The 121,896-nt window shown below is 41.0% G+C and overlaps 2 protein-coding genes across 5 annotated transcripts; one reads left to right on the top strand and one right to left on the bottom strand.

The window, feature by feature from the left end:
• Positions 1–680: 680 nt before the first annotated feature.
• Positions 681–73,503, top strand: SMAP1 (small ArfGAP 1). Of its 4 annotated transcripts, none has more exons than XM_063313255.1 (11): positions 681–1,045; positions 23,636–23,769; positions 26,247–26,332; positions 27,392–27,467; positions 37,452–37,526; positions 39,621–39,701; positions 57,457–57,541; positions 66,804–66,937; positions 68,279–68,465; positions 69,403–69,740; positions 72,574–73,503. In XM_063313255.1, the coding sequence occupies exons 1-11, from the start codon at positions 928–930 to the stop codon at positions 72,706–72,708; spliced, it is 1,449 nt and encodes a 482-aa protein (XP_063169325.1). In that variant the 5' UTR covers positions 681–927; the 3' UTR covers positions 72,709–73,503. The 4 variants fall into 4 exon arrangements, with proteins under 4 accessions (XP_063169325.1, XP_063169343.1, XP_063169334.1 ...); XM_063313264.1 differs by having other exon boundaries at positions 685–1,045; positions 68,300–68,465; XM_063313273.1 differs by lacking the exon at positions 37,452–37,526 and having other exon boundaries at positions 684–1,045.
• A 95-nt stretch (positions 73,504–73,598) lies between these two features.
• Positions 73,599–90,844, bottom strand: B3GAT2 (beta-1,3-glucuronyltransferase 2). Its single transcript, XM_063313297.1, has 4 exons — positions 90,271–90,844; positions 79,151–79,295; positions 74,049–74,197; positions 73,599–73,958 (listed from the first exon to the last, which is right to left on the bottom strand). The coding sequence occupies exons 1-4, from the start codon at positions 90,820–90,822 to the stop codon at positions 73,872–73,874; spliced, it is 933 nt and encodes a 310-aa protein (XP_063169367.1). The 5' UTR covers positions 90,823–90,844; the 3' UTR covers positions 73,599–73,871.
• Between the last annotated feature and the right edge of the window lie 31,052 nt (positions 90,845–121,896).

The following is a 121,896-nucleotide window of genomic DNA, read 5'->3' as shown; positions in this document are numbered from 1 at the left end:
TGAGGTTTTCCATAGCAGTGGTCTTCTTGGAAGTATCCCTAAAGTTGTGATTCCCAGATTCTTTCTCCGAACCTGAGTGTTGCATCTTCAGACGAGAAATTACAGACGCCCAGCGCGGGCAGTTGTGCTCTGAGTGGGAAATCTGGCGGATAGACGCAATTCGAACCCGCGAGGAAAAGGCTGCTCCACCCCCGCTCGCGCTTCCAATCCTCTCGCAGGCGGATGGATACACACTGGCTTGGAATGCTTGACACCCAGCCGGAAAGTTCTTTTGCGGGTGGATGGCCGCACTCTTTTTGGAGCATCGCGAGATACCAGAAAGAGTCGTCTTCACTCCTTGGAGAATATTACTCAGAAGTTACTCATTTAAAGGGGAGGGGGAGCGTGTCACCCGAGGGAAGTGCAAGAAGTCTACTCTTTCTACAGCTCTCTCCCCCAGCGCGAGCTGCGAACCCCAGAAGAACTTTGTCAAGGAGAAAGGAGGGCGCGGGAGAGGGAGCGGGAAGGGAGCGAAAGACGCGTCACCCCGGGAACGCTGAGAAAGGTGTCAGGAACCAGTTCTGGCGCAAGCGGATGCGGGCACTTGCCAGTAGTAGTTCCGGTTGAGAACGTCGACGCAGCTCCGCCTTACCTGGCTTGACGTCCCGGCGGCTGCTGGTTGGCTGGGCTGGCGCGCCCGCCTCGCCCAGTCGCCGTGACGGAGGAGGAGGGAGAACGAGAGCGAGCAAGGAGCGGCAGGAGGGGAAATAGGAAGCGCTGCCGCCACCGCTCTCAGGTTGCCGGCTCTGGCTGAAGTTCTTCCTCTGGGTCGTCTGAGTGCGCCGGCCGCCTTCGGCCCTGCTCCTCTCCCTCGCCGCCTCTCTCTTTTCCTCCCCGTGCACGTTCTCCCCCTTCCCCGCCCGCCCCTTTGCCCTCCTTCCCTTCGCCATGTCCACCCGCTCCTGCCGGGAAAAGGCGCAGAAGCAGAACGAGCAGCACCAGGCCATCCTCGCCAAGCTCTTGCGGGAGGAGGACAACAAGTACTGCGCGGACTGTGAGGCCAAAGGTGCGCGGGGGGGGGGGCGTTGGAGGGGAAGGCGGCGTGGCTTCCGAGGCTCCCGGGCGGGGCGACAGGTGAATGGAGGTGATGGGTGACCCAGGTGAAGGGGGCATCTCTGGTTCAGGCGAGACGTTAAGGCACGAGGTGGGCTTCTTGGGCTTTGGTGTAGCGTATTAGGTGAATGTAGCCATTGGGGTGTATAAATCATGCTTTGTGGCTTCGCTTATTCTAGGGACCCCCTTGCTTGTGGTTGTTCAGTAAGCCATGATGGCTTAGTGCAATATGTACGGTTTCGTTTAAGGGTGGTGATCAGCAGCTGTGGAAGCATGTGGCAATAGCACTTTCTGTGGTCATTTAATTGTATGATTGTCTTCAATTTATCTTTCTGATTTCTGGTGTTCTAATTATAAACAATTTTTTTATTGGGTTCCTTACATTATTTTATTGTGTTCATTAATGTAACAATAATAAAATATGGGGTGATATATACACTTCCAGCTATAAATCTGTCTATACTTCCATGAATGGATTAGATCATTACATTATTTCAGAGTCAGGAAAAGCTTTGTGGTTATATGTAATGTTTGCCCTAGAGCCCTCTCAGTTTGTATTGCTTTTGCTCAGTTCTCAGTCCTGGCTAAAGAAAGATATGAGTCATATCAGAAGGCTAATACTGCTTTTCCTGAGTGCACATAAGGAAGTAGCTACCTTTATAAATACTGAATTACTTCAAGGAAACATTGGCACACTGAGAATAAAAGAGAGAATCCTGATTTCAAAAGTTAGTGGAATGTAATACTGTGGATTTTTATAATTGCATTTAGGCCCAGTGATTCATTTGCTTAATAAAACACCTGAAATGTCATTTCCTGATTTTCCAAATTCAGTGTATTTCTCTTGTGTAATTTTCAAATCTGTGAACTTTGCAAATAGAAATTAAGTTTTCTGTTATAGAAAATTGTAAAATCAAATTTAAAACAGTCCATTCCAAACTGCTTTTAAATATGATATTCTTTATTAAGAATGTAGAAATGGTAGTAAAGACATTTATATTAGGAATCTTAGATAACAAACTAAGGGGTAGGGAAGTATTCCAGACCATCTGTACATTTTTCCTTTGAGTGAGATTGATTTTTTTTTCCTGTTTCTAAGATGAGGCCCACTTTTAAGGTTGATTCAGGCTTGATTTATTTTACCTTACCTCCTGTTTCCTTCATCTGCCTTAGAATATTACATTTCTGCAATTTTTGAAGATGTTGACAGAAAATATTTTCTCAGAATTACTTTATGAGGAAGAGGGGAGTATGATTTGTGGAAGAAATTGAGATATGCGCAGTACACATTTATCAAATTTAAATTTATTGCCACCTTGATTGACCAGACTGTTGCCGGACAGAGTCCTTCTGGTTGCAACTCGCTTTCCATTCATCTCGAATCCTGGCTTTTCTTCTCCAGGTTTGGCCAAAGTCCTTGACTATTGGATCTTCCCATCTCTTTGGAGGTCGGCCAATAGGTCTTTTTACTTCTCTTGGATACCATTCAGCAACTGCTGTTGTCCAACGGCCATCCAACATGCGCAGATTTATTTATAAATATAAATAAATTGTATAAATACAATTATTTATTGTACTATTATATATCTGCATGTAGGTAATCTGTATATAAAATTACACATTGGTATTTTATGATCTGTAAAGAGCAGTGTTCTTTGAATATTTGTAGGACAGGTTTTTCAATAAATTCTCCCAATTGAGTTTACATAAAAGAATTAAGCCCTACTTTATTTAGCAGAACCTATTTCTGTATAAATTGGTATAGGTTTGTAGCTTACTTGTATATAAGCAAAATTACTAATACTAGAAGGTGTTGTAAAAATATATTTTAATTATTGCCATTTGTGAAATAGGAAACCTTTAAAATTAAAAAAGATTTCTTGGTAAGAAAAAAATATTCAACAAAAAGAGTCTGGTTTTAGAACAACATTAACGGCTAGCAGACCTGTTATGAATCAACTTTGTAACACTTGAAAGATTGAGTGAAATCCAATGTGTTCTGAGTGGGCTTGAACTATTTCTCTCTGCAACTTCCTGTGAAATTTAAAAAATTGCTCTGGTATTGTGAAGCTCTCCAGGGCAGATTTTGGAGCCCCACCACCATTTTTTCAGCTTCCACCAATGAAAATTGTGTTGGTTGGCAAGACTAAATAATTTGCTTTACATATTAAGAACATAATATGTAAACATAAGCAGTCCACTGCTGGATTGGACCCCTGGCCTATCTAGTCCAGGAGTTTGTTCTCACAGTGGCCTACCAACTGCACAAGGAAGCCCACTAGTCTCCCAGCAGATGGCCTTCAGAGGCTGTCACACTGCCAGCAAGGCTAATAGTGATTGATCCCCATGACTTCCATGAATTGGTCCAACCCTTTTTTGAAGCCAGCCAACCAGGTAGCCAGCACCACATCTCGTGGTAGTAAATTCCAAAGTTTAATTATGCCTTGTGTAAAAACAAACATCGGTTTGTCTGACCTTATTCTTCCAGGATTCAATTTCATTGGGTGAAATTGAAGTCCATAATCACTGGATGAAATTGAAGTCCATAATCAGGAATAATCTTTATTTAGAATGACTTGCATAAAAATCTTCATGTTCTGAAATTTAAACATTTTAGTAATCCAATTGACAAAATGTTTCATAGGAATTATTTCCAGAATTTTTTTTAATAAATATACTTTTTTTCCTCTAGAAAAATGAAAAAAGACCCCAGGAAAAAGTGGAGTAGAAGGCATTTGTTTTCTGTGCTTTCCTTTTTTTCCATATTTAGGCTTTAGATATGGAGTAATAAAGCCTTTTTAAAAAGGAATATGAACTCTTGCTGTACATTAAAAAATATTTGAATGTGACTCATTACAGACACATTTAGAGTTTTTGAAATACTGTATGATGTCAAAAAGGATTTTGGAACATGTGTTTCCTGGGATTTTATGCACTTAATTTACCTTTGAATCATTTTTCTGAGACAAAAAATCTTGCTCTGTTTTCACTGGTTAAAAACAAGCCTGTACAGAATCAATTTATAAATTTATAATTTATTTATAAAACACATTTCTAGGGCTGCCTGACTCCAGAATGACTTGGCTGCCTTACAAAAAGAAAGAAACATTGTAGTATCATGAAAGCTGATAGTCACCCAAAGGGAACAATAAAAACCCACTTTCCCATATAGTCCCCAACGTATAGGGGCCCATCAATCATCCTATTCCAGGGCTTGGGACAAGATTCAGGGGTCCAAAGCTTGTTTAAAGGGAGGGTGGGTAGGTGCAGTTTAAAGCTCTGAGGGAATGCTGTTCTGGGGTCAGGTGCTACAACAGAGTACTCTTCCTGGGTCCTGCTAGATGACTCTGTTTCATTAATAGGACCCAGAACCAACTCTGTCTAATTGTATAGGATGGATAGAAGCCAAGGGGGACCAATGGTCCCACAGATAACTACCTCCTGTGCTATGTAGGACTTTATAAGTGATAACGAGTACCTTGAATTGCACCCAGAACCTGTTGGTAACCAGTGCAGCTTGCAGGACAGAGGTGTTACATGGGCATTATGAGATCTGCCCATAACTGCTCCCAGTGCTGCATTTTGGACCAACTGTTGTTTTTGAGTGGTTTCCAGGAGCAGTCTCATGTAGAGCATATTGCAGTAGTCTACATGCAAGGTTACTAAGGCATGAGTGACTGTAAGCAGGGTCTCCTGGTCTAGGAATGGGTGCAGCTGGTACACAAGATGGATCTCTACAAAGGCCTTCCTGGCCACAGTTGCCGTCTGTTCCTTGAACAGGAGCTGAGAGTCCAGGTAGACTCCCATATTGCACACCAGCCTCAGATGGGTAAGTACAGCCCCATTCAGAAATGAAAATGGAAAATCCTCTGAGTCAGGTGGCCTAAGAACCCACAGCCACTTGATCTTGCTAAAGTTAGCTTGAGTCTGTTCCTCCCCATCCAGGCTCCAATAGCCTCAAGGCACAGGGACAAGAGGTTGACAGCATCACTTGGCTGGTTCAAAGTCAAGATGAGACAGCTGAGTGTCATCAGCATACTAATGATATCTGATCCCAGACTGATGGATGACTTCACCCAACAACTTCATGTAGATGTTAAAACAGGGTTCAACTTTGAGCAAATCCAAGCAATTTCATCCACCAGATGCCTACAGTATTCTTCACAGTGGCCTATTAGATGATCCTTTTGTCCATTCCTGCCCAACAAAGAATGGTTCACCTGAAAAGGGCTGTCTCTGTGGATGCAGAAAACAGCAGAGAAATATGTTTCACTTTTATCACTGTGAGGTTATCCCTAGTATGGGATCATTCAGGTTTACTCTTCAGTTTCCTTCAATGGCACTCTAGGTGTCTCTTCTAATGTTTTATTTCCTGGAGGTCATCAGAAAACCAGGGAATTCTCCGGGATCAACAAACAGCAAGAGGCCACTGAAGAGTGATCTAATCCAAGGTCTTCATCTGTCTGTTTCAGAGAGAGAATAAGTCCTCAGTCAGACATCCACCATATTCTCAGGGAAAGCCCCAAGCTCCCCCTGGAAGGCCTATGGGTTTCTTAGAAGTCTGGAGCAGACTGGTCTAATAGGTCCTTCCTTCTGGGGGCAGGGAGCAGCACCAGCAATGACACAAAGTGATTAGAGAGTGGTGTGACCATAACAAAGGACTAATGATAACATCCTGACTTTCAGATCACATTGCCCTAAGATGAAATCCAGATCTAGTGTGTGACCTCTGGTATGCTTCAGACAATCATTTGAATCAGGTTCATGGTTGCTATAGTGGCCATGAACTCCTGAGCTGCCCCAGACTATTCCCACCAGAAGCTGGTTAAAGTCACCAAGGACTATCAAGATTTCACCTCCAGTGAAATAATGTAGCAACTCAGGGATGTAGCTAAGCAGCAGGGAGACTGGTACAGTGGCAACAAACCCAACTGCTCCCAAGTGCCTGGTTTTCATCTCAAGGTCTCATATCCACTTATCTGCAGTGCAGAGTCTCTGAAAGCCATCAAGGCTTCTGTGATGACAACTGCTACTCACCCTCCCCTGCCCCAGAGTTCAGCTAATGCCACACATGAAACCTAGGTAGGCACAACTACAGGAGGGAAATACTTCCTTCTGGGCCCACCAAGCCTTAGTTATATATGCCAAGCTGGCTGCTGCTTTCATGATCAAATCATGGGTAAGGATATTCTTACTGCAAATTGAGCTAGCGTTTAATGGCAAAAAAAAACAGTGCCATCAAGGATCCAATGACCTAGTATCAGGTGAATTCTGAGGGCTGGAAGGCAGATCAATTTGAGCTATCAACCGTAGCACCCCTATGAATGTCAGATTCCTATCATCTCTCTCTCTGCCCAAAACTATGCTGACGCTATCACCTGCTTTCATTTCTCCTTCTATTCCAGCCCTGCCTTCACCCTCTCCAACCATGAAACTTACTCAACCAACTTCCACACCCTCCAAGTCATTGCCTAGCTGTTCCTGCCCTCAGCACTCAGCAGACAACGAGGGCCAGGCTGAGTGAATCAGCCAACCAACCAACCAAACACACCAGCAGCCACTCATCCTCTCACAAATCCCCATTCTTCCAGTCCAGAACAGACCTCAGATTAAATGCAGGCTATGCAGTGGGCAGGTGGTAAAGAAGTCTAACAGAATAATCTCAAAGGACCCAGACCTGGGAATCAGCAGCTGCATATATGTTCTTCAGCCCAGCCTTGTTCCCACTGCCACAGTCAAGCACATCATATCAGAATTACCATTAAAAGATTACAACAGAAGCTCAGTTTAGCATTGTAAAGTAACATATTTCTACCCCAGTCTACCAATAAGCCAATACTTCTCTTTGGGTTGTAAACATCTGAGGCAGTGTTTCTTAATGTTTTTTTCTCAGAATCCCTTCCCACTTTTAAAAATTATGGAGGACCCCGAGAGAGCTTTTGTTTGTATGGGTAATATTTATCAATATTTACTGTATTAAAAATTAAAATTGATGCATTTGCTGCCCCTACTGCCTCTCACAATTGTTTTATCATTTACAAAGATAAAATTTAGTCAGGATTCTCTAACTGAACTGTAAAGTTTAATTTTAAATATAGTGATAAAATCTTAAGAGAAAACACTATTTACATTAAATATCCCAAAGGTGCAAAACTCAAAGTTCAGTTTTTGTATTTAAAACTAGCAGCTACTATGCATGTTTTGTGATGTCAAAAATATATTACCACATTTCATTTTAACTAGTTTACACAGTTACTGCATATCAGCAGATACTGTAATTGTACAGAACTGTATTGTTCATCTACTGTACAAACCATTAACTGTATTCACACAATGGCTAAACAATAAATGTATTTATTTATTCAAATTTTGTTACTGCCCATCTCCCCCTGTATTTATTTATTTTACTTTGGAGGTCCCACGGACACTGCTGGAGAAATGATATAAGAATTACAAGGAGAATTACCAAATCTTGATTAATATAATAATAGTGGTCTATAAAACCTTTTGATGATGATGTAGTCTGAATGAAAGAAAAAGCTGGAATCTACATCCAAACATCAAAAGATTGCAGGATATATTGGGTGTGCATACACATCTGGGTCGTTAAATTGGATTTATTAAATTGGTCTGTTGATCCGTATCCTGTTAAGAACAAAATGAAAAGTCAGAGTGGCCTGCAAAGAATTATGCTGAAAGATGCCATAGAGCTAAGGATGTGAAAAATGTTCCTATCTTTAAAACAGTGCATTCCAACCCATTCTGGAAGTAGCCTGGCTTTGAAATGAACCACTGTGAGGTCAGACAATGTCTGGAATACTGAGAGTGGGTTGAAATGTTCTGAAATGAAACATTTTGCACACTTTTCTTCATAGTTTTTCTCTTGTTTCCATGTTATCCTAAGATGTAACAGAAACAAACTACTGTGTCCAGACACTTTGGTTCTGGATCAAGGTAGGCAAATAAAAATGTTACCCAAAAGAAATGGAGTGGCATTGGTTAAGGATTCTGTGATTCTGTGATTATGGGTGGAGTTATGAGTTTACTTTAAATGATGTTGCAATTTTTCCTAGGATAAACTATGTAGTTGAGAGGTCTTTTGGACCTATTTTGTGGGTAAACTATTTTTACTAGTTACAGTCATATCTGACTTTCCTAAATGTTATTTCCAAGCTAGAGTGATTTCTTACTCTTTTATTGGATTGCCTTTAAAGCTAGTCCTTGCAAAATTGGCCATTGGAAAAACAGTAAAAACGGTATATAGGGGTATGCGCAAAACCAGCAGTGTGTTTCATTTCATGTATGAAAGAAAAACATTGTGGCTTGGAAATTCAGCTGAACTATTCTGGGCAGGCAGCTGTTACTGAAACAAAATTTGGAGGGGTCTTGCCAGGCAAGTAGGAGAGGTTGGCGTGCTTCAGCCCTCTCCTCGTCTTCTTCATGGTCTGTGCACCAGCTGCTTACTGATCTTCAAAGTGGTTTCCTTTCTGGTCCTATCAATTATAGCATACTCAGCCAGTACACTTGCATCTCCTAGCACCTTCCTTTAAGAGCAGAGACATCACACTGACAACAAAGGTCCGCATAGTTAAAGCAATGGTATTCCCCATAGTGACATATGGCTGCGAGAGCTGGACCGTAAGGAAGGCTGAGAGAAGGAAGATTGATGCTTTTGAACTGTGGTGCTGGAGGAAAATTCTGAGAGTGCCTTGGACTGCAAGAAGATCAAACCAGTCCATCCTCCAGGAAATAAAGCCAGACCGCTCACTTGAGGGAATGATATTAAAGGCAAAACTGAAATACTTTGGCCACATAATGAGAAGACAGGACACCCTGGAGAAGAGGCTGATGCTAGGGAGAGTGGAAGGCAAAAGGAAGAGGGGCCGACCAAGGGCAAGATGGATAGATGATATTCTAGAGGTGATGGACTCGTCCCTGGAGGAGCTGGGTGTGTCGACGACCGACAGGAAGCTCTGGCGGGGGCTGGTCCATGAAGTCACGAAGAGTCGGAAGCGACTGAACGAATAAACAACAAAAGCACCTTCCTTCCGCTTACTTCCTATTACAGGTAGTCCTCGTTTAGTAACCACAGTTGGGGCTGACAACTCAGTCATTAACCAAAGCAGTTGCTAAGTGAAAACTCATGTGACAGCAGCATTACCATTTTACTTCAGCTTTCCTTTTCTTTACAGCATCAGGATATGACCCCAACAGCTGCGTGAGCCCAAACAGCAGGGAAGGTTTCTTGAACTTGACTCATGAGGAAACTGGGTAAAAGAGCCAATTTTATAGCCCTTTTCCCCCACTCCTTGCCCTTTGGAGTGCTCACTCCAGCATTGGGATAATTAGCAAGAAAGTAATTGAAGTTTGTATTTACATTTATTAGAGAGGAAGAGATTACAAGAGAGTAAGCAGGCACACAATGGGGAATACACATCAAAAAGAATTGGATATTATCAATATACAGTACAGAATTTTTTGAAACTTTAAAACGTAAAAAAATTCCAACCTGCTTCAGTTATTCTGTCTTGTGGTTCAGACAATGATTTTTTTTGTAAGATCTGTCATTGTCCCCATCCTTGTATTTCATTTTCAGATTGAGAATGTGTTTAATTCTGTGTAATGTTAAATTTAGAAACCTGAATAAGCCATTTCTTTTACAAGACCATTATTACTTATTTTAAATGCCCTCTGAAGTTTGCATCTTCCTTCTGGATTTATTTTTTCTAGGATAAGAGGATAACTTCATCTCCAAATGTTGAAGGTTTTATTAAATCTAGCTTGATAATTGCTAGGGTTTGAGAACAATAGTCTCTAGGGAATATGCTCAATTAATTATCAAAAGTGAGAATTTAATGTTATTTTAAGTATTAAAAAAAGTTTTTTACAGTTCAATACAATTTAAATAAGATTCACACATGTTCCCACAATTATTTGTTTTATATCTTATAACTCAAGTGCTCCTGGGATTCTTCTGCTGATAAATTATATTCAAACTCTTGCTCTTGGTTGATAAAAAGGTTTTGGGAGGTAACTGTATGTTGCCTTGTTAATTATTCTGGAAGATCTGAAAGTTCTTTTTTTTTTCTGGTGTGAGATACTGAAGCTTCATCTAGATGTGATACCTAGAAATTCACAACTAGAATTGTGATGTTATTTTTTTTTTAAAAAGAGGAAAAGGATTGTTAACCTTTTCCTTCATTGCTTTTTTTCCGCAGTGAAAGTTCTTCTCCACCATTTCCCAGTTATTTATTATCTTAAGGTAAAATTCACTTGTGAAATGCCGGTGGAGGATTACTTTTCTTCGGTGTGCTATTGCCAATTATTATATTATTGAGAATTAACCCGTTTATGTGCATATGGGTGTGCCTTTCATTTTCAGCATCATTTATTACTTTTTAATGGCTGTTTCCTGGATCAATATGTGCAGTCTCAAATTTATGCCTGCAGCTGTATTAGATTAGCATCAACATGTATATATTGATGAGTTTATATCTCCTTTATTTAGACAAACAGCTCTTCTTTTGGGGGAATATCACATTTTTGTTATAATTGCTTCCTTGAATACTTTCTCACTGTTTGTATATGCCTCATTTGTGTTTTCATTTCTGGTTTGCTATACATGTATAATTAAGCAAGAGGTAAAGAAAAGCTGTCATGTTTGCTTTCTATTCAAATGTGTGCTCGCAGAAGGGTCAGACAAATTACTATGGGTACATTGTTGTTCGATGTTGTTTGTGTGTATGTACAGTATACGCACATACATAGAGTTGCATATGTAGCTAATGTACTTAATAGAACTGGAAATATTTGAATCTTTTTTCAGAGTCATGATACATTAGGTAAATATATATATATATAGAGAGAGAGAGAGAAGACTAAACAGGAGAAATTATGTCACAGACAAAGATTAAGAGCAACTATTTCAAGGTTGTTTTTTATGCCCAGGTTTTCTACAAAAATTAAATAGTAATATGTCAGTCTTTAACACTGCACCTTCATATGTTCCAGATAACCATGATAGAGTGAGAAAAGATTAAAGATTGGAATTGTGAAACGGAGTGAATAGATGCTCTGGAAATATTTGGACAACCTTTGAGGGGCCCTAAGTGCAACTTGAATAATTTAGCAAGGTTGACCATGTTAGTAGCAGACTAAATAGATTGTGACTCTAGGGCATCTTTACCTTTCAGTTGTTGGAGGAAAAAAAAAGGAAAGCATGTAAATCAGAGCATGTGTACCTTATTTCAGAGGAGAATAACAATATTGTCACTTTAGGTTTGATCATGTTATTTAAATGCTTACCAGCTCCTTACATGTTAGTTGCATGAGGTGAAACATGTGGTCATTTCCTGGACCTCCAGACCAGGTAGATATGAATGATAATAATAATGATAATAAACCACCTGTCCTTAGACAATTAGGGAATTCACATCCACATACATACATGTATGTAGTTCAGAAATAGCATCTAGAATGGCAAGTTCCATCTTGTCTCTAAGCCACAGAAATAAAATGGCTGATTATGGAAAGGGACATTAATTTAGGGGACAGAAAGAAAGGAAGCAATCTAAATGATGGAGATATGTATATTAAGGTTTTGTAAAGCCTCAATGGAATGCCTTTTGTTTTTAACCATAAGGCAGAAAAAAGCCACTGGGTTTAGAGCCTGCAGCTCCAATAGGCCTATTACAGTACAGCAAGACATTTGTTAGATAAGATTAGACAGTCAAGAATGTGTATATACTGTCATTTGTTCAGTGCATCCTATCTGAATTAGACTCAGCCCTAAAGAAATTGAAGCAGTCAAAACCGTAGCAGTTGGCATTTCAAAGTTCTACTTTGGCATGAAAAATAACCGAAATTAGCAAAGGAGAGGGCTAAAAATAATGAGTAGAAAGTACAGCAGAGTCAACTCTGGGCATATTAAAGGTATGGCTAAAGAAAACTATCAACAGTTGGGCTTTCAGAATTTCCTGCCAATTGAATTTTAGCTAGCTTTCCAAAAGTGATTGATTCCAAGAAACAACAAGTCAATGACGTATAGAACAAAAGGACCATAAGGGATATCCAGGTCATGTGTTACCTACTGATCTACCTTCAAGTTAGAATACTTCAAGATTGGATTGTTTTTTCACCAAGGGTTTAGGCAGCCAATTTTAGATGGTGACTTAAAAGTTAGAAGGCATTTACAGTTATCCAGAGTTTCTTTGCTTTGCATACTAGGAGGATACACAGAGTAAATGATACCAAGTCATTAATTTCCATTTCTACAAATTCAGGTAGCATAGCATGCTGCCATGGATCTATTACTAATGGAGCCTTTCCTCTAAAAAAAACATAAATTGGACTTATGGAACAAGGCAGTGCTAGGTAATGTCAGAAGAAATTGAAAAGATACACTATGTTTACATGCTTTTTACCACAAACTGAAAACTTGTTTAAATAGATTTTTTCTTATCAGCTGACCTAATTATGTTTTTGTATTCTATAAAGGGACTGAAGCGTTTTTACTTTTTATTATATATTTATTGTAATTATTATAATGGAAATCATTTTGATTTTTAATGAAAAGCAGTATAAAATACTGCATATAAATCAATACAATATTTATACCCTCTTATTATTTCAGAATAACTGTCAAGTCTTGACCATTTTTATTTTCTAGAAATGCCAGTATGCCTCTGTCAGCCCTTTGAGGTAGACCAGGCCAGGAAACAATAAATACTAGAACTGTACTTTATTGATATAGGCTGTAAAAACAATCTTGAAAGCCTCACAGTGTTACTCCTTCCTTCCCACTTATAACAAAAAGAGTCAATCTTGAGTTGATTTCCCACATTTTCTCATTTTCCTGGACCCAGCTCATGTTTTACTAATGATTGCCACATGTTTTTTCAAGGTTATCTCTCTAATCCTCTACAGCCTTCACCCAGAAGTATTATACTCATACACTATAAATGTGGATTATGCTTGAAGCTGATGCTTTCATTTATAATTGCCAGCTTCCTGTTTTATTTATTTATGTTTGTGTGTATGGATGGGTGCATGCATACATAAAATCAGCTATGCCAGGAAATCTTGTGAAAACCAAGATATCTGTGGTGCCCATAGGCATCACATTGGCTTTCCATCCTTGAAATAAGTGCAACAATGATGTAACCTTTTCTTTCAGAACTTGATAGTTTTATGCATTTAAACTAGAAATCGTTCTTTTATAAAGGTCATATAGTGTGCACTTTTGTTAGTCATACTTTTTATTAACTTTGGTTTTCTAAAAATGATAAATAAGAAAAAAACCCCACCCTTTAATGGCTTATAGGTTAGCTTGCTGACCATGTGCATACATTCGTTTTGCCACGAGGTGGAACCATGAACCAAGCGAATCACTCTGGTAATCATCCAGTTTGCTTTGCTTTTAAGTTACAGTTCCTTGAATGTCAAGAAAGGCTGGCTGTTAATAAAGAGTGAAGCTATAGAACTCTCTGGGATAGGCAGATGTCAAGAAAGCTATTTTCCTGCTTCCTACCTTGGGAGAGGCACAGGAAACAGTGTGATTGAGACCTTGCATTTTACCATAATGTTCATCCTGTAGCTAGCTAGCTAGCTAATAAAGATAATCTGAACTATAGAAAGTTGAATAGTATTTAAAGGTGTCCTACATTTATAATATATAAATACATTTTGGCACTATTCACTGATAGAGATATCAGAATTATTAGGCATTCAGAATACATATTTAGTACAAATGTTTTAAGATGTCTGAAGTAAGTAATTTTTTATGTTGGTTGAAATTCTGAAAACTAAAATAGTTGCCTTCTATCTATATACAGTAATATTATAGAAAATGACCCTTTCATTTTAAGGAAAGGTTCTTTTCACAGAAAATGAGGTTTGGAGTAAAACCTTTAGAGTTACCTGTAATTCAGGAAAATATTTTGCTTGTATTTTGAAGTTTTCCCCATGTTTTTTAATAATACTTTTAACAGTATTTATATAGAAACCAGATCAGATGGAATTAAAGCCATATTTACATTTTGGCTTCTATTACAAATTGTCTGATTTCCATCCAAAAGATGAACATAGTTCAATGTTACAATCCACCCCCCCCCCCAAGCTTTCTTCTACATAACTATTATATTTGGATGAGGGAAGGCAGAACTTGTGGGATCATTGGAAATGCTGTCTTATAGAATGTAAGCATTGTGTTATATATTTTTAAATAGCTTGATCTCTCATATAATAATGAAATACTGTACATCTTTCTGTCACTGGTAATTTTGATGTAATTAATATTTGTTTGTTTAAGATACATAAAATGTGTTACAGTTAAAAAGACCAGCTTATAAAAATGCAAAAGGATTTCTAATCAATGCAAGCCATAATATCCAAAGATTATCTCTAAATCTTAAAAATGCCATCACTTGAATGGGTATATTTATGGTAAAGTGATAATAGGAGGAGATTTCAGTGAAATATTGGATCCTGAGCTTGATAGAAGATACACCAGCATGAAAAAAACAATTATTAGTGAGGGAAACAATTAAGACTTATATGGAAGAATAGAATTTAATAAACCCCTGGTATTTGATGTATCCAGCTAAAAGAGAATATACATTTTATTTAAGTGTGCACCAGAATTTTTTTAGGCTTGATTATTTTTTATTATCATTGACTTTACATCATCAAATTCAAGAATGTAACATTGAAGTTCGTTATGTATCTGATCAAAGTGCAATTTCCTTGAACTGTGTGTTTCAGAAACTGGTTAAGGTATCAAGAAATTGGTATTTCAGTGTTAGCCTATAGAATGATAAAGGATTTGTACAACAAATGTGGGTAGAGACCTTACAATATTTTGATTTAAATTCAGGAACATCAAGTGCCCAAATTTTTGAATGGGAAGCATACAAAACATATATCTGAGGTTGAATCATTGCTTATGCATCATACAAAAATAAGATTAAAAGTAAAAGGGAAAATAATTTGAAGGATGAACTGAAACATTTATGGGCACAGATGGTTAGATGCCCATCTATGATTTTGCACAGAGAAAAAAAAAATGAATTAAATACTATAATATCACAGCACATAGAATTCATGCTAACATGTTTACGACAGAGGTATTGGAAGAGTTGTGAAAGACCCAGTAAGATCTTGGCTAATCACTTAAAGCAAAAGAAAGATAGGGCAATGATTCCAATTATTAGAGGTGAAAGAGAGGAAATATATAAAACTTCAATGGATATAAGTTGTCTTTAAATTTTTATTCAGAATTATACAGCAAACCAGAGAATGTATCGAATGAAGATACAGAGACTTTTTAAAGTAAAATTAACCTACCAGATTTAGATGATACACAAAAATTAACATTTATTTGCTCTACTATCTGAGGTAGAGATTAAACAAATAATTTTAAAAATGGCAAGTGGTAAAACACCAGGATTAGATGGATTCTCTATTGAGTGGTATAAAACATTTATAGATCTTTTGGTGCCAAAACGTTGTGAAGTGTGTGAAGATAATATTTGATAAGGGAATGCTATCAGTGGCATTTCATCAGGCTTATATTACAGTTATACCAAAAGCAGGTAAAGATCACAGTGTGTTAATTATCGTCCAATCTCATTGATTAATGTTGATACAAAGATTTTAACAGCAGTATTAGCAAATAGATTACAGCAAGTGATATTGTTCATTGTTAAGAATGATCAAGCAGGGTTATAAAAACTAGGCAAGCAGCAGGCAACATTAGGTTAGTTGTAGATCTAATAGACTTGAATAAAAATAAATATCAGTTTGTAATTTTATCATTAGGTGCTGAAAAAGCCTTTGACAAAATATATATGTTTGCCACACTAAACAGGTTAGGATTTCCTTTGGAATTTATAAAATGGATCAAGATATTATATGAGTCACCCACATCTAAAGTAAAGGTTAATGGCATGTTTTCTCTCTCTTTTTTAATCCATTCAGTTGCATCTCATACTTTCCCACTATTTAGAGGAATTAGACAAGGATGTCCATGGTTACCCTTGCTTTTTAAAATCTGTGTGGAACCCTTGGCTTGTGCTATTAGACAACAGAGGGAGATCTGCGGAGTAGTATATAACTCAGTTGAACACAAATTGGTTTTATTTGCAGATGACATCCTTTTGTTTATTTCTAAACCTCACACTACTTTTCCAGTGTTTGATGCAAATGACAGATGGCTTTAGTAAAATAGCAGGATACTCTATTAACTGGTCCAAGTCGGAATTGATGCCAATAGGTGAAAATTTGGTTACCCATCCATTTAAGGAATATCAATTCTGTATTTGTATGGAATCCACGTATACCAGAATATATAATTCAGTAACATGTAATATAAATAAAATATATAGAGAGGTCTCTTCAGATATCGATAGATGGGGGTCATTAAACCTCATCTTTTGGGGAAGGGTGAATACACTCAAAATGAATATTATTCCAAGGTTAATTTATATTATGAGAGGAATACCAGTTCATATATCTGGAAAATATTTTCAGAAAATCCTTTATTTAGAAAATTTCTATGGGGTTCTTCGATTCTGAGAATATTTCTACAGAAAATGCAGTTACCAATTAATGAGAGAGGATTCGGTTTTCCAGATCTGGAGCTATATCACCATGCTTACCTATTGTCAAGTATTAAATACTGAAAGCCAACAATTGGTGTTAATTTTCCGATTTGCGTAACTTTGGAATATATATATACTGTATAGCACCTTTGGTTGGATGGACAGCATTAGGATCTAAATACAGTAAAACTCTAGTATCTCTGGAAACAATTACATCAGAAAGTTATGGAATATACTATCTAATAAAAAAGATTCAATCCTTTTTCCCATGCTAAATTGACTTCATGGGAAAAGCCAATTTTAAAAATTGGGAAAAAGATGGTGATATGGAAAAATTGGGTGGAAGTGGGGATATTGACTTTGGACCATCTAATAGATGATGAAGATGAATTTTTAACATACGCTGTGTTAAGAGATAAATATCTATCAGATGTAACCCAATGGCAATACTTAGTTACATTTGTTAACAACATTGTTTGGACCATCAGCATTTTCAGCTTCTGAAACACCTGAGATACTAGAACAACTTGTTAAATCTTTCAAAACTAAAAAAAACTATTAATTTTTATAGATATTCGTTATCAATAAATCAATTTCATATGCAGATGCTAAGAAATGAGTGGAATAAAGAATTAGTGATTCCTATATTGCCTAGACAATGGGAGAGTGTCTTAACTTCTATAGCAAGAGTGTCAGTGGACCTCAAATTGTGACATGCAACAAAAAATAATATTTAGAATTTATTGGACTCCATTACGTTTGCATAGAAAAGAACTATTAAAAACAGCATTTTGTTGGAGATGTGTTTTAAAGAAGCATTATCCTTATTACGTGTTTTTATGATGTCCTATACATACTAAGTTTTGGGAGGAAGTAGTGGACTATATATATATGACTGTGACAAAAGCTGAAATTTTCAGAGGATAATATTCTCTTGAACCTCATACCTAGTACATGGAATTTGACAACTGGACAACATAAATGGATTCTCTGTGCCCTTACTATGGCTAAAAGACTGATATCGCAACACTGGAAAGTTAGATGTATGGTCCCATTCACTCAGTGCATTGAAGACCTGATTAAGCTTGCTACTTATGACCAGATTGTCTATAGGCGTAGACTTCGTTATGGATAAGTATAATGAAATATGGAACTCATTTCTACAAAATATAGTAGGTTAAAAAAAAAGATTTGTTGTTTATTCGTTTAGTCGCTTCCGACTCTTCGTGACTTCATGGACCAGCCCACGCCAGAGCTTCCTGTCGGTCGTCAACACCCCCAGCTCCCCCAGGGACGAGTCCGTCACCTCTAGAATATCATCCATCCACCTTGCCCTTGGTCGGCCCCTCTTCCTTTTGCCCTCCACTCTCCCTAGCATCAGCATCTTCTCCAGGGTGTCCTGTCTTCTCATTATGTGGCCAAAGTATTTCAGTTTTGCCTTTAGCATCATTCCCTCAAGTGAGCAGTCTGGCTTTATTTCCTGGAGGATGGACTGGTTTGATCTTCGTGCAGTCCAAGGCACTCTCAGAATTTTCCTCCAACACCACAGTTCAAAAGCATCGATCTTCCTTCGCTCAGCCTTCCTTATGGTCCAGCTCTCGCAGCCATATGTTACTACGGGGAACACCATTGCTTTAACTATGCGGGCCTTTGTTGTCAGTGTGATGTCTCTGCTCTTAACTATTTTATCGAGATTTGTCAAAAAGGGGAACACTAAAGAATGTTCAAACTATCGAACAGTGGCACTCATTTCACATGCCAGTAAGGTAATGCTCAAGATCCTGCAAGGTAGACTTCAGCAGTTCATGGAGCGAGAATTGCCAGATGTACAAGCTGGGTTTAGAAAAGGCAGAGGAACTAGAGACCAAATTGCCAATATCCGCTGGATAATGGAAAAAGCCAGGGAGTTTCAGAAAAACATCTATTTCTGTTTTATTGACTATTCTAAAGCCTTTGACTGTGTGGACCATAACAAATTGTGGCAAGTTCTTAGTGGTATGGGGATACCAAGTCATCTTGTCTGCCTCCTGAAGAATCTGTATAACGACCAAGTAGCAACAGTAAGAACAGACCACGGAACAACGGACTGGTTTAAGATTGGGAAAGGACTACGGCAGGGCTGTATACTCTCACCCTACCTATTCAACTTGTACGCAGAACACATCATGCGACAAGCTGGCCTTGAGGAATCCAAGGCTGGAGTTAAAATCTCTGGAAGAAACATTAACAATCTCAGATATGCAGATGATACCACTTTGATGGCTGAAAGCGAAGAGGAACTGAGGAGCCTTATGATGAAGGTGAAAGAAGAAAGTGCAAAAGCTGGCTTGCAGCTAAACCTCAAAAAAACCAAGATTATGGCAACCAGCTTGATTGATAACTGGCAAATAGAGGGAGAAAATGTAGAAGCAGTGAAAGACTTTGTATTCCTAGGTGCGAAGATTACTGCAGATGCTGACTGCAGTCAGGAAATCAGAAGACGCTTAATCCTTGGAAGAAGAGCAATGACAAAAAAAAAGATAGTTAAGGTTATATAAATGTATTAGAAATTAATATAAATGTACTAAATATTATTTACATTAAATAAGTATATATAGAATTGTAACTCTTAATTCTTATAATGGTATATTTTTTTTCCTTTTTCTGTTGTATTTTTCACTTTTTTAAAGCACTTATCTGTAGTTTTTTTCCTCTCTGAAAATGTATGTATTCACATTATAACTATTTTAGTGTTTTTTCTTTTTCTTTTTCTGTTATTATTTTAAAAGCAATAAAAAATTTAAAAATCTTAAAAATACAATTCCCTATTGAACTAGGTATTTTGTTCAAGTGGTAGAAGTAATGTTTAGAAATAAAAGAAGAACCAAGTTAGTCTTTTGTGTAGATCCAAAGAAAACTATAAAATATAAAAAGCTGCTGCTACTATTTTTTACAAACACTTGTGCTGGAATTCATGCAGAGAGTTTTAGTAACAGAAAGTGAGGGGGAGAGAGAGATTGTCTAATAACAATTATTTCTTCTTACACAACATCTTTGTCAGTATATGTACACGTTGTTGAATCATCCGCAAGTTGTAAAATTGAACAGTAGTAATACAAATGTTCCTGTGGTCTTAGTTCCACATTTAATACATTATGAAGTCACACTAATGCCTGAAAATAATGCTGATAGCACATAACCATTTACCTGATATGAGTATAAACTGTTCCTGGACATACAGCTTTATCTCAGAGCTCCTTTTGGAAGCTTGCATGTCTGAGTATGTGGCCGTGACTTCCTTTCGTATTTAATGGATAATTGAGGCTCACTGGTGGTGAGTGTAAGCTGAAGACGTGGAGAATCTAGTCTCTGATTTTGTGCTCTGGTTCAGTGTAGTTCTCCTTGCTTGACTGCAGAGAAACCAGATCCATTTTGGTTGTCTTATCCCTTGGTTTTTCTCATAAGAGTTTTAATTTTAAAAATTGGTCTTGTGGTTGTTTCTCCCCCTTTTTCCTTCGTCTCATGTCATTTCAATTTTAGTACATATAAATTTTAGTACATCTTGCATTATGGTTTATTAATGTTCTGTTAGCTTCTCTGGGAGCTTTCTGGATTGATGGGTACAAATACTTTAAACAAATAAGCAACTTCAGTTCTAGCAATGTCTGAATAAACCTCTTAAAATCCACTTGAGAGAATAGAAAGTTTGCCTTAACCAAACAAGCAGCTCTCTTCCAGGATAACAACATAATCATCAGAAGTATTTTTATCCCATTCTTCAGCTGAAGAAAGCTCCTAGAGCAGCTTACAAAAATCAATAACAGGGGAGTGTGCTGACTGAAGAGCTTTCACACATATTAACTGTAAACCCTAAAGGGCTATAGAAAAAATAGCTAGAGGGTCAGACACAAAAGCCGCTATGTTTTGAAATCGACAATTTATCATTGTTTGCTAGTAACATGGAAACTTTTCTGTTTCAGTCTTGATTCAAGATTCTTCAGCATTGTTGTGTTCAGTATAGTTAATAGTCTCAAAAATTCAGAATTAAGACGTCAAATATAGTTGCTTGGAAAAAAAACAAGACATGTGCAGGCCATCGACAATTTCCAACAGACCATATATTGTCTACTTACACAGTTTTGATAACCCTTCACCTACTGACCTTCCTTCTACTATAGAGTTACACGATAGCTTAAATCTTTCCATTTGAACTAATGTTTCTGGTGGCATTTTGTCTATAATTGATCTTGACAGAGAGATGGATTGGAGCTGCATTTTATCCATGAATAGTTCATCCTTGTCTGCAGTACATGGGGAAATGGGCTATCTAGGTCAAGATGGATGTATTATTTTTATTTTGGACTAAGTGCAACACTTTTCCTCCTTGCAGGTGTCCCATAAATGGGGTGATGTCATCAGGTGGCAGTTCTGAAAATCTTAAGACCTTTTTTGCACTTTTAGGAGGCTTGGAGGGGTTTCAGAGTAGAAATTGATGTACTTTCATTTACAGAGACTTAACATATTTATCACTACATTTATTTCATTACAACTTTTTTTTTCTTAAATAGCTTCTGCTGGTGATGTTACCAAAAATGGATGTAACTGAGCACTGTAAGAGCCTGTCTTTAAGTCTACGAAGTGGCAATAAGAGCAGAGTTCTTCAGAGCTGTGCTTATTGTCTTCAGATTACCACCTGGTAGACCTGTTCAGAATTACCTGGGCCTTTTTAGAGAAGGATGCCTGGAATAAGACCTATGAAGGTTGGCCAGATGGTTTTGTTAGTTTCTTGGCAGATAAAGTTACTGTTATCTGCTCAAGGCTGGATACCAGTTGGATGGAATCCACTGTGATGAGCAAAGCACGGTCTTATGTTGTTATCTGGGATTCATTCATTATCCAAGATAGTGGATAAAATCCTCTGTGATGTGAGTTATGACACTTGTGGACTTCATCCATGTCCTCCCTGGCTCCATCAGGCAGCTGGGGTGGAGTGAGTGAGCAGCTGGATCCAGGAAATGTTCAGCACTTTTTTGAAAGTAGGGGGGGTCATGCCATCTATTTTAAAAGAGGTATTTGTGTCCCTTTCTCCCTTGAAGAAGCACTCCTTTGACCCAGCTTCTTTTGACACATTTTAAGGATGGTTTTTGAGAAGGTGGTAGTGGCTCAGCAACTGAGATGGAAAACCCTTGGGAACACAGAGGGGGCAGGGCTGTTGCAGAAAAGGTTCTTGAGTCCAGGGGAGGAAGAAGCATGAGAAAGACAATAACTCCATGTTAATTATACTAGGTATTCTCCTGTTGGGTGGGAGAATTACTTTTGGTAGGCTTTCAAATTTCTTTTACATTACCCTACTAGCAATAAAGAACTTTCCAGAAATCCAAATGTTTCCTAAGGTTGCCAGACTCACAGGGCTTAACAACTATAGACAGTCCTAGAAAAAAAATGGATTATCTAGATTCCTGCCAGTCAAGATTCAGACTCATGCATGGAATGACCATCCTGACCTTGATGCAAGGAGTGCACCCCTGTTGGTTTTGTTAAACCTCTCAGCAGCATTTGAAACAATCAAGTGTGGTTGGTACCTTCCTGGGCAGCCCACAGGGGCTGGGAATCAGGGTCTTGTGCTTCTGTTCTACCTGAGTCGGCAGTTGCAGTCTGTAATCTGGGGACAGGAGGGACAGCATTTAAGGCCATGGATGTTTCAGTACAGAGCGCTATAGGGTTCAGTGCTCTTCCCATGTCAGTTAACATCTATATTATGTTGCTTAACATACACATGAATCTGCTGGGATAAATAATCTGGTGGTTTGTGGGGGGTGTTATCATTATATGGATGTTACCTAATTGTATGCTGCTACCCTGGAACAGGGATGCTGTGGAAAGCTTGAACTGTGACTGAGGCTGTCAGGATTTGGACTGAATGGAATAAACTTACATGGAATCCATCCAAGACTGAGTTGCTTTTTGTCAATAAAATCCAGGAACTTCAGCACCTGTAGACTCTAGATAGAGTGGCATTCCTCCTGAAGGGCTTGATTTGTGATTTAGGAATCCTCTTGGACTTGTGGTTGCTGTTTAAACAACAAGTGGAGGTGATGGCCAGGGGTGGCTTTGCCCAGCTTTGACTGATACCCCGCTTATCTATGTGGACAAGGATGCCTTGGTGGCAGTATCTCATGGTTCAATCCATATTCAGTTGAATTACTTATGATGAAGCTGCAATTGGTTCAAAATTTAGCAGCCAGGTTGTTGAGGGGACAATCACATCATTGTCGAATTACTTAAGGCACTGCACTGGTTGCTAGTTGGCTTACAAGCCCAATTCAAAGTGTTGTTGATGGCCTACAAAGATCCATTATTGCATAGCATTGGGTTACATTAGGCACCAACTTGCCAAGTTTAAATATTCCTGTTTCGCAAGAACATATTGTAGCAAAAAAGCCTGCTCAGAATCCTTATTCTACCTAAGGTGTGGTGAACATGCAGCCTGTGTATTTGGAACTCCTTGCTTCCAGAGGTTCAAGCAGCCCCTTCCCTCTTGACATTTTGTAAAGCTGTTAAAACAGCACTGATGTACCATGCTCTTAACCAGGTTTAAAAAATTTCTGGTTGCCATCTGCGTGATTTCTACTATGTCTTTCTTTTGCTTTTGTTTTTATCTTGTATTTTTCCTATTTTACACTGCCAAGAATTTAGACATTGAGGTGGGTTATAAAAATGATAAAATAAATAATAAAAGTAGCAAAATGTCACAGTGCTACAAATTGGGCATTATACTGCTAAATTTCAATGATATGATCTAGGGGTGCCCTGGGGACTCTGCGCAGGTTGCAGTTTGCTTGTCTATAATCTAGAGGAGGCTGAAAACAAGTATGTGTATGTACGTGTACATACACACACACCCCAAATATATATTTTTAAATACTGTGTTATACAGCTGTTTAATATTCATACATTTCTCTTAGGTCCACGATGGGCTTCCTGGAATACAGGTGTCTTTATTTGTATCAGATGTGCTGGAATACATCGAAATCTGGGAGTGCATATATCCAGAGTCAAGTCTGTCAATTTGGACCAGTGGACACCAGAACAAATACAGGTTAAAAAGTTAAAGTCAAGTTGTATTATGAGAGATTTTGGGAGAGTTTGTTTCAAAATAGTAGTTAATAAAATGGATCACTCTTGCTCATCTAAAAGAATTTTAAAAATAAGAAAAAAAAAGCTAACAGAATTTTTCTAGGTAGTAGTATAATCATTTCTTGAATGTACTTCTGTGTGAGAACTGCATCTTGCAACAAGTTATTTTATGTGTTCAAGATGGACGTGTACTTTCCAATCTTAGTAGCAACTTATACATAGCAGTATTGGTGAAAGATAGGTTGTGCAAATGTTCTGACTCAAAACAGGTTGTTCATTCCTTATACCAGGGCATTCCAAGTATTCCAGAAGTTATTTTGTTCTAAGAATTCTGGCAGGTCACAAAAGCCCATTCTGGGGTTGATTACTTCTAGAAAATTTGGAGCACTTTAGAGTCTGAATATTTAATTCTTCAAACTTGCAATATAAAGTTCTAGGTAGTAAAAATGTATCCATCAATTTTTAATGATCAAAAATATGAACTATTTATTATTACCTTGCTTTGTTTTCAAGCTTGTATTTTTTGTAAAATGTTTATACTCTGCTTTCTGTTATATAAATTCTGTTGTATATTTTTTTATAAAATGTTTGTCCCTATTTTCAGTTCTATTGCATATTATTCCTTTTGAAAGCAGAAGGAATAATATGCAATAAAATAATCCTTATTTGCTCCCATATGGTTTGATATTTATGCAGATGTTTATAATCAGGGTCTAGAATTATTTGTTTTATGTTCTTTGGCTTTCAAATAAAATTGAAAATTCATTGAGCCTGGCATACTAATTTTAATTATTATTATGCCCATGAAAAGTTTTACAAATAGAATTCTAATACATAGAATTCTTCATTCAGTTATTAAAATGCAACTCACAAAACTGAGAATAGCAGTGGTAAAGGTATTTAAAATAAATGCTTCTAAATTATAGAATAAAATAAGCAAATTCTAAAGCATGTGCTAAAATAAGAATACTGATGAGTTGCTGAAATAGATTTAAAAGGAATGTTATAGCATTAAATGTTTCTCTTGCTGAAAGCATTCAACCTCTGTAAATGTTGCTACTTTTACACGTTGCTGTAATGGGCCTATATGGAGAAAGCTGGGGCTCTCAGACTTTGCTTCCAAGAAGCCCACTGAGTCTTTACATGCTGGCCCTGCCTTCTACTTTGGATACTGTCCTGGTAATTCCTGCTGCTGTCATCTCTTTCCCAGCAGGTTACCAAACCTGACTTTTTCCTCCTAATCTTGGTATATGAGAGAGCACTCTCCTGCCCTGTGCTGTCTTTCTGGTGACTAAAAGATCAAGCTATAAGAACTGAAATAATTTCAGCTGTCTAGCCTCCTAGTCAGATAACAGATCCATGTTGCTAAAGGATTCTACCCTTCCTTGGGAGGTAGAAATAGACCAATCTCACAACAAAATAACAAAATTGAACTGGATGGATGGATGGATGGATGGATGGATGATAGATATAGCGCAAATACAAGCAGTAAAATAGATAAATTACCAAAATCATTCCAATCACAGGATAGCAGCTGCTAAAAAGAAATTTACAAAAGAAAATGCAGTGTCCCAAGTAGACCACAAGATGGCTAACACAAATAAAGAAAAGCTATTTGTAAAGAGATTGGAGTGAGATTCAAATTATACCATAAAAATAATTTCTTCATACCCAGCCTTAGGTAGGAAGGCAGACTGACATTACACAGAGTTCAGTAGTTGGTATAAAGGAATAAGAACATAGGACAGTAACAATTTAGCTTTAAACCATATGCAATTCCCAGCTAGATGTGTTACCTATTTCTATAGAAATAGTAGTACGTAAAGCATCTGCTTCTGTGTTTCAGTTCTCCTGGACTTCCCAGCCTCTTATAAATAATTTTATTGCCATCATTAACGGGCACAAGCCCAGCTTCTTGGAAATTCCAAAATTTAATCAGAGACTACAGATAATGAATTTAGTCCCATGCTTCTCCCAGCATGATTCACAGCTTCTGGAGCTGTGCCCACAGCTTTAAAACAACCAGATTTTTTCTGTCTCCACAGAGGGATGATCTCATTCTGTACATGACTTTGTGTCTGCATTGCCCCCTTATGGGGATATTTATTGATAGTTTGCAATGAGAGGCTGCTCTGTCTGTCATGAATGTCTCAGCCTGGGCAAAGAGGCTTACATTCACAATAATAACACTTGTAGAAGACAATTAAAAAGTTCCAATAACTGTTAGCATATTAGGGAAATTATCATTAGCTGCAAAAGTAGTAATCTGAATATTTATACATTTTATGCTTTTATAGATTGCTTTTTGACATGCCTACTCATGAATATGCCCTATTCTGCTTTATATTAATAGCTTTTATGTAAAATGGCTATTATAGCAGCAAGTTTATCTTAACGTGCATTAAACTAAATTGAACTTGTTTTTGTCATTGCTTTTAGTGCATGCAGGAGATGGGAAATACCAAGGCAAGATTACTTTATGAAGCTAATTTACCAGAGAACTTTCGAAGACCTCAAACAGATCAGTATCCTTTTTTGCATTTCCATTTTTGAGGAAAACGGAGTAGTTATATATGATAATAATTTTAAAATGGATACATGCATGCTACACCGTGGCCAGATATAAATGTCAAGATTCTCAAAGATGTGAAAATAATTTTTTGAAAGAACCTAGAAGGCTGTTTAAACTTAAACACAATTTCCATTTTAGTTTGGTAAAGATAACATTTACTTAAAGATTATTGAAGACAGGAAAACTCTCTCATCACATTAGTGCAAAGTTACAAAGAATGTCTATGGTACATCTGGCCTATTTAAAATAAAGAACCAACATTAGCATATTAATACTGCATTAGAACTTATTGTAATGATGAATTTTGGAGGGTTTGGAACCTTAAGTTTCATCATGCAGAATTGTATGAAATTAGTTGAACTGAAACTAATTTTGTCTTGTCTTATAATGCCGTCCTTCTCATCTGCCAGTATTCCTGTTTTGTCCCTCATCCCTCCAATTTCCCAAATCAGTTATGTTGAGAAGGAGTGAATCCAGTAAGTAAGAAGTCTGAATAAAGCTATGGACACTTCATAAATTCTAATTCCCATTAGTGAAATTTACTAAATATGTTTGAAATTATAAAAACAGTTTAATTTGTTCTAGCCCCTTGATGGCACGTGGTGAAATACTAATTTTGCAAATATTAGTGAAAAAAATATTGAACTCCCATTTTTAAAATTCAATCTGAATAGAAAAATTGGAGAAAATACGATGCAGTATTTGTCATATGTATCAAAATAATTATACTGAAGTTACGAAAGTATTAAAAGGTGCCACTACAAAATCAAGCATGGAATAGAAAATTCTAGAATACTAATAAAAATTGAATATGTATCCTAATGCTTGAAGCAGTTCAGTTCTGACTTTAGAACTATTATTTAGAATGTAAACTGGGAATTAAAATTTCTGCACTGAAAAGCTCTTTTGCTTTATGGTGACTTTTTGTGTGTGTATGTGTGTGCACATATCGCACATACATGCATCTCTCTCTCTCTCTCTTTTGCCTTTTCCTTAAACTAACTGATCGCAGAGCTGTGGAGTTTTTCATCAGGGATAAATATGAGAAGAAAAAGTACTATGACAAAAATGCAACTCATGTCACCAGTGTAAGTAAATATAAATTATTCTACTCTGAATTACTGTGTAATATGTGCACATGGAAACATAATTATATTATTAATACTATAAAATGATATTACATATATCTGAGAAGAGGTGTTAAAGATATACTACACAATTAATTGCATGATAAGAGAAGCAGATTTTAGTATTGCACTTACCTTCATTGCTACTAATAATAGAATTGGTATTACTTGTATAGAAAATCAAACACCTTGATGGTTATTTGAAGGCTTAATTCAGTGAAAACTTTCACCTGTAAATCCCTACAAGATTTTATATTGTCAAACACTTTTTCTGCAAAGTGGACTTTTGTTAGACAGTTTATGGAGTCTGACATAGGGATTGTTAGGATCTAGCTCTAAATCTTAATCCCTAAGAAAAATATACTGCTACTTATATTAGTTTAAAGGCTGTAAGAAGGATGGAAGAATCTGGAACAGGCTATGGCAGTAAGGTATGGAAACACAAGTTCAGAAGAACAACAGGATAGATTTTGCTCTGTTGCTAATGCAAAATGAAAGGAATAACTCAATTAATTCGTAGTGGAATTAGTAGGGTAATTTCTCAAAGACAATGAATAGGAATTTAGTTACGTTAAACAATGCAGTTGTAAAGCACGTTCCACATTGCCATTGTTAAGCGAATTCCACCAGTTGTTAGCCAAGGATTTACCCCAATCCAAGCCATTGCGGGCTTGGTCCCTCCCAGCCCCAAGCCTCAGTAAGGTAAGGGATTGCCTCCAATTCCCCCTACACACCTATCTCCGCCCCTGCCCTTTTGGCCACCTTGCACACTGCAAAGGGGCTTCTTGGTGCAAAGGGCCAGGCTGGGTATGCCTCGTCAGTAGTGGGAGCCAGAAAACAGTGGAAGTCAGCTGGGGTGGTGGAGCGCAGGGCGGCAGGGACCTTGGAGTGTAGAGTGGCAAGGTCGACTGCAGCTGGGACTGGGCTGGGGTGGCTGAGGCTTCCAGGGGTGGCTTTGCACTGCAGCTCAGGGGCTTCTTGCAACCCCAGAGCTGCAGCGCACCAAGAAGCCTCTGAACCACAGAGTAGCAAGCAGCCTAGAGCCATGCAGTTCTGGGGCTGCTTGCCACCCTGCAAGGCAGCGCAGCAGGGCAGCCAGAAGAACAGAGATGGGGGGAGTTGAAGCGCCCCTACGGTCACAAGTGCGGGCAGGTAGCCAGGTGCCCGAATTTTGATCATGTGACTGCAGGGGCGCTACAATGGCTGTAATTTTGGGGACCAGTCATAAATCCATTTTTGACACTGTTGCAACTTTGAATGGTTGCTGAACGAATGGTAAGTCAAGGGCTACCTGTAGATGGTCTCATCATGGAAGGGGGAGACTTGTCTGTTTATAAAATAGTTATCACAGTGGGTAAGACTGGTCACAAGATACTCATTTATCAAAAATGATAAGAGATCCTTATTAGCTTGCATGCCCTCCCCGCTCCCCCACATGGAATGCTTTCTACCATTCCAACTTCTCTTTTTCCTGGATAAGGAATCACACTTCCACATAAAAGTACTGGGCTGCACCTACTCACTGTTTTGTTTTTTAAGAATTCCTCTGAGCTCTGCACAAGCCCCAAAAGCATTATTCTAGGTAAATATGATGCTAATGTTTTGCGTTATAGCACACTTGTCTGCCACTTATTAATTAAATGAAATCTTATAAGAAAATAAATTGAGGCAGAGAGCCCATTGAGCATTAATAGAGCTGTCTGCATGCATACTGATGTCCATAGGCATCATATTGTTTATTCCTGGTATAGGTTATCCACTGATGGTAGAAATGAGGGGAAAAAGTTAGGACAGGCCTTCCTGTGAGCCATGTGGCTGAAGAGTAAATTGAAAGGGCTGGTATATGTAAAGCAACCTTCCTCAAACTAAGAGACTTTCAGATGACTGGATTTTAACTATCAACTGTAAACATTCTCAGCAATAACCATGCTGGCTGGAAAATCCTTGGGAGCTGATGTTCACATACGGTACTAGCACTCATGTTGAGCAAGCCTGCTTTAAAGTAAGGCTTAAACAGTGTTTCCTATTGTTGCAGTATAGCAATGGTGGTATAAAACTCTCTGCAACCACCTTGTCTCCAGTGAGGTAGGACCCTTTAGAACATTGTATTTGATAAATCAGGTGTAGCAAGCCTAAGAAAAGCTTTAGCCTCATACCTGAAGGAGCTACTGCCAGTCAAAGTAGATCCAGCATTTGGCTAAGTGATCATTCCTCTGATACAGTATAGTGTTGTTGTTGTTGCTAGTTTTTTGTCCCACCTTTTTTATATGTAACTCAAGGTGGCAAACATACCTAATACTCCTTCCTCCTTCTATTTTTCCCACAATAACCACTCTGTGAGTTAAGTTGGGCTGAGGGAGAGTGACTAGTCCAGAGTCACCCAGCCGGCTTTCATGCCTAAAGGAGGCATGGAACTCACAGTCTCCTGGTTTGTAGGCCAGCCCCTTCACCACTACACCAGTTATATAGTTAGCACCAGAAATAGCTGCCACATTTCTAGGTCACTTTATGCTTTAATTTTTCTGGCTACATTTTCTGTATTGGGTAAGGTGAAGCTGCCTATTAGCTCATTGTAAATGGTATTGTAAGGTTTAATGGCTCTTGTTACAAAATTAGTTTTCCAGTCCTTGTAGCAGTATCCTTGCTCCTTGAAGTATAAAGTATGCAGTCCTGTTATTATCAGTAAGAGAAAATATAAGATCCACAAGAATCCTATTACCTGCCTGATGTGCTACGATTCTAGTTGGATTGAATGGGAGGCAATACAGTACGGAGCAAACAAATGGAATATAATTAGGGTATGGGTATAGGAAGAAGTAGCTTTAAAGTTGTCTTTTTAATCTAGTTTCTGCTCCATATTGAAAAGCTTTTGATATACTGTATGGTTTTGTGGGGAATTTAAAGTTTATTGCTACCCACAGTTAACAAAAGACAATTTGTATATTGGTAACATGGGCATTTGTGGATGTTCCAGAATAGAACTTGTTTTTGTGTAATGATCACTTGGGTATAGAATGAATAATACTCTAGGTAAAGCTGCAAATATTCAACTGTCATGATCGCCATTGCGATGTTTGCGACATCGTAACGGCTCGCATGACAAAGCGTGGATGCGTGTCGACTGGAGAGGTGTGGGCGATAGTCCGGACAAAGAAGGTAATGGGGTTGGGAGATCTATTGAACAACAAGGTCTCATCGCCTGGTAATCGACCATTGACACCATTGTTAAAGAAATTATCAGGGCGAGGTTTGGAAGGGCGCGTCTGGGCTTTCGAGGAATATCGAGGTCTAATCGCCCAGTAGTGGACCATTACCTCACAGGAAGATAACCAGGGCGATGCCTGGGGCGAAGGGGGCTGGACGACCTCTCACCTATCAAGTCTTGATGATCTGTCACTCCGTGGAACTCGTGGGGCACACCCGGGGAGTGGTGAGGTGGAGCGCTGTTTGGCGCGAGACTATTTAATTCAGCTTTTGGCGCGCTTCCCTCACTCTCAGCTTTTTACTGGTGTGCATTCTATTCTAAATAAAAGCCAGAGCTTAAACTTGATTTAGAGTCTGAGTCTTTTATTTAGTCTTAGGCATTCCTTACATAAAGCTGAGAGTCTTTTAAGAACAAACCTCGCTAGTCTCTACCAGGAAATTTTTCTTGCGAGAGAAGCAGCTAGCGATGACTGAACCGGGGACGATCTTGGAGTCGGCACTTCAGAGCGGAGACGCAAAGGATTCAACGCGAGTGGGGGAGGCGACCAGACAGCTTCTGGAATCGACGCTTCCGAGATGGGACATGAGCCCCCTCCCTACCCACACCGCACCCCAGTTTGGAGCCTGGAGCCCCAGCCCGGAGTGGAGGGCCCCGATGGAAGAGGGAGTCGTGAGTCAACAACACTTCGGGTGGGACGGCGCAGTGGGACCCCGGCCGGGGACACCCCACACCACTTGGAGACTCCAATACCCCCAGACGCCTGAGAGGGAATTTGCAGGACTGCCGATCGGGCAACAACCGACAGCACTGAGGATGGACGATCCCGTCACAACGGACAGGATCAGGGCTCTGGAGTCCAAGGTGCAGTCATTAGAACACATGCTGCGATCCATGTCAACTGTGGTGAGTGAGCTCACGAAGAGTGCTGCTGTGCAGGGTGCAGGGAGGGGTCTCGGCATCCCACCCACCCTATCGCTGGCCCCGAAAGGAAGGGGCCAGGCACGGGACTTTTTCCCAGGGCCCGTGGCTTTACTCCGGTGGGGGTCACCCCTACTCACTCACAGATTGGGGTTTCTCCAGTTGGTGGGATCGCTAAAGACTTTCCAGTAAAATTTGATGGCGATCCCACGAATCTGTCATTCTGTTTAACTAACGCAACAAACTACATCCAGCTATATGGACATTGTTTTGCATCAGAAGGGGCCAAAATCTTGGCTATTGCCACAAAACTAAAGGGCAGAGCCGCGGACGGGTACGTACAGATGTCAGAGTCCGGAGCCCCAGCCCTGGCTACCTTCCACACCTTCCTGACCGCTTTGAAGCGGTACTTTGAAGACCCCCTGGCGAAGGAAAGGGCTAAAGGTGCTCTGAAAGAACTTAATCAGGGGCAGAAATCGGTCACAGATTACGCCCTAGAATTTAAGGTCTTGGCAGGGAAGGTCCCTGAATGGTTGGAGGCCACCCTGATCGACATGTTTAAGGATGGCCTCAGTCGAGGGGTGTTACAATGGGCGCTGTACAGAGATGATCTGGACTCACTGCATGACTGGATCTGTCTTGCCAGGAAGGCTGAACACGCTCAGTGCACCTTCATGCTGGCGGCTAAGAGAGACAGGCTTCCTCCCAGCGGGAAAGGACCAGTGCCACAGTCGGGCCCGACATGGGACGCCGAAAGACAACGTCGCTTTGCCCGTGGGCAATGCATCAAGTGCGGTAAGGCAGATCACCGGGCGGCAGAATGCCACAAGGCTAGGACGGCACATCGCCCACCTAGACCAACGCAGAAGGCACCACAGAAACCACCCAACCCTCCTCGACGGCTGACAGGGGCACTAGCGACCCTGGACGAAGAAGAGGACGTCTACCTCGCGGGGGACGGGTTGACCGCCCTGGAGCAGCCGGCAGAAAACGCCTTCCACCTGTCCTAAACAGCGCCACTGGGCAGGTGGTGGAGAATGGGTGTGATACCACCAGGGTGAGTGCGGACTGCCCCATCCTGGCTGTAAAAATTGAACTGAGCTACTGCTCCAAGACCATCGAAGTCGGGGCTTTGGTGGACTCCCGGTGTTCCAGATGCCTGATCCACCCCAACCTAGTCGCTGCGCTAAATTTACCCTGTTTCCCTCTCCCAAAACTGCTGATCTTCCAGCAACTCGATGGTTCCACGGCGGGGGGGGGGGGGGGCGGCCACCCAGGGTACAGGGAATGTCACCCTACAAATAGGCACACACAGGGAAACCATAGAATTCGTGGTCACCCCAGTGGGCAAGCTTATAGTGGTTCTTGTAATCCCTGGCTAACTCGCCACAATCCCTACATTAACTGGAGAACCTGTACGATAACGTTTGAGGATGGGTTTTACCAGGCACCTGCTAAGGGGAAATCCCTCACTTTGACTGTAGGGAGGGCTGAGATTGTCGACCCTCAAGTTCACGCTTCCCCCATGGAGGGGTTGCCGGAACAATACGCAGACTTTGCTGACGTCTTCGGGGAGGAGGAGGCGGACCAGTTTCCCCCCCATCGCAAGACGGACTGTGCCATTGAACTGCTCCCTCATGTCCCATTGCCTAAGCCAAAAATCTACCCAATGACACAAAAGGAATTGGCGGCGTTGCGGGACTTCCTCGATAAAAACCTCGCTCGGGGCTTCATCGAACCGGCAAACTCGCCGGTTGGAGCGCCCGTTCTGTTCGGCGAGAAGGACGGTACCCTAAGACTGTGTACAGACTATCGCGGGTTAAATTCAGCATCCTTGTCAAACAAGTACCCCCTCCCCCTCGTCAAAGATATGTTGGCACACTTGTTGACTGGAAAGGTTTTTTCCAAACTTGACCTCCACGAGGCGTATTACCGCATTTGCATCAGGGAGGGGGACGAATGGAAAACAGCTTTTAACTGTCCTTTGGGCTCCTTCCAGTATAAGGTACTGCCTTTTGGTCTTGCAGGGGCCCCGGGGGTTTTCATGCAACTAATTAATGAGGTTCTGCATGACCATTTGTTTAAAGGAGTACTGGTTTATCTGGACGATGTCCTGATATACTCCAAAACTGAGAGAGAACACGAAAGATTGGTAAGACAAGTTCTCACCAAGCTCCGGCACGCTAAACTTTATGCTAAGCTTTCCAAGTGCGAATTCCACAAGTCGCGCCTGGATTACTTAGGCTACAGGATTTCAGATAAGGGCATCGAAATGGATCCTGCAAAGGTTCAGGCTGTTTTGAGCTGGGAGCGCCCGCGCACTGGCGCCAGCTCCAAAGTTTCCTGGGATTCGCAAATTTCTACAGATCCTTCGCAAAAGGGTTCGCAAAGATTGCCCTGCCCTTGACTGATTTGTTGCGGACCAAAGGCGTTGGGGAGACGCGCAAGGTAAAAAACCCAGGGGCCGTGCTCAATTGGACTCCCGCCTGTCAGGCTGCTTTCGACCGGTTGAAAGCTCTCTTTACAGCGGAGCCAATTTTATCCCATCCCGACCCCGAACGGCCTTTTGTCATTCAGGCTGATGCCTCTGATTTTTCAATTGGGGCTATCCTATTACAAAAGGATTCTGCCGGACTCTTGAAGCCCTGTGCCTATCTCTCCCGGAAATTTTCCGAGACGGAAAGGCGCTGGCATGTCTGGGAAAAAGAGGCATTTGCAGTGAAAGCGGCACTGGAGGCTTGGTGTCACATTTTAGAAGGGGCGACTTGCCCTTTTGAGGTCTGGACAGATCACCGCAACCTTGAGGCACTCCGCACGCCCAGGCGCCTCAGCCCTAAGCAGATTCACTGGGCTCAATTTTTCAGCCATTTTAACTTTCAGCTGAAGTTTATTCCAGGGAAGAAGAATTTTTTGGCAGATGCACTTTCCCGTCTGCCCCAGGACGCGGAGCCTGTCTCCGACGTCGTGGGGACTGTGCTCTCTGAGTCTCAATTGGGTTTGGCCGCTGTAACCCGGAGTCGCGCTCGGGAACAGCCTCCCCCCCCCCGCGAACGACTCCGGCGCAGCCAGCTCCGGGCCGCAGGCAACCACAGCTGCCGGGTGGGTTGCATGCAGAATTTGCCCGCGCATTAAAGTCTGATCCCTGTCTCCTTGCTAACCCTGACAAGGTTTCCATGGAACAAGACCTCGCCTGGGTGGAGGGACGTTTATACGTCCCTGACTCACAACAATCAACTATCCTCAGCCGGTCTCATGACAGCAAACAGGCTGGTCATTTGGGGTTCCTCAAATCCCTCCACTTGACCCGACGCCAATTTTGGTGGCCCTCGCTAAGGAAGGATGTCAAAACGTATGTGGCATCCTGCCCTGTTTGCGCAATGTCTAAGCGACCCTCCGGTAAACCCCAGGGGCTGCTGCAGCCCGTGGCTAACCCTTCACGCCCTTGGGATGAAATCTCTATGGATTTCATCGTGGATTTACCACCCAGTCAAAAGAAAACAGTCATTTGGGTAGTCAAAGACTATTTTTCCAAACAGGCTCATTTTGTCCCTTGTGCCTCTATCCCGTTGGCGCAACAGCTGGTGAAGCTCTTTTTGGTGCACGTGTACTGCCTTCACGGCTGCCCCTCTCGCTTGGTGACCGATAGGGGCACACAATTTACCTCACAGTATTGGCGGGCTTTTTTGAAATTAATTGGCACCGAGCAAGCATTGTCAACCTCCTGGCATCCCCAGACTGACGGATCTACTGAGATCCTCAATGCCACCCTGGAACAATTCCTCCGCTCGTACATCAGCTACCACCAGGACGACTGGGTGGATTTGCTTCCTTTCGCGGAGGTTGCATACAATAACGCTGTGCATCAAAGCACGGGACAAACCCCCTTCAGGGTGGTATCGGGTCGGGACTTCGTCCCCATTCCCAAGCTCCCACAGGCCCTGTCTCCGGTAGTGACGGCCTGTGATTGGGGTTCAAAACTCGCAGACTCCTGGCCTGTCATTAAGGACGCTCTCAGTGAGGCACAGACCTCATACAAACTTCAGGCTGACAAGCACAGGCGCCAACAGCCACCTTTTTGAGTAGGGGATCTGGTTTATCTCTCCACTAAATTTATCAAGTCACCTCAGCCTTCTAAGAAACTGGCCCCCAAATTTATTGGCCCCTTTCAGGTTACACAAATTGTGAACCCGGTCACGGTGCGTTTGGATCTACCTCATAATTTGAAGCGGCTGCACCCTGTGTTCCACTGTAGCTTACTCAAGCCGGCCAGTGACTCCTCCCGGTGGCATCCACGCACCCCCCCCCCTCCACCCATCATGATCAACGGACAGCAGCACTTCGAAGTCAAGGAGGTTCTCGACTCCCGCAAGCTTCGTGGCTCTCTCCAATACTTAGTCTGCTAGAAACACTTTCCCCACCCCGAGTGGGTCGCTGCCCACGACATTCAGGCCCCCGAGCTAGTCCGCAACTTCCACATTGCATATCCCTCCAAGCCCTTGGCTTGATTTTCTTCAGAGGGGCGGTATGTCATGATCGCCGTTGTGATGTTTGCGATATCGTAACGGCTCGCATGACAAAGCGCGGATGCATGTCAATGACTGGAGAGGTGTGGGCAATAGTCCGGACAAAGAAGGTAATGGGGTTGGGAGATCTATTGAACAACAAGGTCTCATCGCCCGGTAATCGACCATTGACACCATTGTTAAAGAAATGATCAGGGCGAGGTTTGGAAGGGCGCGTTCGGGCTTTCGAGGAATATCGAGGTCTAATCGCCCAGTAATGGACCATTACGTCGCAGGTAGATAACCAGGGCGATGCCTGGGGCGAAGGGGGCTGGACGACCTCTCACCTATCAAGTCTTGATGATCTGTCACTCCGTGGAACTCGTGGGGCACACCCGGGGAGTGGTGGGGTGGAGCGCTGTTTGGCGCGAGACTATTCAGCTTTTGGCGCGCTTCCCTCACTCTCAGCTTTTTACTGGTGTGCATTCTATTCTAAATAAAAGCCAGAGCTTAAACTTGATTTAGAGTCTGAGTCTTTTATTTAGTCTTAGGCATTCCTTACATCAACTGATTGTGGCTTATGAAGAAATGCTCAAAAAGTACAAACTACCTTGTAATATGCTTGTTAGTTTATTATTAAAAGGCTCTTTTTTCTTAACTACATTTTCTCCTGGCTTTCCAAAGAGAAGGCTTTATTTGATAGTTACATATTTAATTTAGTATTATTAATTTTCTTCCCTTCATTCATAAAACAAATCTTTTAGAATGAGCAAAAACAAAGGTGCCTTTGCTTATTTCCCTACCTCTATAGGACAGTGTTCTTTTTTAGTTGAGGACATTAATAATTCATGAGTCACACTGGATAAAACTGAACAATGAGATGTGAAGCTTAATTATTTTCTTTTGTGGTAGTGATGTGATCTTATCCAACTTCATTTCTTACTTTATATTCTAGCAGATTCATCCATTAAGCATTTACTATATCCTGATCGTTTTTTCACCTTTAAAAATACCTTTAATACATTTTGAAAGGGCAATTGACTCTGCATGCTGTTCTGCATAAAAAATAATTTCTGCAACCTACAGTTAAATACCTAGGTTGAACTGCGGAAGTCATTGCTGAATCTCATTTATCTTGCTTGAAATGTATATAAGTTTTTTTTTAAAATATTTTAAGTAGCAAAATTAGCCTAAATCTAGTTTCTTCACTTCACTTCACTTCTATAATTTTTCTCATAAATGGAAAGCAATAAAATAAGCTGATGGCTTTTCTGTAGCCTGTCATTTTGTCTTTTCTTATCTTTCATCTGCTTTGTACAGATGTCTTCCTCTGATGCTGCTCAGCCTCAGACATCTCCTTCTCTGCAAGCTGCCTCTGAGCAAAGCAAAATGGAGGTATTCCCTCTTCTTGGTGTTTATGTTGTGTTTGAGTGCAGATGTGTTCTACTTTTGTTCTTAATGGGTGCACACATCATGCTAAGTTACAGGCTAATATGCTTGTTTGTGGCTTACCATGTGTGAACTCAGCTGTTCATTGTGGTTTGTGTGACTAACGGCTTAGCATAATACAAATTCAGCCAATATGGAGTTACTTTCTGACCTAGAATCATAATTTGTCTTAGGTAAAACTAAAAGTATTTTAAGCCAAACCATAAACATTATTATATTGCATTTTGTAAGTTCACCCAAAGAGAATTTCTCTCCAGACTTCCACAGCTCAGCTTGAGATATTTCACAATATAGCATACAGGTCTGTCTTAGATTTGTAGCTTAAATTGTATCTTAGATTTTCTCAGAATAAATGTTTAATGAAGATAGTGAGTTCTGAGCAGAATTGCCAAGTCATTGGTATAATTTTGAAAATAAATTATTTTATTAGTTAATAGAATGCCTTCCTCATTTTCAGTAGACTACACTCATTTACTAATCTCCATCATTTTTTCTTTGAAGTAAACTCCTGTTTTTGTGCAAGTATCCACATAATAAAATTGCCTCTTGCAAATGCTTTCCAAAATGAGAGCCAGCTTCAATATCTGTGTCTCCCCCTTTATTGCTTTGTTAGTCATGAACATGGTTTAAAAATTACAGCCACTGGGACTTGCAGTATAGAGCTTGAATTGGAACTGGAGGTCTTTAGTCATTTGTTTGCTTGTTTGTTTGTTTAGAGTATTTGTAGGCCATCCACTCCTTTAAGGCTCAGGAAGACCTACAAAAACAAAATGACTGAAGACATTCAGATTTGTCAGACCAACCACATAATCAGACGCAACACTAAATTTGTTATTAATTAACCGTTTTCTGAATCATGTTTGTGCTTGTTAAGTCATTCAATGCAATGTGCAGTTTTAAAAAATGCAATAATAATATAACAGCACAGTAAAATAAAGGCAAAAGTAAAACAAAATATTTCTGTAACAGGATAGCTAATATTAAAATAGCTAGAATTGGGGAGATGCCACAAAAAGGGTTCTATCTTATGTACTACCCCACCTGTCCTTTTTAAATCATGAGGCATAGATAAATCTCTGATGAAAATGTAGATTCTGAGCTTGCACCTAAAGGAAGAGGAGGCCTTGCAGATAATCCATTAGAATTATGTGTTCATTGATTTAGAAGCATTTATTGATCAATATTAACATTATGAATTGGGCTTGGAAATAAATTGGAAGCCAGTACAGTTGGTTCAAAATCAGTGATATGGTGATTCTAAAGTACATATCAGGTAAGTATGTGGCTACCAGTAGATGAAGTTTTTGAACTGTTTAAAGTTGCATCCTGTATAGAACATGCTATATAAATCTGAATGACATGGATCCTAATCACCAAATCATGGGTAGTATGTATTATCAGCATAGTAATGAAACCTAATTTCGGTGCTCCAAGTGGTCTTCTGGTGATATCTTATAGAAGTTAATTAGCACAGAGTGCAATATACAGCCCATTAGAAGTCTCATGGTGTAATGACCTCAGGACTGAGCAGTAATTCCCACACCATCTCTGGGAATTTTCAGCTAAATAAAATCTAAATCATTAAACTGTGCTATTGAGTCCCTGTTAGCCAAAAAATCTCAGAATAAAAAGATCTATGATGTCTACAAGGTCCCACAAAACCAATAGCAATGAGAAAAGGTAACTGGGATGTCACTATGGGGAAAGCTGATGGAAAATAGAAAAGAGGCACAAATATCCAATTTTCTAGTCTTTCTGCTGTATACTAAGGGAAGTATGTTTAATATACTAGATATTTGAAGGGCCTGCGTATACAATAGATGGTTGGGACAGCCTTGCATGTAACTCTAAGACATACATAAACATATTCAGTACATATGCATACACATATAAGCATACATATGAAGATTGCAGTTCTGATGGAAATAAATGTCTTTTTGAAATAATAGCTTAAATTAACTTTTAGAAGGCAATATAACTAATATTTTAAAGATTCATTACATGCATTATTATAATGATTAATGGAACATCTTTCCACAGAAGGAAAAAGAAAAGAAGAAGGAAGAGAAGAAAAGGGACAGAGAACCAGAAAAACCTTTGAAAAGCTTAGGAATTGAAAAAGTAAGATTGATTTTCTCAATTGTATATTTTAAGACAATATCATTATTTGTAATTAAAAGTACATAGTGCTTCAAATTCAGTGAAATATTTTTATTTCATACTTTGACCATTATAATTCCTGGTCTTTTGGCTAAAATCACTTTCCAGGCTTTTAGTTAATATCAAGTGTAGTTTCAAAAGCAAAATCTGAGTATTTTGAATAATTATGCTTTAAAATATGAATTGTTCAACATCTGAAAGGGAAACTTCCAGGAGATGCCTGGGCTGTAGACTACACTAGAAAGTAGGAAAAAAATTAGGAAATTGCAAACAAATGACATGGACTTGTCCATGTAGACATCAGGAACTGAGCTCAGTTTCAGGGAGACTGTCATGAGCTCTGATGGCGAGCAGGAGGGGGCCCCTGTCCAGGGGGGGAAACGCATGTGTAGCAGTGAGGAGTCGAGCAGCCATTCGAAGAGACACAGAACAGATCCGCCTTGACTTTTGGGGTTTATCGGTCTCGGTTTTTCCCACGCTTCCTCAGTTTGGTAGGATTTTCGGTCTTACGTAGCAGCAATAAAGCACTAGAGACCTGCTCCTCGCCTCGGCGTGGTTCCTGGCTGGTAGGACAGAGACTGTATTTTCCCTAATAACATGAACTGCATGTTATTGCAGCTGGAAATACTAATAATGTAAAAAGTTTGTGATGGTTCCTTTAAAAAATGCATCCTCAAGGAAAATAATAACAGTTTCATAATTTCGGTCTGAGTAGGATGTTAGGTGTCTTTTTGTACTAATAATAGCCGATGATTTATCTGGAAAGGAGGAGGAGTGCTTTTTTAATAAGAGGGATCTTGACTTGAGTAACACAACAATATTGAGAGTTCTAAATTGGTTTTCCATCATGACCTGTACAGTCAGCTGTTGCCAATTATTTTTAATTTTACTTTTGAGCAGTGATTTATTATGAGGCCATTGTTGCTTTGACCTTGTACTGATGTACAAGGACATAGAGAAGAGATGGAAACTATTCCAGTTTGTATGATTTGTACTTTTGCTAATAAAGGTGGGCACATTATATGAAATCAGTATTTTTCCCCCCATCCCTCCCTGTCTGAACAGCCTGTTTCAGTTTGTCATGTTTTTATTTCCTTGCCGTTATCTTACGTATAGTTTGGAGCCTTTTTTCCAGAGATTTTATAAGATTCTTAATTCAGCCCTTCTGCTTTGCTCGCAGTAGTATGTAGTTTTGATGATAACACTGAAACAAGTAAAGCGGCATAAATAAAGTACAGGTAGTCCTTGCTTACTGATCATTCGTCCAGCGACTGTTTGAAGTTACAGCGGCACTGAAAAAGGAGACTTACAACCAGTCCTCGAAGTTCCCCTGTGGTCACATGATTGAAGTCTGGGTGCTTGGCAACCATCTCGCACATGTGACAGTTGCAGCATCCCACAGTCACGTGATCGCCATTTATGACCTTCCCTGCTGGCTTCCCACAAGCAAAGTCAATCGGGAAGCCAGCAGGGAAGGTTGCAAATTGCTCTGGTAAGTTGCTCGCACCCTCCCCACCCAGCAGCAGCCACCTCCAGCCCTGCCACGCTCGTGCCGCGTCTTACTTGCCCGCTTAACAAGCCCTGATCCTTGCTTAATGATGGCAGTGGGAAGTGCCGGGACTGCTGTTGCTAAGCGAGGCAGTCACATGACATTGCACTTTATGACTGCATTGCTTAGCAACAGAAATCCAGTCTCAATTACTGTCATTAACCGAGGACTACTTGTATATATTTGATTTTCATGCTTCTAGCACAATAGAATAAAATTAGCACAAGTAATTCCCTTCCTATTTGTGGCGCTCTTCCTGTTTACAGCTCTCTGGAAGAATGTTAAAAATCCATTATTTGTCTTTCCCACATTTTGGAAATATTGAAGGCTCACCCAAGCCAATCAAAAAAAGGGAATAGATTGGTATACCACATTCAGGTGAAGAAATAATAAGAGACATATCTTGCCTTACATCTGTGTTGTTCCTCCTTTCTGTAAATTCAGAGCTGAATAATTGAGTCGGCATCAGTTCCTTCAGCCAGCCAGTCATGTTGCACATTTTATTTGAATCTCCTTCAGTAATATAAATTGCTAGGATAGTGACAGGTCTGTGTTCTGTTGCCAATAAACTCACAATGGAGAGGCAGGATTGGAAAACCTGGAGCAAAACAGAGGCAAGGGGGGTAAAAGAAGAGACAAACTGAGTGGTGAGGAGGCAAGTGCAAGGATGGTATGAAAGATGAAAAAATAAAAATAATGGAAATGAAATAGAATTCAGTCTTCTTTATTTACTTTTTACAAGTTTACTTAAGATGTTTTGATCCTTTCTAACTTGTGACTGGAACATGCTTCTACCATCTGCTTTTGACTTTTCACATCAACTGTTTAACCACACTATTATAATACTGATATTGACAATGACTTGCAGGTTTCCAAATTAGAAGAGGGGAGTTTACAACAACTTTCTCTTGTGTCTTCCTATAAAGTGATGCTCATAGTGTTGCCTCCCTGACATCCTGCAGATTCTGTGTTTAGAAAAGCCAATTATCATCTCTGGATGGATAAATGGACACTTTGTCTTGCAAAGATTCAACTTGTTTCATCTCACCCAGATCCTTATAGTCCCCAGACATCAGGAAGGACCTCCACAGCATGTCTTGTTCAACTCTGGATGGAGATACATAACTGGCTATCATCAGCATATTGATGATACCTCACCCTGAACAATTGGATGACTTTCCCCAGTGGCTTCATATGGCATGGAGGAAAGGATTACATTCTACAGCACCCCATATTAAGCAGGGCATTGATTCAGCTGTTCAACCCTCACAATTAACTGTGTACTGTGTATCCAAGAAGGAGCAGAACCACTGTAAACTGTGCCCGATTCCCAACCGTTATAGAAGGCCCAGAAAGATACCATGGACAATGGGAGCAAAAGCAGCTGATAAATCTTAAAAGGAGAAGGAGAACCAAACATCCACCATCCATCAAGTCACAATAGCAGTCATCCACAAAAGTGACAGTGCCATTTCTGTGCCATACCCTGGTCTGAATCCTGACTGAAAAGGATCCAGATAATTGCCTTCATCTGTGATCCTTTGTAGCTGAAGCCTCCCCACATTCTCCAAAATTTTCCCCAAAAAGGGAAGGTTGGAGTCTTAGCAGAAGTTATTTAACACTGTGGGGTTGAGAGATGGTGACTACCGTTGCTTATTTACCACCTCCCAAAGCCTCACTTCCCACTTTGGCTGCCTGAAGGAGCCAGGAGGGGGCAAAAATTCAGCCTACAGGTGATAGGACCTGACTAACAGAACTGAAAGAATCACAGGAAATGTTGCAAGATGTTGCCTCCTCTGGTTCAGCCAACATTGTTTCCAATTCTGAGAGAATGTGAGTGACTTTCTAAGCAAAATGTCCTATAAATATGTCAAAGCAGCCTGAAGGAAGATCTCTTGACCCACCCTGCCTCAGTGGGATGTGGGCCACCTTAAGGCTATAGGATAGTATTTCAATGATACAATAAAGGCAGAGAAATGTTGACATATGTCCATGCTTATTGCCACAGAATAGCCCTGAACGTGAGTTTGTACCAATACTCAACTCTGCATTCTGTTTCCCACACAAGTACTTCAGGCATCTTTTCTACTGCTTCACCTCCTAGAGTTTCTTAGTAAATCGGGGGCCCTCTGGGCTCTGAGATCAGGTATAGGTTGCAGGGGTGCAGTCTTATTCCATATCCTAGCAGCTAACCAGAGTCATGGAAGAGCAGCCCATCATATTGCCAAGTGCTTGTTGAAATCTGAGCAAACCCATATGGTGTCTGGGGCAGGCCATCTTAAATTGATTAATCATCCAGAAGGAGTCAGTTGTGGTAACTAGGCTCAGGCCAGTTCTTTGGAACAATTGTCAACCAAAAGATGCAGGCTTGCATTGCAGTGCTATTGCTACCATCTTACTTATTTTGATCCCTCTGTTGCCCCAGATGCTCTTATAGTCTTTCCAATGACACTGCATTCTACCACAGTATCCTCCTCATTACCTTTAATATTCTCCATTGCTTTTTTTATCCATCTTTCTTCACTTCCCTCTTCACATTCTTCTTTCCATACCCCACTCTTTTCCATGTATTCTCTCTCTCTTTCACCGTCTTCATTTTCTCCACATTTATAATTATCCATCCAATTTCCTTCCATGAAGGACTCCTGGCCTCTGTCCCAAGCCAGTCCTTCCTCAGCATACTTGACTTCTATACTTTCTATTCCTAACCAAGAAGATTGGTAAATAGTTCAGAATTGATTAAAAAAATGGGGGAGAGGGACAGCCACTCTGGTCTAAACAGGGATTGGAGAGGAGGGGGGATCCAATTCCGTTAACATTTTACCTCAATAACTTACATCTCTCTAAGTCTGATACACGTACTACCTGCATTTAATAACAGATCAGCATTGTTTCCAGTGCATAATTATTTTCTTTCAGCTCACTCTAGCACTCAAGGTGTTCATCACATGTATTATGATAATAACAGCCCATCCTTTACTTTGTGTTATCAGTCACCCACTATATTGACCATTAGATATTGGTTGCTTCTACCCAAATTAGTTCTTCTGTTACGTTAGAATCATGCTGGTTTATCTTACTTTGTACTGTCTATGAACTGGGAAGAGGTTTAACTTTCCTGGGATCCATAATTCCTCTGCCTCTATTTGCAGTACAACATGAACAGAGCTTGTGCAGTGCTTTAGATTGACAAGGAAAAAGGTGCTATGTGCAGACCTCATTTTTGTATTTGTGATCCTTTGATTACTTCATAACATACACAAGAAACACTTAACTTTTCCCCCCCACAATCTTATTCTTCAAATAATCAGTTTGGCATTCTTAGCTGGCCCCTTGTTCCTGACTTTATTTACCAAAATAATTTTCATTTTATCTGCTAGTTGAATACACAGTGTGTGTGTGCCTGTATTCCAATGACTGCATTTCGCTGTTATGCTCAGAATAGCCCAGTCTTAATGATACTATGAATCATTAGTTTAGAACGAGCAGGTAAATAAAAATATTAACAATAAAATAAGCCACTGACGTTGTTATTGATACTGTAGGTCTTTTGCTCGAGCTTGGCACAAATGGCATACATCTACTAATGTGCACCTTTTCTGTATTAATCACGCCTGATTATTAAATTAGTTGAAAATCACAACTCTGATTATTATTGTTTCAATTAAACCGATACTAAGAACACATTTAGTGAAGCGAGCCACTGTATTTGTTGCTCTCTATTTAGTATTTTGCTTGTATGGTTTGTGTAATTTTAAAAACTGGCAATTTTCAGAGTTCAGGACATACTTTTTGCCTGGCTTAATTATTCATTGGCTGTTTCTGCTGAATAACATGCAGTAGCATTAAGTGCTTTTTGGTTATGCTGTTCCAGTGAGCATTGGAAGGCCTATTTGATTCAACTTCAAAGCACTGTGGAATTAAATTTTTGCTTCCCTTTATGAGTGAAAACCTATATAGAGAGACATTTCCAGACAGATTTATTTGATGCAACCTGAGCATTGTCTGTACAATCTGTTTACTTTAGAATGCACTGTACATTTTATTCTTTCATGTGCAATCCTGCCTTGGATCAACAAACACATATTAGAAGCAGCTTTAAATATCTCATATAGTAACAAGGAAATGTTGTGAAGTGATGACATGTGCTTTGAAAATAATCCTGGAGTATGCCTTAGTAGAAGAGTATGACATTAGCCACATTCTACTTCTGCAAATACTGGTTTTAAGAATTCTTTTTCTACTTCTTGCTCTGTGAAAACATGTGAAAGATCCATTATGATTAAATTCTGTTAATGTGATGTTTGGCTCTTTACCCAGGGAGAGTTGCATCCTGATAAATTCAGACTCAGAATTCAACCTATATAATAATAATAATATCTGTTATTGCTGGTATATATTATGTTATGGTATACCAAACAATTGTTTATGATCCTTGCAGAAAATGTTCAGTCTGAAATATTGCTTACACTTGTTTGTTCATTGTCTCATACAAAACCTTTTTCCTAGAGTTATAAGCCATTTCAAGTATTACCTGCTTGCTTCATTTCTCCATGATGTGGTAACATTAGAACCTAATGGAAGTGGTTAGAAGTCTAAAAATACAAGAACTGAAACACTCTGACCAGTTTAGCCCATTTGGCTGTGATTAGTCAAAGCAGTGTGATTTAATGTATCAAATTGGAAATGGATATTTGATTTTGCAGACATGCTTGGGAAGGAGTCTGTCCATCCTTTAGAGTGCTTTTGAACAACCTTGTATTTTGGCGTTTAGTCATTGCAGAGTATTCAAATATATCTCTGTAACCAGTAACTATGTCATGAGTGCCGTTGAGCTAAAGTCATCAGCGCAATGGCACACATGACAATGACAAGGAAATAGGTGAAGGGGTACAAGTTAAGTAGCCATCAACCTACAACGACTAACGGCCAACAAACAATAGCCAAATGAATCACGGAGCCACCCAAACCATCAGCGGCAATACAACGGGGATCGCCCAGCTGAAAGCAATCAGCAGAAGAATGGAAACCTGATGATGGGCGATCCCGGAAACCCTCACCCACCGGCAGGGCAACGCATGGGACAAAGGGGGGTGACGTGACCGTGAGCGAGGGGGCGCTGACCGGCGCGGGGTATTTAAACCCCGCACCGGCGCGCTCCTGTCACTCTCAGCTTTTTTCTACCAACGCTGTACCTGCCCTGCAATAAACCAGAGCCTGATTCGCAAACCAGTGTCTGAATGTTATTCAGGGGGAGGCAGCGCATGACATAAAGCTGAGAGTCATAAACTCAGCCTCGCCGAGCCCCACCGGACGACAACGAGCCGCGGGAGGAGTAGACGGCGAGAAGACCAGCAAGATGAGGCCGGAACGGCGCGGGCAAGGAGGGCGAGCCGCGCGGCAAAGACAGAGGAGGACCGACCAAGGCCAGAGGCACCGCGGACTCCCGGAGCCATGGACGCCCACCCGACCCGAGCCTCAGCTCCAACCCCAAGGGGAGATGGCGACGGAGGCAACCCGACCGCGGGAGGGAGCAGCACGACTTCCGAAACCAGCGGAGGACCCCGCGCCCCACATCGCACCCCAGCAACGGGCGTGGAGCGACAGCCCCACGGCGCTCAACACGGAGGAGGACGACGGAGACACCCATCAGACGGCGGAGGAAGCGGACCCGCGGCAGAGGGACGATGAACCCCGCCGGCAACCCACCCCCGAGGACGCGCCAACGGAACCGGCCCCAGCGGCGGCGCGGGCTGTGGACGAGGAGGCACGAGCTGAACTCGCGGCCATGCGGGCTCAGCTGACGGAACTCCGGACCATGCTCCAGGCGCTTATGCCCCCCGCGCCACCCAACGACGTCCCCGCACAAGCCCACACCCCGAGCGAAGCATCGAACCCACACGGGCCAGCGGAGGGCCAGCAGACGGCACAGGCGGCCGACACCACACCCCGAGAAGCGAGAGGCGGGGCCGCACAAAACGCCCGGGCCCCAAAGGACTTCCCCATCTTCTTCGATGGGACCCCCACAAAACTCTCGTTTTTTGTGACCAACGCTAGGGAGTTCATGGGGAGGCACGGACACTCCTATGACTCCGAGGCCGACAAGATCGCCGCCGTGGCGATCAAACTCCAAGACAGGGCGGCGGACTGGTACGTCCAACTGTACGAGTCCAGCTCCCCCGCCCTCGCCACCTTCCCTGCGTTCATCAAAGAGATGAAAAACTACTTTGAAGACCCCCTAGCCAAAGTACGGGCGAAAAGCGCACTCCAAAGACTTAAACAGGGCACCCGCACGGTCCCTGACTACGCCCTGGAGTTCAAAGCCCTCGCGGGGAAGGTCAGCGACTGGTCCGAGACCACCCTGCTGGAAATCTTCAAAAGGGGGCTCAACCGCGACGTTCTCCAATGGGCCCTCTACCGCGACGACCCAGAAACGTTACACGGGTGGATCCACCTCGCGGGGAAAGCCGAACACGCGCACCGCACCTTCCTCATGACAACCACGGAAGACACAAACGATGCCGGGAAAAAGGTACCCGCACCACACGGGGGGATGGCCGGCCCCATATACCCAAAAAAGAAGTTCAACCGGGAGCCCTGCGGGAGGTGTGGCAAATTAGGGCACAAGACGGCGGATTGCTTCGCCAACCGACCGCCGACCAGCGCGCCCAAGCCCACCCCGAAAATTAGCCCCAAACCACCCAACCCGGGGCCGCCGCCTCACCGCCGAATGACCGTGGCCACAGCGACACCGAAAGAGGGCTGGGACGCTTACTGGGGGGAAGAGGACAATACCGACCCCGACCAGCCAGCCAGCGGGAAATGCTCCCCGCCTGCTCTGAGACGCGTGGCGAGGCAGGCGGTGGGACAGCAACGCGGACCACCTCAACGAAACGACAAAAGCTCCGTAATATTGGCAGCAATTCAACTCTCTACCGGCAACGGAGCCACCACGGCCGCGGCACTAGTGGACTCGGGGTGCTCAAAAAACCTCATCCACCCCGACCTAGTCGCCAAACTCGACCTCCGCTGCTTCCCCCTCCCCACGCCGCTGGCATTCCACCAGCTGGACGGCTCTACAGCGGGAGGGAAACCAGCCACGCTACAAACCGAGCCGGTCACCCTGCAAATGGGCACTCACACCGAGCGCACATCGTTCGTAGTCACGCACATCGGACGGCCCATTGCAGTCCTGGGGATGCCATGGCTCGCGAAAAACAACCCGCGGATCAACTGGGCGACCCGCACCTTCACATTCGGCGACGGCGAGTATCGAGCACCAGTACCAGCTGGCAAAAGCAACCCCACGGTAGGACGAGCGGAGGCGACCACACAAGACAACGCCGCTACCACAGCAGACCTACCAGAACAATACGCCGACTTCTCCGAGGTCTTCGGAGAGGCAGAGGCGGACCAACTACCCCCCCACCGCAAGACGGATTGCCGGATCGACCTACTGCCCGACGTCCCCTTACCTAGACCAAAGATCTATTCGATGACCCCGAAGGAGATGGCAACCCTCCGGGAGTTCATCGATAAAAACCTAGACAGGGGATTCATAGAGCCAGCATGCTCACCGGTCGGAGCCCCCGTCTTATTCCGGGAGAAGAAAGACGGGACCCTACGGCTCTGCACCGACTACCGGGGCCTAAACGCGGCTTCCCTGTCCAACAAATACCCCTTACCCCTGGTGAAGGACATGCTCGCCCACCTGTCCACGGGCAAAGTCTTTTCCAAATTGGACCTTCGCGAGGCGTACTATCGCATCCGAATCAGGGAGGGGGACGAATGGAAGACGGCGTTTAACTGCCCCCTAGGCGCTTTCCAGTACAAGGTACTGCCCTTCGGACTCGCGGGGGCCCCTGGGGTGTTCATGCAGCTCATCAATGAGGTACTGCATGAACATCTGTTTAAAGGGGTCCTGGTCTACATCGACGACGTCCTTATTTACACAAAAACACACGAGGAACACGTAACCTTAGTCAGGCAAGTCCTCGACAAGCTCAGAAGGGCGCAGCTCTATGCGAAGCCTACAAAGTGCGAGTTTCACAAAGAGCGCCTAGACTATTTGGGGTATCGAATCTCCGGGGACGGCATCGAAATGGACCCCGCAAAAGTCGAAGCGGTGCTAAACTGGGAGCGGCCCCGCAACAGACGGCAACTACAGAGCTTCCTGGGATTCGCGAATTTCTACAGGTCATTCGCCCGGGGGTTCGCTGAGATAGCCCTCCCCTTAACGGACCTCCTCAAAACCAAAGGGGTGGGGGACACCCGACGCGCCAAGAACCCAGGCACAGTGCTGAATTGGACTCCCGCGTGCCAGACCGCATTCGACAAGCTGAAAGCGCTGTTCACTACGGAGCCAATCCTCGCGCACCCGGACCCAGAACGGCCGTTCGTGGTCCAAGCCGACGCCTCAGACTTCTCCCTGGGAGCCATCCTGCTACAGAAAGACTCCACGGGGCTCCTGAAACCATGCGCCTACCTGTCAAGGAAGTTCTCCGAGACAGAGAGGCGATGGCACGTCTGGGAGAAAGAAGCCTTCGCGGTGAAATCGGCACTAGAGACATGGCGACACCTACTCGAGGGAGCCACCCAACCATTCGAGGTCTGGACGGACCACCGGAACCTCGAGGCCCTACGAACGCCTAGACGCCTTAGCCCAAAACAGGTCCGATGGGCCCAATTCTTCAGCCGCTTTGATTTCCAGCTGAAGTTCATGCCGGGCAAGAAGAACTTCCTGGCCGACGCCCTCTCCCGACTGCCCCAAGACGAAGAGCCCGCCCCAGACACCATTGGGACGGTCCTATCCGCCTCGCAACTGGGGATGGCCGTGACCACCCGAAGCGGCGCACGGAGGCAGCTCGACGCTACGGCGCAGCCGACGGCGGGACAACCGGCGACGGAAAGAAGCCAACCGCAACTACCAGGGGGAATGCGCACGGACCTCGCCGCCGCCCTCAAAACCGACCCCTGGTTCCTGGCGAACCCCGACAAGGTAACGATGGCGCAAGACCTGGCATGGGGGGAAGGCAGAATCTACGTCCCGGACTCGCAACGCCAGGCGATCTTGCATAGGTCACACGACGCCAAGCAAGCGGGACACTTTGGGTTCCTCAAGACCCTACACCTAACACGGCGCCAATTCTGGTGGCCCGCGCTCAGGCGAGACGTAAAAACCTACGTGGCGTCCTGCCCAACGTGCGCTAGGGCCAAACGGGCACCAGGCAAACCCGCGGGGCTATTGCAACGGGTGGCAGAACCCTCCCGCCCATGGGAGGAAATCTCTATGGATTTTATAGTGGACCTCCCACCCAGCCAGAAGAAAACGGCCATTTGGGTGGTGAAGGACTACTTCTCAAAGCAGGCCCACTTCATCCCCTGCACGTCGGTCCCATCCTCACAACAGCTAGCCAAACTCTTCCTCATCCACGTGTACAGGCTACACGGATGTCCCGCACGTGTGGTGACCGACAGGGGCACACAGTTCACCTCCAAATTCTGGCGGGCCTTCCTGAAGCTGACGGGGACCCAACAGGCCCTATCTACGGCTTGGCATCCTCAGACGGACGGAGCCACTGAGGTTCTTAATGCCACCTTAGAGCAATTTATACGATCATATACGAACTACCACCAAGACGACTGGGCTGAACTGCTCCCGTTCGCCGAAGTCGCATACAACAACGCCGTCCACACGAGCATGGGGAAAACTCCGTTCGAAGTAGTCTCGGGGCGCGACTTCGTCCCCATACCGGAGCTACCTCAACCCCCGGAACCCCAGGTGGACGCCAGCGACTGGGGATGGAAGATCGCGGAAGCATGGCCAGTAATCACGGCGGCGCTGAAGGAGGCACAGGCTGCTTACAAAGAGCAGGCCGACAAGCACCGGCGCCAACAACCGACGTTCCAGGCGGGGGATATGGCCTATCTATCCACCAAGTTCCTAAAGTCAACCCAACCCTCGAAAAAACTGGGGCCTAAGTACATCGGGCCGTTCCGAGTCACGCAAATAGTGAACCCGGTAGCAATACGCCTGGACCTGCCACACAACCTCCGGAGACTCCACCCGGTGTTCCACACCAGCCTCCTAAAACCGGCAACCACCTCCCGATGGCACCCAAGCACGCCACAGCCCGCACCGCTAATGATCGACGGGCAACACCACTTCGAGATAAGGGACATCCTCGACTCCCGCAAGCAACGAGGAACTCTACACTACCTGGTCAGGTGGAAACACTTCCCCCACCCGGAATGGGTGGCGGCGCACAACGTTAACGCGCCTGACCTGACCAGAGCATTTCACCGGGTATACCCCGACAAACCGCAACCAAGGTCAGCAAAACCAAACCCCCCCCCGCAGGCCCCCCCCCGCCTCCCGTGCCCCAAGGGAAAGGGCCCCCCCCAAGCCCGCGACTTGGGTGGACCTTCCCCCCCCCGGGACTCACTCCCCCTGCCCCGGGCCCACGGGGTGGTGACAAACGATCGCCAGCACCCTCCCCCCGCCCCCCGGCCGCGGGGGAGTGGCAAGCAAGTCAACAGGGCAACCTGGGGGCAACGCCCAGGAGACACAACAAAGGCGACGCACTCTAAATAAGAAAAGAAGGGCCCTACCTGGAGCTGAGAAGCACCCGACCAGCCACGCCTCTCGCCTCGCCGAACTGAGCCAAACAAACAGGGTGTGGTTGGAGCATGCGCACGCCAGGTCAGAACCCGAGCATGCGCACCATGGACACACCCTGGGAAGGCACGTGGTAGAGGGAGGAGCAAAGGGAGGGGCGACAACTACTCCGGCGGGAACTTTGAAAAAAAAAAAAAAAAATGTGGCGTTTTGACAGCTCCACGGGGAAAACCCAGAAACCCGGGGGAGAACACTATTCGAAAAGGGGGCAGTATGTCATGAGTGCCGTTGAGCTAAAGTCATCAGCGCAATGGCACACATGACAATGACAAGGAAATAGGTGAAGGGGTACAAGTTAAGTAGCCATCAACCTACAACGACTAACGGCCAACAAACAATAGCCAAATGAATCACGGAGCCACCCAAACCATCAGCGGCAATACAACGGGGATCGCCCAGCTGAAAGCAATCAGCAGAAGAATGGAAACCTGATGATGGGCGATCCCGGAAACCCTCACCCACCGGCAGGGCAACGCATGGGACAAAGGGGGGTGACGTGACCGTGAGCGAGGGGGCGCTGACCGGCGCGGGGTATTTAAACCCCGCACCGGCGCGCTCCTGTCACTCTCAGCTTTTTTCTACCAACGCTGTACCTGCCCTGCAATAAACCAGAGCCTGATTCGCAAACCAGTGTCTGAATGTTATTCAGGGGGAGGCAGCGCATGACAAACTATTTGTGATCCTGTAATTTGGTATGGTTTCCATAGTCACTGATAGAAAATTCCAGTTAAAAAGAATTAGCAATTTTAGTTATTTTTAATACCTTTTAAAACATTTGAACTGCTTAATTACGTCAAATGGCAGAACTGGCACAGCTACAGATCTTGTACAGTAAGTGTATTTTGTTTATATTGAATAAATGTTAATTCTAAGAATCTACACTGTTAGAGCTTCTATTAATAAAATGGCTATTAATTTGAGAAACATCTGCTCTATTTGACTACAGGATTTACATCTGTACAATTTTTGTCTCCATATTAAAATATTTAGAACATTATACAAGGATTGAGTTGCTGCAGGTTATTTTTTATATATTAAGACTATCAGGATCAATATTATATGCACTGATTTCCATATAGAAAATCTTTATGTTAAGTAATTTCTGAATTTTCTGTATCCCATAAATTTGACTGGAGAATTAGAGCCAAATAGTTTTAAGATTAAAGTAAAGGTAAAGGTTTCCCTTGACATTAAGTCCAGTCGTGTCCGACTCTCGGGGCGGTGCTCATCTCCGTTTCAAAGCCAAAGAGCCGGCGTTTGTCGGTAGACACTTCCATGGTCATGTGGCTGGCATGACTACATGGAACGCCATTACCTGCCCGCCGAAGCGGTACCTATTAATCTACTCACATTTGCATGTTTTCGAACTGCTAGATTACTAAATTAAAAAAAAAAAAGAAGTGGTAGCAGTATTGGCACTTGTATTTATATGAAAGAATCTTCATGGGGAGAATTTCCTTATGGTCAAATCACCTCCTGGTCCAGTTGTGATTGACTTGGCACCGCTTTCCTCCTCAGGGTCAGACCTATTCGGATGGTCTGCACCAGATATCTGATGGAACTGCCTGGTTTCCAGCAGCACTTGAGGGATTCCCTGACAAACTAGTGTGCAAAGGCCTGGTCTGTGGCTGGCAAGAGGTGGTGTCTTGAACTTTGATGAAATCTCCCCAAAGTGGCTGATCCCTTGTTTTTCCAAGGACCTCTGGGAGATGAAGTAGCTAAAGCAATGACAAGAGCATAGAAGATGGAGAACAACTGTAACTGAATTTGACTGAGCATGGGTGGGTGCCAAAGTTTGGGCCTGCTTCTCGTGGATAGGAGGGATGAAGCGTTCTTAAATTTCCTCTCATTACAGCAGCAGGTAGTCATCTGGCAGCCCTCTGTCAGGCAGCCAACTCCTTTTTGGGTAGGGGCTACCCTGTTGATTTACCACCTTGCTGCTGTGACCAGTTTGCTTGACAAACTGTAATAAGTTACTCAAATTCCCTCTAATCAAGACTCCACTTGGGCAAGGTCTGGTGACTGGATACCATCTTGCCAGATTATCTGGGTTTCCTTTTGGCCTGTTTTCTCTGAGGAAGTGGGTAGGATGCTTCCCAGGATATCCCTGACTACCCTTCCCTCTCCTGGCTTCTTTAGGCAGCTGTGGGAGGCGGTAGTTCCCTGTGTCCATGAGATTGTGAATACCTCATTGTGGGAGGGGTCAATGCCAGTGGCCTTTAAAAAGTTATTAGTTCACCTCCTCCTTAAGAGGCCCTCCCTCTTTAGGTGTTAGACAACTACTGCCCAGTCTCCAGCCTTCCCTTTTTGGTGAAGGTTTTTGAGACAGTGGTTTGGGACCAATTACAGAGTACCCTAGAGGAAGCTTATGATCTGGACTCTTATCAAGCAGGGTTCAGACCTGTGTATGAGTAGAGACAGCACTGATACATCTATTCTTCATAACAGCGATCCCTATGGAAACCATATTTGCAAGTACTCGATTTACTTGCTCTACAGCTCTACTAATATGTGGCTGGAAAGCTCACTTATAAAGCTGGTTTTGATTGTATGGTGATAGAGCAAGTAGAACAGAATGGAAATAGTTCTATCCAGATCTCAGTTAATAAGGTGACTTTCCAAAAGTCCATTTGTACTGGAAGTTGCATAAGTAGTCAAATAGTGAAATAAATTTTGTTTGAAAACTGGTACTCAGTGTTTCTTTACAGTCCCATGGAATGTTTTTTTTAATGATTCCTGAGGATGCATACTAATAAACTTGTTACTGATTGGGAATATTCCACAAAGATTTGATCCAGGCTAAAATATGGAGAATGGCTTAGCTTTTCAAGAATGACCTGACACTGAGAGTAGTTAATTAAATAGATACATCAACTATAGAACTATGGTTGAATAAAATGATGGTTCAAATTTTGCAGGATTGTTAGGACACTGCAATAGATTTGTTTGTGCTGTTTGATCTACAGCACATATTATGTTGTTCTACGTATGAACTTTCTAGTGCAATCTAGGATTTTAAAGTATAACTTCAAGTCATATACGGTATGATAAAATGCATTGTAAAGTCCACTTACTAATTAACACTTAATTCCACTTAATCATATTTTCTACTAAGACGATTTTGGATTTTTCACACATGTATGCTTTGAAAGCTTTTCTGGAGGAAGGATGTGTTATAAAACATGAAATATACACACACATCCTCACCAGCATCCAGGGGGCTGGGGGCAGCAAAAAAGTCAAGATGACAGTTGTGGCATGTATAGAAATGGCAGAGCTTCATTTGCACTGCCATGACTATTGTCTGCTTTTTTGACCCCATCTGAGATGCTGCTGTACAGCCCTCAGAATATGGGACTGCACTTCAAATATATCTTAAGCTTGGTGCTTTAATTTTAAACATGTCCCTACAACAATAGCGCCAAAGAAAATTTTGAAATCGCTCAATAAAAAGTTAATAATTAAAATACAGATTCACCATAGATTAGGAGTTATTCTATGAACAAGGGATCACAATTCAGAGCCTTTCTTCTAATTGGTGATTTCCTCTTCTCAGGTGGTTGGTGCAGCTGGAGAAGAGAGATTGTCTGACTATGCAGACCCACTTATGTTGGGAAAAGTGATTCTTCAAATACTAATAAATGTTCAGTGTTGGTAGCTGTTTGCAGAATTCATTTTATAGGAGTCAGTGTAGTTGCATAGTTTTTCTTTCTAGTAATGATGAATTATTGATGTGCTAGATTTACAGAGCGACTTTCTTCAAGAAACTTAATGTACTTGGCTTGTGTTCCAAGATTTTTTATCTTTGCAGCAATTGCCACTCGCCTATTGAGAATAGCTAGTAAATTGAATGACTTAACTGAGTGGGGATTTTAATCTTAGTCAACCTGTATGCTGAATATATATTGAGTGAGCCTGATTGGAAGAAGATGAGCATGGTTTTAAAATTAAGGAAGAAACATCAAGAACCTGCACTATGCTGCTGACGCTACTCTGATAGCTGAAAATGCAAATGCAAACCCTAAGCTCTAGAAATGAAAGTCAAGGAACACAGTGAACAAACAGGACTAAGATTAAACATAAAGAAGAGCAAGCTAATGATAACAGGTTCAGCAACCAGCCTTAGAACTAGCAATTGAAGATATTTGCTGTGAGATTGGCAGCTATGCAAATTGACTAAATGTATGTATGTATGTATGTATGTATGTATGTGGTAGATGGCTTCTGCCTTTTACAATTAATTATCAACAACAAAGGAAGCAGTCAAGAATTACTCTGCAGTGTAGCACTTAGTAGGGTGCTAAGGTCTTGGAAGAGATATTCAGATGTCATGCCATGTCTTTATCTAGAAAGATCAGGGGACACTTTATGGAAACAAAGTTGGAACTTAAAGAAGCAGGTTGTAAAGAATATTGTAAAGAACTTTGGTGTTGGAGAAGTGTCTTGATTGGACAGCCAAGAAAACAACAAATGGATCATAGAACAAATAAATCCAGAGTTCTCACTCAAGGCACAAATGACCAGGTTCATATTATCACATTTTGGACACATTATGCGAAGACCCAGTTCCCTTGAGAAATCCATAATGCTGGTAAAGATGAAAAGAAAGAGAAGAGGATAGTCAGTGGTGATGGGTACAACACCGGGAGACCTGAAGATCCAAGTTGGGGACAAATCATCCTGGACATCCATCTGTGTGGTCACTAATAGTTAATGCTGATTTGATGGCATGTAATCAGTCAATCTTCTCCACATTATTTGACATTCAAAATGCTGCACCTTAGTAGCATATTATATGCAAGGCATATTAAAGTTGGTGTTGCATTGTAGCAAAGCAAATGAGGAATAATCTGAGAGTCCTTAGTTCAAAGGACACGTCAGATCTCCACAACTCTCTAGTTGGTATTAAGTAATCAAATTGTTGCTTCCCAATCAAGGTCAGATCAGCACCCTGTTGATATTTGCAAAAGCTACCAAGAGATGACTTTTTAGAAAGTCTTCAGGGACTGATGGAATGGCAGGTTCCCACTTTGCAGTAGGTGATTGTTTTTATTGAGAGTGATATTTCTTAGCAGGATAGTATTATTGCTTCTTTTATATTATCTTATTATCATGTGTTGTTTTAATCCTTCTTTACTGTATTAAAATATGTGTACTGCTTAGAGTTGTCTAAGATTAAAACAGCCTGTAAGAATCAGTGAATCAATTAATTAATGAGTATTCTTTCTCAGCTCCCCATTGGCAATATGAGGAGTAGAGTAATCAAAGGGTTGTTGTGAAGGTTGTTGAAATAATGTATGTGAAGGTCTCTGACCACTAGGAAGTGAATTCTGTCATACTTTTTTACCAGTCTGCCTTTTGTATATTCTAGTACACTAAGAAAAAAAATCATTGTTCCAACTTAAAGAAAGACTACATGAGGGCTCTTGTTGGTGATGTTTTGTGTGTGTGTGTGTGTTGTAACAATCTCTCTTTATTTTTTAATAAAGCCTCAGAAGAAAGAAGATCAGCAACTTGAGCTTAAAACAAGTCCTAAGAAAGTACCTGAATCAACTGTTGATCTTCTGGGGCTTGGTAAGTAAGTAATTATCTATGATTTTGAATAGTATCAATTGAAGTTATCTGGTGTTTCAGCTGATACAAATATATGCAGTGGTGTCTACTGAACTTAAAAGTACAGGTAGTCCTCACTTAATGACCATTCATTTAGCAATGGTTCGGACTTAGGATGGTGCTGAAACCCGACTAGCAACCAGTCCTCACACAGCCACCACCGCACCCCCATGGTCACATGATCACAATTCAGGCTGTTCACATTTATGACCATCGCAGCGTCCCGCAGTAACGTGATTGCCATTTTTTACTTTCCCAGCCAGCTTCCAGCAAGCAAAATCAATGGGGACCCGTGTGATTCACTTAATGATCATGTGGTTTGCTTAATGACCATGTGATTCACTTAATGACCACCACAGAATGGTTGTTAAATCAGGTCGGATTCACTTAACAGCTGCTCACTTAGCAACCTAAATTCCAGTCCCAATAGTGGCAATTAAGCGAGGACCACCTGTAATGAGTTTCTTAAGGAAGAAAAAGTTATCACAACATTCTGAATTGTGACTTTTCCTTGCTTCACTATTTTTTCTTCCTTTATCTTCCTCCTCCTTTTTCTTCACTAGACTTTTCACTTAAAAATTCCCTAGAACCATGTGAATATTGCACTTTTTGTTTAATGCCCCCATCCTAAGGAATCATGACATTAATCTTACGTGAATTTGAATTTGGTTTCTCAGCATACACATTTTTAGCTTGATTGTCATGCTGACTTATGGAGTGATTTGCCAGCTAACATAGAGAAGCAGTAACTGCCAGAGATGAAATAGATCATTCCATCCAGTCATAGCATGGCAGGGTGATACAAACCTCTTCCACCAATTTGCTTTGTTTCTGTGCTAGTTGTGCAGGACAGTTAGAGCTGAGATGGGGTATGGCAAGCCAGAGAGAAAAGTGCTGTGGATTGATCTGACCCATAGGCCAACAGCTTTCCAACCCTGGTTTGAGAGTTGTTAGCACTTACAAGCTATGTCTATACCTTAGGAGTCTAAATCCTGTAATAGATTAAGCTGGGTCCCTAACATGTCACCTGGTGATACCAGTGTACACCTAGATTCTTTGCTTGGTACCCACCAAACACCTTGCCCCAGATTTTTTTTTTTTTTTTGCATTTAAAAAATAATTCTTTTAATTAAAATAATGGGAAATATTGCTTCAGGTCTGAATATACAGTAGAACAGAGATTGTTTTGATTACTTTGGTGAATTCTTTTTACTCAGAGTGGATGATGTATATTCCTGAGCTTTCAGAACTTTTGATACACTTCTAAGTTGCTTTGCTGGGATTTTTAGATACTTGTTTATATTAGTCCTGGTTTCTTGGGGGGTGATTTCATAAAATGGTGCTGGGGTATCCTGATCAGTACTGTGACCATGAATTTTCCCATGCTATTTAATTTAATTTTTATGTGAAACTGCTGGAAGAGGCTGGCTGGAAAGTCTAATACTGATGATGCCAGTTGTAACTTGCCTTCCCATTTTGCCCATGCTGCTGTCCCAGCCTTGCTTCTCCTACTTCCACCTCCTCCATCCTGTCTGTATTATCACCAATGCCAAAGAGGAATCTTTTCATCCTTAACAGCCCACCTCATCGTAATTTCATACTTGCACCTGTGTTCCTATCCCAAGTTAAGCTTTGCTAGTATTATATCACCCGGACAGTTGTACTTGCAGCCATGTCAGCAGTATTTTAACTGAGAAGTCACTTCCCTAGCCTAGCAGCAAACTGAACCAGTAAAATGCTTCCTTTCAGTACACAGTCAGTGGCAGCAACTTCTTTAGCTCACTTCTAAGTGAGGAAAGTAAATTCTTAACATTTAAGATTGGTACATACACGGCTGTATGTAATTTTCAATGTTCTGTAGCCAGTTTGAGAAAAGAGCCTTTAGGGATATGATTGCAGGGTATTGTATTAGGCTCTGAGTAAGAGTTTGATTCCAAGCTTCCACTGTTTCAGAATGCCGCAGCCATATATTAATTTAGACCAGTTATGGAGAGCATGTAATTCACTCATTACAGCACCTCTACTGGATACTGAATCTGTTTCCAAGGATAGGTATTAAATGCTGGATTTTTTTAATGTGCTATTAAAAAAAAGTATTCTCCCATTTGAATCTTCCCAGACTTTAAGATCCTCAAGAGACCAAAAATATTGATCATTAGAATAATTTCCACTTTAGGACAGTATTATTATCCACCTAACTGAAGGCCACAGAATAGTGTGCTTGCTTTTGAATTCTCCAAAACTCTTCATCTAGTAAAATATATACAGAACAAAAGGGAACTGGGGTGGCAGGTGTTGTTTAAATAATAGTGTCAAGTGTTACCTACAGATTTCGATACAATGTGGGAATTGTCTACAGATTCAGATTAGGCTACTGTTGACTTAATTATGCCGAATGGTTTATTAACTCATGTTTCTGAAAGATAACAGCTTTGCTGACCCAGGTCATGTTAAAACAGTTCCTTGAGAGAGGGTTCCATTCTATTACTACTATTCTTGTGGTGGTGGTGGTGGTGGTGGTATGGCTGCCCACTTCAGAAGACTCTGGGTGGCAGTCTTTGCCTTAGTTGCTATTCCTGTTCATTCCCTCTTATTCTATGTTTTTATAAAAAAGGAGACTTTTAGGCACTGTATATTTAAAGATAGTCAGGAAATTACTGGATTATTTTAGCACTATGGCACCAGTGCAAAGAATTACACTTAGCACCTCTAGAGCTTTACAAATACTATTTAACGTGTGACTTGAATATATGTTCCTGTAAAGTACTAATGGTTTAAAATGATTTGCAATGTGACATGGATAGATTTTCCCTTCCTATATTCCCTGTTTATGTCTGAAAAGCAATCCAACATCTGCAATAGAATTGGGGAAGCACGTGGAAAAGGGGAATCCATTCTACCAGTTAATTTCCTTTTCTGTGTATATGAACCCAAGGAGAAACAGACCGGTATTTTTACACTTAACCTCTTAAAATGTACACTCTGTGCTTTTTTGATCTTCACCAGTATATTTCAGATTGAAGGGCAATATTACCACAGTTCACATGGATTATGGAAATACTTATAAAATATTGTAGGCTTTGGCAATAGCTATATAATGTTATTTTTCCCAACTGATAAACCTTTTTATAATACTACAGATGATACTTGTCTTTTAACTTAACTGATTAGTATATAAAAGTTCACCATATTAGAGATTTAAAGTCAAAATAACTGACATCACTTTTTACATTTGGAAATAGACATTCTCCTTTAAAATGATACTTTTACAAAACTACACTCCTCATTTTGTTGGATGTCTTGCAGTACTATGTAATGTTGCAGCATTACCTTTTCCATCGTTGAAAGGTTGAATTTGCAAAAAAGAAGCACAACACATTTTCTGTTTGATGCACCATTTACCAGTTAGATGTTCCTTCAGAAAACAAATGAAAATGTATAGTTGCACATTTTAAAATAACCATCACAGTATATTAGCACTAAAAAATAGATAATCTCAACCTTTCTATAGGGGCATCAGTGAATTGTCATGCTCTTTCATTTTAGATTTATTTTAAAGTGACCAGAATTAAAGAAGAGACTTACCAAAACAAGAAGAAACTGTAAATTTCAACCTCATAAACAATATTTTGCCTAGAGAGTTTTCTACATAACCAATGTTCTCTTTGAGATTTTTTAATGCCATTAAAGTCCTCCTTTGTGATTCTGGAGATCCAACATTGATGATAGAATAGTAAATTTTCCCCTTTTGTTTGTTGCAGAGATAAGTGATAGTAAAATGGGAGAGGAATTGTGTTTTTCTTCTAATTCCTGGGAATGTGATATTATTAGCACACATATCATTATATTTTCCTGCCACTGACAACTGTAGATTGGAGGCAGGGACAGGAAAGCGTATCAGTACAACAATACTATATACTATATAAATCTTGTTTAATAAATTATGGTTCAGTGTTACAGTACTCTAAAAAATCAGTTTTGTTTTCTTTTCACTCAATTTTCTCCTAAAGCATGCTTCCATTTTTTCTTAAAAAGAGCTTTTTGCTGTTTCAGTAAAACCTTGATGTAATAGACCATTTGAGGGAAGGGATGTCCATTAAGTTGGAATACCTGTTAAATCCGAATTTATGGATTGACTTACTTTACATCATTTGCATAATCATCTGAATGATGTAAACTAATGTAAAAATTGTCAACTACATAATGATATAAATTGATGTAAATGACAGGAATGGACTGCCAACTGCTTCAGAAACAGTGCTCTTTGTCCTTTGAGAATAAAATCCAAATAAAATGTCCTTGACATCTAAAGTCCATTGAATAGAGGTTCAGAGGATCAAGGTTTTTTCTGTGTGACAGAATTGGACAAATATGGCTAACCTTTAACACAGTTTATTGGAGCAAGCTGTTATGAATCTGCAAGTTTTGTTTTGTTATCAGTTAACAGTTGATTACATAGCATTTTTGTCTATATATCTTAACATTTAAACATTTGCTATTACTACATGTTAGATAAACCTAGAGAAGTGTTTCTCAACCTTGGCAACTTTAAGATGTGTGGACAGCATGCTGGCCGGGGAATTCTGCTGAAGTTTACACAAGTTGTAAAGGATGAGGTTCACTGACCTAGAGTATTTTTCCCTTGAATAGAAAAGTAGGGGATTGAGTTAAGATTATTGTTTGTAAATAGTTTCTGAATAGGCTCCTAGCCAGGGCCATAGATTTGAATTATTTTTAAAATGCATATGTCATCTTCCAATAATAATAAAAAATATTTCTGGGAAACATACAAAAAGAAATTAGAAAACCAGACTACAAAATCAGAAGTTCTAAATGTAAACTAATCTGAGACTAGGAAAAAGAAAAGGGCTTTGGTGGTGTTGGAATGATATTGGAGTAGACATTAGGATAACTGGGTTTCTCAGAGCATCTGTTAAGTGCTGCGATTGATATGTTGGCTAGTCTCCTCAGTGGAGCAGCTCTGTTTTTAACTAATTTAAATTTCCAAGCAGTCATGGGAGTAGTGATCTGTGTAGTATATCATATCTGTTTGAGGACTGCAGCTATAGAATAAATTTTGGAAAGGTGGTATTGTGCGATTTTTCTTTGAACTGACATTGAAAGTTTGCAAAAGAAAGAAATGGTCTAATATTTAGTGTTTAATGAACCAGTTTAATCCATTTAAATTATTGACTTAGTTGTTTCTGCATACCTTTTATTGTAGTTCTACCTGCATTGAGAATTGCTTAGGTTTTGTTTGTTCCTAAATCTCTTGAGAGATTTTGTTTACTGTATACATTTTAACAGCTAGTTTTATTTTAATTCATTAAAATATAAAACGTAACCAGACTGGATGATAAGGGCCAGTAGATGAGTTTTATAAATTCCTGTAGCTTATCTTTGCTGAGAGAAAAAGGAGAAGGTAATTCATTCATACTTAAAAAGAATCACGACTACCCTGGAGGTGATACTTGAAAAGTATTATAAAAAATGCAAGTGTGAAAAGATAGTTATAATTCATACAACTGGAAAACTGTAAATCTGTTCCTTTCATATATATTCCATTTGATGTTACAGGGAGATTTCGATTTTAAGGTACAGTGTATATATTTCGGCATACTGTATTATTACAGGAACTACAATTCCTGCACTGCAGTATAGAATCCCTGGCATATGGATGCATGTGAACAACTGCTCCTGTGTTTCTAGGAAAGTGCTGTGTGTTTGCCACTGAAGAACTTGTTATTCATAAAGCATCTCATAAATATTTTATTCGTGCACTCATTTGTAAAATGCTTGAATTAAATAGTCAAACACTTTTTCTCTGAAGCCATGTGTTTAACAGTAACAGCTGGAAAGAGGAAACTTTTCATTTGAGCAGTAATAGTTCAGACTCTAGAGTTCAAAACAGATGTCAGTTTTCGTATCCAATCCATTGATTCTTCCAAGGCCTAAGTAGAATTCCTTCCCCTTAATTCTACTTATTCCAATAACTGACTAGGTTTCTTTTACATGGCCAGATCTTTCTATTTATAGGCCACCCTTTTCTGAGCAATAGAATTTCAGCAGAAATTAACTGGGCCAAATGGACTATTTTCATCTTTCCATTAAGTCTGTTTACTCACACTGTCCAAACTTTCTGAAGTTTTGGAAACTACCCCAGAAGAAAACCCTATATGCATAAGATGTTGCCATGTTTTTCCAGTTGCTGCATGGATCCAAATCCAGTGCACATATATACTAAGTTTTTGAGCTGATCTAAAATATATTTTAATGTTGGTACTGCTCAGTGCTTGCACAGGGGACCTTTCACCTTTTTTTTTCACTGCATGGACACAGAAGACCTATGCTATCTTTTGCTGTTTGGATCATAGCAATCTTTGATTCAATAATTTGAAAAAATAAGCTCAGATTCTTCTATAAAACTGAAAAGTAATTGGGAGGAAAACTCAACAAACAGTTGTTTTTTCAAGCAAAGTGGAATAATTAGATCAGCTATATTCATAAACTTGCTTTTTGAGGCAACTTTCCTCTGGAAATTTCTGGGCAGTGATAAGCTAATTTCTAAGCACTGTAAAGTAGATAAATATTCATCTAATAGCAGTTTTTACTAGAAGGTTACTAAATTTGATTCCTGAAATCCCACTTTAATATGATATATCCCAAGATTAATAATGCCTTTAGAAGCTCAAAGAGAAAACTGCTTTTATTACCTTGAAATTCTGTTTCAGAATCTCCTGGAGGGTTTTCTGTCTCTTCTGCATTAACTTCTTAAGGACTTTTGCTCTAATACAGAGAGGGATTAAGGGAGAGAGGTTTGGCAGGTCCTCTTGGATCTGTCCCACATTCACTTTAAAACTTTTATTTATGGATTGTTCTAGACTAACATTAAATGCCAGTGTGTGTATATTTGGTTTTGGCTTACATCTAGAATATAGGTGTAGAGGACATTTCTGTTTTTCTAGTCTATTGTAGATACCTGGATGGTCCCTCACCCTGAAGTAATTTTCTTAAGATTTTTACCTTCATACGCAGTGCAAGAAGAAGTACATCCCAAGGAGAAGAAAACAGAAACTCATCTTTAGAATGGAAATGTGTGATATGTTATAAACAAATGCATACATTACAGAGCTGTACTCCTTTGGAGCCTCCTGTGGTGCAGGGTGGTAGGCGGCAGTATTGCAACCGAAGCTCTCCCCACGACCCAAGTTCAATCCCAGCGGGAGCTGGATTCTCTCTCGGGTAGCCGGCTCAGGTCTACTCAGCCTTCCACCCTTCCGAGGTCGGTAAAAGGAGTACCCAGCTTGCTGGGGAAGGTGACGACTGGGGAAGGCAATGGCAAACCACCCCGCTATAGTCTGCCAAGAAAACTTCACGAAAGCGACGTCCCCCCAGAGGGTCAGACATGACTCGGTGCTTGCACAGGGGACCTTTCAACTTCACTCCTTTGGAACCAAAAGCAAGCTTCACAGCAACATTTGTGATACTAGTTTACAGTTCTGTAAATCTATAAAATGAAGATGAATTTGTTAAAAATAGTTTAATAGTCTGCTGCAAGTTTCATGCTGAGAAAAGAGACAAAAAATAATAAAATGAATTATCTAGAGGGATTTTAATTTCATGTCAAATTGAAACTTGATGCTGAGGCTGTTTTTAACTTTGGACTTTAGGAGAATGGATCATAAGGCTATCACAGAGATTTCACTCACAACTTCTAGAAAAATAAATGAAAAATTGCATTATTTTTTTAGTTAGCTACCACTTGTTTTTCAAACTAGTAGTCTATGTTCCTGTTTGATTATCTAGGTAGACAGGAATAACATTTCCTATGGCTTTGAAGCAGGCAAGGGCACCTGTTTTGGCCACTGTGCCTATTGTGATTACAACTTGTGATCCTGTAAACCAAAAGGTTATTTTTCTTCCACCTAGCATTTGTTTTGAGTCTCAGCCTAATTTAACAAGCTCTGAATTAAATGCTTCTCCTGTCCTATTTATTATTTTCTGAGGACTATGGAGAGATTGCACTGCAGTGAGTTTTAAAATAATATTTATAAAGTTTGGATGAAGAATATGATTCTTTAACTGTAAGTGCAGAAATTTAGAAATTGCACTTGGGAAGATAATTCCTTATTGCTGACAGTTCAAAATGGGGGACAATGGTAGGCTTCAAATTTAAGATAATCAAGAATATAGTTCCAAAATTTATCAGAATTATAGGGTGTTAGCATAAATTAAATGGAAGAATTTATTATCCAACTTTTAATTATTTTTTGAAATAAAAATAATGTAGCTTTTCTGTTGAAGATAGTGGGAAGGATAGTTGAACAAATTAAAAGAAACTGGAGGGCTTTTTATCTGATAAAACATACAATAATACTTCATTGTAAGGTGTGTAAGCTAAAGTTCTTCACTGTATAGCAGAGATTCTCAAACAGCAATGCTGTGGTAGATTTATTTAGATAGTCAAGATAGGTTGGGGAATATTTCTGTTTGTCTTGTAAAATGAATACTGAACCTGACCTGTGACTAAAGCTGAGAAACATCATACACACTTTCACACAACTTTACACAAAAAAACCCCAAACAGATCCATGGCATGAGGAAGGCAAGACTTGAACTTATTAAAATAGGTGTTACATATTTTACAAATTTGTAGAAGACAAAAAGTCTGCTGAAAGTTCCAGAAATGTTTAAGTAGCCTATATGAAAACTTGAGAAACCCTATTCTAGAGAATATCTCTGTCTCTTACAATGTAACAAGTTGAACTGGTATGTTTGTAACAGAAAAAGACTTCTGAATAGCTTGATGGTGAAAGCTCCCCTGGGCAAGCACCGAGTCATGTCTGGCCCTTTGGGGGGACGCCGCTTTCGCAATGTTTTCTTGGCAGACTATAGCGGGGTGGTTTGCCATACCTGTAAGTAGACTTTCTATGATGAAAACTGCTTGGTGCAGCAGTAAGAGTCTGGGTGAAATGTACAGTTCTGTTAAATAAGATGTATATGCTTTGTTTAAATACGTTGATATTTTACTAGTTACATTGTCATGTTGTAAATTTTAATGATAACATGTTGGCATAATATTGGTGGAGCTTAAATGCAATTTATGAAATACTTGGAGATTTCTGCCTACATACAATGTCTTTCAGCAATATTACTGATGTGCTATGTACATACTTCACAATTACCAATCTGGTTTACTATTTTTCATTCTAAAACATTTAAGATGGCCCTGCTGATTCCTCTGTTACAAATGGAAGTATTGTAACTTCTGCCACAGTTCTGAATGATGATGATCTGGATATATTTGGCCCAATGATCTCTAATCCTTTGCCAGCCCCATCTATACCACCTCTTCAGGTAAGCTGCAAAAATTATGAATTTATCATGGTAATTCATTTTGGAATTCGTTGATTGAGAGACTGAAATATTTACTCTCAAAGTGCACACCCAGTAAAAGGAGAAATTACTTTATGTCAGTGTTTGATATAAAGCCGCTGTACGAATGGTCGTTAAGCAAGGACCACCTGTATGTTAAGATCTGTAATATCTGAGTTTATAATGCACACCTCCCTCCCCAGCAGCACGGTAAGAGAATCCAGCAGTTTATTGGAAAGAGTTTAAGAATTTTTGCCCTTGATACTTACTTCAATCTAGGCTCTTCAAAATTAGTGGTTACCAATGAAATGCATTATATTTTTATGTTGCATTAGAAAATAAATGTAGGATTAAATAAAGTTTATTATATCTGAAATAGATGACCTGCAGATTATTTGAAGAAGCCCCTCTTCCACTCATCCTTAACTGGATTGGGAATAATGTGCTATTAACCTATGTGCCAGTTTATACCTTGCATAATTTTTCTTCAAACATAATTGAAGAAAAGATTAAAATATCATTAAAATGTAATAATTTCTAACTTTCAAACGATTCATATGATTTAACTTTTTCATCATCCTTGTGCAAGGGGCACTGCAAAACTGATTATGATGGGGGGGGGTGTCTCTTTTTAAAACACACCTAAAAACTTTGGGAATCCAAGCTTTATAAACTATTTTAAGACTTCCTTTCCATGAATCTTATTTTTAATTAAGAATAAGCTAGTGGTCTACAGAACTATTCTTGAATCCAATTCATTTAATTACGTTTGTGAAAACCTGATCCATGATGAAAATTTTGCTCAGTATTTTAATTTGTAAGAAGTTTATTCTTCCAAATAATATTCTTTAAATTACTTGAAGAAAAAAAAATAGGCAAAATTGAATTTTCACTTACGGTAATTTCTTTTGAAAAAGACAGGCATTGTAAAGCAGATTCCAAAGAGAATTCTAGCAGTGACATGAAAGTAAGGGGCTTTTTAAAAAAGCAACAAAATGTTGATGAAGGTATCTGAAGGCATCTTACGCTTTATCAAACATGAAGTATAAAATGACATAAAGATGGCTTTTACATCTTCATTGCGAATAGTACACTTGCAGCACAAAACGTGGAACTGCTCTTAATTATTTTTATATTTTTATTGTGGCCATTGTGACACGTGAAGAACATATGACTTTGTAAGCATTGACACTGGTTTTATTTATGTAGTGCAAATAAACGTTTGTGACACTAATAATTGGGAATTTTGCTACTTGTCTCTAAAATTGGTGTTTATTTGGTTTGAAACAACATAATTCTATCTTCACTCGTTTTTTTCATCAGTCTTTGACTTTTATTTCCCAGAATGCTTCCACCAACCCAGCAGCTGCCACGTTGTCTGCTACATCTGGAGATCTTGATCTGTTTACTGAACAAACAAAATTGGAAGAGTCAGCAAAGAAACAGCTCTCCAAAGATTCCATCTTGTCACTGTATGGCACAGGCACTATTCCCCAGCAGAATGCCCCAGGTAATTAGTTGTCTGATCTCCTTCCAGTGCGCACTGATTAAAAGGTTACTAAGAACCCACAGCTGGGTCTTCTCTCCAGAAAAAGAGATGCCAGTGTAGAAGTCAGTATGGATTTATATTTTAAAAGTTATTATGAAACACACATCTAAAACAAATGACCAGTCTTGAATCTTTTTATTTACATAAATATTACGTATCACTGAGCATTAAGCGCTCAGTAACCTGGTGAGAAGAGGCGTTTCATTCTCCTTGGCTTTATTCCCTTTTCCCCAGTGCTGCCTTCCTTTCATATAGTGCTTAATTCAGAGTCATGCTTAATGGAAATTACAGCCTCCAATCTGGGAAGACTTCCCGAAGGAATAGATAACTGGTTAAAATTCCTCACAAGCATATTGGAAGGACGTTGCAAGTCACTATTACTGTACTGCTATTGGTATTCCCATTGTATTACTATTACTATAGTCATGTCTACTAGTATAATTTTTGTCATTATACTTGCATACCTTCTGGAGCAGAGTTCTGCAAATTAAGAGAGATTCTGAGGCTAAATTCAGGATGTCCCAATTCAGATTTAATATTCTACTGCTCTTTAATATAATCCAAGGAAGTATGAAGGATGGCCAAACGGCTTTCTATCCTGTTAACCAGTGGAAGATCACCATTTAGACATCAGTGGATAACTGGAGTTCATAATGTTCTCTATTTGCTTATTAACAGTTTTTACACCCTTCCCAATCTGAAAACTCTAGTCAGATTGCAACATGCATCGGAAGGTAAACATGGCTCTTAAAAATAATGTAATGAGCTGTTTGGGGGCAAATTTACCTCATTCCTCCCAAATTTTATTTGGACAGCAATTTTGAATATATACAACTGAAATACGAGCTTTTACTGGCATAAACCTCCTTTTTCCTTTTACTCCTTTTGCCTCCGATAGGAGTGTTCATGGGGCCCCAGCCTCTGCCCTTTGCTGTGCAGCCGTCAGCTCATTTTCAAGCGTTTCCAGCGATGGGAGGGCCTGTGCCTGTGTCAGTACCATCAGCCCCTGCAATGATGGGAAATATGATGGCCCCACCAGTGCCTGTAATTGGACAGAATGTTGGCATGATGGTGAGCATGGGAATGCCAAATGGCTTTTCAGTCACTACACAGACTGCTGGTTTGGGACTCCCTCAAAATATTGGTGGGTCCCAAGGAACAGTATTGGGACAGATACCCCCGCCACAGAAATATGGTATGCAGCAAACACAACAAGCCCAGTGGAACCTTTCACAGGTGAGAATGCTTTTTCTATTCATATACATGGATGGCTAGCAGATTTAGGTTTAGGATTAAAATGGCAGTGGTTGGGATTAATTAAATGGAAACAATTACTAAAGTAGTATATTAAAATGATACAAAGTTAGCTATAAAAGATACCAAAATAAAACTGTTTTTTTTTTCCCTTCTAGTTATGTACTTGAGAAAACTAAGTGCAGATCCATGCTTTCTGCTTGGCCATCACTCACTGCTATTCTCCCATTCTCAGCCAACTGCAAATGCATCTGTAATGTTTGCCTACCCCAAACACTCAGACTCACAAGAGGTTACTTAAATGAAATCTGATTTATTAGGGAAATTATGGCAGATACAGAGAAAGCTGAGAATGACTAAAAGCGCGCCAAATACAAACTAAAAACCCTCGGCTCCAAACGTAATCCCTCCCCTCTACCGCCATAGCAACCCTCGGCTCCAAACGTAATCCCTCCCCTCTACCGCCATAGCAACCACCCCCCTCCCAGGTGCTGGTAACCGTTTTCCAGACATCCTGGGAAAGCAACCTTGAACACATGAGATAACTCAAACACATTCCAACCCAGCAGCCAACAGATAACAACTCCCCGAAGAGGAATCTTCCTCCCTCCCGAGATCAAACACGTATCAGGCAAATGACATGCGAAACGTTACGATGTACCAAGCACATTGAAACGGTGAACATGACAGCATCCTGCAGTGTTCTTTCGAACTTGGGGGGAACCCCACCCCCCCAGGAAAACTGCTGTTTTCTGACTGGGAGCCCTTCAGAGCAGATGATCTGAAGAGCTTTGTTCCATTCTAGGAGCAGCCCCAGTTCTGGTCAGCTGCAATGCCTGACAGGCCCCCTCTCTCCAGGATCTGGTTGCTGCCCTGGGCAGCTGCGTCATCCTGGGCTGCTGCTAGGCAGTTGATTTAAAAAAAAAAAAATCTTGTGGTTGATCCAGTGATGTCCTATTAAGTCAGTGAACTATCCTCAATCCAAAAGCTCAATGTCCATTCAAATCTTACATTTGGCTTCTGCCCAGGCTTGCTTTCCCATCCCCCACCCAGCTTCCTTTTCCTTTTTCTCTAACATCTTTAAATTGCAACCTAGGAATATTGCTACTTCTTGTCTATAAAGCTACTACAAAGGTTCCATGGACCTAGCCAGAAATGTAGGTGCAAAAGAACCATCTGTTCTGTTTTTATTCTTGTAGCATCAGAACAACAGGGAACCATAAGGGGAAAAAACGGAAAAATAGAAAAGGCCTGCATTAATATCAGAGGGGGAGTGAAGGCATCCACATGTACAAACACCTTGGAAAGTAAAGAAAGGGACAGGGAGTAGTGAGAAGGGGCCAGTCAAATTGTTGAAAAGGAAGAGGCAGGCACTGTTAGCAGGAGGGGTGCTACATGGGAGCCAGCCAGCGAACTTTGGCTTCTCCAAATTTCATTAAGAGATGGAGGAGATTGCTTAGTGCAGAGGTATTCACTATATATGGCCTATGATGACTTTTACTTTTTTGTATCAGTTCTTGGATTGGGTCTCTTCACTGTGGTATGTACTTTTTCAACTTCCCACACCTCTAGCATAGTTGTAATGTAGAGAACAAAGGATCAAACATGACATACAAACCCTTGAAGATGCAGGTGGCTAACGTGCTGTTTCTTACATGCTCCAAGTCCATAAATCTTGGAGATTGGCTATGCTGACTGGGGCTAATACGGTTTTTGCATCAAACATCCTTTCTGGTGGACCCTTTTGGAAAAAGCCTCTAGAGGGGTGGGAAAGCAAGATCTGATCAAGAATATTAATAGGTTTTCAGAGCAAGAGAGGCCTGCAATAGAATACGCTTTTTCAGTGTCCAGCCATTGCTGGTTTTGTTTTCTTCCATTCCCTTAAATAAGCAAGATTAGGCCACTGTTTTTCCACCTCTTGATCGGGTGGATATTTTCTGAATAATTTACATTTTGAATAATTTATTTTTATTAAATTTAATGTTTGTTTTTTATTACATTTTTACATCCCATGGCTCCCAGCAACTCTGGGTGGTTTACTTGGCATCTATGTAACTACAGTCTTTTCAAGCTAAATACTACCCCAACAGGGATGCATTAAAACTAGTTGGAGCCAAGCAAATCCATTTACTCACTATTACTTTTGACAGAGAAAGGCAAATTTTGGCAGATCATGGGGTTTCCCTTTAGTACTTGCATATTGTCATAAAAGGCGTTTAAAATACACAGTAACCAGATTGGATCTTTTTATCTGGAACATGAATATTATGTAGGTGTTAGAAAGGCAGAATGTAACTATATTTACCTTTTAACTAAAAGCCATTTCGTTTGCTGCCAGAATGCTACTTCAGTGCTTTGATATGCTCTGCAGGAAATAGTTCCTTGAGTATATTACTTTCCATGCCAGCATTGCTACTGATAGTACAGAAATTGTGACATTGATCACTCAACCATGGTTATTTCCTGCAGATATTAGTGGAACAACATGACAGGCACAATGGTTTGCAATCTGTGCATTACCCCTACATGTTCTTGGTAGAGTTCTTCATAGACAATCCTCTTTAGAGAAATCAGAATCTAAAACTACATTGTTCAGTCAAATTTCAAACATTTTTAAAAGGTTGTATTTAGGACTACTGCATTCTAAAATAGTTAAAAACCTTTTAGCTATGAGAAATGAATGTTATAAGCAAATACACCAGTATCTATCTATTACCTGTCTGTCTATATATCTATCCTGAAATGTGGGCTTCGGTATGAAATTTGAACATTCTGGTGCCTGTACCAATCACAGTCTTGTGTGTGCATTTCACAGATGAATCAGCAAATGGCTGGAATGACTCTGAATAGTTCCAGTAATATGATGGGCTTTGGCCAACCACCAAACACAGTGGCAGGATGGACTGGAAGTTCCTCAGGCCAGACCCTCAGCACACAACTCTGGAAGTGAAAAGGCAATAGAAGTTTAAATCAAAGACCTGACATTCCATGCTCAAATAAATTTAGTTTCCCTGTTCTATCCATGTACACTACCCCCTCAAACATTCATTTTAAAAGTAATCTTAACTGACCGTGTTGTGGTCTGTACTGACTTCAATTCTGATGTAGTGAAAAGCAAGTTGAAAACATTGGCAGCTTTTTCATTCCACAGTGTTTTGATTTTGCAAATCTTACTTTTCAGAAGAGCTGCGTGACCAACTGCATACTCAAATTATTTTATCTTGTAGAGCAAATGTTTCCATATAAGGGAAATAGGTATCATGTTAGTGCTATCTCTAAAATGTAAACTCCACCTTGCAAATTACCCAGTAATCCTGTAGAAGGTACTGTATGAACAAAATGTTAAATATATAAATAAGAGTGTACCTGTATCATTGAAGTATGCATTTCCTTGTGTGATAATGATTTTGTTTCATTCATTTCACTGTGATATTACAATGATGTGATGAACAGGGAAAATGGTTCACAAGAGAAAGATAAACCTGGATGCCACTGTGGCTCCATCAATTTTCTTTCCACTGTTTGAGTTGCCTGTGTCAAAAGAAGCTGATTTGACAGTAAAGATCTGTACCGGATTAATCTGAAGTGTACTACACAGCATATATACAGGGTAACTCAAATTATATATTTAATTTTGTCTTTGCAGTTGTATCCAGGTTTATGTCAGTAAATTGTGTTTACATTTTATGGTGCCTCATATTGATAAACAGTTGCTTCCCTATATTAAAGAAATCCATAAACATTGTGTAATTATTTTATTCTCTAAGAACTGTGTCTATTCTTAAAAACAAAGCTTTTTAAATTCAGGAATAAACCTGGAAGCTACAATGTAAAAGCTTCTCATTTTTTTAGACTAGTAACTTTTCAGTGCATTACCACCTCTTCACTGAACATGTGTAAAGGAAATGTGAACAGTTAGAAAATTAAAGCAGTACAGAGAAATGCATGCAAAGTTAGTGAAGCCTAAGTAGATACATCTTCAGCTATCTGCCAGTAGTCTTCCATGAGGCTGCTAGAAGCTGTAGTTGTACAACAGCAATCTGTACAGTCTGAATATGGTAAGCATGTCTGGCGCATCCATTAATTATGGTATGTCCCATTTATGCTGACAGATCACACTTCAATTCTGATATTGTCCAGGTGATACTTTGGCTCATTAGCTAGATTTACCTTTTCTGTCCTAGTATGCCATACAAGAACCTGGAAAAAGTTGAATAAAAACATTAGTTTGCAATGAATCTCCAAAACTGAGTTGGGGACTAATGCCCATTGTAAAAACAACATGGATACCTTTGTGCAGTTGCTGGCTTTGGGCTCCAGTTCCTCCATTGTGGTAATCTGTCTCAGAAAGTCAGATTCCTGCATCCCAGGTTGTGAGCCATGGCGTCTAAATACAGCTTTAGGGTTGGATAAAATCACCTGAAGGCTGACAGCAAACCCTTTGGAAATCAAATATTAATAATTAAAATCATTTCATAAATATTTCACTGAACTCTAAAATTAATGAGGGGGGGGGTTAACCCTACCATTTCAGACAAGTCCCCAAGTATTACTCAGTATCATGCAATGGTCTATCACATTATTACATATGCAAACTAACTGGTATGCTACAGGCCACTTTTATTCTGAAAAGTTAGAAACTGTGTTCCTCTGTATCTGTTCAACAACTTTACACAGTTTGTTAAAATGTAAATAGTGACATTCATCGTAAGCAGTTGGAGTTTCCCTATGAGGAAAAGGCTGGCTGGAGGGGAAAGGTGTGTTTTAAAAGGACCAGACCAACCCATTTTCCTTCCCTGGCACCATCTTTGTAATTAATTTAAAATGTAAGGCTGAGGTGAATGTAATTGTTAAGACAAAAATAAATCTGACTGAATGAACTTACATACAGACTATTTTTTTTTATTTACACTGAAGCCAATACCCATGTCATGACAACTTTCATATATAAAATAGCCTATCCTTAAATGATGTAATTCTTAAAGGTAAAGGTAAAGGTTTCCCTTGACGTAAAGTCCAGTCGTGTCCGACTCTAGGGGGCGGTGCTCATCTCCGTTTCAAAGCCTTGGAGCCGGCGTTGTCCATAGGACACTTCCGGGTCATGTGGCCAGCATGACTCACGGAACGCCGTTACTTTCCCGCCGAAGCGGTACCAATTAATCTCACATTTGCATGTTTTCGAACTGCTTGGTGTGCAGAAGCTGGGACGAGCAACGGGAGCTCACCCCGCTGCGCAGTTTCGAACCGCCGACCTTCCGATCGACAGCTCAGCGGTTTAACCCGCAGCGCCACCGCGTCCCGATGTAATTCTTAAGTGATAACAAAACCAGATTCTTAAAAAGTGCTGTTCCTTACAGAGTACTTCTGGTTTTGTTAATCTTTCCTTTCAAAAAATCAGCTGATTTGTTGCAAGGAGTGCCTCTCTATAGAGTAGCATGTGCAACTTGCAACTTTTGAGACCTTAACCAAATTATACTTTTTAATGGGACACTAGAAAACAGTATTAAATGATTGGAAAGTAATCTCATTGACTATATTCTATCTTAATTTAAAATGTAAGTGAAATACATTCAAGTTTAGTTTTCGTTTTGGCCCCACTACTTTTAGAAAAGTAGCCCTTGGCCTTCCATTCCAAAAACTGAGGGTAGCCTGTGGTCCAGAAAATTTTGTGCAGCTCTGGAGTAAAAATGGCATTTCATCCTTGACCTTATTTCTGTTAAAGCCTTTAACTTAAATATGAGGAGCACAGCAAACAGTGCCATTTAAATGAACACATTTTGAAAAAAAATATTACATTTAAAACAAAGTAATCCGTATATGATGTGATCGTTGACACTTAGCAATTGTTGGTTCTCAAGTTTGATCTGAAATTGGTATGGAGCAGCTTTAAAAAAATCTTACCACAACTAAAGACTACAATCTTTATATGATACTGTTGCTGTTAAGAAGTCAGAAAGTTCTTAAAAGACGCAAGAACAAAAATAGTGATTGCCCCGCATCCACCAGTATTTTTATTCTTGCATCCATTTTAAGTCAGCTGCAACGGTACCCCTCTACAAGAGTTCTGTATTAGGAAACACCTGACACACAGAGGAGTGCTGTTTTCTGCTTAACACATCGCACAATCTCTTGCACAGCATCGCAGCATTGTGTGGGGCTCTTGCAGATATCTTTCATTAGCTCTTCTGAAGTAGCACTTCTACTTCCAGTCTTGCTTTAACATGAAAGGAAAAGCTTATGGAGGAAGAGAAGGAAGGTGATTGGACTGACAAGGGAAGGAGGTGGGGGGAAAGTTAATTTAGGGAATGTTTCTAATATTCTGTTGCTCCCGACTGATAGATGTTACCTTCTTTCATCATCTTCAAGTTACTACTGGGACTCTTACGTTCTGATTGAGTCTCCTATTCACTGCTCACAAAAAACTCCTTAAAACCATTATCCAGACAAGTTGGTAGTCTGTATTCTTTCAAATAAAGCTGCAGCTAGAGTTATGTATGGTGTAATGACAGCCTGAAGGCAGCCAGTTGGCTTTCAAAAACTTGAAAGTTAAATATATCTTTAACAGTTGTATTAGCTTTAAAAATACCAAGAATCAGTATCAGATGCACAGGGAAGAATGTAACTCTTCCCCCATTAATTCCTGAGTGGGAAGTTCAAGATGGCCTTTGGTTTCATTTATGAACAACTTACAGATAGTCCTTGACTTACCACCATTCATTTAGCAACCATTTGAGGTTACAACAGCGCTGGAAAAAGTGATGACTGGTCCTCACAGTTACGACCCTCACAGCATCGCTGCAGTAACGTGATCATCATTTGGGCACTTGGCAACCAGCATGTATTACAATGGTTAGAGTGTCCCAACATCACGTGATTGCCATTTGCAACCTTCCTAGCTGGCTTCTGACAAGCAAATTCAATGGGGAAACCAGATTTGCTTAACAACCGCAGTGATTTGCTTAACAGCCAGGGCAAAAAAGGTCATAAAATTGGGCACGGTCACATGATGCCTCACTTAACAATCGCACCACTTAATGAGTTTTCCAGTACCATTTGTGATTGTAAGTCGAGGATTACCTGTACTTTATGTAGGAAGTAATGTGTGAAATCTGAGCTACAAATGCTAATCTGTGACAACTGTTTTTGCTGCACATATTAATATGCAGGTAATAGAAATTCCAGAGCTGTTGAAAGAAGTCAGAAAAAAAATTAACACTGTTAAAAACTTCCTAGAATAAGTCTACAAGAATCATCTACAAAACTCTGCAAAAAAAAAAAGTCCCCAGGCACTGAGCATTGAGAATGTTTTTACAACTAGTCACAGCTTCCAAGAACATACAGTATACAGAATGGGTGTGTTCAAATTGTATCTTTATCTGGTTTTTGAGTAAGGTGTTATGTAAACACAACAACCTTCTACTCCATAACCCTATTCTAGAAACCAATCCAGAAGTGGTCAGTTTTAGCCTCAAACAACCTGGGGGGTTTTGGAGCTAAACTGACTCTTACGCATCAGCCATGTCATCAGAACAAGGCAGAAAATATGAAGCTGTTCTTCCTACTTCCAAACAGACACTGTTTGGTGGGGTGGGGTGCAGTAGTTCACCAGCTTTCTTCATAGTAGCTCCAAGGATTCAGAGTGCCAGTTGACTGGGTCATCGGTGATCAAGTACCATTAGCACAGTTCACCAAGGGAGCAGCTTGATCAGGGAAGTCATGGAAATCTGGTCCCTGAGGTGTCTTTATGCAGGATTGTTGCATGGAACAGCCTACATTCAATCAGGTTCCAAGTTGGTTTCTTCACAGTATCCATCTAAGAGTTTAACAGTCACCTCTATGACTGAATGTAAGCTATAGACCTGATGCACACACTGTACTAGGTCATTATGTAATTTGGTTAACTTTGGCATAGCTTGTTATATAAGCTCAGCTACTGTTTAGAAAGCATGGCTTAAGGCTTTGCACATTACTTATTTATTATGATTATTTATATCCTGTCTTTCAGAATAACCTTCCCAAATAAGCTTACTAGCAATATAAACAATTTTAAATGAAAACAAAGACATTTCTAGAATCCTTTCCATAGAATAATTTGTAGTAAGGGCCTGAGGAAAGGAGAATAGAAGTTGGGGGAACTCAACAAATTATGGTTTATTCAATAAACATGATTAAGCAAACTATGGCTTAGAGCATTGGATCATTTCAATTTGTTCAATATTATTCACAATTAACAAATACACAGGCTAGTGCTGGGGCGAAGTTACCCTCAGTAATTCTCCTATTACTGTTATTTTAATTTTCTAAGCATTTTATAGACAATTTTAAATAAGCCTGATCATTTCAGCAGCAGTGCATGAATAAATTACAAAGCAAGAAATACAAATCATATATATGTATTGCCCCTTCCTTCATGCTCACCTCACTCCTACCCACACACTCACCAATGAACCGAAATACAAAACTTTATAGCTATGCAGGCACAGATCTATGACTACATCAAAAGCAATTCTGACAGTGCTCGAAATGCCTCTAGCATACACAAGAGACTGACCAAGCATGCAGGCTAACTGCTAGCCAGACCCATGCAGTCTGTGATACAGCTGAAGACTGACAAGATTAATTTTTGAAGTGTTCCTGCTTTCCTGGCTATTGTCAATTTTTCCCTTAAGCAAAATGGTTCAAGCTATTATCTGCCTACAAGTCACTCCAGCCATGGCTTTCTGGCAGTTGGTGCAAAATTGTTCATTTTTTGATGAAGTAGCAGTTTCTACACATAAAGTCACAGCCAGTGCCTCTTAGTTGGTGGAATACTGGCAACAGTATATTGCCTTGCCAGACAGTTTCTAGATTAGAGATCCTTTCCAAAAAAAAAAACACACAATCAGCATACATAGGATAAAACTGGGCTTTGGTGGGGTGTGTGATATGCTGGCCAAGATGTCCCAAAATCTGTGATACAATTCATAAACTGAGCAGGGAATTGGATACAATTAAACCTGGTAACCTATCCTATTCCTTCAGTACTTTACTAAAAATGTTATATGAAAGCTTTAATTGAAACCTGTGGTGGTCTATTTAAAAAAGTCATCGAATGTTGTCAGGGATGCTCCTTACAGTAAAAGGCAGTTGAAGTTACTGAATTAAAATTCATAGTTTATTAAGATGCCAACCCCAGCAGTATCTACAAACTTCTGCCTGAAGCTCTTGCAGATCAGAAAGGTGCTGCTGATAAATAAGCCTTTTAAAAGCTGAAACTACTAGAATTCTAAGTGAATCTTCTCACAATAAGACCCAGAGGTTTGCATGCTTGTACTTACTACTTCAGTACCTAGAATTGTTAATATCTACTGTGCACGTTCTACATAAATAGCTGAGACTCTAGAGTTACTCACCTGCCATATCAATGGCAAAAGGCCGACCTGCCCGCCAACCAGTGTACCAGCCAACAACCTTGCCTTTTTCCACAATTGGGCGCTCATAGCGTCGTCCCCCCACCAGCCCCACAGGCCACACAGAGACTTTGCGAGTGGTACGCATCTGTAAGAAGAAAGCAGAACATATTTTTTCAAAACAGATTCTTTATGAAGAGGCACTGTGGAAAGAATAGTCACATCTTTAATGACAGGGCTCTAAGTACTGTTTCTTTCCTTACCTAATGCCTTCCAGATATACTCTGACTAAACGTAAGTCCAAAGTTTCCCAACTCTGTCTCAGGAAAACACACCAACCTCAAGCCTTTCTCAGCCTTAGCAACTTTTAAGAAGTGTGCTGGCTGGGGAATTCTGGGAGTTGAAGTCCACACGTCTTAAAGTTGCCAAGGTTGAGAAACACTGCTTTAATCCTTAATTAGCACTACCAGTTCTGATTTTGGGCAAATGAACAGTTGCAGTTAGTTGGAAATGGAAGCAAAGAGGAGGAAACAGTCAAGCACAATGCTTGTGCAACTTGTTCTCAAGTGCTATATTGCTGGTTTGTTGCTGGTTCTGAATGCAGTCATTCTAGCATGATCTGATGTTTTTGGAAATCACATTTATATGACTTATGTCTACAGGAGAAAAGATCAACTTCACGAAATTCAGGATGTTATATCTATTCTGAAAGGTATACCACAATGGTACAAACCTTTTTCTAGATAGAGGATACCACTGGGAGACACACTCCAAAATGCAGAGGATGAACTTACGACAAAACTTCCCCCCCCCTTCATTTCTATTTACATTTAATTAAGTATATCTAATATGATCACATTCTCTATATATACTGTATGTATTCATAGAATCAGGAAAGATAATAGTAAGCTTTTATATTCACAAAATAATAGAATGTAAACATTGGCATGAACCTTGGAGATCATCAAGTCCAATCCTTTGCCAGTGCAAGATTTATTTTAAAAAACATGTCATTACAGGATTATGCCATCAATGCCTGTCTAGATGTCTTCAAGGTGACCCCATTTTGTCATAACCTAGTTAATAGTATGGAAGAGTACCAAGGAATATCCCAGAAGACAACAGCAAACCATTCCAATAAAACTGTCAAGAAAACTACATGGACATGAGGTCACCAAGAGTTAAGGTTAATTCAAAAGAGACATTTTTAAAGTTCATAACAGTAATTCCTTTGTGTTAACATTTAAGATGTAAACACTGTATGCCTTGGAAATACTATTGCCACCAAGGCATTGTAAAACATTATGCTAGCCTCTTGTACTTAATAAAATGCAAGAATTCAAGCATTTCGGCAAACCTCTCATGTATTATTTAACCTTCCTCTAAAACCAATTTGATACAGAGCTTTAGAAACATAAAAAAGAGAGCACCATTAAAAAAAACCCCAAAAATCAAAACTTGGTTTACAAACACATTGAAAAGAAAAGTATATTCTGTTTCAGCTGATTATATAAAAGCAAAATTCCTCTCTTAGCTCTTAATGCTCAGCTTTCCATGTCCCAATGTACAGCCATTTTCTTCATTCATTGTGAACACTGTCATCTTTCCTGCTGGCTTGTGTATAACAAATATATAGTAGATTATAAACATGTCTATAAAAACCTTGAACCAAAGAGCCATCTGCTCATTAGGTTTTTAGACAAAGCAGCTTTTTAGGTCCCTCTGCTTGCTTTCTATTTTTATCTCTTATTTTCTATGGAACTTTCTCCCAGGGTTGAAAGCATTAATGGTTCCTGCTATCTCTCTGTAACAGTTTAGTGCCCAGTTCTGGCCCAGGTGATTCTGAAGCTTAAGGCCACATTTAACAAAATGCAAGAAGGTGCATAATTTCTTAACCCAGGGTTTTCATGTGTTCATATCCATTATGGAATTCCTTCACTAGCCACACTCCCTGACTCATTGCCTGCCTGCCACCTCAGCATCTACTTCAAGTGGTACATACTAAACTTAAGTTCTAGACTTTGAACTGAAGATAAAGCAGGGCAGCATGCAAGGCCACTGTGGGCTTATTTTCAATCAAATGTTTTTTCTTCCATAAAAACTGTGACTGGTGAGAGTTAAGTCTCTGTGCCACTGCTCCATCAGATTTACAGGATGTAACCACATAGTGCCCTAAGCCATTTTGTGGCAGCTTTGTGAAGGAATTTGCAAGAATGTATTAGATATGGTCTGGTCCTCTAATGATACTTGTTTATCTGGATGAATAGGGATTACTTGACACAATATGACACAGGGCATACTGCCATTAGAGTTTGTAAATTATGGTTTATAATTTAGCATACCTTGTTTAATCCCAGGCTGGTTCAAAAAAACATGTCTTGTTCCACAAACCACTGTTAAAGCAAGCTATAGTTTGGCCCAAGGTGTGAATGCAGCTAGAAATTGCAGAAGCTTTATTTCAGATGTTTGTTTTTAATTCAGCCCTTGGGATGATGAATGATTTAGCTCTTGCTGCCTTGTGTAGGGTGGTCCTCAGTTTCTAGAGCATTTTTGTTAGTGTCTGAAGGTATACCAGCTCCAACAGTTGCTTTTCAGCAAAGGGAAACTGACCACACATTGACAACATCTAATCTAGGTTGGTCTCATCTGCAACAATTCCCCTACACTCAGCCAAACAAGTATCTTTGGGGAGCAGAGAATCCCTAATAAATTCTGGGTCCTTCACAAAGTATTTTCCTCCAGATTTCAGTAAAGAACTCTGGAACAGTATTCTGTTCACACTCCTATCTGTATTTGGCTTGTAAAAGCTTGCCATCCCAGGCTTGTGGGAGCTAACATTATACCTCGCGGAACTGACTTAGGGAATCACCAGTGCAGTAGCTATAAAGCATCTGCTGGGCTGCTCACAGTTCTCTAAGAGAGCTATAGGAGAGTGGTACTGCCTCTTAATCAGCTTGTGGGGGAGGACAGGGGAGAGAACAGCAACCTGACCTAAGTAGTGCACTGTCTTCCTTCCACTCTGACTCCAAAATATGAGCTACATGCCACGGACGTTTCTCATAAGCAACTGCCTGTCTTCTACAGGGATTTAGCAAGTTTCTGTTCTATTGCAGCAAAACTTCAGATGAGGGAAGAACCAGTCGTAAATGCAAACTGTCCTTGCTGAATCAGAACATATGTTTTCATGTGTTTTTAGAAAATGATTGTTGTTCCCTAAGAATGAAGATACAACCTTATCCACTACAGAATTCTTGCACAAAGTGAAGTGGCAGTAAATGTCAGGTGAATCCTATTGTATCAGCTACCACAGAAACCTCAATACCGCAGTTTTTGTTTCATTGCATATCATGAATTACCTTAATTCATCCATAAAATCAACATCCATCAGGAGAACCCTAGAGATCAACATCTGGAATAAATAATTTTGAAGACAATTTCTAAGACTGAATTTGCTTTAGTTCATAAATGTTAATAAATTAACATTTCAAATTAAATTTGAATTAAAATTTCAAATTAAATTTCAAATTAAAAAACAAAACAAAACAAAATTCAAGCTAGCAGCATTAGGTTTGCAGATTCTCTTTGCAAACCATTCCAAAAGTAGGAAGAATTTTAAAAAATATATGTAAAAAGAATCTCCCAAAATCAAATTCCCAAAAAGGTTTTGTCTGAGGCAAAAAACAAAATGAATCGGATGCATCCATAAATTAAGTAGGTAAATTCTGAAGGTTAAAATGACAATTTTGAATCAAGTGCAACTGAAGTTCTACAAACAAAATTTTAAACCTCTTGATTCAAAATATATTTTATTGACCCAAAGAACTACCTAAGGAAGACAACATTTTAAAATGTATTTACAACAGTGGATGACAATATAGAAATGTCTCATTTAAAACGTCTAGATATCATTATTCAGAAGTCAGTATGGGACTTTTGATTCAGTAAAAAGGTTTCATGAAAACTACTGACATTCTGAGTTCCTCTCAAGCTTTGTCTAGCAAATTAACTGTTGGGTCCTTGCAAATTCTCACTTAAGCAAAAAGAAATAAAAATGTATTACCTCTGGTACAGAAATACAGAGACAGATAGTTTTCAGTAGAAGAGATAAAGCACTCAAGGCTTAACCCAGGTTCCATTTTCTCTGAGTCATACTGGGGGTTTTCTTTGGAAACAGTCAAACTCACCATGCTTAATATGGAACAGGTCCTGTACTGGGCCCCTGTCATTTCCAGGTAGAGCAGAGACAGAGGCTCCTGCCTGAAACCTTGATGTTGCAAGTGTTGACAATACTGGGCTTTCAGCTACACTTCTGTAAGTAGAGATCTCCACTCCTGAGGCAACAAAACTCAGCAGAAGGTTCGCCTGAATAGAGCATGCCATTAGTTTGTACTAAGTTTCTTTAGACTTCAGTAGTTAAGTTGAATTACTTCTATGTAGCAACCTACATGACCTATTCACCTTTTTAGGGTTCTACCTGGAGATATAACACAAGTATTATTAAAATTATGCCAGTAATTGCAAGGAATCTCCTACAGCTTTTACAATAGCTCTCTTGTCTCCAAGCAGAACGTGAGGAATTTTTGGAAGCTACTGAATTCAGTCAGTTGAAGCAATACAAACAGGGAACAAACCACAAGTTAAAACGACTTCTATTGTTCTGAAATGAAAATTAACATTTTCTTAAGGAAGTGAACTGATGCTTAAAGAATAAAGGGAGTGTGAATAATTGAATGGGCAGTGTTGGCCTTTATAGATCCATATACAGCAAGGCACAAACATGAGAAGACCAGTTCATATTTTTATAGTTTAAAAATAATGTAGACATTATCTATAAGTTTTGAATATAAACGTAGTCTGAGAAAGACTTATTTCATTTATTATTTGGAAAATATTTTGTCTAGTATGTTCCTAAAACGCTGCTTGATTTTTTCCTTGTCACTGAAACATTAATAAAGCATCTCATGACTTGTATGCTTTTAACAACAAGCCTTTGTTCTAGAACACAGCCTCCATATTACTTCTGCATAAACAGAAAATCACTGAGAAGCAGTGCATAACGCATCCTGAGATGCTAAAGTTGCACTTACTTACCAAGGAAGACAATTAAAATGAAGCCACACTGGATGCCAGCATGACTATATTAGAACAGTCCTCTCCAACCTGAAGATTAAGAGGAGGAGAAGACAGAGCCACACATGGTCTGCACATGGAAGTATGGACCAGTGAGAAAACTACATCAAGGGGACATCATGAACAGTATTAAAGAAAACTGAGACATGTGTTTGGGATTACCACATAACCTCCTGGAGTCGGGCAGTGTACAAACTAAATAAATAAATAAAAGTTAGGGTCAGCACACAAGCCCACCTACCTGACTCTCTCTTGGCTGTACTTGTAAGAATATCACTAATCACTCAAGCCTGATCAGCATGAAAGAGCAGCATGTCAAATGTCTAGGCTTAAATTCTTCTTAGGATGATAGATATTAGTTAAAAGTGCTCAGAAGTGGATTTGGAGTTACTTTATCCAGTTTTTGTTAATTGTGTACAGAGGTATATGGGGGAAAGGGGTAATGTTTGGATTACAACGTGAAGCAGTGTGCCCATTGTGTATACTTGCTGTACATGGATGTAATAAAGTCACATTACACACCCTAGCTCAGTAACGTCCTGCAAGAGTACTGTCCTGTCAAGGAAGTGACGATTACTGGAAAACAGCAGCTTATCACAAAAGTTCAGCACCTTGACATTCTAAGCAACCACTATAGTAATAAAGCCAAATAAATTTCCATCAACTGGAGCTGTGGGTTTAGACCATAAATAACACACTGATGGTGTTTCTTCTAGTCCTTTAAAATGTTATGCTATAATTATGTTCTATAATTGGTCTTCCCTATTCTCAAAAGGCAACTTCAAGTTATGTTAAACTATATACAGATGGTTAAGACCAAGACAGAGCACTCAAGTTGGAACTATGGAACTCATGTTACCATGGCAACCATTCAACCCCAGTTCAGGAATTGATCATTAGTACAACAAATGGGTAGTGAGGCAGCATAGTCAATCTACTGTGAACTTTCATCAAAACAAACACATTCAAAGACAAAAATATTATGTAGTTTTTCAGATATTGGGGCAGGAGGTATTATACATTTCATAGAATTCTGGAATTGGAAGGGGTCATTTTAGTCAGTGGGTTCCAATTAAAGTATTGAAAATACCCAGTAATTAATTTATTTAATTACTGGCTTCACTGTCTTATTGTTAAAGACATTTTTATCTAACATTTCATTGGAATATGTAATTTGTGTCCTGAATTCTTGAATGATTGGCAGCAGCTCTTAAATTTATTTTGTGTGACATCTTTTCAGATACTTGAAAAGTATTATCATTAATAAAAATGTTGATGGGTATTGATCCCAGGCTCAAACCCTGTGACAAAACACTTGATAACTCACTTCATTTTCATATGGAACTAAATGTTGATGACTATTCTTTGAAATAGCTGTGGATCACTGTATACACATTATCATCCAGCCCGTGCTTAACTAGCTTGCTAATCTGAATGTCAAGGGATACTTTATCAAATGTTTTGCTGAAGTCAAGACATTCCCACTGTCTACTAAGAAAGACACCCATAAAAAAATGGAAATGAGGCAGTCCTACAAGACTAAATTCTTGACAAACCCATGCCAACATCTAGTAATCACTATGCTGTTAAAGTGCTTAAGATAAATATTTATCTTCTCCAGAACTGTTCCAGATATTGGTATCAAACTGACTGCAGTTCCTTTGTTCCTCTTTGTTACTTTCCCCCACTCATCTAGTATTTTACCACTTCCCACAATTTCTCCAAGATAATGAACAGAGCCACAAGCAAGTTGCTTCAATATCTTGAGATGAAATCCATGAAGAACTGAACTCATTCAAAAGTCAGAAGGTATTCCTAGACTAGATTTTTACGAAGCCGGAGTTGTTCTCCATCACCTAACTCGTCACAATTTACAATGGAACTATATGCTATTCTTAAGTAAATAAAGATGTATACACAGCTGCAACGTTACATGTTCCAGTATCTGAAAATGATCCCTAGGCTAAAAATGGTGGAGGTATAATTCTGTTATCAAAAGTGCAAAACTCTTTTGAGATCCTGCATTATATCCTACCACTGTAGAAAACTGTGATCAGTAATACAATAATTTTAATGTGTTCTATTTTCCAAACAGCTTTATTAACCAGATTTTCTCCAATCTATCAAATATTCTTGCGGTCAAATATTCTTGTGGTCATTGTAAACTAAAAGAACACAGAATAACCATCTTATTGTTTACTTCAGAAGGATAAACTCTTAAATCCTCAGAACTGATATATTAAAAAAGGAAAAATACAATATTCCAGTCTGCACACTTTCATAATATTTCTTAAATAAATGAAAATTTATTTAATACAAACCAGATATTGCCCTAATAGAGGTGTTTAGCCTCTATTCCCATTTTTCCTAACAGTTGCACATGAATAAAGACTTACAGAATACTGTGGGAGAAGGTTTAACACTCTTCTGTCCTATCATAACCCAAGCAAACTGCTGAGGGAAAAAAAAAATCTACGTAGTTTCATGCTAAATTTAGTAGCAGTAATGCATAGATGCAGACTGGTTTTGAAGGAGTCTCACTTCACCCTTTCAGCTTGAAAGCTACAAGGAAGAGCTCATAATCCATTCACTAAGAAAAGGCAGAAATGGGTCATGAGAACGTTAAACTTTTTTTTCCTTTGGAAAGCCACAATATTGGTCCTGGTGAGGGTATCAACAGTCAGAACTGCTACTGGAAGGATCTGAACATCAATTTCCTCTCATACGCCTCTCTTCCAGTTTGATGAGAAAAATCTTGACTGGATCCCTGCCACACAGGATGTGCCCAGAAGTTAGGATTTTTTACCGAGAGAGAAAAGCAATACAGCTTTGTAAATGGATCCAGGTCTTGGAGGCAGAAAAGGCAATGACTCAGAAATCTTTACTCTTTTCTAAGCTTTCAGTGGCCAATACAAACCCTGATGACTGATCGATTGGAGAAAAACAATTCTCACCTTCCTTCTGCTAAGGATGTAAAATGTGCTTGTGACATTCTCAAAGAGTTGCCATATATTTATTTTGAAAGGTACCAGATCAATACAGAAAATACTGTTCTCTTAGATCTAATTCAACTTTCCTCCCAACTACAATTCCCAGAATATCCTGCCAGGGTAAAATAGATTAGTCAAAATTGCCTCTGTTCAGGAATGTTCCACAAGCTGTATACAGTAAATCTGAATTAAAAGCAGAGGAAATTACATCCACAAAAGACAAGAAATACACACCATGTCCACACAAACAAAAGTCAACTGACCTGACCAACCTTGCAAGACAATGTACACTCAGACAAGTAAAAAAGCTATCTTTACTTCCTATCATCTCCTCTAGCCCACCAGGATGTTCTCTAGCCTGGAGACTCCAGGATGTTCCTAATCACCTCCAGCTTTCTTTTTTCTTTTTCTAGGCAACCATCCATGCTTCAAACTGAATCACTGGGCTGCAGCCATCCACCATTTTTGCCTTCTAAGACAGCCTCTTAGCCCACATGGCGCCCAGAGGCATTCTTAGAAATAGAGATGACCCAGATGCCAACACTTGCCTTGGCAATGCACCAGACTCCCCTCAAGATACTAAAACGGATTGAGATGAGAATGGTTTCTCAAAGCTGTGCACCAGGGACTCAGAATTCAGAGGACTAAGACAACCCTATGTTTTTGCAGGGGTTGGCCTTGCAATTTAACCAATAATTAGCATGTGAAAGAGACTCTCCCTTGAATTCTTATTTTATCAAAGCTCATTAAATTGAAGAAGAAGAAGAAAAAAGAGGAGGAGAGATGACTAACAACAGACTAAAGGCAGATTCATCATCACAGGTTTACTCAGCCAAGTTCTCCGTGGATCCGTGTGGACTCTGCTAGTCCCCACTGCAGTTTCATTCATTTAGGCTTTAAAAGGGTGGAGGTGGTCTCTCCCCGGAGTTTTTATGCCTCAGTACCACTTCAGGGAGCTCAATGTGGGAGATGTATTCACAGTAAATCACCAGTTCAAAAAGGAAGTGCATCCACAGGGGCTGCAGCTAAGAAATGAGCACCAGAACTTTCTCTGCATTCAAGAGTTCTGAGCAGCCTCCAACAGCTTAATGGGAAAGAAACCAAAGCAGCTAAATGTTTTCTTTTCAGCCAGTTTCAATGAAAGCTTCAGTGCAAAAAGCTGCCACACAAAGAAGCAAAGCTTGTGCAGCAAGGAGGGAAGCAGCAGCACCTGCTAAAAGCAAGCATGCTGAAAGAGACCCAAACTCATTTTAAAATCTAAACACATATCAGCAGGGTTGAGCAGCCTTCTGAAGAGGCTCTCAGGGACTTGGTGGGCCCTGCATCTTTCTGCAGTGCCTGGCTTTAATCTATTGATTCTTAATGCACCCATTTGCAAAAAGGAGGAATCTGTTACACATGGGGGACACTTGCAGCTATCCAGGGTCACCAAAGCAAAACGGTTCTGTAGGGCAGCTGAGGATTCCCACATATGGAGATGGGAATTATATTCTACTCATCTGTAACTCAGTGGGCAGGAGATTTCTGTGTAAGAGGTTTTCTCTTACAATATACAACAGCTGGAAAGACAGCTCTTGCAAACAGCAGACTTTTTAGCTGCCCCACAGTGGCACCACATTCTTTCTTTGCTAAAGTTGATCAATCTTACTTCCTTCCACCCCATGCTTTGATACATCTCCTTTAAAAGGTTTCTTCCTGCCAGAGGGGAAAGCAGGGGGGCGGGAGGGAGAGACACTGGCTAACCTCTCACTCTTTTCCTCCAACTTTCCCAAATACTTCCCAAACTTTTATTTAAAAGGATGAAAAAAACTTGCTGTTGAAAAATGCTTGCCATCAAGGAACAGAGGGAAAGCCTTTCCACCCACTCTCTTGCTTTCAAGCCTAAAATATTGACAGGAGGATTTCTTTTCTACAGAAAAGAAAATAATCACTCACATGTACAAATTAAAAGGAAAAAGGATAGAAGGCAAAAATGAGTAATAGTTGAAAAAAAAATTAAAAAGTGAGATCCTCTTAAAATCCTACCTTAATTTTTTTTGATGCTCACTTAATGTGAGGGCTTTGTAGGAAGTTACTTCAGCAAGGGAAAAGGAATCAAACTTGGTAATTTAAAAAAACATTCAACTGACATTGTCAATGCTGCAGAAAACGTCTGCATAGTACAGCTAAAAGCTTGGGAGATGGGAATAACAGAAAGATGCTGAAGGAAAAGAATGAAAGGCAATTTGGTGGCAAACTGTTCCCCGACACAGTATAAGGGGTATCTGAATATTCGAGGGTTTGGCTTGGTGAGGAAAAGACAGGGGCATTAAATCTAACTGCAGCGCCTGGAGTCTAAATTTAACTGGAAGTCAGAATCTTCCATCTGCAACGTTCCTCCTTAATCCTAGAAGGAAGGAAGGAGCTCTTTGCTGGATACTTTGCGAATACTAAAAAAAATCTATCCCATTGTTTTTTACATGTCACAATGCTGGCACTGAAATTAAGTTTTATACCTACGATCTGGTTCAAATGGGATGGAGTACAAGAAGATGTACGGGTCACATTAGTTGCTTAAGAAAAGCCAACGGGTCCCACCAGCTGACGAGTCCGTCGGAGCCGGCAGACCCGCCAGCAGCCCGGGATGGGGAACGGACTGGCGGGACCACAGAAAAGCCGCGCGGATCGCGACGCCGACCGAAAGGATTGAAAGCCGTGGAAGCGCTTGAAGAACCGCTCATCCAAAAGGCAACTTTCGGCTTGGAAGCAGCCTCCAAAGGCGCACCGAAGGCCGCAAAGTGAAGGGTGAAAGAGAGTTTGCCCGACTGCTGCGGAGTTTCTTTTGGAAGAGTGAAATGCTCAAAACCTGGGACCCAGGCCCGCGGGCCTATAGAGGAGTGAGCCCCGCTGAATTTAGGGGAAGGGGTCAGGAATAGGCACACTAAGGCCTGGCCATGCGCGGCGGCCGCCCTTGCTCGACGGAGCCAGTCCCTTAGCGAAGCTCGCCTCTCCCGCCTCAGTTACCTCCTCAAAGAGCTCCAGGCTATAAGTGTTGTCATCGTCGGCGAAGAAAAGCACCCCCGGCTGCGGGGCGGGCAAATGCTGGTGCCGCTGACGGATCCAAGCTAAGCCTGCGTTCCGCTGTTCCGTGGCCCTCGGCTGCCCCGGGCGCTTGTACCTGCGCGGCGTGAGCACGTGCAGGTGGGTGCACGGCGGGCCGCCCCCTCGGTCGAGCCCCGCTGCGAAGCGGCTGACCAGTTCAGTGCCGATCGCCGAGTCCTCCACTAGGATCCAGTGCAAGCGCGCCACCTGCCGGAAGGTGTTGGCCAGCCGCGTGAGCTCCGCTTTCTGGACCGGCCGGCTGTAGGTCGGCGTGATGGCATAAATGAGAGGCAGCTGCTGCAGCTCGGCCTCCGGCCACCTAGGCGCCTCCTCGTGTAGCGGAGGCGGCGGCCGCCGGGCGAGACGGGTCGACGGACGGGGCGTCCGGTTGCCGCCGTCCGTGTCGAGCATGAGGATCACCAGCAGCACCCAGGGCAGCAGCACCAAGAAGCGGCTCAAGATTAGCGACTTCATGCTGGCACCGCCGACGCGCCGCCCCCCTACCTCGCCGGCCGGGGCGCCACTACTACAACCCTCACAGCAGCGGCAGTGGCAGCGGGGGAAAGTGGACCGCAGGCTTGCCCCGCCGGCGCCGCCTCCCCCGGCGCGGAGATTCAGCCTGTGCTGTCCTCGCCATGGACCGGGCGGCAGGGCGCAAGGAGGGAGCCCCGGTTTCCTGGCACTGGGAAGCTCGGCGCAGCGTAGGCGGACGGGCACCTGGCGAGGAGGGGAGGGGATCGGCCGCCTCGGTCCCAACACCTTGGAGAGAGAGTAGGGCGGTGGTGGGGAAGATCGCGTCGCGCCTCGGCAGCGGGGCCCCGCTCTTGAAGCCTTCTGGATGAAGCGGGGGGCCGGCCAGTGACCTCCCGCGGGCGAGGCGCCGCAGGGCAAGCAGGACCGTCCCCCACGAACTCTCGGCTTTCTTTGCCAGAGCCCGAAGCGGGGGGTGGGGGGGCCGGGCGGGAGGGGGGACACGCGCCCCGGCCGCTTCCTGGAGACTCTCCGGATTTCTGCCGACGCTTTCAGGCTTCCCGTTGCTTTCTTCTTCCTCTCCTCCCGGTCAGCATCCCTTCCTTGGCGCCTTCCGCGCTCCCGAAGCGGCGGGACGCTGGAGACGGAGGGAGCGGAACGGCGAGGGTGCCGGACTCTTTCAGGTGCTGCCGCCTCCTCCACCGCCGGCCCTGCCAGAGGGGCGGCCCTGGAAGCGCGTCGGAGTCCCGGTGGGCGCAGTCGGAGCTGAGAGGCGGAGAAAAAAGCTCCGCCGGGAGGAAGACTTCGGGGCGTCAGGCTGCTTCGCCGGGCGGTTCTGGTGGTGTGTGCGTGTGGGGGAAGAGGGGGAGGGATCCCCTCGGGGCTGATGCGGCGCAGGGGTGGGGAGTGGATGCTTCCTCTCCGGGAGAGGATCCGCCGCCGCCGCCGCCGCCGCTCTAATTTGTTCGCTCCTTTCGCTGCGGGTTCTGTGGAGAATAGACGGGGGAGAAGAGGTTCACGTGCAGATAAACTCCAGAGACCCGAAGAGGGAGGAAGTACCGGCTTGTGGCGGTGATTAGTCACCCCCTGAGGAAGAAAAATGCCGGTATTGATCTTCAGCCAAACAGCCGAGAGATTAAAGCGCTTGGCTATTGTTTTGGAAGGATGGGGTTGAACAGGGCAAACGTCCAAAGGCAAAAAAAGAAAAGAGCGGAGGGTTGCCCACAGGACTTACTGCTGGGTTCCCTCCGAAAGCCTGCTTGCCCGCTCGCCTTCGCAGTTGCTAGCGGGGGCGGGCGAGGGAGAACTCGGGAAGAGATGCGGGGAAGGGGGGTTAAGATTCCATTCGCCCGCCTTTAGAGTTGGAGGAGAATCGGTTTCAGCTCTTCTCTGCTGCAGTCGTGGAAGGAGATACGCATTCCTTACACCCGAGATATGAGTGAAAAAGCCCCGTCCTGGTTTCACACAGAGGTGCTGTAGGACGGCTTTCAGACCGGCGATTCTTAGCGTTTCTGGGCAAATACTGCAGCTATTCCGCCTCCCCCCCCCCAGGAAGAAATCCAGAACGGCTACAAACGGAACATGACAACAACAGCATTCCCATCCCCCCTAGTATCCTATCCTACGTTGCAGATAAGGCAAGTTTGCAATAAATGCCTCATCTGGAAGTAATCTTAATAAGCATAAATTATTTCTGTGTTCATCGGGAGTCACTTTGCCTGCATTTAACAGTTTATTTGGCTTAATTGCAGTTGGCAAAACAGCACATCCTGTTTCAAAACTTAACAGCATAGGGGAGGATATTGCCTCTTCACAGGGACAGAAATGTTCTTCCACGTGCACAAAGAGAACTCTGAGCAAGGTTATGTAGGGGAGGTTATGAGTATGCCTGGGCAACGCAAACCAACATCCAAATAGGAGACTTAACTCTGATTGACTAACTTGCTTTGCGTCATGGTGTGTGTGTGTGTGTGAAATAATTTCATTCTCTTACTTTCCAGTAGTACTGATAAAATAGCCATCCACCCTGGCTGAAGTCTTTGGAAGATGATCAAAAACAGTGAGCTGGGATTTGGCTTTATCTCCCAAGGAAGTATTTTGCAAACTTTTAAGCAACTTTCCAGAGGAGGACCTGGGAAACATAGCCATGAAGTCTCAGCCACTTTATGAATGAATAAATACATAGGCAAAAATTAATAGCAACATGCAGTGGTAATTGTAATAAAAATTACAAGAAACTCCGGACCATGGTATAAATAATAAAATCTATGTTTAGAGTACTGTAAGGTACAGCCTGACATTTAAGTAACTGCAGGATAATTCAATTAACTGCCTGATGTCTAATAAATTCGGTAGACTGGTTTTCACTTCTGTCTTCTAAAAGATAAAGTCAAAGCCCAGTATTTCTTAGAAACTGTACTGACTTCAGTTTTAACCTATTTACTTGATTACATACTTTGCTCAAGCAGGCAAAGCTACTTTACCTTTAAATTAAATTAAGTAAACCTCATTATCTCTTTATCCATAACCCTGTAGCTTTATAGCTTGTCAGGGACTGATGCTCCAAAACCAGAGACTGCTTTCTTAAGTCAGGGTAGTCAAGGTCCTAGCATTGTGCTGCAGAAGGCACCTTTCTGAAGAGGTAATCAAATCCTTCCTCTTCCCTCTCCTTTTGTATGACCCCTAGTTACAGGACACAAAATATTGACCAGTATCCCAGTTACTTTTGCAGCTGCTGGGTCACCTTTTTATATTTTCTGTTTTTGTTTTTAATTTAGAGAATAAAAATAAAATCCTAGGATAGATACCGGAAGCAGCACCATCTCACACATATCCCATGCTCCTGCAGAAAGATGGAAAGGAAAAACAGTGGCTGTTCTTATAGAGAGGTTCTAAATTCCCCTTCTTGTGCTGAAGGTCTGGGTTCAGATGACATGGAAACCCTTGGGGAGATGAATTAACTAACAGCTACTTTGGTGGGGACAGGACCTCTGTTCTAGCATAAACATGACTAGGCTCTCAAGTGAAAAGTAGGTGCTTAAGTACACAAAGCATCAACACAGCCTGATAGGTGATTCCAAGCAGGGACTTGGCAGTCTTCCCCTGTGAAGTGGAGGTTCAAATCACACAGCTTTCTTCTTGTGGTTCAGTGTAATAGACAGTGGAAACAAATGCAAAAGGATTTCAGCTAGGTTGGAATCCCATGGACATTTACTTGATAGCAAGCCCCAGTGAAAAATGTAGGGATTTTTTAAAAATTAGTATTTATCAGAATTCTGCAAACATGCAATGTAAAAGAGACTAACATTTAGCTTTAAAAATTAATAAAACATAATTCCTAAGCATATTTACTGGACTACTGAGTTCAGAGGTAATCACACCACAATAAATTTGCTTGGCATTTGCAGTGCTAAAAATTAAATTTCATTCACTGGCTCTTATTCTTTTGTAACTGTGCTTAGACTTCAGTTTGGGGCATTCTTTCATGAGAGCATCCCTGAATCAATGTCACATTATTCTCCATGAATATGCATAGGCTTAGATTGCAAATGAAGCCTCATAGGCAATGGGTTTATAAAACTTTGTCAATTTGAATTTTGCAGGAGGACATTGGTGATTTGGAAATATTTACTTTTCAAAAGTAAAGCCACACTGGAAAATTCAAAATTCAGTGTTTTCCACTGCCATTACAAAATCCAATTCTTGATGGCCTCTTTCCTTGTTTTCATTAACAGAAAGGAATATACTGCATATCTATCATTAACTAGAACAGAAATTGCTGTAAGTAATAATACATTTTGAAGACAATTATTTTCTTCAGGTTGGCTTTTTCAGGGAAATAACAGTAATGTGTGTAGAATTGTAGCCCAAAGCATTAGATCTCTCCAGAACAGTCCCTGTACAGTTTTGTTCAGGCACCTATCTAGGCTGCATCCATCTTTTTGGTACCCAGAGAGGACATACTAACCCCTGAGGGCTCAGATGCAGCAAAGATATTAGAGTGATATAATGCAACTGAAATCTATGTGAAATCAAAGTGACAAATAGCCACACACCAAACATCTAAATGAGGAAACATCTGTGCAGTGGAGAGATAATTAGAGTTAGTGTGTTCTGTAAAGAAATAGAAGACTTGTTATGTGATAAATGAAGGGACATAGGAGGGATGAAATATAAATAGTTCAATACATCCCAATCAGAGGATCTCTGTCCTGAAATTATAGGGGCCCATTTTGTGCTGAGGCGGTTTATCTAAAGGCCAATAACGGAAATAGCATCTCTCTCAAAATAGGAAAGCATCTTGTAGTTTCCTCCGTTTGCTCTGGGTGCATATGCACATGTGCCTGTCTCTGTCCATGTGTTTCTTTGGTTTTGCAAATAACCCATGGCTGAATTCAGCATATGAATTAAGGATGCAGTCAAAGCTCAGATCTGTTGCACTGGCAAAAGCAAGAGCAAGTCTGAAACCATTCATGCATGGTGTTATTGCAGTACAATAGAAAGAACAGAACAGGAAAGAGAAAACCAAAAGTGCCAAGGAAAAGTTCAAGCGTAATGAGCTGATCCTTCCCTCATACTTTCACACAGTGTTCAGACACATCAGCCAGTTCTACACAGTCACAGGGTTTATTTGGTTTTTGTTCAGTGTTACTGCTATGGTGGATACATTATGCGTTTGGTTTTCTGCATCATGCAAACTCAGCCAAATCTGGTTTATGCCCTAACTTTAACTCTTAAATTCCTGTTAAAGCGGCACTAGTAAAAAGCATCAGTAGTATTTGTCTGCTTCTTTTTTTAAAGCACACATTCCATAATTTGATTGAACGCTCTAAAGAACAGATGCAAAAAGTGTGTCTTGGGTGGGGGGGACCCAAAAGGGCCACTAGCATCTTTTTTGTAGCTTTCCCAACCCCCAGATTAGATAGGGCCAAAACTAGGGGCCTTTAAAAATTTGAGCAGGTGAAGGAGCAAAATGGGTGTCTTTAAGTTTTGAACATGCTGAAGGTCCCCATAAAATCCCAGACCTGCTGACAGAATGGATCTTGGCATCATCCATTTTTTCAGTGGGGCCCTCAATGTGCCACACGCAGTCTGATGCTCCCTATGAGCCAACAGGATCCGTATACCCTCGGCCTGAGATTTTAGCTCAAGTATACAAAATCTAAGAGATAAACCAGGACTGGCTCATGTAGAGTGGCTTATGCACTACACACCTTCCCTAGTCTGGATGAAACCAAAGTTAAATGATCCAGGGCAAATAATCAAAAGAACTGATGGCTCAAGCAGTCTACATGGGCAGAATCCCAGCTCCCTTACTGGTGATTGGCAAGTTGTCCCTTCCTCTTTCATCAGGTTTTTTTCCTGTCCCGTTTTACCTCGATGTGTACCACAGGAAGTGGGAAGTCACCCCTAGAGGCCGAGCAGCTACAGTAGCTTAGTATTACAGGGCCCCTTTACTGTATTAAAAAAAAAAAAGGTTAGAACAGCCTTTTTAAAATCATCTATCTATTTGTCTCACTAGGGTTTAGAAAAACAAATAGTTAACTGCCTAAGATTCACTGGAATTCCAAGGACCAAACATAGACAATTTACAAATAAAATATAACTCTAATATATGTCCAAAGTAGCTCTGTTCATAGGACAATCATCTTTCCCCTGTTGGAGCAGAAGCAGGACATTTCCAATGTCCAGCAACAAATCAACAAACTGGGAGTGAAAGCGAAGAGATGTCATCATCATCATCATCATCATCATCCCAAATGCAGGTCAGTGGGGGAAAATGTTTTAGACCACTTAAAATGGAGTCCACATGTTGCTACGAGCATGGCTAGAACAGAGAGGTGGGAAGGCTTTCCATGCAACATCTCTTTCCAATGCCCCTTCCCTCATTTTAATCATCCTTTTCCGTTTTCTCTCTCCTGAGGTTGGAGCCTGATGTCAACAAATGCAAATTAAGAGATTAAATACACTAAACAATTTGTTCACAGAATTTGTTGCATTATGGGATTTTATTAGTGGCTTCAAAAAGCATGAGGGGATTACAATATCTATTTTTTCCAAGCTGTAGTTCTGAGTAGGTAGCTTTACAAATATTTGCCTACATCTCCATGTACAGATTTCCTACAGTTGCTGAGCTAGAATATTTAGTTGTGTGAAGAAGGAAGGAAGGAAGGAAGGAAGGAAGGAAGGAAGGAAGGAAGGAAGGAAGGAAGGAAGGAAGGAAGGAAGGAAGGAAGGAAGGAAGGAAGGAAGGAAGGAAGGAAGGAAGGAAGGAAGGAAGGAAGGAAGGAAGGAAGGAAGGAAGGAAGGAAGGAAGGAAGGAAGGAAGGAAGGAAGGAAGGAAGGAAGGAAGGAAGGAAGGAAGATACCACAATAGTGAGAGCCCTTTGAGAACTCAAATTGCTTATTTGGAACAACACTTTAAAAATCAAAATAAACATTGGATTTTGGAATGAATTGGATATATACATGCTTTAATTTTTTTCTACTTTTACAGTAAAAGTGATCTTCATCCATCTTGAAAAAATCTGGATATGGTATTTGGGGAGTCATAGTGATATTTTAGCCATCGGGTATTCCAATTTATTCTTTCTTTGCCCTCCAGATGTATGAGATTTCAACTCACATAATTTATAATCAGCAGTAAGGCATTGGCAGACTGCAGGTTCATAGCATTCTCATCTCAAATACTCATTATTATGCCCTTTGCTTATTGTCTTCCTTATAAATTAAGGCTGTGTTAAAGGGCTCTTTAATCACTTCCTCCTCTATGCTATGCAGAACAGCTGAAGATTTATGAGAGCTCTTCCTCTTTTCTGTACATCAAGTGGTCACTGTGAGACACAAACAACCATGTGTCCTCTTTTATAAAAAAAAATCCACATTCCTTTAATTCAAAGTCTGGCACAGGACGGTCCTCCATTCAACAGTATGCCCAATTGAAGTTAGAGCTAAAGAATCATAAGTTGCCTATCAACAGTAAGTTCTTACAGGTCACTTAGTCATAATCTTCCTTAGCGTACTTGTGTATATTGTATTTCTGTCTGAGTTAAAATGTAGTTGGTTTTGTCCTGTTCAGACTATGAAATGGCCAGGCAGAATTACTAATAATTTTTTTTATTGAATTAACTATTTACAATAGTAAAAGTTCTTCAACAGATTAGAATATGTAATTCAAATCAAGTCCACCCAGGCTGCAAAGGACACTCAGGCAATGCTGCAGGTTCAGCAGAACTCGGCTAATTCTCTGAAGCTGCAAGACTTGAAGGAGCTACAGCGCATGGCAAAGGGGGGGCTGGACACACAGATCTGTGAACGGGCACACAGGTTGGACCAGGCTGGAACACAGAGGCTAGGCAAGGCTGGGCTGGAGCATCTAGGCAAGGTTTGGATCTGGAGACAAGGCTGGGCTGGGCTAGAACATCTAGACAAGGCTTGGATCTGGAGGCAAGACTGGATCGTGCTGGAGCAACGAGGCAAGGCTTGGAACTGCTGGCGAGACTCTGAAAGCAGAGACTTGACTAGAGCGGCTGGTGCAAGAAGCAGGTCCGCAATGGCAGAAAGCACTGGCTCTGGCAAGGCTTCCAACTGGTGCAAGGACTCTTCCGCAGGTGCTGTGAGCTCGAAGGATCTGTTGTCTCTGGCAGCTTGCTCTTGGCACGCCTGCCTTTTTATTCGCTCCTTTCCGCACCGTTTCCCATTAGCAGCCAATCGGATTGCCTTTTGATTCACACACTTCTCAAGCACTGATTGGAGGATTTAATTCTCCCTCCAAAGTTTGACCAATCAGTGTCTCTGATTTCTCCTGCTCTGCTGAGTCACTTCTGAGTTTTATTTCTCCAAGTCCTTCCTGATAGGTTTCATTTTCCCCTTCTGACTCTGGATAAGTTTTGTTTTTGGAGTCAGAAGTGGGCTCAAACCTCACAGGTTTGCTTTTGGTTTAGCATGTTGTATGAAGCTTTCCATTATTACTGTAAATGATGGCTCTGGCTTATACTTTGTGAACCCACATAATTGTGGTTTATTTTATAAATCAGCCTTAATCAGCATGATGGCTAAACCCAATTGCTAAATTTGCATATACATAAGTATGAGCAAATTTCATGCACATCTCTGCCTTTTTTAATCTTCTGTTTTGGTGTTATGATGGTATATTGGTTAAGCTGTTGGACTACAACTGGGGGTGATCCAGGTTCAAGTTTGCCCTCAGCCATGTAAATTCTTGGGGGGCTTGAGGACAGTCAGTCTCTCTCAGCCAAACCTCACAGAATTTTGTGTATGTAAGCTGTTTTTGCTCCTGGAGGAGAGGTGAGATATAAATCTATTAAATACATATTTATCGTCCTCATTGGGGCTAGCAATAGTGCTCTGAAAAAGCAGCTGGAGTGTATAAGGAAGGGATTCTGTGAAAATCTCTGTGGAAGTAGGAGATGAGACTAGATGTTAAGGAACATTGAAGACTGGGACTGAACTAGTGAGTGATACAGTGAACCTGCTGGCATTTCTTGCACCATCTGAAATGGCCTCTTCTGGCAGACTCCTAAAGGTTGGCAAACAATTATTCGCTTATTAAACCAACCACAAGAACAAGCCCTGGTGTAGATTTCCATTACAAATGGAATCTCCCTAAAGCTATCCTTTGATGAGAAGATGGCCCCGTGAATTGACTCTAGATTTTGCTTTCCTCTGGTTTTGCAGCATTAGGATTCCCACTGTCTCTCCTTTTTCTCTGACCTGATAGTATAGCCCTCTGAAATTATGGTTATAGATAAGCACTGAGGAGAAATAGCTATTAAAATTGATTGTTCTGTGTGAGAAAACTATTTCACTCCTTCAGGAAATAGAAGCAGTTAGAGAAACATATAAATGGACCATCATTCTACTGTGGATAAAACAGTGAAGAAAATCTATGTCCATTTCAGGTGGTAGTACTTGAAAATATTACACTAAATATTCATTCACTGCATAGTCTTTCAAAGCCATTGCACTGCGAACTGTGCCCCTTTTCCATGTGTATGTGACTTCTCAATACATATACAAAAAGAGTGGAACTTGTGCAACAATGACATAATGCTGGTTTCTTCATTTCCACCCATGGAGCCACCCTGCAGACACCTCTGGATAGCTAGATCATCCATGAATCTGTCTAGTTTATTTTTAAACCCCAAATTGGCTGCCACTACCATAAATGATGGCAATGCCATGAAAAATATTTCCTTCTGTCAGTCCTGAATCTTCCTGCACTTAGTTTCAATGGATTACTTCAAGCTCTAACGTTCTGAGAAAGGGAGAATTTCATTTCATCTAAGACGTGGATGATTGCATATATCTTTATCAGGTTTCCCCTTACCCTCCTTCATTTTCAGTGAAAAAGGTCCAGCCCTGCCACAATAATATTGGTGGCTCCTCTTTTGCATCTTTATATCTCTATAGGATCTTTTATAGTGACCAGAACTGTACTGAATGCTCCAGGTGTGGTCCTAACATTCATTTGTATAAGGGAATTCTTATGCTGCCAGTACTATTTCTGTACAATATAATTTCTGTGAAATTCTGTACAATGGAGAGGTAACATCTAAGATACCTTAGAAGATGTTCCTACTTACAAGAATCTCTAGTACTAGAAAGGAAGTTAGATCAGCACTGTGGTCATTGCCAAGTCAGAAGACTACAGGAATTGATAGAGTATCTGTGAAAATATGGCAAACAACAGAAGAAGAATCACCAAGCTATGCCAGCAAATCTGGAGAATGACACAATGGCCAACAGATTGAAGGAGGTTGATGTACATACCAGTACTGATGAAAAGAGACTTAAGAGAGTGTGAAAACAAATGATCGTACAATTTCCTTAATTTCACACAATAGCAAAATAATGCTTAGGATCATTCAGTGAGGATTAGGCCTCTGAATAGAAAGGGAGATGCCAGATGTTCAAGTTGATTGCACAAAAGGCCAAGGAATAAGAGACATCACTGCTGATGCGTGATTACTGAGCAAGCCAAAGAATGCAAAAAAAGAAGAAGTCAATATTGATTATAGAAAGGCCTTTAATTGCGTTGACCATGTCACACTGTGGAATATCCTTAAGAAAATGGGAACCCCTGAACATCTCCTTTTCCTCAAGAGTAAACTATACAGGTAGTCCTCACTTACCAACTGCCTTGTTCAGTGACTGTTCAAAGTTACAACGGTGCTGAAAAAATAACTTTATGACCAGTGCCTGCATTTACGACCTTCGCAGCATCCCTCAGTCACGGGATCATCATTCCAGTCAGTACATGTTGTCCTGTGCCTAACCTGGCATAAAAAGGTCCAATTATGGTTGCTTCACTCCTGAATACTCCCGAACTCCCAAAGTCCTTCTGCTCTTTGGCTCAAGAACAGGACCGGGATGCCCATTCTCTGATGCTGCTTGCCAGGCTACATGCCAAGGATTTTAGCCCTGAGCTCTCTGCTGTTCAGGGAAACAGGAGCCAGAACCAGTGTCCTTGTTCTTTGATGCTTTGTTCCCCCTTTCTCCCTTTAAAAACATTGGTCTCCCCAATTACCTCAAATGATCTTTGATTCAGTTAAACAAGGAGCCTATGTGCTGCATACAAATGAGACTCACCATGGAAATTCATAAAATAACAGATGTGCTAGTTGAACAGAAAGCTGTTTAGTTTTTGTTTTCTGGGGTTTTTTGCATTTGTGCTCTTGCTTTCGGTCAATGCGCCACAGCAAGCGAGCTGCTTTTCACACTTCTTGCCATTCATCACCTGGCCCCAAGCAAATAAACTCCTGGCATCATATCATTTCCTCCTTGCTCACATGCAACTTTTCCTTTGTCCTGAAAAGAAAGTGTAACAGGGAAGCAATTTAGCATTTCTGGTCAGTTCTCTCAAGCTCAGATTGAACTGAATAAGGTTAAGTGGTAGCAAAATCTGTCACAAAATGCAATCATCTGTCCCCCTATTTTAAAAGGGTAATAAGAAGTTCTGAAGTGATGAATATTTCCTGGAAAATAATTCAGTGCTATCAGTTTTATAGAAAGGTAAGATAATGAGGAGAGCTGTGCTGGATCAGAACCAAAAGTTAGTGCCATCTTCATCATTTACTGATGCTAGGGAGAGTGGAAGGCAAAAGGAAGAGGGGCCGACCAAGGGCAAGATGGACGGATGATATTCTAGAGGTGACGGACTCGTCCCTGGGGGAGCTGGGGGTGTTGACGACCGACAGGAAGCTCTGGCGTGGGCTGGTCCATGAAGTCACGAAGAGTCGGAAGCGACTAAACGAATAAACAACAACAAATACAACTGACGTCCATGGTTAACTTGATGTTTCTGAGATAAAAGGGGCTTCAAAGTGCTTGAGTTTGGCTGGATCACATCTCATTATGTTACAAGTATATTAGCTGATAAATGCATGCCAATTTCAGGGAAAATATGTAAAAATTCTGAGAGTGCCTTGGACTGCAAGAAGATCAAACCGGTCCATCCTCCAGGAAATAAAGCCAGACTGCTCACTTGAGGGAATGATATTAAAGGCAAAACTGAAATACTTTGGCCACATAATGAGAAGACAGGACACCCTGGAGAAGATGCTGATGCTAGGGAGAGTGGAAGGCAAAAGGAAGAGGGGCCGATCAAGGGCAAGGTGGATGGATGATATTCTAGAGGTGACGGACTCGTCCCTGGGGGAGCTGGGGGTGTTGACGACCGACAGGAAGCTCTGGCGTGGGCTGGTCCATGAAGTCACGAAGAGTCAGAAGAGACTGAACGAATAAACAACAACAACAATGGGGCAGTGTAGCAAGAAATACACATATTTATATACCACTGATTTTAATTATTTAATTCTTAAATTTCTCCTGTTCAAATTCACATCAATTAAAAGTCCATAGCTGACACTGAATCATGTCCCAAAAATGTTATTCTATTTGTTTGCCTCAAACCATACTAACTTATCTTAGATATTGTCCAAGGAATCACAGACATTTTTTCATCCTGTGATAGATTATATGAATATTTTAATTATATCTGTTTTATCCTGGAAGGCTGTGGGATAGATAACTCAAAATATGTTTTCTTTTATTGGAATTTCCATCCAGAGGGCAGAAATTCCAATGAATATAGTGGACAACATTTTTTGGAAAAGATCCTACTATCTGTGTATGATTCTTGATAATTGAAGTCTCAGGTTACGATGCTGTTTTCATGTAATACTGCATATAAGCATAGATACCTATAGATACCTATACTACCCAGATATTTTCCACATATAATCCAATATACTCTATTGTTGATTGATAGGGACTCTTTGAGTTCTTATTAGACAAAAGTCTCCCTTTTCATTGGTCCCTAACCTTCTAACTGGAGATGTCAGGGATTGGAATGATTACCTTCTGCTTGCAGAAATATGGGTTGGCACTCAGCTGTGATTATCTGATATATAATTATTAATTTTTAAAGCAGACTTCTGTGTAGAGAGGGAACAATATACTGGAGTGACTAAAAACAAGTGGAATCCTTCATTTCTGCACTGTTGAGTGCTTAGATGCATCTAGTTGTCATAAACAATTGCTTATATTTTCCTTTGGCCTGGGCTGTATCTAAAGCCAAGTTGAAACCAGACAACATTCAGAAGGGAGTGAGGAGAAGGGAGAGAGAAAAGTTACTGCCAGTGGGAGGACTGATTATTTTTAAACTGAGATCATACTTGGGGAGAAATGGCTTAAATCACCCATCCCTGCATTGGCCAAGGCTATGACCATCACTCTTCCCCATATGTGTAAGTTTTTTACTTTTAGAAAACATGCAGCTAGTCCCTTTGTGATAATAATGATAAAAGCATTTTTCAGGGAAGGCCTCTAACAACAAGAATAGTACATTTGCCCAAAAGGAAGTTCACCTTGAGTTTGAGATAATTCCTGCCAAGCACACCTCCAGCAAAGATTAGACAGTAAAAAAACCCCACACTTGCCTCTATTAATATATTCTCCCATAAACTATTTAGCAGAAATAGTTTATGGGAGAATAGTTGACCTAAAACAAAATAACTAGTATTTTGTTTTAGGTAAACACAGAGCCCCATTTTCTGGTTTTTGAATGTCAGAAAAGATTAGCATTGGCAAGTTACATGATCGATCTGTTCATAAATCCATCCATTCCCAACTCCACAGTTCTTTGGGCCACAATATAAACCATATTCAGACAGTATTTTTAAAGCGATTTATAGTTAAGTAATTTCAATTTCATAGTTTTGGTGGCCATAAAGTAAGAATTTCACTCATTGCAGCTGGTCCCAGGCCCGCAACTGGGGTCTGTGTCACCTGGGGCAAACATGGATTCTGCGCCCCCCCCCCCATGGGTTGGTGAGGGAGGTGTTAGCAAGTTTTATTATTCTATTATACATTAAATTAATAAAACATTCAGTATACAAATACTGTTTTGTCATTTTGGTGCCCTCCCAGTGCGGCGCCCACGGCACATGCCCAGCTTGCCCCACCCCCCCAGTTGCGGCCCTGGCTGGTCCAATGGGTCAGAAAAGCACTTTTACAGACTCAAGAGAAGATGTGGATTCTAATCTCAAGAATTGTCTCTAGAACTCCAGGAGAATTCTCTTTAGCTGTTCACATTAGTTTTAGGAATATCTATTAAAATGCCCTTTTGCTGCCTTAATTTTCCTAGCAAAGGACTAAATTGCCTTTTCTTCAAATTTTCCCCAGGGTCTGTGAGCTACTAAAATAGGCTTTGACAGTGCTGATACTTTCACTGCACTGATTCAAGTACCTTTTTCAAATGCTTTCATCCTCTCCTTCAAGTCTCAGTCCTTTGGGACCAACTCCTAATGATGGGCAGAGTAAGGTTGAAAGACACCTTCCCTTTGTAGCATCCAGCCTTCAGTCTTATCTCAGACCAAGTTCTGAATTGATATTTCTGTTCACCACCTTGCTTCTCTAAGGGCAGCTGTATGATGGGAAGGACAGAAGGAAAATCTGTGCCAAGGCATCAGATATTTGGCCCTGTGTGGGCAAGTGGATAGAGTGACAGAAGATGTTTGGTGAGGCTTATTTGATCAAAGCCAGTCTGTAGGCCACACATCACCTTTAACTACTCTGGATGCCCTCTTGAGCCTTAGGGAGCTCCACCCCACCCCCCATCCAGCTGATCACTGCAGCAGGACAAGGCCTCTGCTCCCACGTGGCTGTGAATCATTTTCTTCCAGTTCATGAGCAAGGATTGTCAATGTGGAGTCTTAATAGGCAGGGAGGACAGGTTTAAAACTCCTCAAATCTATATGTGAATGGGAAGAGGAGAAAAATGAGTTTGTTCCTCTCTGGGGGGTAGGCAAACTTCCTTCTCTGTTTGCACATCCAGGCCTCTGTGTTCAGGGTTGAAATTTGGAAGGATGTTTGCCCATAAACACATTATGTACCCATAAACACATATAGACAATGCACAGTTGGCTGCCTATTGGCAGATCCTTTTTTACCACTTATAGCACATGGGACCTTGGTGGGCCCTCTCTTTGGGCTTATCTTCATTTCAGACTTAAAATATTTGAACCAAATGCTATCTGGCCACCCAAAATCGAACCTTGTACTGTAGCCTGTTCAGCTGTGTGCCCATCAAACATTTAGTCCGCTAGATGCAGGCATTTTGGAGGGGAGGGATGGACAGAGTGGTGAGGTAGAACCCAGAGCATGTTGACCAGGCATTTTCATGCTGCTACTGTTGTTGCTACATATAAGGAGTAAAGGGAGGGAGGCAGGAAAGAGGGGAGGGTGCTGGTAGTGACAGAAAGGCATGACACTTCTCTGCATCCAGGCTATGGACGGGAGAGCCAGGCAGCGGTACATTTAAATACAGTTCCATCTCAACAATTTTATGGGGTGGAAGGCAGGAACATGGCTCAAAACATGGATTGCTTTGATAACTTCAAAATGCAGTAAACTAGGCCTGCTGAATTGGGAGGCTTTGCTGTTCATTTGGCCAACTGAACTCCCAACTGTCTGCCCCAAAGGCCTTCACTGTTGGCATTCCTGGGCAGGGGGTGAGGGGGTGGGGTGAGACCATGACAGCATTTCTCCTTATTCTGTTCACTGCTTTTCCTGACTCTGGTGCTGCAGCTGCTTTTAGCAGGGAAAGCAGCTTGTTCTTTTTTTTTTTTTTTTAAATATGTAGGATGCATCAGCAATTTTGGCAAAAAAAAAGAAGCCAAAAACATGCACTCTGTCTTATTAGTAAAACCTAAACTTTCTCTAAATTTTATTAGAAAAGTATCTAAACTTATCTAAAACATCAGAGAAGGTGATCACCCATGGTGACCTGGGTGGATTTGGGGCAGGGGAAGAAAACTAAAAAGAGTTGGACCAGGTTGGGACTTGAATGGGAGACCATCAGGAAACAACAGAGCTGTAGGATGATTGAAAAATCAAACACAGTCCAGAGGAAGACAATAGCAAATGACTTCCATGTTGTTGTCAAGAAAACAACATGGGCTTGCTCTTTTTCATTTTTTCTATCTTTTGCTTTGCTGAAGAATAGTAGGAATAGCAAAAGGACCACAAGATGAACAAGTTTTCTGACTTGTAAGCTCTTTCAGCCCATATAATGATTGTGAAGTCCTTGGTGCTCTCTGAGCTTGGTTGTTAACTAGCACTGATGATGTTTCCTAGTCGGGTAATGAAACATCTGCAAGCAACCAAGCTCAGAGAGCACCAAGGACTCCACAGTTCAACCCTGAACTATAGATATTGTCTTCTATTGGAACTGTATAATGATTGGAATGCTGGACTGGGGAAACAGCCAGTATTATGAATCTGTGAGGTGTGATTGATGAAATAAATTAATGATAAAATATACTCTCTTGGCTCTCCTTTTTACCTCTACCTCTACCTCTATTTCTCTCCCGTTGACTTCATAAGGAATACAATTCAATGAATTTTAAATTGTGTGTGAAAGGTTTCTGTGTGCTCCCACTCACTACCCAGCTGCCATTGATTTATGTAATGTAAATAAAAATTAACAGTTTTAAAACTGATAAGATAGGAGGCAGAAGGTAGGAGAGGCTAGCTTGTGAAATAACAATGGGCAGGATTGAAGACAGTTTCAATTCTAGACACACATGGGCTTGATCACACCCTCTTCCTTTTTTGTCCTCTTCCTATCTTGCTTCTCACACATTTCGCTAGGCTTCCAACCCAAACAATGGTGCAGCCATGGTCCATGCAGATAATTTGTGCATCCTGCAAAAGTTCCTCTTTTTTGGTAAATTCATCCCAATGTATTTCTACAAAATGCTGGTTTGGAAGGGTCTGCTTTGCCTGAAATCACTCCTACAATTATTTACATAGGAGGCAGTCCCCTTGTACTCAGTGGAGCTTACTGCTGAATAAACCTCTGTAGGATTACACTGTTTGCCCTATTCATTGTATCCCACTCATTGTTTCTGTGATAATGAGAAATGTTTACCCATCTCTTTTCCAAATAGGGTGAAGTAGCCGGGTAGCATTGTGACTCCTATTTCCAATTAGGAAAGGACTCTGTTGGGACAATTGAGTAAAACTTTCTCTTTCTTAAAATTAAAAGAAAAACAAAGAGAACCCTTAAATGAGGGATTAAAATGTCTTAAGGGTGTATTGTCTGCAGTAATCTGTGACTGTAAAGTGAAAAGCAATCAATATACTTATACTAAACCACATAGAAAGTTTGTTGATCTTCTCTTCGATATTCTTAAGTGCCCCCTAATACATGGAGTGGTGTTTTTGTGCAATGAGCTGATTGCTGTTCTCAGCTCCAGACCCTTTTTTCAAGAAACAAAATGGCCCCCTTTGGTTTTTCATGAACTTCCCCCTCCTGCTAATACAAGTGGTTGGTGCTATAGTTTGCCTTCAAGACTTCATGTAACTTTGGAGGTTTTGTTTTTTCTAATTAAGGGTCTGAGTTGATGATTAACCTGATTTATTTTGCAGACTCCTTGGTGGTCTCTGAGCTTGGTTGTTTGCTTGCAGACATTTCATTACCCAACTAGGTAACATCATCATTATGAGTGTGTGTGGGATTTGCTACCTGTTTATATACAGTAGCTTGCCCTGCCAGTGTTGGTGGGGGTGTGGTTTTCTCCTTGATAGTTCCTTGATTTGGGTACTGTTTTCTGCTTGATTATTTGTCTGGTGTTAATCTCTGCTTATCTGGGTGTGGGCTGCTGGAGGGGATGCGTTCTGGTCTTTTTGTTTCCTTCTTAGCTTTTTTACTGTCTCTTTTGAATGGTGTATAAATGTGGTTTATCTCCATGTGCCTTTTGATGGCTGATTTGTCTGAGTGTCAAGTGTCCAGGAATTCCCCAGCATTTTTGGATTTAGCTTGGTCTAGGATGCTCACAGTTTCCCAGCTGAAACTGTGGTTGAGCCTGTCCATGTGCTGTGAGATTAAGGAGTTTTCATCGTGTCTTCTGACTGCCAGTTGGTGTTCGTGGATGCTCTCTGCTAGTCTTCTGACTGTCTGTCCTAAACAGTGGCTGTTATAGTCCTTACACTGTATGTTGTAGATGACGCCTGTGTTTTTCTTCTTGGGCTATTGGGTCTTTTGGGTTACTTAAGATGTTTTGGAGGGCTTTAGTTGGTTTATGTGCTATGGTGATGCCGTGTTCTTTCTGAGATGTTTTTGATTTATGGCCTTGTTATCCTTTTCATAGCTTGTGTTGGTTGTGCTGTAATGGGTTGAGTGGTCAGGCACTTTTTTGATAAAGTTGCATGGGTATCCATTTTGTTGAAAGATGTTGTATAAATGGTCTGTTTCCTTTTTCTGTTGTTCTGGGTTGCTGCAGTGCTTTTGTGCTCATCTGAATAATGTTCTTACACAACTCCTTTTGTGGGAGGCTGGGTTGTTACTCTGGTAATGGAGCAGTTTGGTGATGGACTTGATTTTGAGTGGTACTCTACTGTGGACCTACAACAGGATTTCCATCTCTGTTATGCAAGTTCAACCCACGTACTAATAGCAGGCATTTTCCGACTAGCAGAGTGGGCAACAGTGCTGCTGGCAAAAGAGATTCTAGCAGTATCCCCCCTAGCAATGTATTATGTCTTCTGGCGTTATACAACCATTGTAGATGCGATATAAAGTCTGTCCTCATTACTGTTATTTTGGCATAACTGTGGCTGGCAGAAGACACTATACCTCAATCATTAGTGGGTTCCAATTTTCTGTCTTCAATACATTAAATTCTCCTTTGTGTGAACTGGATAGGAAGTAGTGATGTGCAAACCATTCTGGGCATAAAACATTCTATACACAAAACAATGGTTTGGAGTAGACTGGCAAGAACTCTGAAAATGGCACACAGCTGTGATAGCTAAAAGAAGGCATGGAAAGGAAGATGCAGGGACAATTGGGGAAGTAAGCTGGTTGGAAACATTGTACTTGAAGCCAAATGAGCTACCACCAACGTCCTGGGCTTCAAGGACGGCATATCTGACCAGTTTGGCTACTCCCCTGAACTTATTCCCAGCATTTTCCATTTACTATCTCACCTTAGCCACTGTCACTGATATCCCTGAGGGAACTAGAAAGGTTGGAAGCTGGAGGGTTGGCTGGATTTGCCACACAAGGATATCTGCAGATACTAAGGGAAGATGGGGAAGGGAAGGTTCTGAGAAGCTTGATGGCTAGGCTGCACACAGGAAAAGCTGAAGAGGTGGGGAGAGCATAGCTTTGCCTGCCTTTCCTTGCAAGACCCCTCTGGATTTTATTTCAACCCAAATTCAGAAGAACCAAAATGTTCTGAGCCTTAGATCTTCTGAACTTTTGCCTGCTAGAACAATTCAGCAGAACTTCCAAAATAAAATGGAAAAGTTACTACCAGCTGACATACTAGATAATTTACTTTAAAATAAAAATTAATGGCACTTTAGAATGTAGATGGGGAACCTATAATTATCCAGATTTGTTGAACTAGATAATCTGTAGCCTTTGAGACACTGCTGAACTACAACTTCCTGTAGTCCCAGTCAGAATGGCCAGTGGTAAGGGATGCTGGAAGCTGAAACACATCAACATATCCATAGGCATGCCCAGATTATAGTGTCTATTGTTAATCTCAGTCAGCAGTCAGCTCCAAGACTTATTATCTCTTCTTTTTAGGCTTAAACCTTTTGGTGCATGTGTGTGCACTGAGTTCACACCTTGTGCTAAACCATAAGCCTTGGTTTACAAACTTGTTTTGTATAATGCACTAAACCCAAACCAAACAAACCGCTTGGTGGGATGTGTAGAAGTATACACTTTATCCCAAATCATCATGAGGTTTGCTTGTTTGTGAATTAGTGTGTTTTATGAATTTGGCCTTCAGCAAAGGATCGTTACCTTGTCATGGTGCTGGAGCTTGAGCACCTCAATGATACCATGAGCTAAACCGTGAAGGGCCACCCAAGACAGGAAGGTCATGACAGAGAGGTCAGACTAAATACGATCCCTGGGGAAGGTAATGGCAACCCACCCCAGTATTCTTGCCGTGAAAACTAAATGGATCAGTACAACCAGAGATATGTCGGTATACCATCGGAAGATGAGACCCCCAGGTCGGAAGATGGTCAAAATGCTACTGGGGAGGAACAGAGGATGAGTTCAACTAGCCCTAGACGTGATGACGCAGCTAGCTCAAAGCCGAAAGGACGGCTAGCGGCCGACGGTGCTGGTGGTGAACGGCGAATCCGATGTTCTAAGGATCAACACACCATTGGAACCTGCAATGTAAGATCTATGAGCCAGGGCAAATTGGATGTGGTTATTGGTGAGCTGTCAAGATTAAAGATAGACATTTTGGGCGTCAGTGAACTGAAATGGACTGGAATGGGCCACTTCACATCAAATGACCACCAGATCTACTACTGTGGACAAGAAGAAATGGAGTAGCCGTCATAATTAATAGTAAAGTGGCTAAAGCAGTGCTTGGATACAATCCAAAAAACGATAGAATGATCTGAATTCGAATTCAGGGCACGCCATCTAACATCACAGTGATCCAAATATACGCCCCAACCACAGATGCTGAAGAAGCTGAGTTAGAGCAGTTCTATGAGGATCTGCAGCACCTACTGGACAATACGCCTAAAAGAGACATTATTTTCATCACAGGAGACTGGAATGCTAAGGTGGGCAGTCAAATGACACCTGGAATTACAGGTAAGCATGGCCTGGGAAAACAAAACGAAGCAGGACATAGGCTGATAGAATTTTGCCAAGACAACTCACTCTGCATAACAAACACTCTCTTCCAACAGCCTAAGAGACGGCTTTATACATGGACTTCACCAGATGGACAACACCTAAATCAGATTGACTACATCCTTTGCAGCCAAAGGTGGCGGACATCTATACAGTCGGTAAAAACAAGACCTGGAGCTGACTGTAGTTCAGATCATGAACTTCTTCTTGCACAATTTAGGATCAGACTAAAGAGATTAGGGAAGACCCACAGATGAGCTCACTAATATTCCTAAGGAATATGCAGTGGAGGTGAAGAATCAATTTAAGGGACTGGACTTAGTAGATAGGGTCCCGGAAGAACTCTGGACAGAAGTTTGCAACATTGTTCAGGAGGCGGCAACAAAATACATCCCAAAGAAAGAGAAAAACAAGAAGGCAAAATGGCTGTCTGCTGAGACACTAGAAGTAGCCCAAGAAAGAAGGAAAGCAAAAGGCAACAGTGATAGGGGGAGATATGCCCAATTAAATGCAAAATTCCAGAGGTTAGCCAGAAGAGATAAGGAATTCTATTTTAAACAAGCAATGCGCGGAAGTGGAAGAAGACAATAGAATAGGAAGGACAAGAGACCTCTTCCAGAAAATTAGAAACATCGGAGGTAAATTCCAGGCCAAAATGGGTATGATCAAAAACAAAGATGGCAAGGACCTAACAGAAGAAGAAGAGATCAAGAAAAGGTGGCAAGAATATACAGAAGACCTGTATAGGAAGGATAACAATATCGGGGATAGCTTTGACAGTGTGGTCAGTGAGCTAGAGCCAGACATCCTGAAGAGTGAGGTTGAATGGGCCTTAAGAAGCATTGCTAATAACAAGGCAGCAGGAGACGATGGCATCCCAGCTGAACTGTTCAAAATCTTGCAAGATGATGCTGTCAAGGTAATGCATGCTATATGCCAGCAAATTTGGAAAACACAAGAATGGCCATCAGATTGGAAAAAATCAACTTATATCCCCATACCAAAAAAGGGAAACACTAAAGAATGTTCAAACTATTGAACAGTGGCACTCATTTCACGTGCCAGTAAGGTAATGCTCAAGATCGTGCAAGGTAGACTTCAGCAATTCATGGAGCGAGCATTGCCAGATGTACAAGCTGGGTTTAGAAACAGAGGAACTAGGGACCAAATTGCCAATATCCGCTGGATAATGGAAAAAGCCAGGGAGTTTCAGAAAAACATCTATTTCTGTTTTATTGACTATTCTAAAGCCTTTGACTGTGTGGACCATAACAAACTGTGGCAAGTTCTTAGTGTATGGGGATACCAAGTCATCTTGTATGCCTCCTGAAGAATCTGTATAATGACCAAGTAGCAACAGTAAGAACAGACCGCGGAACAACGGACTGGTTTAAGATTGGGAAAGGAGTACGGCAGGGTTGCATACTCTCACCCTACCTATTCAACTTGTACGCAGAACACATCATGCGACATGCTGGGCTTGAGGAACCCAAGGCTGGAGTTAAAATCGCTGGAAGAAACATTAACAATCTCAGATATGCAGATGATACCACTTTGATGGCTGAAAGCGAAGAGGAACTGAGGAGCCTTATGATGAAGGTGAAAGAAGAAAGTGCAAAAGCTGGCTTGCAGCTAAACCTCAAAAAAAACAAGATTATGGCAACCAGCTTGATTGATAACTGGCAAATAGAGGGAGAAAGTGTAGAAGCAGTGAAAGACTTTGTATTTCTAGGTGCGAAGATTACTGCAGATGCTGACTGCAGTCAGGAAATCAGAAGACGCTTAATCCTTGGGAGAAGAGCAATGACAAATCTCAATAAAATAGTTAAGAGCAGAGACATCACACTGACAACAAAGGTCCGCATAGTTAAAGCAATGGTGTTCCCCGTAGTAACATATGGCTGTGAGAGCTGGACCATAAGGAAGGCTGAGAGAAGGAAGATAGATGCTTTTGAACTGTGGTGTTGGAGGAATATTCTGAGAGTGCCTTGGACTGCAAGAAGATCAAACCGGTCCATCCTCCAGGAAATAAAGCCAGACTACTCACTTGAGGGTATGATATTAAAGGCAAAACTGAAATACTTTGGCCACATAATGAGAAGACAGGACACCCTGGAGAAGATGCTGATGCTAGGGAGAGTGGAGGGCAAAAGGAAGAGGGGCTGACCAAGGGCAAGGTGGATGGATGATATTCTAGAGGTGACGGACTCGTCCCTGGGGGAGCTGGGGGTGTTGACGACCGACAGGAGGCTCTGGTGTAGGCTGGTCCATGAAGTCACGAAGAGTCAGAAGCGACTAAATGAATAAACAACAACAACATGAATCTGGCAATTGAGGTTTGTAAACTATAGTTTGTGGTTTTATGCATTATACTGTCATGTTCACTGTTCCAATGTGCACTGTACATCGTAACGTTTCACATGCCATGTTACTGACCTTGTGCCAAGCTCTGTATCTATTTTCATTTTAATGGAATGTGTTTGGGTTATGTGCTCGGCTCGAGGACTTTTCCACGGCAATGTCAAGAGCCGTTAGGAGCACCTGGGATTGTGAGCCTGGGAAGATTCTATGGGGGGAGGGATCTTGTTTGTACCGAGGGGTTTTTAGTTTGCATTTGGCGCGCTTTTCTCATTCTCAGCTTTCTTTGTACTTGCATACTATTCTTAAATAAACCAGATTTGATTAAGCTTTTGCTTGTGAGTCTGAGAGTATTTTAGGATAGGCAACCATTACATATACGAACCTAACCAATTGACTTATTTGATCATAGTTAAGCAAACTATAGTACCAATGAAGTTTTTTTTTAACAAATTTTCACAGAATGAGGACAATTTTGTACAAGAAAAACATACCACAGCAACTGCTGCTCTCTGAGAAGAATATGCTCCCCAAACTAGGAATCAAATATGTAAAAGAAACAGTCTAGTTTCAGACAGTTACATTGGACAAACTGATCATTCTTGTCCATACAATGAAGAACTGAAGAACAGCAAAGGAATGTTAATCTTAAAAATATAGGATGAACAGCTTTGGCTGAACTCCAAGGGCTGGGGCCAAATCACAAAATAGCCCTGGAGAACATTAGCATCTAGGCACAGTGTAACAGATACTTACCCAGAATTATTAGAGAGGCAGTAGAAATCTATGAACCCCCAAATAATTTAACTAGAGAAGAAGGCTATCAACTGTCCTCTATGGGGTCGTCAGCACCTGTGGGCATTCTGCTCTACTGAACGCAGACAATATGAAAGGACGTGACATTTGTTGCGAAGTTTAAGTTCAGATCTGCCTAAGGAGGAGCTAATAGCACAGCTAGCAAACCATCATCATATGTTTACTCTCTTCTGTGGCATTATTCAGAAGTTATTTCATCCAGGCATTGTTAGTATTATTATTAATATTATTATTATTATTAAAATAATATGTTTGTAGGATAGGGGATGTTGCGAAACAAATGGCTGAGTGATGGGAAAGATTTAAAGTCCCCCCCCCCATTCAAGTACCGGGGTTTCTATTAGTCTGGACATTTTAACCCCTCTACTTGGTTCACACATGCTTAACCATGGTTTGCTTCAAAAGCAGCTATTGACTGTGTTCATACAGCACACTGTACTAAAACCAAATGAGCCACATTATGGTTTAACATGTTGGATGAAACCAGGTATTTGGGGGAGGCTGTGATGTTATGAAAAGGAACCAGGCCTACTGAAGTCTTAACCAAGGCTTTGCTTTAAGAGCCATCCTCTATCCCAGCTCAAAGATGTGAAGTTGAAGAGAGAAGCTTGCTACAGGTTGAAAATGTAGGGAACTATCCTGTAGAATGCCCTGTATCCAAAATTCTGTGTCTGTATCGAAAGTCAAAGGCATAAGACTGATATCTCTTATGCAATTAGATGAGACCATGGAAGCTTGTCATTTTCTTGGAATTAATGCAACCCTCGCAGTGGGTGGGGGGCAAATGACAGAAGGCAGTTGACAAAGCTATCACACAAATGCAGTGAGAGAGATATTTGCATCAGACAACAGAACACAACCACATGATAGTGGCATTTGCATGACGATGTCATTATATGTGTTTTGTCATTTGGACATCCCTGTGGTTTGCAGTGGCTGTCACTAAGCCTTTGAATAGCTCTTCCAATTAAATGAATAATTAAAAATAAGAACATGTTTCTTCAATTTCGTATCTAGTGATGGAACAGTACAAAACTAATCAGAATTATATTTGATAAAAAGATTAAGTAGAAAAGTTGGGAGGAAAGACCCTTGTATTGTTTTAATTTAAATGCATTTAGCTTTACATAACCTTTGTTGTTGATATCTTTTCTTTCATGGATATATTGGAATTTAACAGTCTGCTGAAGAGAGATGATTTGTTTTTAAATATTTTCTCTATTTTTACTTCTTTCAACTTTTCTCTAACTTTTGAATTATTTAGGAGGAACTTTTAACTTGACCTAATTTTTATCCTGAACTCTCCATAGCAGTAGTAGATACAATTCATCTAATGTTAAATTAAATGGACTGTAAATGGGATTAGACAATATTACCACTGAATATATTTTTAAGATTCCATTTGCCATCTATTTTGCCGTTATTATTTAATATGAGTATTCCTTTAATCCATTACATTTTAATTATTTTTATTCTTTAATCATTTTCTGTATCAGAGATAGGCAACATAGTGCCTGCAAGCATCTCCCCTGATGTTAGTGTTTTTTGTCCCATTTTTTCCAGATATAGTTTTAATTTTTAATTTATAATTTAAAAAATTATAGGGAGCTGGCATTATGCAAAGAAAAGTGCCAGCCTCTGAAATGACCTTTATTTGTAGGAATGTCTTTGGGTCCCATAAAGATTCCACTGGCAGGGTAGAGAGAACATCATAAAAGGCTAGTTCACCTTCTGATAAACTTGGTATCTGGCCAAGTCCATCATGGTGGTCATTTTGTATGTGTGCCCACAATTTACTCTCAAAACTCTAAAAGTGTTCCTGCCCAAAAAAGGTTGTGTATCTTTACTCAATATAAAGTTTAGTTGGTTTTGTATATTGCTCAAGTTTTTCTATGATTTTCATCATTTGTCTATTAATGGAACCCTCTGAGCAGACTTTGAATTAACAGACCAGATCTGTGTCCAGACGTCCCCCCAATAATAAGCATAATCCATTGTATCCAAAGCAGCCTGGGAGATTTATGTAGATGTAAGTCATTTGCATCAATTTATATCATTTGCATAATACAAATAGCATAAATTGACACAAATGTGTAAATTTAAATTTAACAGACATTCAGGAACAATGGATGCCTCCTCCTCCCAAACGATCTGTTAAATCAAGGTTTTACTGCATTTAAATCAAAGTTAAATTGATTTTCCTCATACTGTAGTTCTGGTTTAGTGGTCAGTCTCCTTTAGCTCAGTAAGGTTCCTGTCACTGTTCAAAAGTCTCAAATACTGTATATTATAAGACATACATTGCTAAATATGATGTGGCATTATTCCACATTTAGATTTTCAACAACTCCCAGACTTGGTCACAATAAAAACTAGTAATTAAAATAGATAAGATTAAGAGCGAGCATTAAAAAGAATAGAGCAAAAGCTTCAGAGAACTAAAGAGGAATGTCTAAAAAGCTGGAGATCTGTGGGATAGTGTCAATAACATTAAACTTGGGTGAGGGCCAATAGTCTGCACTAAGAAAAAAAATTAGGGAAAGTCCCAGAGGAGGCAAAGTCAATTTTTGGGTGGGCAAGATGTATCCCAAAGGGCTGTGCTCATTAAAGTTAAAGTTAATTCTTTCTCTTCTCAAGCTCACACAGAAGCCTGAAAAATGATGACTCAATTTAATTAGTAGTAGAAGGGTGTTATAGTTGTGCAAGATCCAAAGCACTTCCTCTGAATGATTTTCAAAGTGCACAGCCTTTTGTATTGTTGTTTGAAATAGGAATAATTCATATTATTAATTTCATGAAGTTCATAAATGGGGGAAGAGCAAACAATTTGTCTAATGGGGATTGGCCCACTTTGAAGCCAAATCTGATGGTCTGCAATAGCTAACTTTACAGGAAATCATTAAGTGGTTATATTGGTTTTGGCTTAAAGTGTGTGTTATTCCACTGTCGTTTATAAATCACCGATTATGACGTAGCATTGGTTGGTAAATCCAGACAAATGTGACTTTTCAATAAGCCTTGATTAAACAACCATGGCTTAATATAAGTCACCCATAGTCCTTGAAGAGTCACTGTCTTTTTCTTTTTTTAAAGTGTATCGGGACTGGCATTACTCTTAGGTAAAACGATGGCACTACCCACACCACCATCATTTTTATTCTCCAACCCCTCAGAAGCAATGTGATCTGTGACTGCATTAACCAGAGCTCCCTATCTGGGTTGCAAGAATCTGGACAACTAGTAGGTGGCAGCAGAGTTATAGTTCTTTGTATCATTTTGTTGCCATCCAGTGGTTCTCTGGATTTCTGACTTAGAGTGCTGAGAACAAAAAATTAAAATCAGGAGTCTGTCTCAAACTGTTTTAGATTCTGCAGCAGGAAAAAAAAAGGGAAGGGGGAAGGAAAAGGGTGAAACAATAGCTTGGTATTTTGCAAGCTGAACCCTCTCTGCTGCAGGAAGAGGGAAAGTGACAAAACTCTTGTTAGTTATACCTCTGTACATTTATTCTGGACTAATGAGGGGAAACTGCAAAGCCTCGAGCTAGCATTTCCCTTAAAGGATCTGAACCATAAGAACTGGAAGGAAGAATGAAGCAAAAGTTCTCTCCATTTGCAAATGGATCCAGTAGTTGAAATTTAATGCAATTTCAACTACATTGCAGCTGAACCAGACATATATCAGGTAACTCTCCAAAACCACTGATGTTGGTGGAGCCTAGAAGTCCAGGCATCTTTCAATCTGGTGTAAAATCCTCATGTGGAAAGGCAAATGAGATGCCGATGCAGGACGATGGGAATTGGAAGCCAAACTGTTGGGAGGTATCAGGTTAGGGAAGGCAGAACTGCAAAAGTATCAGAACTGTTATGTACACATTTGGAAAATATCCTGTGCATGAATTATTCAATGCCCGAAACCACCCATTTAGGATGGTCCATGCACAAACTGAAACATGCCTATCTGAGATATTTTGGTCCAGACACAGATTAGAATGGCCCTTTTTTTCTGGATATGGTCCAAAATTTGGTTGTTTGGGGTAGAAAAACAGCTTTTGAATGTCCCAGTCTGTTTCAGCTGCTATGACTAGTGGTTGCCTTGTTTCTGGAAATAGGGCTGTTATCTTTTGAATTTTCCTGGCTGGACCAGTACAGCAGGAGGGACTGTCCATGTTCCCTTCTGCTTTTAGCTGTATAAATGGGAATAGCCACTATGATTCTCTTACATTTGTACTGTTGGCTTTGGCATTGTTGTGGGCATGGTGCCCAGACTCTACTCTCTATTCTATTTCATTTCGCTCTCATTTTCATGCAACATATTCAGAAAGTGTATCCCTGTCCTTCTAAAGCAGTATGTGTGGGGAGGACACAGCAGAGTTTTCACCCTTTGGATCTTAAGCAGTTTTGCTTTGGAAAAGGACATAATTTTAAACGTAAACAGTTGTATAAAAACAAAGACATAATTGTCTAATTGGGTGCAGCTGTGTGAATATATCAATTTATATTATCTTTGGTTTATATTTCTACAGTATATCTTAATAAAATAATAAAATAAAAATCCATACATGAAAAACTTGATTGACCAAAGCCATGATAGACCATGGAAGTCAATATCTATGGATCCATCTGGTGACAAACATAGAATAGGGAAGACTGCAACTTGGAATGTAAGGGGGTTAACTAGTAAAGAAGGTATGAATTGGTTTCATCTAGGGTGTGATTGTGAATGAAAATAGGAATCCATAGGTTGGTGATAGTTGGATTTTACTTAACTGTCCTAAAATTTTGACTGCAAAACTCCAGATTTACTACTGGATGGTGGCAAGGAGTTGTGAATCTGTTTTCTGCCACTTAATAGTTGCAGCCGAAAACACTTGTTCTGAATCCCACTATTTCAGGTTTTATTTCATCTGGACATGGCTGATCCAAATGGATTAACGGAACCTCTGGAATGCATTGTTTGTCTGAGGTTTGGAACAAAACAGGTTTTTGCTGTTGTTGTTTAGTGCTCATCCCCTGCTGTTGACTATTACATTTTCCCCAAAGAAGATTCTAAGTTAGATTGAGGCCAAAAAAGTATTATTAAAAATACCCCCAAACTTAGTGGGAATGCCAGTATGGTATTGTCAGCCCCACTAGATAGACCTGACAATGACATCAACTCCACAGGAAGGCTAGAAGTTATTGAGAATGGCTACAATAACCAAATCTTGCAAGTCGGCTTGTGCAGTGCCTCCTCCCACTTTTTATATGCCAGTGAATGAGAGAGGCATCTGCCTGAGCAGCTTCCAAATATTATCTCATTGCTCTGGACTTGAAAAATGTCCCAGTCTGTTTTTCCTAGGTCCCAGTTCCTGCATATTTCCCTCAAGGTCATCTTCCTTACTCTCTACAGGGATAATGGTTGAGGTTTTGGGCTGGCACTAAGGAGATCCAGCTTCCAGTCCATCCTCAGCTACAGAAGCTCACCGGGGCAGTGATTTGTGGCTAGTTACTCTCTCTCAGCCCAACCCACCTCACAGGATTGTTGTTGTGGAAAAAGCCTAGAGGAGGGAGTGCTATGCATACCTCCATGATCTCCTGAACAAAAGGCAGAGTATATATCTAATAAATAAATAAGTAATCAATTTATCATTGCAATCATACACACAACAATGAATGCCAGTTTGTTCAGTGGGGAGTAGTCTCTGATATGATATAGCAAGTCAACCTCAATCTGTTAGGTTAGATCGAACTTAATCTTTAACATCTGCTCCTAGGAAAGAATTGTAGCTATTGCATAATGCAAGGATGTATGCTCAACTTGTACAATCAATTATGATTTTGAACCTGATTCTCATACTGGAAATTTAATCAGATGGCAGAGTCAATAAACCTCTGAAGAAATACACAAGATCCCTACTGTGCTTTTAGGCTTATAAAGTCAACCCTGGAGACCATAAATATTTTAAGCATCAGGAATAAAGCATTTATTTTATTCAGAAGATTAACTGTTATTTCCTGAATAAATACCTCCATTGGTTTTTCCGCAGGGCTTTAAACTTATAAAAGCTCATGTCTGTGTCCCTTACAGCTAGTGACCATGTAAATACTTAGACTAATCATTATTTTGTCATTAGGTTAAAGGGATATTGGGATAAGCTGCTACCTGGATGATGGGGGAAGGCGAAGTGTCACAATGGGAATGTAATCATTGCACCATTTTCTCAATGATTTCTTAGCCCTGTTTTCCTTATGTTTTCCCATCAGCCTTGTGATAAGGCCTAGAGCACCATCTAGTGAGAAGGACTGAGCTGATTTGCAGAGGAAACAGTTTTTGCCATGCAACTTGTAGAACCCACATTGTTTTTCCTTTAGAAAGTTGCTGATTCTACATTTTCAGCCTAGGTACACTTGGTATCTGAAAAAGAAGTCTCTGGAAAGGTGGAAACTCATTTTTATCTTATGTTTGATATGCATTTTTTTTTTACAACAAAGCTATCAACTTGTCCATTGTGGATCAACTTGAGCATTTTAGTTTGTGGAAAATCAGACTTTAATAAAACAAATAGTACTGATCCTTCAGCCCAGGGAGGACTGATATTGTGATAAAACTCACAGAGCTGGAAAGCTGGCTGCTGTTACTCAGGCGTCTGAAGTTAATGAGCATGTTTATATTACTAGTTTTGTGGGTGGGTGGGGGGGAAGTCATATTAAAAACTGGTTTCTCAGTCCCTTTGGATCCCTTCAGATTAATTCCTAGACAATAACATGGAAAAGTTATTGATATTGACTAATATACACTCTGGTTTCTCTTCAGATTGGATACCTCTTTTTACTGCCTAATCACGTTATCTTCAGCAAAAAATAGAGAGATGGGAAAAGAAACTCAGCAACTGGGGAAAAAGATAGACTTCAAGGTCTCCAGGAGTTCTGCCCTAAGGCCCAGTTTTGACTTAATCCTTTTCTTCTGGTATGTTTTGATTACAATGAAGAATGCCAAAAATCAGAAGGGTTTGGCAGCAACTTTTTTCACTATCACATATTATTTAAAGGGATAATCAAATGCCTGGCAAAAAGCTTCACAAAAGTTTTTGCCTTTTAATTAAATTTGTTAGTTGGAAAAGGGGCTATCAGACTCCTCCTGATTTTTTGTTCCTATAGACTAACCGCAGACTAAACAAGGCTCTCCTCCTACCACAAAATATGCCAAAATGAACTGTAACAGAAAGGAGGCGAATTCAAGATTCAACTACTGGATGCCCTTACGTAGCCTATTCCAAAGAATGTATGTTGTTGAAACAGAGAGGTTAGTGAAACCTCTCTATAGTAAAAGCTGGTTAAAGTAATAGCCTCACATGATCTCTTTGCTTAGAATCAAACTAACTATAATTATTAATAAGACAAGATTAAACATACCTGGCTTACTGCAATATTTAGGCTAGATCTCACTCTCTCAATAACCATAGTGTGATGTCTTCACTCAGATGTGTCCACGGGATATGGTACAAAAAGTCAAGATGGTAACTCTGACAGTGAAATCAAAGTTCTGCCTGTTTTTTATGTGTATCTTACCAGCGAAGCTTCAATCGCACTGTTGCAGCTGCCATCTTGATTTTTTGACCATACCTGAAGACACCCATCTTCACTGTTTGTCATTTTTAATGTACAAGGAATGGACAGCTTTCAGAGATGCTCATTCAGAGAAAAGCACAATGAGAA

This window comes from Candoia aspera, chromosome 1 (genome assembly GCF_035149785.1).
Source record: "Candoia aspera isolate rCanAsp1 chromosome 1, rCanAsp1.hap2, whole genome shotgun sequence".
NCBI lineage: Eukaryota > Metazoa > Chordata > Lepidosauria > Squamata > Boidae > Candoia > Candoia aspera.
The sequence above is the reverse complement of the archived record's forward strand: the minus strand, read 5'-3'. Positions and strand labels throughout refer to the sequence as shown.

Bases quoted from the DNA above. Each gene is read 5' to 3' on its own strand.
- SMAP1 (XM_063313255.1), top strand. From the start codon at position 928: ATGTCCACCCGCTCCTGCCGGGAAAAGGCGCAGAAGCAGAACGAGCAG. The intron at 57,542-66,803 runs GTAAGTAAGTAA...AAAACATTTAAG, and splicing joins TGTTGATCTTCTGGGGCTTG to ATGGCCCTGCTGATTCCTCT. The intron at 69,741-72,573 runs GTGAGAATGCTT...TGCATTTCACAG, and splicing joins CCCAGTGGAACCTTTCACAG to ATGAATCAGCAAATGGCTGG.
- B3GAT2 (XM_063313297.1), bottom strand. From the start codon at position 90,822: ATGAAGTCGCTAATCTTGAGCCGCTTCTTGGTGCTGCTGCCCTGGGTG. The intron at 74,198-79,150 runs GTGAGTAACTCT...TGATTTCCAAAG, and splicing joins TTTTGCCATTGATATGGCAG to GGTTTGCTGTCAGCCTTCAG. The intron at 73,959-74,048 runs GTATCCATGTTG...AACTTTTTCCAG, and splicing joins AAGCCAGCAACTGCACAAAG to GTTCTTGTATGGCATACTAG.